This window comes from Oncorhynchus clarkii, chromosome 10 (genome assembly GCF_045791955.1).
Source record: "Oncorhynchus clarkii lewisi isolate Uvic-CL-2024 chromosome 10, UVic_Ocla_1.0, whole genome shotgun sequence".
NCBI classification, from domain to species: Eukaryota; Metazoa; Chordata; class Actinopteri; order Salmoniformes; family Salmonidae; genus Oncorhynchus; species Oncorhynchus clarkii.
Genome location: NC_092156.1, coordinates 47,263,916 through 47,405,682, shown reverse-complemented (window position 1 = coordinate 47,405,682; position 141,767 = coordinate 47,263,916). Strand labels below are relative to the sequence as shown.

Below are 141,767 nucleotides of genomic sequence, written 5' to 3'. Positions count from 1 at the left end.
TCATTATCAGTGATCTGGCCTACCACTGTTTTGTCATCTGCAAACTTAATAATGGTGTTGGAATCGTGCCTGGCCATGCAGTCGAGGATGAACAGGGAGTACAGGAAGGGACTGAGCACGTACCCCTGGGGGGCTACAGTGTTGAGGATCAGCGTGGCAGATGTGTTGCTACCTACCCTCACCACCTGGGGGTGGCCCGTCAGGAAGTCCAGGATCCAGTTGCAGAGGGAGGTGTTTAGTCAGTGTGGACTACTGCGCTCCAGTCCCGTCTTGGTCCTGGAGGGCAACAGTGTATATTAATCAAAGCAATGCTGGGTAGAATATCAGCCACCAGATGTATTTTTTGTTGTTGAAAAGACAGTAAAATGTGATAACAACCAAGCTGTGCAAGAGCAGACATTTCCTGAATGTGTAAATATGTCCTGTGTCTTGTGCAATTGGAAACCCTGCTCTCCCAGTACAATGCATGGACTGGAATGTTATACTCAGTGGTTATTTTCCTTCTTCCTGAGTGTAAGGCATGTGTTTAGCAGCTGACAGTTTCTGCCCAAGGTGTCTTGTCATCTGAGTGGGTTCACATAAAAACCACACTTATCAATTGAAGTGGGTTCAAATGACAGAAATATGTTTTTGAGTGTCTCTAAATGGACTCAGAAGTATTGGTTTAAGATGGTTTCAGCCCGAAAACGAGTATTTCCATTCTCTCTGTTTTCTCAGTATTGAGAGAACCTGGCTCAGAGAGGCCGCTCAGGAAGACTCAAGATCCAGGAAACTTTAATTCCAGCGTCCTCGTGAGGCACCGTGATAACAGCACAAGGTCAAAGACGCCGCATCACAGAGAAGTAACTGGAGACTGCCTGGAGTGTATTAACATACGGCAACCGTCAAGCTCCGCTAATAGCCAGTTCACAGGCCAAGGGCCCCCAGAGACATCCCAGTGATCCACAGGCGGAGGGTTCAGGACCACAAGCAGAGATCAGTGGGGTGTGTATGTGAGCATGTACATGCTTCTCTGTGCATGAGGTCTTGTTAAAAAAAAAAGAACAATAATGGCCGATATAAATAAATGTCCCCTCCCCTATTATATGAATAAGAGAGAGAGAGAGGTTAAGAGGCATACAGATGTTAAACAAATCAAGACAGAACTGTCAATAAAATCAAGAGAGCTCTGTCAACCCCTGTCAAACAATAAAACAATTATCTGGGATATTTAAAAATCTAGAATGTTGAATCACTTGGTAAGAATTATGCAAAGCTAGCACAACATATTCTTTAGACAGAAAAGTTTCGTAATGCTCAAGGACCATCGAATATTATTCCAGAACCAACCATTTACATTTTAGTCATTTAGCAGATGCTCTTGTCCAGAGCGACTTACAGTCGCCCCCCCCCCCCCCCCATGGGAATCAAACCCACAGCTACCAACTGAGCCACACAGGAAGCTCAATAATATGTTACTAGGGGGGGGGGGGGGGGGAAATGAAGCATTTCGACAGGAGAACAGTGTAGAGCGTGAACTTGGTCCTTTTGTATATCTTGGGGTAACCAGTATCAAGGGCACCCTCCACCCGATCCTTTAGAGGGAAAGTATGTGGACTTTTTTTCCCCACAGGCAACCATCAATAGTCTGAGGCTTATCAATAGTCTGAGGATTTGATTTCCGTAAAGCTTTAATGTGCCATTTCACCTCCTATTGTTAATGCATTTACCATGATCCATTCACATAGACATTTTATAGTCCTTCACGTAGTCCTTTTTTGCCTTTTCTTTCCAGCCCTCAGAAAGACACAGAAGGACACACTGATGATCGTGAAATATGGAAAAGCTGAGGCTCTCTCATCTGGTAAATGAATGATCTATGAGTCATTTTGTACCCAGAATATTCTCTTACTGCAGTGATTCCTTTCGATATGACTTAAGAGAGGAGGAATGATCGCCGTTTGAAAAGGACAGCAACAGAATATGTTACTGCTTTTGCTTACAGTTGTAATGATTTGCACATGTAAATCTGTCTGGCTGGACTCACTGTAAAATCACGGAAGTGATACATCTCCAAACTCTAAACGTTAATCGCGGCATCATACTGTAGCGTTGTGAAATAAAATATGCGCAACTGTGAGTACAGAACGTACAGAACTATGAAGATTAGATGAGCATTTCAGCAAGAGCCCCGTCGCAAATGTGTTGACAAACTCCCGCGTGGAGAAGAGGTGGTGATAATAATCAGAACGTTTCAATGAACTCTTCACGGGTGTAAGTCTGAACGACAGAACAAATCAGTCTCTGGGAGAGTACTGCTCAAAGTAGGGCAATCTTTATCAATCTTAGCCACCCACTGATACACAAACACAGATCAAGTATTTACATAATTTCCCACCAAAGATAAGTCTTAATAGCTAGCCTAAAAAAATGTTGATGAAGGAAACAGATATATCATTAATGTGTTGGAAAGAGATTTCAGTGTTGGTCCAGGAATCGGAGTATTTTCCTCTGTTAAAAAAAGCACTGCAACTATCTGGGACGTATTAAGCACTGTAACGGAAGGAGGTTCTCCATTTCCACCTCTTTGCGCAAGAATTGAGACTGAACAGAGTTAAGACTGGAGGAAAACAACTGCCATTCTGGTATCTGTCATCTCAGCACTCAAAACTCTTACACTATAATACGGTCATCCTCTATATGCAGATATAGCCCGGAGCCTCCACTCATCTCTCCTAGCAGGAACCCAGGGAGGCTTCACCCCGCTGTAGCTGAACTACATGTATTTGTACTCTCACACTAGGCTGTATCTGTAGCCTTAGATAGCTGTGTGGACCATATAGATCCTATCATTTACATGTAATTCTATGGTGTGGACATTTCCTATAGTGATAAATAGGTCCTATTAGGGAGCTCATTATAGCTCTATTATGTTGACACGCCACCCTGATGGGACGTCTATGCACCCCCGTCATTAACAGCAGGAACCCGGGGTAATAAACAGGGAATTCCACAATGGACACATTAACTCCATGAAACTACTGTTCACGGTCAAGGTTTCAATGTTGAATGAGTGTTTTGAATTTTGAATGTGAATGTGGATTTTTTGTTTGTGAAAGAGTGATTCCCTGGAAACATTTTCTTATTAATTGCAAACTGTTTGAGACAGGGTGTGGATAAGATGTGGATATAATTATTAAATTTTTCCTTTACTCCATACCAAAATCAATGGGAATTTGTTCCCTTCCATTAGTTGACCATATGGCTTTAGTTAATTGTTTCAGTATGTCTAATGGGAGTCTCCAGCGGCAGGGTTGGGGAGTTACTGATTACATGTAAAGTTGCATGTAATCTGATTACAAAACAAATGTAATCAGTTAAGTTACCAGCTAAAATATTGGAATCCCATTACAGATACTTTTGAAAAACTAGATGATTACTTCTTGGATAATTTTTTTTATTCAGATAGGATGAAAATATACATTGACACATTTGTTTTCTCAATGACATTCATTTCAATTCAAACCTGCTGATTAGAAGGTCCTGCGTAGATTTTATTTTCAACCAGCAATTATCAGGAGATAACATTGGTCAACTTTTTCCACACTTTTACAGTTCATCAGCTGTTGTACATTATGATATGAACACAACAAACACATCATTTTTTGACTGGGCCTTTAAGGGACTTTTGACTTAACGTCTTATCCCTGTGCCTATCAGCCTTTTATTTAGATTATGATTGAATTTCAAGTAAAATTCACAATATTTTCCTTCTTCTTTGTATATATCTCCAATCATGTGTTTTAAAAATGGCGCCGGGGGAGAAAGCAGATGTTTTACGTGTCCCCAACCGATTGTGTTTTTGTTAGTTTATTTGCGTTTATTTATTTTTATTTTTTATTTTTTTGAATTTGACCCCTTTTTCTCCCCAATTTCGTGGTATCCAATTGTTGTAGTAGCTACTATCTTGTCTCATCGCTACAACTCCCGACTTATTTTGTACATATTGTTGCCACTATCGTCTCTTATGACCGAAAATAACTTCTGGACATCAGGACTGGGATTACTCATCACGGACTGGCAGAATATTTATTTTCCTTTAACGAGTCTGACGAGCCCGACGCAAACTATATACTGCTTTCTCGGGAATAGGCCCAGATCCCCGAAGAGGCGGCAGAGAAAAAGGGGCCAAAGGGCGGGCTGCCTTCTGAGAATTTGTAGGCGATCGAATAAACCCCCACTTCCTTCCATTCTGCTAGCAAACGTGCAATCTTTGGAGAAAAAAAATAGATTAAACGCGCAAGATTAAACTACCAACGGGACATTCAAAACTGTAATATCTTATGCTTCACGGAGTCGTGGCTGAACGACGACACTATCAACATACAGTTGGCTGGTTAAATGCTGTACTGGCAAGGATAGAACAGCGGCGCCTGGCAAGACATTTTTTTAAATAACAGCTGGTGCACGATATAGAGTATCTCATGATATGCTGTAGAACACTGTCAAGGCCGTCGAAAGAAGTAGACCAAAGAGCAGCATTGTGAGCGTACATTTTACTTTATTTTAAAAGGTCGCCAACAAAACAACAAACGAAGGAAACAACCGTGACGCTTACAGGGCTAAGTGCCACAAACAAAGTTAACTACCCACACTGAAAGAAGGGAAAAAGGGCTACCTAAGTATGATTCCCAATCAGAGAAAACGATAGACAGCTGTCCCTGATTGAGAACCTTACCCGGCCAAAACATAGAAATAAAGAAAACAAAAAATATAGAAAACAAAAAATAGAATGCCCACCCTGATCCCACATCACACCCTGACCTAACCAAAGAAAGATAAAACGGCTCTCAAAGGTCAGGGTGTGACCCCCCCCCCCCCCCCCCCAAAAGGTGCGGACTCCGGACGGAAAACCTGAACCTATAGGGGAGGGCCCGGGTGGGCATCTATCCGCGGTGGCGGCTCTGGTGCGGAATGTAGACCCCGCTCCACCTCTGGCTCACCCCGCTTTGGGCGCCTCTGGTGTGGGGACCCTCTCTGCGGGCCCCGCAGAGATCCGGGATTCCTCTGATGGCATTGAGGAGTACATCACATCAGTCATTGGCTTCATCAATAAGTGCATCGATGATGTCATCCCCACAGTGACCGTACGTACATACCCCAATCAGAAGCCATGGATTCGCACTGAGCTAAAGACTAGAGCTGCAGCTTTCAAGGAGCGGGACTCTAAACCAGAAGCTTATAAGAAATCCCGCCATGCCCTCCGACGAACCATCAAACAGGCAAAGCGTCAATACAGGACTAATATTGAATCATACTACACCGGCTCTGATGCTTGTCAGATGTGGCAGGGCATGCAAACCATTACAGACTACAAAGGGAAGCACAACCGAGAGCTGCCCAGTGACACAAGCCTACCAGATGAGCTAAACTACTTCTATGCTCGCTTTGAGGCAAAGGGCACTGAAACATGCATGAGAGCACCAGCTGTTCCGGATGACTGTGTGATCACTCCGATGTGAGTAAGACCTTTAAACAGATCTACATTCACAAGGCCGCAGGGATTACCAGGACGTGTGCTGCAAGCATGCGCTGACCAACTGGCAAGTGTCTTCACTGATATTTTCAACCTCTCCCTGTCCGAGTCTGTAATACCAACATGTTTAAGCAGACCACCATAGTGCCTGTGCCCAAGAACACTAAGTTAACTTGCCTAAATGACAACCAACCGGTAGCACTCACATCTGTAGCCATGAAGTGCTTTGAAAGGCTCGTCATGGCTCACATAAACAGCATTATCCCAGAAATCCTAGGCTCACTTCAATTTGCATACCGCCCCAACAGATCCATAGATGATGCAATCTCTATTGCACTCCACACTGCCCTTTCCCACCTGGACAAAACTTTAATTAATATTGTTTTGCATTTTTTAATGTGCAAATAAATAATGTGAGAATACTATTCATTGACTACAGCTCAGCATTCAACACCATAGTGCCCTCAAAGCTCATCAATAAGCTAAGGACCCTGGGACTAAACACCTCCCTCTGCAACTGGATCCTGGACTTCCTGACGGGCCACCCCCAGGTGGTAAGGGTAGGTAACAACACATCTGCCACGCTGATCCTCAACACAGGGGCCCCTCAAGGGTGCGTGCTCAGCCCACTCCTGTACTCCCAATTCCCTCAGGACTGCACATCCAGGCATGACTCCAACACCATCATTAAGTTTGCCGATGACACAACAATGGTAGGTCTGATCACCAACAACAATGAGACAGCCTATAAGGAGGAGGTTAGAGACCTGGCCGTGTGGTGCCAGGACAACAACCTCTCCCTCAACGTGATCAAGACAAAGGAGAGGATTGTGGTCTAGTTTCTTGGTGTCCACATCACCAACAAACTAACATGGTCCAAGCACACCATGACAGTCATGAAGAGGGCACGAGAAAACCTATTCCCCTTCAGGAGACTGAAAAGATTTGGCATGGGTCCTCAGATCCTCAAAAGGTTCTACAGCTGCACCATCGAAAGCATCCTAACTGCTTGGCCTCCGACCGCAAGGCACTACAGAAAGGGTAGTACGAACGCCCAAGTCTAGGTCCAAGAAACTTCTAAACATCTTCTACCCCCAAGCCATAAGACTCCTGAACAGCTAATCAAATGGCTACCCAGATTATTTGCATTGCCCATCCCCCCCTTTACACCGCTGCTACTCTCTGTTGTTATCATCTATGCATAGTCACTTTAATAATTCTACCTACATGTACATATTACCTCAACTAAGATGTGTGAATTTGGGCATCAACTTCATCCTTAGTCAGAAAAGTCTAGGGTTAAGAGACACGTCAATTAGCATATAGAAATAGGAAATTATTCATAATCGATGATAAAAAAAACAAATGTCTTCTTTGCGGCAGGGTAGCCTAGTGGTTAGAGCGTTGGACTAGCAGCCGAAAGGTTGCAAGTTCAAATCCCCGAGCTGACAAGGTACAAATCTGTCATTCTGCCCCTGAACAGGCAGTTAACCCACTGTTCCTAGGCCGTCATTGAAAATAAGAATTTGTTCTTTATTGACTTGCCTAGTTAAATAAAGGTAAAAAATATATTAAAAAAATACCAAAACTAGAAAGATCAATTGAGAATACAGAGACTCAGAGTATGTCTGCTGAACAACTGAAAACAGAGTACCTGCGCTATTTTAATATCTCCAGGGTTCCTTCATACAGTAGGACTAGCTAAACAAAGGCAAGACAACCAGCCATCAATAACTTTAAAAGGCCTTAGCACTGCACTGCACACCAGACGGTCTGAGGTATGTGTAAATTGGCTACCAGGTCCATGGAGACGGAGGCAGCACATGGTTTACACATTAAGGAGCAATAACTTGCACTATGCCTGCGTCAGTGGTGAGGAGAGAAGGAGAAGGTCACACCTGGGACCTATTCAATTGGATGATGTCTCAACATATTTGCTGTAGATAGAAGAGGACTATACACATACTGTATATGTGTCTTAAAACGCAATGGCTATACTGCTCTACCAAGCAAAAAGGCAGTAACTGCTCATAGCGTGGAACTGATAAAAATGCCTTTTTATTTACCTTCGGTTTCAAATCAAAGTCAAATCAAATCTTATTAGTCACGTGCGCAGAATACAACAGGTGTAGTAGACCTTACAGTGAAATGCTTACTTACTTACGAGCCCCTAACCAACAATGCCGTTTCAAAAAAATACAGATAAGAGTAAGGAGATAAAAAGTAACAAGCAATTAAAGAGCAGTAGTGAAATAATACAGAGTCAATGTGCGGGGGCACCGGTTATTTGAGGTAGTATGTACATGTAGGTAGAGTTTACCACAGTTTCACCGTAACTTTATGCAGTGATATTAACTCAGTAACTCAATGACATTAACTCATTTTCAACCAAATTAGCAGTTACTGCCTTTTTGCTTGGTAGGGCAGTAATAGTGTAATCGGCCATAAAGTTGAGAGGAAGCCCAATGCTATTTCATCAGAAGGGGACCCTAGTGATTCTAGTATATTTTGTATAGAATGTATTCTCTTCAATGTTGAGTGGATAACCCTGTCTGTTCTATCTATTGCAATTCTAAAATGCAGCTCCAGAAGTCCTTGCAGAAAAAGGCAACGGCTGGGTTCTGGCTGGATATGGAAGCAGGAGGAGCTAACAGATCTGAGACTCTCATGCAGACTAATTGAAAAGCCAGGAGAAGCGAGAGAAAGAGAAGGAGAAAGAGCAAGCCCTGCCACATACAATCTCTCTTTCCTCTGTCTGAGAGCTGCACCAGAGAGGTCCGCATGGGTCTCTGGGCTCTGTCTGAGAGCTGGTCAGATGTATTACGTCCTTGTGTCCTCCCGTCTGCTTTTAGTGCAACGGCAAGGTCAGGAGGAGAGATGTGGGGCTGAACCCCCCTGCATGTTTGGTCAGTGTCCCAGAGGGTTAGAGTTAGATAGTCTAGTCTAGTGTGCACTTGGGCAGATGTCCGCTCTCAGTGGTTTCATTGTTTTACCATTCCTATTGGTTGCCTAGTTGATTCATAAATTGATCCAAGATGAGTTTGGGGGGAAAAAAACAGGTCTGGTGACTGACTATACCTTCTCTCCACACTGTAGCCTATATACCATTCCAACATGGGGGGGTGTTACAAAGTGAGATGTACTGCATTTTTTCATTATTAACTACCGTGGCTCAGGGGCGTCGGCACGTCCACCCAATCAGATTGAGAAATGCCCTTTTCTTGTCTGTTCTAAATGGGACATTATTTGTCTTTTTACCTCAACATGCAGACACCATCAGATATACTTGATGGCAAGAAGTGCACTGGGTTAGTCAAATTTGATGAAATATAGGAGAACATATTAACTGGAAGGATGTTCACTCTCACGGGACAGATTGCCAAAAATAACTAACTGAAAGCCACACCCCCAATAAGCCACGAATATGACTGAGATTTATGTCACTGTGCTTCTATGGCTATATGCACTATGCCACTGCCTATTGCATATGTTAATTTAGAGGGCCGATTCAGGCTTAGAAATGTATGCTTTCCTATGCATGCCTTTCCTACCCACTTCTCAGTATTTGGTATTGAGACTTATTTTATTCAGTCACGTAAAGTGCTCTGCAAGTGTGGCTATCTTGCGCGCTCTGAATACATTTCATTCAATCGCCGAAACCCCTCTGGCCAACATATTTTCTCGTGGAGTTTTGATTCAATAGGGTTTCCAGTACATTTATCTTAAGCCATCCCTTTAAATACGGTGTACCTTTTAGTTCGAATTTTGTCGACAGACTCGCTAGACCATATCGGGAGAACGGGTTCAGAATATTAGGGATCATTTAAAGATAGACATCGAAATATATGCATATTCGTCTCCGTTTCAGCACCAATTGATTGATTTAAAAATAGTCTGATCTTGTAGATTATTTAGGTTTAGGAAAGTATTTTTGAACCATAAAAAAAAACAGGTTTGGAGAGCCTTTACCCCCTGAAAGAAAGAAAACGGTGGTATGATTCATTCTGAAAATGTATCCATTCAGTTCTTCAACCCATTGTAAAGTTGGAAAATTAGTGTATATATCATTCCTATAGGGAGAATAGTGTACAATAGTTGGTTATGCCCTTGTCTATTGCCTGCACTAACCATGGGACTGTATGATGACACGGTCAAGTATTGCGCCGTGTGTCGAGTTCAAACTGTTCCGGCTTGGTTTGCATTGGGTTACATTGGGTCCATAACAATTGAAATAGCCTACATGTTTTTATATATTATGAACTGTTACAAATTATCCTCGGCAACAACGAAACGGACGTGACAGCGTTTACAGAAGAAGCAAATGAAGGTAAACGAAAGAATGGAATTAAATGGAATGATAATGTAGGCTATACCAACTGAAGGGAACTAACAGTAGATTGGAAGTTGAATATGTGTGGTTATTAGTCATACTGATATGTGTAGTTATTGGTCTATACTGATAGTGGCTAATATTTAACATGTTACTAATTGGAAAAAGAGAAAGTCAGGGTAGCCTATAATTAAGACATTCGAGAGTGCCCATCCCTGCAAATGAAAAGGCCTTACGATTTAACTTATGCATAATGGCACAGCATTTCATAAACTTTACTGTGGGGAAGTTGATATGTTGATACACTACCATTCAAAAGATTGGATTTGTCACTTAGAAATGTCTTTGTTTTTGAAAGAAAAGCACATGTTTTGTCCATTAAAAAAAAACATAAAATTGATCAGAAATACAGTGCAGACATTGTTAATGTTGTAAATGACTATTGTAGCCGGAAAGGCAGATTTTTTAAAGGAATATCTACATAGGTGTACAGAGGCCCATTACCAGCAACCATTCCTCCTGTGTTCCAATGGCACTTTGTGTTAGCTAATCCAAGTTTATAATTTTAAAAGGCTAATTGATCATTAGAAAACCGTTTTGCAAATATGTTAGCACAGCTGAAAACTGTTGAGTTGATCAAAGAAGCAATAAAACCTGCCTTCTTTAGACTAGTTGAGGATCTGGAGCATCAGCATTTGTGGGTTTGAATACAGGCTCAAAATGGCCAGAAACAAATAACTTTCTTCGGAAACTCGTCAGTCTATTCTTGTTCTGAGAAATGAAGGCTATTCCATGCAAGAAATTGCCAAGAAACTGAAGATCACGTACAACGCTGTGTACTACTCACTTCACAGAACGGTGGAAACTGTCTCTAACCAGAATAGAAAGAGGAGTGGGTGGCAACTGAGCAAGAGGACAAGTGCATTAGTGTCTAGTTTGAGAAACAGACGCCTCACAAGTCATCAACTGGCAGCTTCATTAAATAGTACCCGCAAAACACCAGTCTCAACGTCAACAGTGAAGAGGTGACTCCGGGATGCTGGCCTTCTTGGCAGAGTTCCTCTGTCCAGTGTCTGTGTTTTTTTAAGCATCTTAATCTTTTCTTTTTATTGGCCAGTCTGAGATATGTATTTTTATTTGGCGAGCTTCCCGGAGTCGCCTCTTCACTGTTGACGTTGAGACTGGTGTTTAGCTCTTTTCCAGTTGTAAATTACAGTGCATGGAGAATGTTATTATTTCTATAGAAAAAAATGATCTGTAAATGCATTTTCCCATTTGGAACTGGTAGGTTCACTAGATGTTATTCATGGTTTCCTCGTGGGTAAAGGTAGTGGAACTATTAGGGAATTAAATCAAGATTAGAATACGGTCTGCGTTGACACATCTCCGCCTCACCTTCATATATTCAATCTTCATCCCGAATGAATAGCAGGTGAATAGCATGCTATCCTCATGCTTAAGATCAGAATCCACATAGAGAGAAACGTGCATAAAAATGTAATTACGGGGCCTCCCGAGTGGCACAGAAGGCTAAGGCACTGAATCGCAGTGCAAGAGGTGTCACTACACACCCGGGTTTAATCCCGAGCTGTATCACAACTGGCCGTGATCGGGAGTCCCATAGGGCAGCGCACAATTGGCCCAGCGTTGTCCGGGTTAGGGGAGGGTTTGGCCAGGGGGGGCTTTACTTGGCTCACTGCGCTCTAGTGACTCATTGTAGCGGGCCCAGGGCCTGCAGGCTGACTTCGGTCGTCAGTTGAATGGTGTTTCCTCCGACACATTGGTGCAGCTGGTTTCTGGGTTAACCAGGCGGGTGTTAAGAAGCGCGGTTTGGTGGTTCATGTTTTGGAGGACGCATTGCTCGACCTTCGCCTCCCGAGCCCTTTGGGGAGTTGCAGCAATGAGACAAGATTGAAATTGGGGAGAAAAAAAGGGGTGAAATACAAAACAATACATTGAATTACGTTCCATTTAAGAGCGCTTAACTCGGGTCGGAATCCACCCTTTAACAAGAAAGATAATCTAGTGCCTTTATCAGAGTCAACACACCTATATTTTTGCTTTAAAAATTTAAAATCTCCTCTCAGCCTGGTGAATATTAGGAGATTACCGACGCCGGAGATGAGAAGCAGGTACGGGGAGTTGAACATTTAATGTAGGTGAGACATGGAACAGGACAAGAACAGCGTCAGAACCAGGTAACAAATGACATACGAACATTAATGCAGCAGCGGTGAACAGAGCTGGGGAACCGACAAATATAGAGGAGGTAATAAACAGGTGATAGAGTCCAGGTGAGTCCAATAAATCGCTGATGCGTGTGACGAGGGAAGGCAGGTGCGCGTAATGATGGTGGCAGGAGTGCGTAATACAGGGCAGCCTGGCGCCCTCGAACGCCAGGGGGGAAGAGCGGGAGCAGGCGTGAAAGTACCCCCCCCCCCCCCACTCTAGGGGCACCACCCGGCATCCCACCTGGGCGAGCCTGACGGGCCGGCCGAGGCACAGACGCTGGACAAGCCGGCTGGGCGTAAAATCCCAGCGAACCGGCAGAGGTGTGGGAGCCTGGCGACCCATCTGAGGCGTGAAAGTCTGTCGATCCTGCTGCGGCATGGGAGACCGATGACCCGGCTGAGGCGTAGCAGCCTGACGAGCCAGCTGGGCATAAAAACCTGACGATCCGGCTGAGACCTGACGCGGGATGGCCGCCTGCCAAGTCAATCGGGGCAAGGAAACCTCTCGAGCCAGCTAGGGCGTGGGAGCCTGACGAGCTGGCTTAGGCACCCCTGGTTCCATCGGCGGCGGGCCCCGGATCCGATGTCACCACCAACCGGAAAGCAAGCACTCACCCGAAGCTTCGTTTGCTGGCTGCTGCATTCTGTAAGGACCGACGCCGGAGATGAGAAGCAGGTACGTAATGCAGGGCGGGAGCAGGCGTGACAGAGATGAGTGATAAAATTGTAAATGCTCCTCTTTGCTCCATGGAAAATGTGTAGAATTGCAGGAAATTAGCTTTAAAACAGCTACATTTGATCTTTTCCCCATGACAAAATGTGTAAAATTGCAGGAAGTTAGCTGCTTTTTTTTGGCCCACCCAAATTTTTGCTGGTACTGAATCACTGGTATTATATAACAGATGTTGCTGAAGTTGTGAAATTGTGTAGCATAACTTCAATGTGAACTGCACTCCAAGTTTCAAACTATACAAAGATAAATGATTCAGTGTTGCCAAATCAGTGAAATAAACCATTCTATTAGACAAGTTAGTAGAAGTTATTTATTTAGTTATGATTAAGTTTGAATAAATGAGTTGTGTTTTTTTGGTCATGTGTTCATCAACACCAGGTAGGGGAAGCTCAAACTGCCGAATGGATATATGCATGGCTTTGACAAAAAAAAGAATCAAGAGGTGAAATTGTAAAAAAACACATTTTAAAAAAGGAGAAGGAAAAAGAGAGATTAAAGGGATTCCATGCTCGATAAGATCTGCAGAGTTGGCCTGCAGGAAGTGATCTCATACAGTTCAAGTTCTCTATTTGTTTGCATTGAAACTCCAGCCAGTGGAGCAGGCCAATCTGATACACATCTGAAACTTCTTGATCAGATTCTCTTACATAATATACAGACATGCATAGAGGAGCAGACCTAAGTGTTGTTTCCCTACCACTATGTCAAAAGACACATTGGTCATTCCAAAAATGAAGATGAATTGATGACAAAAATAATCTGTGGAGTACCTGAAGGTAATGTACCTGAAATAACCTAGAAAACAAATTCATCCAGATATCAACAGCAGGAAGACTCATTCCTCTATATTTGTAGCACTCTAAAGCCCTCAGCATGGTACTGTATCTAGCCTACTAGCATTATGGAAAACACGATCAGGTAGCCATCTGGAAGGATATTATCCTGAACCAAAATTGTTTGACTTGGAAAAGACCAGTAAGATATTGGACTGTTTGAAATATACTGTATTTTGCCCCTGGGATGGTCAAAAAAAAGCAAGACTGTCACGCCCTGACCTTAGAGAGTCTTTTTATGTCTCTATTTGGTTTGGTCAGGGTGTGATTTGGGTGGGCATTCTATGTTCTGATTTTCTATGTTTTTGTAGGTCTATATTTTTGGCTGGGTATGGTTCTGAATCAGGGACAGCTGTCTATTATTGTCTCTGATTGGGAATCATACTTAGGCAGCCTTTTCCCTTTGGTCATTGTGGGAAGTTATCTTTGTTAGCTTCACGGTCGTTTTTGTTATTTCTTGTTTTGTTGGCGACATTTGAACTATTAGAAGGAAAATTCACGCTCACCACGCTGCGCTTGGGTCCACTTCTTCCCATGACGGTCGTGACAAAGCCAGGCTACCTGCCGTGACAGTGATGCAGTAGTGGGCCCTAAAGTATCAGAAACAAAAGGTATACTTAATTTACCCACTATAATAGAATAGATTCAGAGAACAATAACAGCCATTGCTTGAACTGTGACTGTTGGATGACCTGTACAATGGTAGAGTTCCTACTTGTATTGGGAAAGCCGCAATTAACTTCCTTGCTCTTTTTCATCTTGACCCTAAAAAGCCCTGCACACGAAAAAAGTACTTGTCTGCATACTCTTCCATTTCCCTCCGATTTTGTAAACCTGCGTAGTCGCACATCTTGGTCCAATCATCTAACACTCTACCGATGTCATAATGAATTTTGTCCCCCCTGTCTTTTCACATTTTCAGGCGCCGTGTGCCGAGGATGAACTGTGTGCCGAGGATGTACTGTATTCATATATAATGAATAAATCCAGCCACGTATAAACTCTCTAAACGTCACAGACAACAGACCTTTAAAAAAAAGACCAGATGTTTACAAGAAGCTGGACATGGAATTCAGTACCCGTGATGGAGTGTCTCACGGTTGAATATACATCAGAAACAGAATGGAGGGAAAAAAAATTCTAAACGACTAGACTATAGAAGTAATCAGTCCCTGGGGCAAAAACAAGGATTTATCTGAGTCGCCACTCTTCATCTGTCTGAAAAACTGGGATAGTGAAACAGTTTCCATTATTGTGGATGGAGCTGAAGTGGTTGATGTGGTTGGTAGCAGGGTTGCGAGAAATTCCATTAAAGTTATGAAAACCATATGGCACAAGGGAAAACCACCGTCCAGCACAGCAGCCCCCCTCCTCCACACACTCAGTCATTACCCGCCCCCTCTTCCAAAAACATACAATCCTTTTTCCTTTACGTACCCTCCTTCTTTCTTTCTTCCCTCCCTCCCCCCTCTTTTCTTTCTCCTGCAGATCAGTTAGAATGCTGCTAACAACGCAGAGGTAGACAAGCAGGGAGCTCAGGAGAAGGCCTCGGATTAAATAACTCTGACTAATAACAGAAGTGTTTTGTTCGGGAGAAGTGGTCGAACATTGAAACAAGGCTGAAATAAACTTTTTTTTATTTATTTTTTACTTGGAGAGAGGTCTAGGGAGGTGGGAAAAAAGACAGTGGTACAGATGGGGAAGATGATCTGTGCCTTGCGCTCCTTTGCTCTTCTGTGGGCCTGCTGGCTTCCCTGGACTCTGGGACAAGAGCTGCAGGAGCAAGATGCTCTCTGCGCTGCAGGTGGCTGTTACACCGTCTATTTCCAACGCAAGACTTTTCGGGAGTCAGCAAGGTTCTGCAGGGACAAAGGTGGTTCCCTGGCAACCCTAAAGAGTTCTGAGGAGGTGGCTGTGGTCCATGAGCTCCTGTCGTCTGTGGAGCAACGGGGACCACGGGCCAGGGTCAGACTGTGGATGGGGCTCCATCGCCAGCCCAGGCAGTGCTCTGCCACACGCCCACTCAGGGGATTCCAATGGATCACAGGTGAACAGGACACGCAGTACACCAACTGGCTGAGGGCGGACTCACCTAGTACCTGTGCCGCGCCCCGCTGTGTTGTCATGAGTGTCAACACTGCTGCTGACACCCGGGAGCAGCACGACAACTTCAAGTGGCTGGATGGCTCCTGTTCGCTGACTGTGGATGGATTCATGTGTCACTACACCTACCGGGGGATGTGCCCTTCTCTGAAGAGTGAGGGAGGCGGACCTGCTCTGTATACCACCCCTTTCAGCCTGCTCAGCACCATCCTCACTCACATTCCCTTTGGCTCAGTGGCCACCCTTCCCTGCCCAGATAATGAAGACAGCTTAGGAGACCAGTCTGTTCTTTGCATGCTGAGGGAAGACGGGAGTGTGGGCTGGTCAAAGGATTCCCCCCTCTGCTCTGATGGCCTCCAGGACTGGTGTGAAGAAGAAAATGGTGGCTGTGAACATTTCTGTCAGAATGCTGAAACACAGTATTACTGTGAGTGTTCTGACGGCTTCACACTGGCAGAGGATGGCCAGACCTGCCAGCCGAACCATTCCTGTAGCAATGCCAACTGTGAGTTTGATTGTGAGGAGACCGCTAAGGGATTCCGCTGCAAATGTCCAAACGGATACCTGCTGGCACCTGATGGACGCAACTGCCTGGATGTGGATGAGTGTCTCCGGGCCCCCTGCCTTCATATATGCGCCAATGCTCCTGGGACATTCGAGTGCCACTGTAACCAGGGCTACGAGCCCGATGAAGATGGCGAGTGTGTGGATGTTGACGAATGCAACGATTCCAGTCGCTGTGAACACCGATGTGAGAACGCACCCGGTTCCTTTGCCTGCCACTGCCGCCAAGGCTACACTGAGCTGCCCGACGATCCAGGCTTCTGCCAGGACGTGGATGAGTGCCAGACCTCCGCCAGCTGCCACCAGAAGTGTCTCAACTATTTGGGTGGGTTTGAGTGCTATTGTGAGGCAGGGTATGAGCTGCAGTCAGACCAGACCTGCATGGCTATTCCAGAAGGCCATGAACAGTATTTATCAACAACCACCTCGTCCTACCAAACCTGGGTTACAGACCAAGACTGGGTTACAGACCCCACACGTTTGGAGTGGCTGACAGAGCAGACAGTCCTTGAGAGGCTTCCGACTGACCTGGGCTGGTTTACAGAGGCCCCGCAGGAGGAGACAACATCTACACCGGTTCCTCGCAGGCCGTCGGGTGGCCATAACTCAAACTGGGGTGTTCTCGCACGGAGAAAGCCCGCTCGGAACACTGTCACACCCTCGCCCAGCTCCTCCTCGCAAGAAAATGATGACACTCAAAGCCAAGCAGGTGATCCCTCAGTGGTGTCCAGGGTTAGTGACAGACACCGCCCAGCAGTCCAGAATGACAAGGGAGCTGGAAGAGTGGTAGAAACCCCAGACATAGACTCTGACGCTAAGGCCACCACCACCCCGCTCAGAGTCCCACCTCCAGCCCAAACAGTGTTTGCATCAGGGGCCCAGTGGCCTGAGAGTAAAGGCAAAAGGAAGCATGACAAGAGCTGGCTACTAGTAGCACTCCTGGTGCCCCTGTGTGTTTTCATTGTGGTGATGCTGGCTCTAGGCATTGTGTACTGCACTAGCTGTGCTGTAGAACAAAACAAGAGCATCACTGACTGTTACCGCTGGATCGGCACCTCCAAGTCAGAGGGGGAAAACAAGGCGAAATCTCGTGCTTGACCATTAGAGGTGACACTGTCTTTTTAGTGAATAGTTCTGAAAGAGGGGGGTGAATAGGGGACAGGGTTGAATAAAAGGACACCGACAGGATCCAGACCACCCATCTGATGGCCTCTGCCGCCACCACTTGTGAAACTGGACCCCTGCAATACTCCCGTGGAACATCCCAGCGTCTCTGAAGTCCATGTAGGAAGAATGCTTATTTTTGGTGCTCCAAAAATCACTACCACGTGAATGAAGCTGTGTTTTTTTTTTTTTTTTTTGACGTTGTAAAGATCTGATAAATGGTCATGAGGACAGGGGGATATGACGTCGTCGAGAGGAAGTGGATCCTATTTCACTGCTGGTGCTTTTTTTTGCCCACCGTCAGAAAATGTCTTAAGTAATTGTTAATTCAACAGGTGATAAAGTTAACGGCATTATGTGGTGTAGACCTCGTCGTTGAGGCTGCTCATAATAAACAGAATAAACTTCAGAGTACTAATTTAAGAAACCCAGATGAGAAACAATCCCATCACATGAATTGTGTGGAGGTGAAAAGAAATGCTCCAATTATATAATATTTGGATATGTTGCCGTTTGTGATGTTTACCCACGTGTGTTAGTCAGGCCTAATCAAATTGCATCCTTCTAGATGCACTGAATATGCATTGGATTTGAATAAAGTCAATAAACCATTGTTGTTTTGTTTGATTGATGTACCTCATACCGTGAAATTATTAGGAATATTGTGTAATTTAGACTATCCCAACAGCCTAGTCGTGGTTAGAGTGATGGACTACCAACAGAGAGGTTTCAAATTCAAATCTCTGAGCTGACAGTCGGTCTTCCCCTGAACAGGCAGTTAACCCACTGTTCCTAGGCCGTCATTGAAAATAAGAATTTCTTCTTAACTGACTTGCCTAGTTAAATAAAGGTTAAAAAAAAAAACAGCAAGAGAAATTCGTATTTTTATCTGCCTGTTTTTGCCTTTAATTGGGAAACAGCGCCCCCATGCGGTAGGGCCTAGGCCTATCTTTGTAAAAGATCGTAGTAGATTTACAACTGTATCCCTTTCACTAACCAAACATGTGGGGTTCGCTTCTCCTTAAGTTAAGACTCTATCTATTAGGTCAGAACACATCATAATCATCAGGACTTTTACTCAGCCTATAGTAAGTGATCATGCTATAATTGCTTATATCCATCTACTTATTTTTCCTAATTTTGGTAACACTTCCTATGAATACCCTCTTTATAATGCAGTTGAGTAGAGTATAGTTCAGTACAGTACAGCAAAATAGAGTATAGTTCAGTACAGTACAATATATGTTACTGTATACTGTCCTCTACTCCAGTGTGCTCTACTGTACTAAATTCTACTGTACAGTACAGTACGGTACTTTATTGTACTGACCTATACTCTTCTCTAATTGTCTTTACTGTGTACTACACTCTACTGTACTATACTGTAATGTGCTGTCTAAACCAAATGTTTGAAGCAGGCGTTTATGATTGGTTCAGAATTGGACGGACTATATTTCAAATACTTTTCAACGTCCATGGATATCCGGTGTTGGTCAGTGCTCAGCGGGTGAGAGGGCACTTACATTGAATGGACACACGACAGAAAGAGAAAGAACACACTGAGCATAACAGTAGGCCAGTGGAGGGAGGACAGTAGCAGGTGACCCAACTGTGGTTTGTGACATCTATGATTTCCCATTGTAGCCAATTCAATTGCAGTCATTCTGTTACAGATTTTTTGGGTCATTCTGTTACCAATTTCGTAACAGAATGACGCATTTGAATCAATATGTAATAAACCAAATTGTTAGCAGCAAAAACACTATAGCTAATTGATAGGCCTACCTTCACTTGTTACTTCTGTGAACTTGCATTATCCTCCCTCCTCATGAGGGAGAGAAATTAGAAAATATCCTAAAGATATGTGGGTTTTTGGTAACAGAATGACAAGACACTCGTCAATGTTTCTTAAACTTACAGAAGGCAAATCATTTCTGCTAAACTAAACAGTGCTGTGCTGGAGACCAGCTAAAGCGAGACAGATTCAAGACCAAGACTGGGAGGGGGAGAATGTGTCCGAAACAAGGCGAGACCAGAAAAATGTGAGTCCAATTCAAGATCATGATTGTAATTCTGTCAAATCGCCACCATAAGAGTTCAAAATGTCCATTATTTCTGTGTTCATATTTTAGAAGAATATATATATTCTTTAGACACAAATGATCACTAACCCAAAAAAGTGGGGAAGAATGAGGGCCTTCTACACCTTCAGAGAAGGGCTATAAAATAACAAATATTATGCTATTCTTTTCAATGATGTTCTGATTTAATCTCTTCAGTTTTTTTAAAAGGAAAGTGTTAACACTGAAGAGAAAAAAAGTTCCAATCAGGATCCGGGTGTCACGGGCGTCGTAAGAAGTGGACCAGGGTGCAGCGTGGTGAGCGTACATATTCCTTTTTATTAGAACGTGGCCAACAAAAACCATACCAAACCACCGTGAAGCTTAACAGGTCTATGATGCCTCTAACAAAGTTAACTACCCACACTGAAAGGAGGGAAAAAGGGCTACCTAAGTATGATTCCCAATCAGAGACAACGATAGACAGCTGTCCCTGATTGAGAACCATACCCGGCCAAAACATAGAAATAAAGAAACCTAGAAAACAAAACATAGAATGCCCACCCCACATAACACCCTGACCTAACCAAATAGAGAAATAAAATGGCTCTCTAAGGTCAGGGCGTGACACCGGGAAGATAAATCTAGCTAGCTAAGTCAGCTATTGGCTAGGCCTTCAGAAGCTAAATAGAAGGCATCTTGCCCTGTATTAGAGCAACATTTTGGAGTGACAGTGGAATCAACCAATCACATTTTGACATGTAATGGTTGGGACCGTTTTTTACAAAAAACGAATGAAAACTTTTGCCTTCTTTAAGGTCAAAGGGGCACTGCACAATAGTGAGCAGTAGTTTTCCCCGGTCTAGCTATCTATCTTTTGTTGTAGGCTAGTTTGCAGCGGCCGTAGCAGGTGTTGTCGAAGAGGATGTTGTTGCTAATTTGTTAGCTTCTCCCTTTTCAAGAATAACTTTCAACAACAAGTTAACCTTTTACTACATTGGGCTGAATCAGGGTCACACAGAGTGATTATTGGTACTCTTAAACAAATCAACTTTGAAGCAAAAGTATACACCTCACACACATGGTTATGGGCTTAAAAAAAGAAGACACCTGTACCATGTCAGATATAGAGTTGAAATGTATTCAATTTTGAGGTTGCATCCCAAAATTCCACTTTATACAGACGTCACAGAAGACTGAAATATAAAATATAACAAAACTGTCCAAACGAGTATAACATTGTTGATGCCCATAGCATTGAATGCAAGGGAAGCCAGCGAGCATTTGGTCTCCCTTGATAAAAAAAAATATATAATTATAACCAATCATCGTTGAGCTAAAATGAGTGAGTGGTCCTGGCGCACCAAAAAAAGTGTCAAGGGAAGCCCGTTTGGATTCGCCTATCAAATTGCATTGGGAACATAATGTCATTGACAGAAACAACTTGAATTGTTGCATCTCGTTGTGTTGTTGTACTCTGGTGGCTAGCTAGCTAGCTAAAATTGGCCCTTTCCTAAATTAGCCATGGATGGAGATAAGGATTTGGACTTGTGGTTTTACTTAATTCTCCATACTGGCCAGTGATTATAACAGTGATTCTGATCCAACCATTAATTCATACATTGCTGTGCTCTTGGCCTGAGAAGATGGAAGTTCAAGCTAGATCATCAATCCATTCTGCTTGTTTATGTTTTATCTGTCGGCCCCAGCCGCACTTAGGCTCTGTGTGTAGTTAATCCGACCCTCTCTGCCTAATCAATCGCCATTCTACCTGCTGTTGTTGTGCTAGCTGATTAGCTGTTGTCTCACCTACTGTTTTAGCTAGCTCTCCCAATTCAACACCTGTGATTACTGTATGCCTCGCTGTATGTCTCTCTCATATGTCAATATGCCTTGTATACTGTTGTGCAGGTTAGTTATCATTGTTTTAGTTTACAATGGAGCCCCTAGTTCCACTCTTTATACCCCTGTTACCTCCTTTGTCCCACCCCCCACACATGCGGTGACCTCACCCATTACAACCAGCATGTCCAGAGATACAACCTCTCTCATCATCACCCAGTGCCTGGGCTTACCTCCGCTGTACCCGCACCCCACCATACCCCTGTTTGTGCATTATGCCCTGAATATATTCTACCATGCCCAGAAACCTGCTCCTCTTATTCTCTGTCCCCAACGCCCTAGGCGACCAGTTTTGATAGCCTTCAGCCGCACCCTCATACTACTCCTTCTCTGTTCCGCGGGTGATGTGGAGGTAAACCCAGGCCCTGCATGTCCCCAGGCACCCTCATTTGTTGACTTCTGTGATCGAAAAAGCCTTGGTTTCATGCATGTCAACATCAGAAGCCTCCTCCCTAAGTTTGTCTTACTCACTGCTCTAGCACACTCTGCTAACCCTGATGTCCTTGCCGTGTCTGAATCCTGGCTCAGGAAGGCCACCAAAAATTCTGAGATTTCCATACCCAACTATAACATCTTCCGTCAAGATAGAACTGCCAAAGGAGGAGGAGTTGCAGTCTACTGCAGAGAGAGCCTGCAAAGTAATGTCATACTTTCCAGGTCCATACCCAAACAGTTCGAACTACTAATTTTGAAAATTACTCTCTCCAGAAATAAGTCTCTCACTGTTGCCGCCTGCTACCGACCCCCCTCAGCTCCCAGCTGTGCCCTGGACACCATTTGTGAATTGATCGCCCCCCATCTAGCTTCAGAGTTTGTTCTGTTAGGTGACCTAAACTGGGATATGCTTAACACCCCGGCAGTCCTACAATCTAAGCTAGATGCCCTCAATCTCACTCAAATCATCAAGGAACCCACCAGGTACAACCCTAACTCTGTAAACAAGGGCACCCTCATTGATGTCATCCTGACCAACTGGCCCTCCAAATACACCTCCGCTGTCTTCAACCAGGATCTCAGCGATCACTGCCTCATTGCCTGTATCCGCTACGGAGCCGCAGTCAAACGACCACCCCTCATCACTGTCAAACGCTCCCTAAAACACTTCTGTGAGCAGGCCTTTCTAATCGACCTGGCCCGGGTATCCTGGAAGGACATTGACCTCATCCCGTCAGTTGAGGATGCCTGGTCTTTCTTTAAAAGTAACTTCCTCACCATTTTAGATAAGCATGCTCCGTTCAAAAAATGCAGAACTAAGAACAGATATAGCCCCTGGTTCACTCCAGACCTGACTGCCCTCGACCAGCACAAAAACATCCTGTGGCGGACTGCACTAACATCGAACAGTCCCCGCGATATGCAACTGTTCAGGGAAGTCAGGAACCAATACACACAGTCAGTCAGGAAAGCTAAAGCCAACTTCTTCAGGCAGAAGTTTGCATCCTGTAGCTCCAACTCCAAAAAGTTCTGGGACACTGTGAAGTCCATGGAGAACAAGAGCACCTCCTCCCAGCTGCCCACTGCACTGAGGCTAGGTAACACGGTCACCACCGATAAATCCATGATTATCGAAAACTTCAACAAGCATTTCTCAACGGCTGGCCATGCCTTCCGCCTGGCTACTCCAACCTCGTCCAACAGCTCCCCCCCCCCCCCGCAGCTACTCGCCCAAGCCTCTCCAGGTTCTCCTTTACCCACATCCAGATAGCAGATGTTCTGAAAGAGCTGCAAAGCCTGGACCCGTACAAATCAGCTGGGCTTGACAATCTTGACCCTCTATTCCTGAAACTATCCGCCGCCATTGTCGCAACCCCTATTACCAGCCTGTTCAACCTCTCTTTCATAACGTCTGAGATCCCCAAGGATTGGAAAGCTGCCGCAGTCATCCCCCTCTTCAAAGGGGGCGACACCCTGGACCCAAACTGTTACAGACCAATATCCATCCTGCCCTGCCTATCTAAGGTCTTCGAAAGCCAAGTCAACAAACAGATCACTGACCATCTTGAATCCCACCGTACCTTCTCCGCTGTGCAATCTGGTTTCCGAGCTGGTCACGGGTGTACCTCAGCCACGCTCAAGGTGCTAAACGATATCATAACCGCCATCGATAAAAGACAGTACTGTGCAGCCGTCTTCATAGACCTTGCCAAGGCTTTCGACTCTGTCAATCACCGTATTCTTATTGGCAGACTCAGTAGCCTCGGTTTTTCGGATGACTGCCTTGCCTGGTTCACCAATTACTTTGCAGACAGAGTTCAGTGTGTCAAATCGGAGGGCATGCTGTCCGGTCCTCTGGCAGTCTCTATGGGGGTGCCACAGGGTTCAATTCTCGGGCCGACTCTTTTCTCTGTATATATCAATGATGTTTCTCATGCTGCGGGCGATTCCCTGATCCACCTCTACGCAGACGACACCATTCTATATACTTCCGGCCCGTCCTTGGACACTGTGCTATCTAACCTCCAAACGAGCTTCAATGCCATACAGCACTCCTTCCGTGGCCTCCAACTGCTCTTAAACGCTAGTAAAACCAAATGCATGCTTTTCAACCGTTCGCTGCCTGCACCCGCACGCCTGACCAGCATCACCACCCTGGATGGTTCCGACCTTGAATATGTGGACATCTATAAGTACCTAGGTGTCTGGCTAGACTCTAAACTCTCCTTCCAGACCCATATCAAACATCTCCAATCGAAAATCAAATCAAGAGTCGGCTTTCTATTCCGCAACAAAGCCTCCTTCACTCACGCCGCCAAACTTACCCTAGTAAAACTGACTATCCTACCGATCCTCGACTTCGGTGATGTCATCTACAAAATTGCTTCCAACACTCTACTCAGCAAACTGGATGCAGTTTATCACAGTGCCATCCGTTTTGTCACTAAAGCACCTTATACCACCCACCACTGCGACTTGTATGCTCTAATCGGCTGGCCCTCGCTACATATTCGTCGCCAGACCCACTGGCTCCAGCTCATCTACAAGTCCATGCTAGGTAAAGCTCCGCCTTATCTCAGTTCACTGGTTACGATGGCAACACCCATCCGTAGCACGCGCTCCAGCAGGTGTATCTCACTGATCATCCCTAAAGCCAACACCTCATTTGGCCGCCTTTCGTTCCAGTTCTCTGCTGCCTGTGATTGGAACGAATTGCAAAAATCACTGAAGTTGGAGACTTTTATCTCCCTCACCAACTTCAAACATCTGCTATCTGAGCAGCTAACCGATCGCTGCAGCTGTACATAGTCTATTGGTAAATAGCCCACCCATTTTCACCTACCTCATCCCCATACTGTTTTTATTTATTTATTTTTCTGCTCTTTTGCACACCAATATCTCTACCTTTACATCTGCATAATTGTAATTATTTGCCTACCTTCTCATGCCTTTTGCACACAATGTATATATAGACTCCCCTTTTTTCTACTGTGTTATTGACTTGTTAATTGTTTACTCCATGTGTAACTCTGTGTTGTCTGTTCACACTGCTATGCCTTATCTTGGCCAGGTCGCAGTTGCAAATGAGAACTTGTTCTCAACTAGCCTACCTGGTTAAATAAAGGTGAAATAAATAAAAAAATAAATAAAATAAAATAAAAATCTAGTAGATGTAGAAGGCTAATGTTAACTAGCTAAAGTGGCCCACGAAAGGAAGTTAGGCTAGCGAGCAAGCATTTTATACAGGTATCCTAGGACAACAAACAATAAAAGCATATAGTGTATGACATAGTGATAGACAGTTTTGGCAACATGAAAGGGAGGAGGATGGCATTGGCATTTCTCTACAAGTAGGGTGAGTCAACATGTTTTTCTACTTGCAAGCATGCACACCCACACACACATAAATCAGAACCATGGACAGACACATCATTTTAAGTTTATGTTGATTGGACTATATTGTTTAATGGTATCTTTTTGTTGTCACTGTACTACACTAAGCATAGGTGATTTGATGACGTTGAAATGTTGAAGATGAAACGATGCTGTTTTCTTTGTGACTTGCGGCATCTCGCTGTGGTTCTAAGTTAATAGTTGTTTAGTGGTCCAAAAATGAGGGAAACATTAACTTGCTTGACCATGCTGTGGGTCATGTAGGTCATGTAACTAACTGTCTGTTACATGCCATATCCTTTGTGGACTTCACCGGACAGAGGTTGTTCTTTAGTTTTGTGATGAAACAAACGTGTGGTTCAATTTATTCTTATTGTATTCTTATTGTCTTGGCATTTAATCATATGAACTAACAGGATTATAGAGCAAACAACGCAATTATCCCAACACAGGTTGTAATATGCCTTTTTTTTTACTGGCTTCCCCAGTGATTTTACCCACGGATCGCTACTTTACATAAGTGTTGGTATTACCGTTCATGTCATTTCAGCATCATGAACCTGTCACACGCTGAAGGCCTTGGTCCAAAAGGTTCGCCACTGCGCAAACATGTCTATAATCGATATAAAGACTGTTCAGGTAGGAATGTTTTAGGAAGGAGTGTATATATTTGCACTGGCGAAACAGTGTTATGCGCTTACTGAATGGAAGCTGATAATTATGAGTTTTTTAGTACGCTGTTCTCGGCTGGTCTCCAGATGTAATTACGAGTCCTCGCTGTCCGAAACCGAGTTACGACCGACACTGAGACAAGACCAAGAGATTCAAAATGTGGTATTGAGACCGGACTCGTACTACAACACTAAATAAATATACATGTTGTTATTAGTTGACAGGGGTCTTTACTTCAACATTATTGTGTTTTGATATATTTCTAATAGCTTTTAAGACTTTTTCTGGTAGATGTTTTCTAAGACCCCTTTCCCATCTGACAAGAAATGAAAGCCTTTGCTTATTCCAAACTTTTAGGATGGAAAATGGTTGGACATTTTATATATTTGGTTCAGATTTGGACCGACAAAATCCCCCCAAAACATATGGAATTTTAGCTTTCATTTCACAATAAATATTATGTGCTCCCATCAACTTCAAGTTAGTACTTATGGGGCTTTTTACATGGAAATGCAGCATGCCCAGTACTAGCCTAAATTACCAGGCTGTATAAAGCTATTCGCCTGTCTTGCTTTTGTAATTCATATTATAAATAAATGCTGTTATAATTCACATGTAAAGTACTTTTTGCACACGGTCGTAGATACGAAACAACACCTACAAAAGTAATTGTTGGAAAAATATTTATCGACGAGGATGGGATTCGAACCCACGCGTGCAGAGCACAATGGATTAGCAGTCCATCGCCTTAACCACTCGGCCACCTCGTCAGTTAAAGTCATTGCGGAAAATATCAGTTTATATACATTTAAATGCTTCACTGTTTAACTTTTAGACGTCTTTGCATCGGTTTACTAGCTACCGTAGTAAAGCTAATGTAGCTATAGATTTATACAAAATTCTAAGGTGGGAAAAGCAGCCTCATCTCAGTCAGTTGCCACTGTGCAGTGTGCAAGGTAGGCGTCAGCGGAACATTTGACGGAAATGCTAGCTAGCTGTCAGCAGTCTTTGCACAACAGAGCTATGGCAGTTTTTTTAAACTCACATTTATTGATTGAATGGTCACTGTACAGTAAGCTAAAAAGTTTAAATCTTTATCATTGTAATAACGTGCAGTATTTAATAGGCTGTACATCAAAGTGTGTTAGTTAAGTTGAGTCCATTACATTTGTTGTAAAATTCACAATAGGACTTGTTTTGGAGAGATATATGGACCTTACAGAAATATTGGCTCCATTTCTTCTTAGAAACCCGATGTTGAATTGGATTGAATTCTATGTCTGCCAGAAAATAGCGTTTGTTTGAATCAGGAAAGTGTCCTCTCACGACCTCTACAAGACAGAATGTTGTCTATGAGATACCCTGTAAGAGCCTTATGCATAATAAATCCAATCAGTGTCATAAGTAAAACAGATTTGGTCATGTGGCAAGTATATTTTTGCCAATGGGATGAGTATCGAATGCCAGCGGAGGTTATACACCATATATACAGAAGTATGTGGACACCCCTTCAAATTAGTGGATTCAGCTATTTCAGCCACACCCGTTTCTGACAGGTGTATACAATTGAACATACCGCCATGCAATCTCCATAGACAAACATTTGGCAGTAGAATGGCCTTACTGAAGAACTAAGTAACTTTCAACGTGGCACCATCATAGGGTGCCACCTTTCCAACAAGTCAGTCTGCTGTTATTGTTTTTGGTATCATCTATTGCAATGGTCAAAAACTGTACAGCACAAGCAGACTGAACATTTTTTGAGGGTTTTCATGATTTCACACTCACAGCCGAGGTCTTGCAAGGAATCGTGTCGATAACTGTTCATCCTTCACAGGGTCTTGTTTTGGATTGGACAGTGACTGAAGGAGTGGGATGGGTTTTGTTTGTTGATGTGTCCAGTGACGTGTCCTTAAGTAACAATACTTGAAAGTACTACTTAAGTAGTTTTCGGGGATATCTGTACTTTACTTTACTATTTATATTTTTGACACTCTAGACCCAAACTGCTACAGACCTATATCTATCCTGCGCTGCCTTTCTAACCAACCATTTCGAAACCCACCGTACCTTCTCCGCTATGCAATCTGGTTTCAGATCTGGTCATGGCCACGCTCAAGGTCCTAAACGATATCATCATAACCGCCATTGATAAGAGACATTACTGTGCAGCCGTTTATTCCATGTGTATCTCTGTGTTGTTGTTTGTGTCGAACTGCTTTGCTTTATATTGGCCAGGTTGCAGGTGTAAATGAGAACGTGTTCTCAACTAGCCTACCTGGTTAAATAAAGGTGAAATAAAAATAAATACTATTACTTAACTACATTCCTAAAGAAAATGATGAAAATGAAAATTACTCTATACATTTTCCCTGACACCCAAAAGTACTCGTTACATTTTTAATTCTTAGCAGGACAGGAAAATGGTCTAATTCACACACCTATCGAGAGAACATCCCTGATCATCCCTACTGCCTCTGATCTGGCGGAGTCACTAAACACATGCTTCATTTGTAAATTATGTCTGAGGGTTGAAGAGTGCCCCTGGCTATCGGTAAATTTAAAAAACAAGAAAATTGTGCCGTCTAGTTTGCTTAATATAAGTAATTAGAAAGTATTTATAATTTTCCTTTCGATGCTTAAGTATATTTTATCAATTACATTTACTTTTGATACTTAAGTATATTTAAAACCAAATACTCAAGTAGGATTTTACTGGGTGACTTTAACTTTAGTCATTTTATATTAAGATCTTTAGTTCTACTTAAGTATGATTAATGGGTACTTTTTTCCACAACAGGATGTGTCTATTTTTGTATTTTGTATGATGTTTTTCCTCGCTCAAAACCCCGTCCAGTATGTGGCGGTAATGCAGTATTTACATTGGATGCCGACTGCTTTTAAACCCCACCGAAGAAGGATAGTGAGCTCGCAATTTGACGTTCAGACTCGTCCACAAATAGATCAAGTTTATAGTCATTAGGCTACCTAGTGATGTGAAACCGAGGCTTTCTGAAGCCTTTGGGGCTTTCACCAAATTGTGCCAAAAAACGGTTCATTACGCAGAGTTTTAAACACAATGGACATTAGTGACATCTGCTGGTCAGCAATGAAAAGCAGCGGTTGATGTTCATATATAATTGTTTTCAACAATATATCTCAAATCTATAGCCTTCTATCGGTTACCGTACAGGTTCGCACCTTCCATTGTGCTCCCCTTTTTTGTTGTTGCTGTGAATCCCTTCTTTTTTGTTCTCAGAAATGGTGAATGTATGGCATTTATGTAGGATGCGTAAGGCACACGTTTAATACGAATTGTTTGAACAACAATGTGATGAAAGTGTATTTTCACATAAAACGATTTTTCTAATGAATATGCCTTAATCTTAATTCAACCCCAATCCCTGGTTGTAGTCCCTAGAGAGCCCAACACCCATTGTCTAACTGTTCAACGGACCCTATGAAATAATCCTAACTAAATGATTAAGTGTCCAGTAGAGGTCGGTGTGTGAAAGCAAAGCACCGGAACCACGGCGAAATCTCGCGTTTGAAGAAAATAAACACGTGATCAAACTGAGCTTTGGACCTAATTGATCAGGTGATAATGTAACTTTGAAACGAGCATCAGTACTGTACATTGTTGTCGGATCACTAGTGCTTTGAAAACGTAATCGGAGCTCCAGTACCGATCGTCCCATCAATAAATATACCACAATCACTGCTGGATGTTTCGTTGTAACGTGATTCAAGGCTTGCGTATTTGGAAGAGGTAGCTACACACATTTTTTTTAAAAGGAGCAAGCTACACAGGGACTCACAAAGCATTAGCTAGCTGACTGACTGACTACTGGTAGCTAGCCTTGTTGAACACACGTGGTTTTTCTAGGTAACGTTAGTTATAAAAAAAAATATTTGGTATAGGTACGCGAATCTAGCTGTTAGCCTGTGCATAGTTGGATAGCTAGCTACCGGCTATTACCATGTGCTACTGTTAGATCATTTAAATTATTTGTGGTTACCAATTTCTCTAAGTGTATACTGTATATACTTGGGCGTCCCCTACCTTAGTTTGCTGGAAAGTTTAATCGAACTAACCTGGCTTTCGCTCCCAATGGATAGATGGATGGCACCTACTGTAACCGACATACTAGCTGTCTAGTTAGTTTTGATTGCAATGTATTTTAGTTGCTTGACGACTTGAGACGTAACCTGTGTGTAAATCTACCCATGCAACTACAACTATTTCTTAATGCTAATAATACCATGCATTTTTTTTTACATCTAGCTACACATTCTCAGCTGTGAGCGTTGCTTTGAAAAGGAAGCCGCAAGCATCAAGACTGTTGTTCACCATGGTGGACTCTCAGTATTACCTCCCCAATGACATTGGGATCTCCGCGCTGGACTGTACTGAAGCGTTTCGCCTGCTGTCCCCTAGAGAACAGCTCTATGCGCACTACCTCTCCAGGTCTGCCTGGTACGGAGGACTGGCTGTGCTGCTGCAGACCTCGCCCGAGTCTGCCTCCATCTTCGTTCTCTTACAGAGGCTGTTCCGCAAGCAGCCACCAGCACAGCTGGGGAATGTGGCTACTGCAGCTGGACTCAGTCCTGAGGAGTACCAGGTAATGCACCTACCCACAGAGCCTGGAGAAAGAATGAGTCAAACAATGTATACACTGTAGAATTGGAATGTCTAACCACACCCAGATGGTACAGGCTCAGCAATTTATCAGGTGATGGTGCACAGTGAGCCTGTTGTAATAACATGCATCTTCTGTGTCTCAGCCTGACTCGAGATAATAATAGCTCTTGTTTTTTTTTTGGCAGGCCTTTCTTGTTTATGCTGCTGGTCTCTATGCCAACATGGGCAACTACAAGTCATTTGGAGACACCAAGTTCATTCCCAACCTACCCAAGGTAGATAATCTTCACTTTTTTAATGTCTGAATTATAAAAGCCTTGACGGAATGGTTATGTCCTCTAATAACCACACATTGCGGCGTAGGAGAACCTGAAGGCCCTTGTGTGGCAGAGCCAGGCCTTCCAGGACAGCCCCAGTGAGATGGAGGCCCTGTGGGACAGCTGCTCCACCCTCCTCTACTCCCTTGAGGACAAACAGAAACAGCTGGGCTTGGGGGACAAGGTAAGACCTCCTGGTGCCAAACACTCACCTCACGTTTGCCTGGTCTGCTTAAATAAATCCTATGTACTGTAGTTGTTGATAATGATGTCGCTTTGTTTCTGGTCCGCAGGGAATCACCACGTACTTCTCGGGGAACTGTTGTTTGGAGGACGCCGAGTTGGCTCAGAAATTCTTGGACTCAAAGGTGTTTGTTCGCGTATTTAAGTTTGTTGTCTTTTGTGTCCGTGTTCGGATAGCAGGATTTAAAGAGTTGTCTCCCTTACAGAACCTGAGTGCCTACAACACGCGATTGTTCAAGAAGAAATCCGAAGGGAAGAGCTGCTATGAGGTGCGCCTTGCGTCTGCTGTGCAGGAGGGTGAGAGTGCCTTTTTCCTTTTTTTAAAAGCTATGCCAGTAAAGACGCGCTATAAATGCTATAGATGCTCAAGCTCTGAGCTTCACAGCTCTGTATGCGTTTTGACTGACGGTCGTTCTGAACTTAAGCATCCTCCAAAACAGCATGCGACCAGAAGTTGCACCCATCCCTCCCGCTAATCGGGCAACTTTTGCACATCGTTGATCTGAGCGAGGGCAATGCTGTACATTTTAAGAGGACCCGATGTATTTTGAAAGATGAGACGTTGGCGATTTCAAATAAATACCTCTTTGATGAATTGCAAACCCAAACACCGGTGAGTTGAGAAAATGCACGTCACATTTCCATATCGTAAAACTCATCACTACGTTTGATGTGCAGTTTACAAGATGATGTGGCGTCATACCCTGGGTTGTTCTGAACAGAATGAGTCTGTTTCATCACAACAGACAAAATTCATCAGGGAACACGCACTTGACCGCATGCTTGACGATTTCCTATGCCCGCCAAAATTGCGACCTGTTTTTCTGAATTGCCCCGTGAAAGCTTAACACTGTAAGATGGTATTTTATAACTTAGCTAGTCTTGTTGGCAATAGAACAAGCGTTCAAATGATGCCCACCTGACCCAGATTGTGATTTTGTAGTGGGCTGTTTCTGGATTGTGTTAACAACAACGATAATTGTGTGACGGCGGAGATGCAGGGTTGTGTTCCAAACAAAACGACTACAAGTGTTCTTGCTCGAGTTCCTCAACGGCACACCTAGGAGAGCTCAAAAAAAGCATCTTATATTTAAAGACTCATAAGTGCATTGAAGTTACTTAGGAACTGTGCACACCTTGGAGAGGTGTATATGTGTGGCCCTTGGAGACACCAGTTTGTCCTCACACTCAAACCCCTCCTCATTTGTTTGTTGTCTTATGTTGCACCAACCCGACATTTTCCAGGAATTTTCTTATATTACTGAATGTATTTTCGGATTTCGTTGTCAACAAATGCAGCGAGAGGTACAGTAAATGTAAAATGCCCATTAAATCAAGTGCAATGTTTGGATTCAGTCTTGATAGGTGAACTGTTGTCCTCAACTTTGGTCCAATCATTTTCTGATCATCTCAACTGTTCCCTTTTTTTTAAATCGCTACCATGTTTACGCAGTTCATATTTCTTCTGTAAGGAACATCTCAATTTAGCCCTATCCATACAGGCCAATTCCTACACGTGTAAAGGGTTGACGTCAGTAATGAGTCCTCTCTTTTATTAAATCCATTTTTGTCTGTCATTGCTCTAGACTGTGCAGTGGATGGGGAGGGGGAGACCAGGTGCGGCAGATATGACTTTGAGGACCGTGTCTTCACGGTTTCCAGGGGAGACTATGATCACCTCATGAAGAAAGTGAGCGAAAATCTGGAGAAAGCTAAGGTCAGTTCAAACAGTATTTTAATTCAAATGTATGTTTATCCCTTATCGACGAAAGTACGTGACTCAAAACTACTAATGCGTCTTAACATGTCAAGTTTGGTCCCATGCGAACCGTCTTCCTTTTTAATGGAAGGACCACGCGGCCAATGAGAACCAGAAGCGAATGCTGGAGGAATATTCGCGGAGTTTCACCTTTGGGTCTGTGGAGGCGCACAAGGAAGGCTCTCGTTTCTGGATCAAAGACAAGGGGCCCATTGTGGAGAGGTGAGAGAGCGCTGCCTTCCAGATTTGGCCTTCTGGTCTGTGGATCACAGAAGCAATTCCTTCCCCTGTCGTTTTTTTTCTCAACTTGATCTTTGTCTTTTCCTTTCTCTCCTAGTTATATTGGCTTTATCGAGAGCTACAGGGATCCCTTTGGTTCCAGGGGAGAGTTTGAAGGTACAAATTAAGAGGCAACGCAACCCCTATTATTGTTACGTGTTTTTGAATACTCTTTTGTGATCGCATCGGGGTTTGTCTCCTCTTTCCTCAGGTTTTGTTGCCGTGGTGAACAAGGCGATGAGCGAACGCTTTGCTAAGCTGGTGAGCTCAGCCGAGGTGCTGCTGCCAGAGCTGCCATGGCCAAAAGACTTTGAGAAGGACCGCTTCCTTCTGCCTGACTTCACCTCCCTGGACGTGCTGACGTTCGCTGGCAGCGGCATTCCAGCGGGCATTAACATTCCCAACTGTGAGTGCCACGTCCGAACTGACTCTTTATTCGGTTAATATTGACACGGCCGATCCACACCGCATGTTTGTTCGGGTCTCGAAAGGATCTCTAATGAGTTCGGCTTAATGTCGGTCAATTCCATGTGAAAAGGACCCACGAGCACCAATATGTGAAGTTTATAGGAGCATGTCCAATGAATGTCGAGTCTATGTTTTTGGATACATTTTTCAGCCATTTTCCATCTTAAAACTTAAACGATGGCTTTGATTTGTGGTCAAACAGATGAAAAGGGTTCATAGAAAACGTCCACCAGAGATGTTAAAAGTTATTATTGTCTTAAAAGTTATTGCAAATGCATCAAACCACCATGTTGAAGTAAAGACCCCCTGACAACTAATATCGACACTTCCGTTTAGTTTGAGAAATTATTTGCCTTCTGTGAGAAACATTGTCATTCCGTTACCAAAAACCAACATCTTTAAGATATTTTCTCATTTCTGAATGAAAGTTCACAAAGTAACAAGTAAAGGTAGACCTACCAATTAGTGTTTTTACTAATATATTTTATGAATTTAGTGATTCAAACTCGAAATTCTGTTACCGAATTGGGAACAGAATTACTGCATCTGAATTGGCTAGTGGGAAATCATAGTCACAAACCACAGTTAGGTCACCTGCTACTGCCTCACTCTCTCTCTCTCTCCAGTTATTGTTACAGTACCTCTCCTGGCTCTTACTGACATCTACCCATGAGCCCCCTCTCATTTCGTTTACTTTAACCAGCATACATGGACGTTTAAAAGTAGTTGAAATTTGGTCAGTCCACCCTGGCCCTGTTTTCACCACGTCCACAGACATACATTTTTGGTCCGACCTTGATTTGGCTCAAACCTTAAGACGTCGGTGATTTGGTTCAGATTTGATCCAGTCACCAATCAAAGACGTCTATGTTTCCCGACTTTGGACAGCACAGCGAAACAGAGTACTGTAAAGAAATGTAGAGTACAATGTAATGTACTGAACTTTACTGTGCTGTGTTGTCCAGACTTCTGAAACATAGACCTCTATGATTGGTTCAGATTGGGTCCGGACCAACTACGTTTGGTCTTGTTTGGGGCGGAGCTCATTAGAATAATAGCCAGGCTGTAGAATAATCCCCATATGTAAAGGATGACATTGTGTATTTCTACCTTTTTTCTTTCTGTACATATTCAGGATACATCACCATGAAGAGAATAACATTTATATCCATAATTATGCATTTCTGTATAGTACAGATCAGTGACCCATAATGCAATTCTGTTACCGTAATTATGTTACTGGGTGTAAATCCACTTCACTTACGATAACCAAAATATATTTTTTTGTTTTAACCCGAGGTGTCATATAGCTGACACCCCATTATTTCTGCAGACATCTTGGGATCTTAATTCAGAGTAGGAATTAAACCGTTTTTGGAAAACGTGGTCGTATAAAAACTGAGGGAGTTTTCATCGTCATTCTGTTACCGAACTTTGCACCTGCACATTTTTTCCAGTAAATGTGTTTCTGGGGGAGAGAGAGAATTATTTTTTTTGTGTACATCTTTCAAATAAGTCCTAGTGCATATTTTTATGGTTTGTTAAACGTTGATATCAATCATTTGGGGGGGGATTTTTAATTCCGTTACCATGGAATTATCCCCGTTATCTCCGAGTGTGTGTCTGTTTGTCTAGATGACGATATCAGACAGTCAGAGGGCTTTAAGAATGTCTCCCTGGGTAATGTTCTGGCTGTGGCATACGCTACCCAGAAGGACAAGCTCACCTTCCTGGATGAAGAAGACAAGGTAATCAACTTTCTAACTATGAAATCCGTGCCATACCAAATAACCACTAAGACTGAAAGGGGGGGGGTACAATTATGCCCATCAGATCTTTTTTTTTCTTCAATGCTCTGTCTGTTTCTTTCAGGATGTGTACATTAAGTGGAAGGGGCCCTCTTTCGAGGTGCAGGTTGGCCTCCATGAGCTGCTGGGCCATGGCAGTGGAAAGCTCTTTGTCCAGGTGAGAGAGAGCCATCTCCGTTCATGTTCATGTCCTGTACGGTCAGTCCTGGCATCTATAGCCCTTTCTATGAATTTGAGTGTTTACATTTCTTCAGCTCAATCGCCCAGCTGTTCACCACAACAGTGGCGGGGCGCCACCGTTTTGTTGTTTGAACGGATTGCCCCTTTAGTGTGTTAAAACGTCTGGTTTAAAATCCATTGTGTTTACTGTCATGTAGTCTCTGAACGGGGGATGCACAGTGCTTTGTGACTGATTTAGTGTTTTTTTTATGTGTTGTCATGTGAACAGGATGAGAAGGGAACTTTCAACTTCGAGCAAGATAATGTTCGCAATCCTGAGACTGGAGAAAAGGTGAGCCTATATACTTCAGTCATTTGGGATCATACTTGTATTTATTTCTGTATATTTTCTTTATTCTTTCGCTTTGGTCTCGAGAGAGAATGATTTTGAGAGAGCGTAATGGATTGTTGTGGTTCAGTAAACCTATATGTTTTAAGACTGATGGTCGTGACCAATGTTAAAATGTCTGGTTGCCGATGAAGGGGTTTAAGTGAGTATTGGTGTAAAGTATGGTTTCTGTGCTTCAGATCACCACCTGGTACAAAGGCAACGAAACATGGGACAGCAAATTCTCCACCATTTCTTGCTCCTATGAAGAGTGCAGGGCCGAGTGTGTGGGGCTCTACCTCTGTCTCAACAAACACGTGCTCAGGTCTGTTAATCTGTGCTCTGGTCTGTTTAGCCGTGCTCTGGTCTGTTTAGCCGTGCTCTGGTCTGTTTAGCCGTGCTCTGGTCTGTTTAGCCGTGCTCTGTAGTCACTAAACCTACATTTTTAATATAAAAGCCGAATGTATTAACGGTGATCTTATGCGGGTCAGGACGCTGTAACGAGGATGTTGTCCCTGGGTTTGCAGTATCTTTGGCCATGAGGGCGAGGATGCAGAGGAGGTGGTGTACGTCAACTGGCTCAACATGGTGCGCGCTGGCCTGCTGGGACTCGAGTTCTACACCTCCGAGAGCAAGAGCTGGAGACAGGTCAGCTACACTAAAGTTCAATCATTTACGAAGTACATCAGCCTCACTTGATCATGCTAGCTTTCTGACTCTATAGCTCATTGAATATCTTCCCCACTGCCTGTGTGTGTGTGTGTGTGTCTTATCCCGCTGTATGTTTAACTAAACCCCCTGTTCTCTGTCTCAGGCCCACATGCAAGCTCGCTTTGTGATCCTGCGGGTGCTCCTGGAAGCTGGCGAGGGGCTGGTGACCCTGAAGGAGAGCACAGGAAAAGATGGGCGCCCAGATGCCCTTATAACGCTGGACCGCAGCAAGATCCACACTGTGGGCAAGGGTGCCATCGAGAGGTTCCTATGCAAACTACAGGTACAGCTGTAGAAGGCTTGGAAATGTCTTGATCGTGGCTGGGATTACCGGGATAGATGATCAGCCGTCAATATTCACAATAAAAGTTGAACAAAGTCTCCATTTTGACCCATTATTGTCTTTTGTCCCTGCAGGTCCTCAAGTCCACAGCCGATGTGGAGGGAGGCAGAGCTCTGTATGAGGGCTACTCTGCCGTGTCCGATGGTGGTTCTCACAACTTCCTGTGCCTGCGGGAGACGGTTCTCCAGCGCAAAGAGGCTCGCAAGATGTTTGTTCAGGCCAACACAAGGGTCAAAGGTTAGTCTTCCCTGTCTTAATGCCCACATTAATGCCCACATTTACATGGCACAGCTCTTCATGTTTAACATCGTCCTACTAAGTGGTCATCCTTCACTGAAAGACGGTGTATCACCCTAAACCATTCTACTGACACACGTGTCCTTGGAATTCTTGTTGCGTGTTTGTCTGATGCAGGTGACAGTGTGGAGCTCGTGGAATACGAGGGCAGCGCGGCTGGACTGATCTGCTCTTTCACAGAACGGTTTGCCGACGACGCCGAGGAGGTGGAGGCCCACCTGCTGGAGCTGAACAAGAGGGATGCCCCCTGCTGGTTCTGAGTGAACGGTGCAGATACACAGCCAGAGCAGCGCTAAGACCCAGACATGCTGCCGTCATGCCCACGCCCGCTCCTGACTGAGACACGCCCGGCCTGTGCGGACTTGTCATAGGAATTGATCTTTCGGTGCACTGTCAAAATGAATTTACAAATCAGTTGTGAGTGGAATGCGCAGGTGGTTATGGCTGTGATTAATGAGCCTGGAGACATTCTTCGCCCTCAGAGGCACAGTTTGTAACTACATTAAGCCCTTATCGTTATGCAGCTCTTCATTTCCCTCTGACGGTATCAGGAAGGATAGGAACGGTGTAAGCAATGTCATGCAAATTTGACAGCTGAAGGAACTCAAAAGTTCCTAGTGGTAGGAGCTTGGAGTCAGTTTGAAACGAGGCCAGGGTGTAGAAAAGAAAAGTGACTCAAGGGGGACCATACACGGTTCGCCATCAACTAATCTGTCAATCAAGTCTAAACCAACATATTAACCTTTTTTTATGTCGACACATTTCAATTGCTGTTTGTCTTAGAGAAAATTGACCATTTTTCTTTTTAAAGAAGTCCCTCCCAATAATACTACTCATTGGCTAAGTTCTTTGTCCCTTGTGTCCAGGGCACTTGAAGCACTACTGTGACATGGTCAAAAGCAATGCATTTGTGAAAGGGTAGACAGTACCGCAAATTCTCTTGGTGAGGTTGGTAAGAAACAGCCTGTACAAAAATAAAATGTCATTTTTTGTTATTTTAATATCAATGTCTGTTCAGTTTGTTTCTCATGCATTATTAAAGGTATCTCGGGGAACTTGTGTAATGAGCTGCAAGAACTGATACACATTGAAATAAGGGCATCGCGGAGTGCCTGGACACAGCCCTTAGCCATGGTAGATTGGCCATATATCACAAACCCCCCAAGGTACCTTACTGCTATTATAAACTGTTTACCAATGTAATTAGAGCAGTAAAAATAACTTTTGTCACACGTGGTATACGGTCTGATATACCACGGCTGTCAGCCAATCAGCATTCCGGGCTCGAACCAACCAGTTTATAATTTACACTTAGGGAAAATGGTAAACAGAATGTCTAAGGTACTTTGCAATATCCACCCAGGCAAATGTTCATTTAACGTATTTTAAGAATAAAGCACAAAGCAAGTCTTTCTTGCAGTTGAGTGGGGTTTAAGAAAACGTTCACAACGCGTGGGTACTCAAGGTGATTCCACAAGGTCCACAGCCGCCTCTCTTGTTAGTTTGCAAGTCTTGAGTCCATCCTGTTTGGCTTTCTGGTATATGAGGGGTGTTCCACTGCTGCCTTGGCCCTGTAGGTCCTGGATCTGGGCCTGGGCTGGGAGGGCTTGAATCTCCCCCTCACTCCGCCAGTACAGCTTGAACAGTCCTGGGTCGTCCACCCCAAACTTAGCAGCACAGAGCTGGGTCAGGGCCTCCCCACTAACTCCTGCCCTCCACTGCAGGGTTTTTATCCAGCTGCTTTCTCCATCTTGAAACAGAACCTTGACAAACCTCTGCAACACACAATTAAAAGAAAGTTTCCCATGAGAACAGTTCACATCAAAGCAGTCCTACTGGTCACTTTGGGATACAGGGATTTCCAACTGTCACATATAATTCCACATACCTTAGGTATGTGTTGGTTTCTGTTTAGTGTTAGTGGTAGGTGTGTAATTCTATACAGCATTGGTGCTAATAAATCATTTGAGTCGTACCAGTTGCTCTTGTATTTTTTTCTGGCTCAGAGCCTGGCTGCTCCGGCGCCGGCTCCAGTCTTTCAGGGAATCTCTGGCCCCCTGGGTCAGCCCGCTAGAGGGCATTTCTTCAGGCAGGCTCTGGATCAGGCACAGGCTGGCATACACACTGGTCAGGTAGTACCCACCTAGTACAAACATTGCAACACTGGATTATGATGGCTATTTGGCATCATATACTATTTGAAATATTTCACATTTAAAGCATAAATACTTGTGTATATACAGTACCAGTCAAAAGTTTGGACACACCTACCTACTAATTCAAAAGTTTTTCTTTATTTGTACTATTTTCTACATTGTAGAATAATCCTGAAGACATCAAAACTATGAAATGTCACATATGGAATCATGTATTAACCAAAAAAGTGTTAAAATATATTTTGATTTGTTTATATTTTAGATTCTTCAAATGAGCCACTCTTTGCCTTGATAACAGCTCCCCACACCTGGCATTCTCTCAACCAGCTTCACCTTGAATTGTGATAGTTTGTGCTCAGCATATGTGGGAACAAGGAGTTCCCACATATGCTGAGCACAAACTATCACAATTGGGTTGAGGTTGGGTGATGGTGGAGGCCAGGTCATCTGATGCAGCACTCCATCAATATCCTTGGTCAAATAGCCCTTTCACAGCCTGGAGATGTGTTGGGTCATTGTCCTGTTGAAAAACAAATAATAGTCCCACTAAGCGCAAACCAGATGAGATGTCGTATCACTGCAAAATGCTGTGGTAGCCATGCTGGTTAAGTGTGCCTTAAATTCTAAATAAATCCCAGACAGTGTCACCAGCAAATCACCCCCACACCACCACCCCCATGCTTCACGGTGGGAACCACACATGCGGAGATCATCTGTTCACCTACTCTGCGTCTCACAAAGACGGCGGTTGGAACCAAAAATCCCAAATTTGGACTCAGACCAAAAGACAGATTTCCACAGGTCTAAAGTCCATTGCTTGTGTTTCTTGGCCCAAGCACATCTCTTCTTATTATTGGTGTCCTTTAGCAGTGGTTATTTGTAGTAAATGGACCGTGAAGGCATGATTCACGCAGTCTTCTCTGAACAGTTGATGTTGAGATGTGTCTGTTACTTGAACTCTGTGAAGCATTTATTTGGGCTGCAATTTCTGAGGCTGGTAACTCTGGAACTTAGAGTCTTCTTTTCTTGTGGCGGTTATCATGAGAGCCTGTTTCATCATAGCACTTGAAGAAACTTTCAAAGTTCTTGAAATTTTCTGGATTGACTGACATTCATGTCTTAAAGTCATGATGGACTTTCGTTTCTCTTCGCTTATTTGAGCTGTTCTTGCCATAATATAGACTTGGTCTTTTACCAAATAGGGCTATCTTCTGTATACCACAACACAACTGTTTGGCTCAAACACATTAAGAAGGAAAGAAATTCCACAAATGACCAAGGCACACCTGTTAATTGAAATGTATTCCAGGTGACTACCTCATGAAGCTGGTTGAGAGAATGCCAAGAGTGTGCAAAGCTGTCATCAAGGCAAAGGGAGGCTACTTTGAAGAATAAAATATATTTGATTTGTTAAACTTTTTTTGGGGGTTCCTACATGTGGTTAGAGCGTTGGGCCAGTAACTGAAAGATTGCTGTATTGAATCCCTGAGCTGACAAGGTAAAACTCTGTCGTTCTGCCCCTGAGCAAGGCAGTTAACCCACTGTTCCCCGGGCGCCAAAGACGTGGATGTCAATTATGGCAGCCCCCCGCACCTCTCTGGGTTGGGTTAAATGCAGAAGACACATTTCAGTTGAATGCATTAAGTTGTACAACTGACCAGGTATCCCCTTTCCCTGATTACATGGGTTATTTCATAGTTTTGATGTCTTCACTATTATTCTACAATATAGAAAATAGTTTTAAAAAATGTAGAAAAACCCTGGAATGAGTAGGTGTGTCCAAACTTTTGACTGGTACTGTAGTTGTGGTTAACGGTTTGATCGTTTTCTGTCAGCCTTACCCTCCCCTGTCAGCCACGATGACTCCAGCAGCTCCATCATGTACTCCACCTCCACAGACAGCTCTGGCATGTTACACTGTACAATGACATAGGACAGGGCTGGAAGGAAGTCATCTGCACCGAATTCCTTGCCTGCTCATGGAGACAAGACAACTTTACCACGAATGGAAGGGATAGCAGCTGTTGGTTCTGTAAGGTTTATTTCTTTACCATGTTCTCTCATAAAACAATCCCTCACCTGAATTGCCCGTCATGGCTTTATAGATGAGCTTGCAGACCTGCAGTAGCAGCACAACCTTGTCAATGGGCGAGTAAGCCCGCCTCATGAGAGCTAACTTCTGCCGCACCTTCTCCACACCGGCAGCATCCGGCACTCCCACCCGCACTCCAAAACACTCCAACGGGGTCTTTCCCCTGGCCACAGCCAGGCTCTCTGCCATGCTCTGGGTGGAACCGTCTCGCTCATGCAGAGTTTGCAGTGTCCTGTCTATCTGTCCCTTCAGAGGTTTCAGCACACAGCGGAACATGGCTTTCTCCAGCACCAGGTCTGCACACAAACACACATTCATGAGGTCACATGTACCTGTAGAGGGAAACATGGTAGCAATAGTTGTATTTAAAATTACTGAGCATATTTTTACTGTTTATTTGACTTATGCCTGCTGTTTGGGGATCAATGTTGCTGTACCTTTCTCATCATCAGGCACCATGGTCTCAATTGGGGGTTCTAGGTCTCCACAGTCCAGCAGGAAGGTCTTGGCCTGGGAGAGGAAGAAGCGAATGCCCTGCAGTAGCTCTACGCTAGATCTCTGGCACTGAGGCTTGATCGCCTCCCGCTGCTGCCTGAGGAAATCCTGCACCAGGACACCAAACGCAATCCTCCTGTCACGGGACAGGTCCTCCACCAGCCTCGCCACACGCTTCTCTGGCACGAAGAAGGACACGAAGACTGCACTCAGCTTGCGCAGGACTGAGACGGGCTGGCGTGGGGGCAAGGTGCATGGGGGTGAGGGGTTACTGGTACCCCTGGTGAGGGGAATTCGCTCTGAGCTCTCCTCTGCCTCCTCCAGGCTGCTGAGGGAACTGCTGCTGTCCAGCTCACTCAGGGAGGGAGCATACCTCTGCTCCAGCAGGAGACCCACCTCCTCCTCACCTCCTTTTTCCTGGGCCAGTCCCTGCAGGAGACCTAATGGCACATGGTAGTCCTCCTCTGCAGTGGGAGACAGTGTGGGTGTGACCCTGGTCTTCTGCGGAAGAACTGGAAGAACCAAGCATGGCTGCAAATAGTCTGAGTCCTCCTGGACGGGTGCTGTCCCTCCCTCACCCTCCACTCTGGCTTCCACTGCTCCACTGGCCCGCTGGACCTTCTTGCTCTTAATATTTGTCTTGGCCAGCAGAGGTGGGGGAGGGGGAGGGGCAACTGGTGGGGACAAAGGGCTAGAGTTCTCAGTCGAGACACGCACCTTGAGGCTGCGCTTGAACTGGTGGCGTTTGTGCAGTGCAGGATGGGATTGCAGGAAGAGTGGGTTGATGAAACAGAGAGCCCCTTGGCCTGCTGCCCCACAGTTCAGCTCCCGGGGGCTGCGTGTTTGGATGGGGCAGAACTCCTGGAACAGGGTGGGGCTCTCCTGGGGCGTGGCACAGTCCTCAGGGGTGGGGCTAGGGGGCAGCGGTGCCGCCTCGACTGGTGGGGGCCCATTGCGTGGACCTCTGAAGTTCAGCTGGGAACTCCAGAACTCTGAATGAAAAATAAGCAAAACTGTGTCGGCATACTTCCTCAACGCTATCCTTGACGAGTGGTGTACGGTACACAATGGTAGCTAGCATTACAACGATTGCCAACATCTTGGTTGATCAGACCTCTGAGCCACTCTGTGGTACCTACCCACGCCCATGTGTGAAATGGACTCCAGCTGTTTGTGGGATGAAGCCTTGACTATGGCCTCAGGGAGCTCCAGTGGGAAGGGCAACACATCCCTGAAATAGACAGCACATGGGTTTTATAAACAGGTCTAATTCTAGTAGGTTATGATTTGGACCAATAATGAGAGATAATGCAGATCTAGATGGATAACACTGGTTGACATTAGTTGTCTAAATGCCCTAAACCCATTCTACAGTGAAGCCAAGAATCACTGCTCTTTATTTAGCTTTACGTATCGGCCATCAAGGCCATCGGGAAACAGCAGTGTGCGGGTTTCTTCTTTTTTTCTCATCTTATTCAACTGTTGCCATGCACTTGCAACAAAGAGAGCTCAGATGTGCAAGTGCCTTTTGAGTTTTGAACTGTGAAGCCGAGTAAAAGGCCCATACCGGCTAACACAGTAGAAGGCAATGAGCCGGAAGAGGTCAGGGAAACCGATAGCCGCTTTCTCCAAAGAGAAGGCTGTGAATGGAAGGGAGACGGAGGAGCAAGAACAAAGTCATTAGTTAAAAGCCCTTGTTATTCATATCAACAGGCTGTAGATACAACATCCCTGCCTTATTCTTTCATCACTCACTGGAGTCCACTTCGCGGATGACAAATTGTTTGACAAAGGAGGGAACGCTGTCGTCTGCAAGCCTGACACACAGCACTTTCTTCTGCGAGGTGTTGGACTTGCGCACCAGAAAGGTCTACAGAAAGGCAGAGATATACACACTTAGGTTGTGTTTTGTGTGTGCGCGTCAGTGCGGTGTGCGTGCGTGTCTCACCCCAGGCGGCTCCCGCTGTAGGATGTGCAGAGCGGTGGCAGAGTTGATGGACAGCTGCAGCCAGACGGGGTGTGTGAGAAGCAGACGGTCCAGCACACTGATGTTCTTCAGGGAGCCACGCTGAGGACAAGCCCTCCTCTCTCCTACCAGCTCCCCGACCGGCTCAGGGAAATCATACACCGGGTCCTCCTGCATCTGTGGAACAGAGTGTACAGCATGCACAAACAGTATGGTATCTATGCACCATGCAGTTATGTGGTTAGGCTTTAAGGACAAGTTGCCACAATGATGCTTCCCATTCTGCTCTTCATCATACCAATGCTTCAGAATCAGCACTCTTCCTGTTCCCTTCTGGTGCCACTAGCAGGCATCATGTCATGACGTGCCCTGTGTTCCGTGCTGACCACTACTTCTCCATAATTTTGGGAAACTTCCACACCCTATTCCTTCCTCAGAGTAATCTGGAAGGTGTATGTCATCAGAGTAAGACTCACCACAATTGCGAGGGTGTTGTAACGTGTGCATATCCTAAGGATCCTACCATCAACAGTGAACTTGCTAGGACTGAAGTATCATTTTGTGTTCGCTTGTTAAACCCTTTGAATGTGAGAAGGTGCGGCTATATTTTAACAGAGGTGGTTTATATGCACAGGCTGTTATTATGGGAAATTACAGGATGTCTATTCCTCCAACTTCCCTCCAGGGATTTGCTGCTGCTTTATAAGACAGTCCTGAGTCCAACACAATATTTGAGAGAAGGGGTGGTGATGCTGGCAGCCCAACTTCCCGCTAGAAGTTTGGCAAGTCTAGACTTGGTGAGGTGGTAGAGACAGGCACTGAAAACACTCCAAACCTACTGAGCCGTGTGCGAAAATGCAAATCTAACTTTGAAACAACTGAGAGGTGCAAGTCTAAAATGTAAGGCAGTATCTTCAATTTGAATTCATAATAATGCAACAAAATGTCCAGAATGAGTAGCCTATACCAGAGCCCACTTTTGAACCTCGTGAAATTATTGTAATACTGACAATAAAACAACTGTGACCTGACAGGACCTGAATATGTCACCAGAACTACATAAAGTTGGAATACCAAACAAGCATTTTTATTATTGGTTTATTACTGGAGTTATACCATTTTTTTATGTTGGGGAACCACAGGTGAAAAATATAGGCATAATTAACCGTCGACTATATTGTAATAACAGACCATGAAATCAAAGGTTATTTCAGTAAATAGAACATTTTGATTTTGTATCTTTTTTTATGATAATAATAAATTTACACCATCATATTTGTGGACATGGTATTGGCCTCCAACGTACTCCACACGTTGTATTTACTGACACGTTCTGTAACTCTGTAAGAGGTAACTCTGTAAAACTCTGTAACTTCGTTGATATGTACTCTTTTTACATACCTTCAGTTAATCGGTGTCAGGTCTCGTGATTTCAGTAATCAAACAAAGATTCAACTGTTTCTTATTTTACACTTTAAAATAAATGACGACATGGCAAAATGTACCTTAATCTTTCCGATCCCCTGTCGTGTGAGAGGTTATGCTGAATAGCCTGCTGTAAATTCCACTTAATCCCTGGATGTCCAAATGCCACAGAAACGTCTAAAGTATAGACAACTGTAATAGACCGATATCTATTGACATGCCATGTTGGCGCTGTCTGGACTGTCCAGGCAGAGATCTCTCTGTGTAGCTGTGATTCAGAAGTTCCTCGCATTCCTCTGCTCTGTCTTCCTTATATTTTCCATTCAGTTTGGAGAGAAACAAACCTGGCTGGGACCAAGGCTAAATACGCATGCGCCCGTAACCACCTTGTGAAACATCTCCTGAATACAGTATTGTCAACGGGAAAATCGCCACTAAAACACAATTCAAATCTATTGTTTATTCTGTCCTTTGTGAAAGAGGGTTATATAATTCATCTGCATGAATTATTTCTAAACTTCTGAGTGGTCATCATCACCATTGTAAACAAATGTATGCAGCAGTCAGGAAACAGGTCAATATTTTACAGAACAAATGTCCGTTTAATTTGGCGCACACACTTTTGCAACGGAGACTTAGATAGACAGACATGTTAAATGCAACAATAAGAAGGACCTAAATGGTTGAAACACTAAGTGGTAGCCTATTTGTTGTACACGCCACTCAAACAATTTGCTCATGTTCTGATGCTCACATTGTAGCAAAAATATTGTAGCCAGCCTTGTGCAGCATTAAAATCACGGGTTCTGCTCCAGTCTGTTGTAGGAACTAGCATACGTCACTCGCTCAAAGATCGGAACCGGATGTGGTCATTGAAAATATTGCACCGCGTTAGGTAAGATGGAAGCGCAGTGTGCTTCGCTATTTTTTTTGTTGGTTTGAGTTAAACTATTGTTTTTTTTTTTTTTGAACTTGGCAATTGTCATGAATACACAATGGGGTGTTAAAATGTACAGTATACTCTAAATTGTTGCAAATATATGTAACCGCTTATGAAAAAACAACGCGACGAAAGATTGCTAGCTTAGCTAGCCAGCAAGCTAACTTGGCTAGCTACTGTTACTAACTCCAATCCGCGCCGATTTGATCTTTTTAGCTAGCGTTCCTAGATTTATCTTGTGACCTCGGCTAATTTATGTTTTGTAATATACAGCAGTTTCGAGTGATTCTATGACCATCTCATGTTTCCCGGTCTGTTGTTGCCAAGCATCTCCGAATTGATGCCACCTCGACTCGATAAGGAGGGGAGGGAACTAACAGTAACTAGTTGGCTAATTTAGCATTGCAAATGCTAGCTAGCAAGCTTTGCAAATGTTAGCCAGTTAACTGAATCATTGCCAGCAGGTTTGACCATGGACTAGTTTATCTTCATGTTTTAAAAATATTGTTAATTACACGTCACGTTCGATTAAACTACTATATTCATTATTTGCCTATAGAGTACACGTCCCTTTTCAGTTCGGTCATTTATTATTATTATTTTTTTTTAAATAATTTAAGAACAAATTCTTATTTACGATGACGGCCTACACCGGCCAAACCCAGGGCCAATTGTGCGCTGCCCTACGGGACTCTCAATCACAGCCGGTTGTGATACAGCCTGGAATCGAACCAGGGTGTCTGTAGTGACACCTCAAGCCTTAGACCGCTGCACCACCAGCTGAAAGATAAACTAACTTAGCTAGGTCAGTGACACCCTCCTGTTCTTTCCCCAGGTGTGCCCAGCCATGGAGTCGACAGATAAGAACAATGCTATAAAGCTCTTTGTGGGGAACCTGGCGTTGGATACCTCTCAGGAGGACCTGACACAGCTCTTTGGGCCATACGGACAGGTGGTCACCTGTAGTTTACTCAGGCAGTTTGCCTTCATCCACCTTCAGGGAGATGGTGCTGCTGATCGAGCCATAAGAGAACTGAATGGACGGGAGTTCAGAGGCCGCAACCTAGTGGTTGAAGAGTCCCGTGGGCGGCCCCTGAACTCCACCAAGGTGTTTGTTGGGAACCTTAGTGCCATGTGTTCTGCTGAGGACCTACAAGAGCTCTTTCAGACCTTTGGGAAAGTTCTGGAGTGTGATAAGGTCAAAGGTGAGCCATGTCGTTTCCCCAAGCCTTTTCATGCATTTACTTTGTCTACATACAGCAAAACTTCAATTTAGTAAATATACAAAATGTTCTTGTTTGTAGCTAGGTCTCCATCCACTTGTCAAAATGTTTTTTTACTTTTTTTTTTACTTTTACCCCTTTTTCTCCCCAATTTCGTGGTATCCAATTGTCTTCTCTTTGCTGCAACTCCCATATGGACTCGGGAGGGGCGAAGGTTGAGAGCCTTGCGTCCTCTGAAACACAACCCAACTAAGCCTCACTGCTTCTTGACACAGTGCCCACTTAACCCGGAAGCCAGCCACACCAATGTGTCGGAGGAAGCACCTGGTGACCTTGTCAGCGTGCACTGCGCCCGGCCCGCCACAGGAGTCGCTAGTGCGCGATGGGACAAGGACAACCCTGCCGGCCAAACCCTCCCCTAACCTGGGACGACGCTGGCTGCGACAGAGCCTGGACTCAAACCCAGAATCTCTAGTGGCACAGCGATGCAGTGCCTGAGACCAATGCGCCACTCTGGAGACATGTCGAAAGATTTAAGCGAATAATCTAATATTCGCACAAAAAAATATGCCCATTTTCATGGCAGAGCTGTTTCCATCAGACTGGCTTGTTGCGGATAAAAAGCTGTGCGTATTGACTTTACATAAAAAGCACTGTCGTATAACTTCATTTGCCCAAATAAAAAAAACGAAGTTCTATGTGTCGCCAGCCCGTTTTTAACTCTGATGGTTTTGCGATAATCAAACAATTTGCCCACTGGTCTTGGGTACACGATGGGATTATGGACAAGAGCAGGATTATTTTTATTGGTCAATTTGTCAAGAGTATCTCGATGTAAATGGCAGCCAAGCACCGATCATCATATTACCAGCATTCAAATTAAGATATTTAATGGAACCACGCTGTGAAGTTCATCACTTATTTTGTCTGTAATGCTTTTTCACCTCGCAGCAGGAGGGCCACGCAACATAGCATCGCGTGAATGGAAGTTTACTTCGCTATGATGGTTATTATACAAACAATTGGTAAAATAATATATATATATATATATATCCACCAACGTTTGTCGCACCCATTATATTTTAGTCCCCCCCCCCACACACACACACACACACACAATTGTCGCATGTGTTTTGTAAACATTTAGGAAAGTGTACAGACCATTTGGGCGGCAGGTAGCCTAAAGGTTCAAAAGAAACACGTTTTTCTTTTAGCTGTTTCTGTCAGGCTTATCGAGAGTTATTTTTTTTATTAATCCAACATACTTTCCTCTCATAAAAATATTTGAATGGAAACAGTTTGGTGGTTAAATTCATTAGCTTGCTGTGTTGTCCTCCTGTGCTTGTTTACAGCGAGGCTCTCTTCCTCGGCGGGCTATGCCTTTGTGCACATGGAGCGGAAGGAGGATGCGCTGCAGGCTATCGAGGCCCTCCATGGTACCACCTTCAAAGGCCGACCCCTCTCTGTGGAGCTCTCCAATGTGCAGCCCAGTAAACCCACCACGACTACAGCCAAGGTCCCCGTTATGAGTCACTATGCCACTGAAAGCCCCTCCATCAACCCTCATATGGAGCACCACCAGAGTCAGGCTGCTGTACTGGCTGCTGCTGTTGCTGCAGCTGCAGGTCTGCCTCTTCAGGTGCAGCAGAGCTTGCACAACTCTGTCTACAACACAACAAGCTTTGATCCCACCTACGCTGCGCTAAAGGGCATGACGGCAGCCAGCGCCACAGATGGTACTCCAGTGAGCCCTGCGGTCTACGGTGCCCTCGCCAGCCAGGTGTACGGCTCTGTAGCGGATCAGGTATATGACTCTATAGCCAATCAGGCCTCCGCCTATCAGAGTTCAGCGACACCAGACGCAGCAGGTTACAGTAACCAGTACGACAGCGCAGCTGGGGAGGCATCGTCAGCCCAGGCAGCTGGTAACCCGGCCTACGGCGGGGCCTCTGCTTTCTACAACGGTAGCTCCGCCTATGGCTCCACGGGGGGTGCAGACCCCACTGCCCAGGCCATCTTTGAGGCAGCACGGGCCCGCTTCTTCCAGCAGGGCCAGCAGGTTCTAGCTGAGCAGCAGGCGGGGACTAAGTCAGGGGACCGGGACCGCAGCCCAGTGCGGCGCTCCGCCCCTCTGCTGCCTGACCCCGTGCCCCAGCCCTTTCCCCAGCCACGCCCCAAACGCCGTGCCCTCCTCCCAACACCACCCGGCCGACCAGATGACCCTGCGGCTGTTGACGGAGACCCCATTGCCAGGTACGTAATGCACCTCTGAGAAATGCCTTGATTTTTGCACATTTTGGGGCAGTTTTGATATTTTGAATGTGTTATTTTTCTCAACTTCAGATGCTATGCAGAGTACTATCAGCAGGTCCAGCAGTACCAACAGTACCAGCAGTACCAACAACAGTACCAACAGTACCAGTATGGCTACCCACCACCAGCCCCGACCCAGATGCCCCCCACGATGCCCACCCATCAGATGCCCGTGCAGGCCCCGCCACCGACGGAGGCCCCGCCCCCAGGGCCTGCCACCTATGCCCCAGCTAGAGCGTATGAGCCACCTTCATCACACAAGGAGCCCCTCCTCCGCCGCCCTGACTACTCCCACCTCCACATGCCAGAGCCCCCCTACCGATAACCCTTTAGATTGCAGTGTGTGTGTGTGTGTTTTGAATGTTGTGTGTGAGAGTAGTTCTGGTCCGACTGTGCATCACTGCAAAGTGCCCATTTATAAGTCCCCTGTTCTGCAGCTTTTCGTATCTGAACACATTTCTAACTAGTTAATTTGACTTTATTGTAGGCCTGGTCTTGATAAGAAAGCTGCCCCACAAAACAGTAATCTGTATTGGGAAGTCGTTATGGTAGTTTCTTCTTGATTGCGTATTGTACTGGGTGCTCTTTAACTACAAGTAATCCTTATTCATCCCCTACATTTTAGTTTAGCAAAACAAATTCTCAAATTTGCAAGAATATTCATCCATAGCAGAGGAGTGCCTTGTTAAAAGCCTAGCTGGAATATTTTGTCAAATACATTTGTGTGTGTGTGTGTGTGTGAGAGCATGGAAAGGAAGTGCCCAAATCAATCCATGCATTTTGTTAGCAGGCCCTTGCTTCTATCCTCGAGGTGACCTTTAGCTCCTCCAAATTTAACCATTAGTTCACGTGTATAGATGAGAATTTTTATTTTTCCATTGGCCAGATTCCATTTGTTTTTATTTGTATTGCCTTCATCAAAGACTTAATATGGAAAGTCAATGTTCCAATAGGTTCCAGCGTAATGTAGATATTTGGGTAATAAAGTGGTTATTGGGTCGCATATTGGGTTGTCATGCCCACAGGCGCTAAGCTTGTGTTTAAAAAAATATTTAAAGCAAGGGGCAAAGTAGCTTTAAATAAGGACCGGTGTGAGTGCATGTATGTATGTATGTGTGGGCATGTGTAAACCATCTAGGGGAACAATATAAGCGTTTTTGATAAGTCACTTTTTATAACAATCACAGGAATACACACACACACAGACCTCAGTCATCAGTCTTTCTCTCCATAAAGTGTGGTGCTGGGGCTTTGGGAGAGACACTCGGGCGCTTTACTGCACCGGGGGAAAAATGGGGGGGGGTCGGTCACTTTTTCCATGCACACAGCCAGCCTCTGGGGAATGTGGTCCTTGCCCATGTCTCACATGACCTTCTGTTAGATCTGATCAAACCTCTCAGATAGAAAGGCCAACAAAGCAGACCATTTTAGTATCTGATAGTCTAGCTTCAAACTCACATTTTCTTGGGGAACTAGTTTTTAATTTGCAGCCTGTGATCCATGAATGCTTTCCTCTATTTGTATTATACCATGAATACTATCCTAGTGACTTTTAACTGGTTTGACCTCTTGGTCTAAACGTAAAATGGAGATGTGGCAGGTGCATGCAGCGGGCTTGCTTGAAGCATGCCTTTCAGGATCTGAGGGAATTCAACTGCCATTTTGGGCCTCACCTTCTTTTCTCCAAAGGACAAAAACGAGTGGGCTTTTCTCACACACAGTACATTGTGTGGTTTGACGGGACAAACTTTTGACGGTTTTCTTTTTCTTTGTTTTCTGTTGGTTGAAGTGAACTTCCTGGGCGATCGTGGTAGTCATATTCTGTAAGCGTGTTTACTTCAATTGGACCACCAAATTCAGGAAGTGTCTCAAATGGAATGTGGAGCCATTAGGCTCCCCAGGTTTGAGCAAAAAGATATTTGTTCTTATTATTCAGTACCTAATGAAACGCTACACTTCTCAAGCTTAAGTAATGAGAGTGATTTGGTTGGAGAACAAAGCAGCACCATGCGAACTGTAATCTTTCAAAATTAAAATGGGAAATGTTAGCCCCATCGGCTTAATTATTAGACATGCGATTAAACTTGCTGTAAAATCGTTTCCATGTTTTTTCAAAGGATTTACTAATTGTTTCAGCCTTGCACGTCTAAATAGAAACAGAAGGCGAGAAGTTGCTGCTCTTACATTCTTGATTATTTAATTTTCTATGAACTGTGACGATCATTTTGAACCGGTCTCAATTCGGCTCTACCACTTCATTACACCTACACTACATGACCTAAAGTATGTGGACACCTGCTCGTCGAACATCTTGTTCCAAAATGATGGGCATTTAAAATGGAGTTGGTCCCTGCTTTGCTCCTGCAACAGCCTTCACTCTTCTGGGAAGGCTTTCCACTAGATGTTGGAACATTTGCTGCAGGAACTTGCTTCCATTCAGCCACAAGCGCATTAGTGATGTTGGGCGATTAGGCCTGGCTTGCAGTCGGCATTCCAATTCATCCGAAAGGTGTTTGATGGTTGAGGTCAGGGCTCTGCAGTCAAGTTCTTCTACACCTATCTCGACTAACCGTTTCTCTATGGACCTTGCTTTGTGCATGGGGGCATTGTCATGCTGAAACAGGAAAGGGCCTTCCCCAAACTTCCAACAAAGTTGGAAGCATAGAATCATCTAGAATGTCATTGATTGCTGTAGCCTTAAGATTTCCCTTCACTGGAACTAAGGGGCCTAGCCCGAACCATAAAAAAATGCCCCCGACCATTATTCCTCCTCCACCGAAATTTACAGTTGGTACTATGCATTCGGGCAGGCAACGTTCTGGCATCCACCAAACCCAGGTACGTCCGTCGGACTGCAAGATGCTAAAGTGTGATTAATCTCTCCAGAGAACATGTTTCCACTGCTCTAGAGTCCAATGGTGGCGAGCTTTACACCACTCCAGCCAATGCTTGGCATTGCGCATGATTATCTTAGGCTTGTGTGCGGCCATAGAAACCCATTTCATGATGCTCCCGACGAACAGATCTTGTGCTGAAGTTTGGAGCTCTGTAGCGAGTGTTGCAATCGAGGACAGACAATTTTTAATTGCTTCAGCACTCGGCGGTTCTGTTGTGAGCTTGTGGCCCTACCACTTCATGGCATTGTTATTCCTAAATGTTTCCACTTCACAATAACAGCACCCACAGTTGACTGGGGCAGCTCTAGCATGGCAGAAATTTGACAAACTGACTTGTTGGAAAGGTAGCATCCTATGACGGTGCCACGTTGAAAGTCACCGATCTCTTCAGTAAGGCCATTCTACTGCCAATGTTTGTCTATGGAGATTTCATTGCTGTGTGCTCGACTTTATACACCTGTCAGAAACCGGTGTGGCTGAAATAGTCGAATCCACTAATTTGATTGGGTGTCCACATACTTTTGTGTGTATATATAGTGTACCTCAGAACACTCAACAAACCTCATGTCAACCATGGGTGTTGGGAAGGTCTTCAACTGTCCTGTCATTATCACATATTTTTGTAGCGTTGTAGACTACAGTTGCTTACTGGATCAGTTTTGATTTCTGTTAGGAAAATATTGATTTGTTTATATATGGCTTTTTGTGATGTTAACTGTAGTGCATGACCTTGTTACTTTTACTGCACTTCCAGCCATTTTCCCTTCTCGCTAATTATTACAGCTAAAATGGCTCCTGGGCCCCTGGATGCCATGTTGCGTGTGACGGGGAAGAGAATTAGAGTCGCGCAATGCCGTGGACGCAGTCCCCACAAAGGTAAAGCCCTCTGCCCCCGACCACGCCTGCACTTCGACCATACACTTCCCCTCATTGACCCCACTCCTGCACAACGAGGCACTCCATCTTATTATTTATTTGAGGTCTGGGATGCTGGAAGCCCAACCCGCCCAGTTCAGATGTAGGGGCCTGAATGTCTGGCCATGTCCCCTCATTGGAGTCCTAGGATGGCTTATAAGGGTTAACTCCACCAGGCACTTACACAATGTAGCCTTTGCAGACTCACCTGATCTGGGTTTGATGTGACTAGAAATCATCCAGCCTTTTCATGCCTCTTTCTGATGCCATTTTCCATAAGGGAATTAGATGACCCATCTACAGTAGTCAGGGTTTTTTTTTTTTTTTTCATTCTATTTATGTTTTTAAAGGAAGTAATCAGCCAAATTGAAATGAGCCACTAATATGTCATTCAATAAACATTGAAGTAGTCCCTCCAGATAGAAATAACCTGTAGTCAAACAGATTTAGGAAACTATCGTATTGTAATTGAGGATGATCAGGCTGGGGTTTGCCGGAGTTGTTGCGCATGTTTGTGTTGTGGCATATTTTTCTGAGGTATTTCCAGCGAGACGTGCGTTCACTCTCAAAACTGAGGTGTTCCAGCTGTGCTTTGAAAGGCTAAGGACGCAGTGGTATGCAAAAGGCCAGCTGAACGGAGGGAGGTAGGGCTATCGACAACTGTGTCCCACGCATGTTGGGTGAGTAACCAATGCACCACTGACCGGCTCAAATCCACCTACCCCCGCCCCCCCCCCTCAATCTGCAACACAACGGCCAACCCTCTCACTCTTATCCCATAGCCAATACATCCTACAGGCCTACAACACCATGGCCTAGAGGGAACATTCCACCGCTGCATTGGCTTAGAAGATATGAATGCCGAGAGGACACCATTCAGTATTATACCTCCCATGTCTAGTTACATTGCAAAGTCTATTCTACATTTCCTAATCACCCGGTTAAATTGTCTAATTGCAATTTGCATACCTTGATTGGGAACCCTTAATGTTATCTCGTGGTTTATTTTTAAATGGATACTTTGGGATTTTGGCAATGAAGCCCTTTTATCTAATTCCCCAGAGTCAGATGACCTCATGGATACCGTTTTATGTCTCTGCATCCAGTATGTTTCTCGAGCCAATTCTAGCTAGCGTTGGCACAATGAACATTTATGGTATCTACTAGCATGCCAGCAGTTACCATAGATTTTCAGTCAGCACACTAATGCTAGTTAGCAATTAGCAACTTCCTTCAAACTGTACGCAGAAGCATAAGAAATGGTATCCACGAGTTCATCTGACTGGGGAAGTAGATAAAGGGCTTCAATGACAAAATCCTGAAGTATACCTTTATGATTTCATAGGCTGCGTTTACACAGGCAGTGCAATTCTGATCTTATGCCACTAATTGGTCTTTTGACTGAGGTCTGACAATCGGACTACACTGTGTACAAAACATTAGGAACACTTGCTTTTTCCTTGAGACTGACCAGGTGAATCCAGGTGAACGCTGTGATACCTAATTGATGTCACTTGTTAAATCCACTTCAGTCAGTGTAGGTGATGGGTTAAGGATTTTTTTTAAAGCCTTGACACTATTAATGCATAGGTTGTATGTGTGCCATTCAGAGGGTGAAAGTTTTAAGTGCCTTAGAACAGGGGTATGGTAGTAGGTGCCAGGCGCAAGAACTGCCAGTGTGTCAAGAACTACAAGGCTGCTGGGTTTTTCATGCTCTACAGTTTCCCGTGCGTATCAAGAGTGGTCCACCACCCAAAGGGCATCCAACCAACTTGACACAACTGTGGGAAACACTGGATTCAACATGGGGCCCGAATCCCTGTAGAACGATTTCGACACCTTGTAGAGTCCGTGCCCCGACGAATTGGGGGCTGTTCTGAGAGCAAAAGAGGGTGCAACTCAATATTTGGAAGGTATTCCTAAAAAGAAATTGTGCGCTCAGCCTACGGTACACCTTGCACAGTTTTGAATCAGTTTCCTTACTCATCTGTTACATTCAGGTTCTAAATTGCCACTAACCACATACTACTAAACAATTGTTCTCCAGCTCCCCCTTCTCAATCTTTTGTGCATTGGAACTCCTGACAACATATTTTTCACTAAGGGACTTGTTTGAGCTCATGTGGATTGAGACTGAAAAGGATATGTAAGATGAAGCTTTAATAGAAATCAGGGAAAATACGGTGAATCTGTAGCTTAGCGTTATTTGTCCATTACAGAAAAGGAAATATACAGGTTGCTGATTGCAGAACCATTTATTTGAAATCAAAAAATGATAATCGCCTGAAATGTTTTCATTTCCTTTTTGCCATATTAGATAAATTGAGACCCATTGTTCAGTGTTACTTGTAAGACTTAATAAATGTACATTTGACACGACCAGTTTGTTTTGGCTAGCCTACTTTTTGACGGGCATGGAAGGACATGTTTACTGAAAGGTTTTGCTTTGCACGATTACTGCGGAGGGTGACGGTGGATTAAAGCGTTTCATATTGGACTTTTATCCTGAGCCTGCAACCCCTGGTTAGTGGCAGTTACCCCCTGGCCCTGTCACACATGGCTACAATAAAGAATGTCATTGGGAATGTATCCTATATCTTACTTATTTGGCTGAGTTTACACAGGCAGTCCAATTCTGATCTTTACATATTGGTCTTTTGGCTGATCAGGTCAGCTCTTGGAAAAAGATGTTGAGGTGAAAGATCTGATATGATTGGTCTAAATACCAATTACTGGGGTGAAAAAAAAAATCTGAATTGGTCTGCTTATGTAAATGCTGCCAAAGTGACGCATATTGATCTGTAGAAAAGTCATGCATTCTATACTGAACAAAAATATGAACACAACATGCAACAATTAAAAAATGTTACAGTTCATAATATGAGAATTGGTCAATTTAAATAAATCCAATATGCCCTGATCTATGGATTGGGAATACAGATGCGCATCTGTTGGTCACAGATGCCTTAAAATAAAATGGGCCTCGGGATCTCGTCATGGTATATATTTTTGCATCAAAATTGCTATCGATAAAATGCAATTGTGTTTGTTGTCCGTAGCCTATGCCTGCCCATACCATAACCCCACCACCACCACGGGGCACTCTTCACAACATTGACATTAGCAAAGCGCTTGTGCGAGCACACACACACAAGACCATACACATGATCTGCTGTTGTGAGGCTGCCAAATTCTCCAAAACGGAGACTGCTTCTGGTAGAAAAATGAACATTCAATTCTCTGGCAACAGCTCTGGTGGACATTCCTGCAGTCTGCATGCTCCCTCGAATTGAGACCTCCATGGCATTGTGTTTGACAACTAAAGTGGCCAGCACAAAGTGCACCTGTTTAATAATGATCATGCCTTTTTAATCAACTTCTTGATATGCCACACCTGTCAGGTGGATGAATTATCTTGGCAAATGAGAAATGCTCACTAACAGGGATGTTAACAATATTGTGCACAACATTTGAGAAAGTTTTTTTGTGCATGTGGAACATTTCTGGGATCTTTTATTTCAGCTCATGAAACTTGGGACCAACACTTTAACACATGTTGCGTTGATGTTTTTGTTCAGCGTAGAATAGATGGATGCATTTTCAAGAGGCGTAAAGACACGGATATGCACCTCTGGACATCTTGTAGTTATGCCTATAGCCTTTTAGGTGTGTCATTAATAGCCTCACGTCGAGTCAGTCGTAATTAACCGGTTGTTACGTGTGTCGCCTCTGACCAGGGGTTGGAGTGCGGTCTTTACTTCGTGCGGTGGGAGTAGCATCTATAGGCAGGAATCTCAAGTCGGGCGCAGCTTTCTCTGCCACAGAAGTGTCCCTACAAGTTTGCGGGCTTAGGAGTTGAAAGGTGCAAATTTAAATTAATTAGGTGGAGGGGATAAGCATCTCCCAAAGGAGACAGCGAAATGACAGCAATCGAAACTCAGGTGCAATATGGCTCCTACATGACTTCGGAGCAAGTCTACATGACCCAAGAGGATGATTGGGACAGGGACCTTCTGTTGGACCCTGCCTGGGAGAAACAGCAGCGCAAGGTAATATTTTTTTATCGGGTCATATTATTAAGTAGGAGGGCCTACAGGTTGCTTGGCATTATGGAAAATTACATTTCGGTCTTGATATCACGTTAAGACTTTATTCTCAATATTCATAATCTCGGCCTATGTAGCCTGCAGGGAGTAACATGGTTAGTGTGATCTCTGTGGATATGTAATGAGTTGTCAGGGAACTCATTGATTAAATGATTGCATGCACAATAACATTTTGGGGATGGTTAACATTCTCACTGATCTAAATCAGTACTGGTTATTCATTCACCTGTTTGATTTGGGAAAATTGATTGCACATAATTATACCAGCTTATACTTAAACCTCTTTTTAAGGGTCAGTGCTATCTGAGATCCTTGGGACATTCCTACCCATTAACCATAACCCCTACCAAACCGTAGTCCTTGCCTTAACCATTTTAAATGTCAACTTCAATGAGGTAGGGTAGGGACATCCCAAGTATCCCAGATAGTTCTCATTGACCGGGGTAGGCTACATTGGTTTCCCATCAGTCTTACAGTTTCTATATTTCAGAGAACTCAAAAAAGTGAGAGACCGCAACAGATGGCAACACCAAGACAGTGAGACGTAGAAGTGGCAAGAGCGCTTGCTGCGTTTCAGACCTCCAAATAGACTATTGAACTATAAATACTTAACCTGTACCCCACCCTTTCTATCATGACCCTTCAGCCCATCAATCCCAACTGCCACTTCTAGCGCTTTGCTTCTTCATCACTCTCTGGGGGTTTGAGAGTACACCGTGGTGGACTTATCCATTAAGGGCCTGACGTTTCTTTAAGTAAAAACCTCTAGAGCCTCACCATGCCCCTGTGCTGCTATGCCATTGTATGTTTGTCAGTATCACAGTAAATAAGGCTTTAATACTCTGGAACAGCCACCATGCTAAATTCATGCTGTTTGGGGTGCAGACATCTGACCCGGAAGGTCCTCTTCGAGTGCTTAGGGACTGTTTGCACCAAACAGTGAAGAACAAATGTGATGACTGCACAGGCCAACTTATTTCACACAAGCCTACGGAAATTCTTGTCGTAGTGGGCCTTGTGATTTCTGTGTTTGTTGCCTGTTACCAGTGGCGTAGTCGGGGTGTATAGATATCAATGCATTAATCACGGCACCCAGAACCCAATCAGTCTCTCGCCATAGCCTTAACATAATTAGCTATGACCACATCAGCTCTGACTATGTTGCACTGCACTCAGTAGACTATGTTGCACTGCACTCAGTAGATTTTGAGATTTCAGTGCATCGACTATGGTCACTTTTCCCAATGGTGTTTGCGTCCAGTATTTACCTGCAAAAAGTGCATATTCCTGTATTATACTATGTATGTACAGTGCCTTGCGAAAGTATTCGGCCCCCTTGAACTTTGCGACCTTTTGCCACATTTCAGGCTTCAAACATAAAGATATAAAACTGTATTTTTTTGTGAAGAATCAACAACAAGTGGGACACAATCATGAAGTGGAACGACATTTATTGGATATTTCAAACTTTTTTAACAAATCAAAAACTGAAAAATTGGGCGTGCAAAATTATTCAGCCCCTTTACTTTCAGTGCAGCAAACTCTCTCCAGAAGTTCAGTGAGGATCTCTGAATGATCCAATGTTGACCTAAATGACTAATGATGATAAATACAATCCACCTGTGTGTAATCAAGTCTCCGTATAAATGCACCTGCACTGTGATAGTCTCAGAGGTCCGTTAAAAGCGCAGAGAGCGTCATGAAGAACAAGGAACACACCAGGCAGGTCCGAGATACTGTTGTGAAGAAGTTTAAAGCCGGATTTGGATACAAAAATATTTCCCAAGCTTTAAACATCCCAAGGAGCACTGTGCAAGCGATAATATTGAAATGGAACGAGTATCAGACCACTGCAAATCTACCAAGACCTGGCCGTCCCTCTAAACTTTCAGCTCATACAAGGAGAAGACTGATCAGAGATGCAGCCAAGAGGCCCATGATCACTCTGGATGAACTGCAGAGATCTACAGCTGAGGTGGGAGACTCTGTCCATAGGACAACAATCAGTTGTATATTGCACAATTCTGGCCTTTATGGAAGAGTGGCAAGAAGAAAGCCATTTCTTAAAGATAGCCATAAAAAGTGTTGTTTAAAGTTTGCCACAAGCCACCTGGGAGACACACCAAACATGTGGAAGACGGTGCTCTGGTCAGATGAAACCAAAATTGAACTTTTTGGCAACAATGCAAAACGTTATGTTTGGCGTAAAAGCAACACAGCTGAACACACCATCCCCACTGTCAAACATGGTGGTGGCAGCATCATGGTTTGGGCCTGCTTTTCTTCAGCAGGGACAGGGAAGATGGTTAAAATTGATGGGAAGATGGATGGAGCCAAATACAGGACCATTCTGGAAGAAAACCTGATGGAGTCTGCAAAAGACATGAGACTGGGACGGAGATTTGTCTTCCAACAAGACAATGATCCAAAACATAAAGCAAAATCTACAATGGAATGGTTCAAAAATAAACATATCCAGGTGTTAGAATGGCCAAGTCAAAGTCCAGACCTGAATCCAATCGAGAATCTGTGGAAAGAACTGAAAACTGCTGTTCACAAATGCTCTCCATCCAACCTCACTGAGCTCGAGCTGTTTTGCAAGGAGGAATGGGAAAAAATGTCAGTCTCTCGATGTGCAAAACTGATAGAGACATACCCCAAGCGACTTACAGCTGTAATCGCAGCAAAAGGTGGCGCTACAAAGTATTAACTTAAGGGGGCTGAATAATTTTGCACGCCCAATTTTTCAGTTTTTGATTTGTTAAAAAAGTTTGAAATATCCAGTAAATGTCGTTCCACTTCATGATTGTGTCCCACTTGTTGTTGATTCTTCACAAAAAAATACAGTTTTATATCTTTGTTTGAAGCCTGAAATGTGGCAAAAGGTCGCAAAGTTCAAGGGGGCCGAATACTTTCGCAAGGCACTGTACATCTACACCTTTTTATCTATCTTAGGTTGATGACGTAACACGTGTTTGGGTGTTCCCCTGGCTCAGGGAGTGGTTTAGGGATTAGACCTAATCAGTGTTTATGGAGGGCTGTCTGATCCTACCTCTGGTCTCTGGGCCCTGACTGCCACAGGACTGTCTGTCTGTCTACCTACCACCTGTTAGATATCTATTTGGAAAGCCTCCCGAGTGGTGCAATGGTCTAAGGCACTGCATCGCAGCTCTAGCTGTGCCGCTAGAGATCCTGGTTTGAGTCCAGGCTCTGTCGCAGCCGGCCGCGCCCGGGAGATCCATGGGGCGGTGCACAATTTGGCCCAGCGTTGGCCGTGTTAGAGGAGGGTTTGGCCGGCAGAGATGTTCTTGTCCCATCACGCACTAGTGACTCCTGTGGCGGGCCGGGCGTAATGCTGCTGACACGGTCGCCAGGTGTACGGTGTTTCCTCCGACACATTGGTAAGGTTGGCTTCCAGGTGATACAGTATGATGGGTTAAGTGCGGCTTGGCTTGGTTGTGTTTTGGAGGACGCACGGCCTCTCCCGAGTTGTAGCGAAGAGACAAGACTGTATTGGATACCGCTAAAAAGGGTTGCTGCATAGATTGCTGGATGCAGCTTCCCATGCAAGGTTTCACACCCCTCCACATGCATTAAGGTGCACAGGTGACATGCTCCGCTTCACATAGGGATTTCGATTATGTGTTATACCCACTTAAAGGAGTAGTTCACTATTTTACAGCTTGATGTTAGATGGTTCCTCACTTTGAAAGTAGTGTATATGGGCCAAGATAAAACTGTAGTCCATGGTTCAGTTCTTTAAACGGCCCCTACGAACTTCAGTTAACCTTAGCCACCACAAGCTAGCAATCAATGGAAGTGACTGTGAGGAACCATCTAACACCGAGTTGTAAAATAGGGAACTACTCCTTTAAGCATCTCTGAATGAGTTGGGTTATATTGCTTTGCTCACACAATATTACATTTTAGAGCAAAGCAAGGGAGTCATTTCACTGTACTTGTGCACGTGACATTAAAACGTAATACTTGAAAGGTTTTGCTGTATGGATGTTTGTCAGTGATCATTTATGGAACCACAACTGCTTAAATGTTCTGATCACGTTTCAATCACTTACCTTTTTCCATGAACCAGTGCGACGTGTGTATTCTAGTCCACTAATTGCTGTGTGAAATTACCAGCCTCTAAAACCATACCATCTCAATGTCTTATTGCGTAGTTATCAATTGGCTTTCCATGCCTCCACTGCATAGTCATTGAATATTGTAACACCCTGATACAGTATGATGGAATGCAGTAAATGCTTTTGGGTGGTCCTGGCCCACCCTGTTTGCGATGAACTACAAGCCTGGCTAGCAATGAACTACAGCCAAATACGTCAATTACAACTTCCTATGGTCAACGCAATCTATTATTAACTCGTAGAAATGGTGATAACATCAGGTGTATCTTGTCTCGCCTAGTTCACCTGTCATATCTATTTATTTTCTCCCAAGGGTAACTCAATCTATGTGACTGTGAAATCATTCAATAGATTCATTTGAGCCGTTTTTCTACATTCTGAAAGATTAGCAGGGAATTGTGGGGGCTGACTCTGTCGGGAGGGAGGGAGGGCAAGATGGGGGAGCCTCTTACAGGCTGTGGAGGGAGGTGGCTGAGAAAGCCATCAGTATGATCAAATGGCAGTTGCTATTCCGGAAGAGGTGTCCTTGTAGGGCCAGCTTCTATAAACTGCCTGGTGTAGGCCAATGGGGGTGGGGAGTTATCGGTGTCAGGAGTCGAGGTCACGCAGGTATTTCTGATGACCCCATATATATATATATATATATATATAATGAATTGCTTTACAATTGCAAGGCAAGTGTACATGGCAAAGGCATTACTTTACACTAGGCAAGTGTCCAGAATGGTGGCATAACTCGCGATGGCAGAGAAGAGCCCCAATAAAAACATTCCCAAGCTTGCTTGGTGCTAGCATTTCCAACGAACTCCTCAACCACCCCCCCCCAAATGCCAGTCAAGGGTCTACACACAACTCTGTTGTAACATGTTCTTATGAGTGTCTCCTGTATTCCAAAACACTGTAAATGTGCCCATTATGGCTAATGTCACGCAAATACATTATATTGTATAGGTGTTGGCCTAACTGTCTCCAATGTCCCATATAATCCACTGTCATTACGGATATCATTATAGATTTAAATAGTCTGTAAAAATCTATCAGATTCAGGTAAAAGGGATCTTTATGATAAATCAATTATCTTTGACCAAAAGATCTCTGTTGATCCGGTGTTCCAAACTGGACCAACTGAGATTAAATGAAACTTCCCGTGTAAAAGGTCTTTGTACACACGTGTGACACCAGAGGGTAACCGTGTCACTGTGAATGGACCTTGATGATGTCATTATTACAGCTATGTTTGCTGCTCTAGCAGTGGTGGGATTTGGGAAATATGGGGCATGCTTGATGTCCTAGGTGTTTAAGGTAGGGGGGGGTCCTTCTCTGTTAAGACTGAAATTGGATACTCACTCTTAAAGTGGGACATGTGTCATAGATTCTCACTGTCTCATTCACTGATTATTGTCTTCCATTAATCGTAAACGCCAGAATTTTGATGTATTGAATTTTGTGTGGTTTCTGTCTAATGAGATGCAAAATGTACTGCTTGTAGTAGTACCAATGCTACGTTGTTGCATAATGCTTTTGGTTCATCAGTTTTTTTTTTTTTAGTGAGCGCCATTTATAAATCCTTGTCTTTCAATGGATACCATGTTGCATCATCCATAATTGCATGGAAGCCTCCATATGTCTGTACAGTCTCATAAGACTCACTGTACTTTCAACACCAGAAGGCCTACAAATGATGCTGACGCTAGCCCTTTAGCAGTTATAAATAGTCCATGGAGTTTCTGCAGCCTTCTCAAATGCTGGCAGACATGCACGCAGTGCCCGTTGACTCAATGAGCTGCCGGAGCGCCACACTAGTTGACGTGCTGTAAGTTATTATGCAATAGTAATTAGCCTGGTCCCAGATCTGTTTGTGCTCTTGTCAGCGCCATTGCTGTCATTGTCAAGCCAAATATAACAATGAGTGACGGGGAGTTGGCATGATAGCACGAACAGACTGGCACTTGTAGGTGGTCACCTTTCTTTCTTTTAGGCATTTTGTAACCTCGGTTAACTCCGAACTCTAATCTCAAACAATTTGGTCAGTTTCTCGATTTTGCGTAGTCTGTCCACGAGAAATGAGACCTCTTGTATACGGTCTGACATGTAATGTGGTAGTGCATATAACTGTGTAGGGATGGGATTATCATTTCTAGCAGTGATGGCTATATGTGCTATATGTTATAGCAGTGATGCCCTCCCGCGTGTTTTTAGAAATGATCATTCCGTGGAGATGCAGACAGGATAGAGGATGTCCGTTGCATTTTGATAGTCACTTGGTGCTTAGTACTCAGTCTATATAATGGGTTTATTACACGTTAACATTAACCAAACCTATACAAGAAGTGGTGTGGAACAGGAACTATAACCATTCAACAACTCACCTCAGACTTAACACGGGTATGCCATGCTTGTAGTGAAGGAACAATTTGGCACCGTGTTGCCTGCTTTGTGGATGCTCTCATTCTTTCCTCAGAGATGACACTGTGGTACCAACATAACACGTCTACTCGTAGCCCCTTACTGCTGCAAACAAACCAATATTCCATGCATGCTTTTGGCTGTACACCTAAATGTAATACATTAATTTATCTCAGCGGTGGTGAAGAGACCCTTGCTTTGACGTGATTGTTTTGTGCTTTAGGTTGTGATTATGGATCCTTACACTTTAATTTCATCATCTAATACATTGTTTACAACTCATACAGCTTGTTTACAACTCTTGCCAAAGCCTTTGAGGAGTGAAGAGTGTGACTAGTCATCTCTTGTTGTGTTGTGGTTACAGCACATTCGGAAAGTATTCAGACCCCTTGACCTTTTTCCACATGTTACGTTGCAGCCTTTATTCTAAAATGAATTTTAAAAAATAATAAGAATCCTCATCAATCTACACACAATACCCCATAATGACAAAGCAAAAACAGCTTTTAGAAATACCTCTTTGCTATGATACTCGAAATTGAGCTCAGGTGCATCCTCTTTCCATTGATCATCCTTGAGATGTTTCTACAACTTGAATGGAGTCCTCCTGTGGTAAATTCAATTGATTGGACATGATTTGGAAAGGCACACACCTGTCTATATAAGGTCCCACAGTTGACAGTGCATGTCAGAAAAAAAACAAGCCATGAGGTTGAAGGAATTGTCCGTAGAGCTCCGAGACAGGATTGTCTCAAAGCACAGATCTGGGGAAGGGTACCAAAACATTTCTGCAGCATTGAAGATCCCCAAGAACACAGTGGCCTCCATTCTTAAATGGAAGAAGTTTGAACCACTAAGACTCTTAGAGCTGGCCAAACTGAGCAATCGAGGGAGAAGGGCCTTGGTTAGGGAGGTGACCAAGAACCTGATGGTCACTCTGACAGAGCTCCAGAGTTCCTCTGTGGAGATGGGAGAACCTTCCAGAAGGGCAACCATTTGCAGCACTCCACCAATCAGGCCTTTATGATAGAGTGGCTAGATAGAAGTCACTCATTAGTAAAAGGCACATGACAGCCCGCTTTGAGTTTGCCAAAAGGCATCTAAAGGACCCTCAGGCCATTTGAAACAAAATATTCTCTGTACTGATGAATTCAAGATTTAATTATTTGGCCTGAATGTCAAGTATCACGTCTGGAGGACACCTGGCACCATCCCTACGGTGAAGCATGATAGTGGCCGCATGATGGCGTGGGGATGTTTTTCAGCGGCAGCGACTGGGAGACTAGTCTGGATCGAGGGAAAGGATCAAAGTACAGAGATCCTTGATTTAAAAACCTACTCCCGAGAGCTCAGGACCTCAGACTGGGGCGAAGGTTCACCTTCCAACAGGACAACGACCCTTAGCACACAGCCAAGACGATGCAGGAGTGGCTTCGGGACAAGTCTCGGAATGTCCTTGAGTGGACCAGCCAGAGCCCGCACTTGAACCCGATCAAACATCTCTGGAGAGACCTGAAAAATGCTGTGCACTGACGCTCCCCATCCAACCTGACAGAGCTTGAAAGGATCTGCAGAGAATAATGGGAGAAACACCCCAAATACAGGTGTGCCAAGCTTGTAGCGTCATACCAAAGAAGACTCAGGGCTGTAATCACTGCCAAAGGTGCTTCAACAAAGAACTGACTAAAGGGTCTGAATACTTATGTAAATGTGATATTTCAGTAAAAAAAATGTTTTATAGATTTGCACAAAATTCTAAAAAACTGTTTTTTTTTTTGCTTTGTCACTATGGGGTATTGTGTGTAGATGGGGGAGTGGAAAAACAAATCAATTTTCAAATAAGGCTGTAACGTAACAAAATGTGGAAAAATTCAAGTGGTCTGAATATTTTCGAAGTCCACTGCATATTACCATAGTAATTTACACTGATTACAAGCGTTGTGAAATGCATATTAAACACAAACACACTGGAATGTTATCGCTTATAGTATGTTTTGATATTATTGAAAAAAGACCATCGACAAGGATTCTAATTCTTAAACTGATCTGGGCAGTAATAGAGAATTGTGGATTAGAGTAGTGCTAGCAAAGCAATTCAAGCAGAAAGGGACTGGCAACTAAGCGTTCATTATATGCTGGCAACTCAGAGGTAACTGGTAGTCATGGAAATGGTGGCAGTACATACAATACATTTTGGGGGGAGATATTGATGCTGATGTGTAACGGTCCTCTTCTATTTCTTGCATGATGGGAGTGTTGGAATGTAGTGATTTGGTGACACCGCTGTTATTTAGCTAAATGCCAGACTCCGATAGGTTTAGGGTTAGGGGGTTAGGGAAAATATGATTTTGAATGGAAATCAATTATTGGTGTGTTTGTGTGTGTGTACACTAAGCCTATACAACCTCGTGTATGAGTCAGTGTGTCCAGCTATTGTAGATATTCATGAGTGTTTGTGTGCTCATGTTTTATTTGTGTGTGCGCTCGTGTGTGCAGATGCCTGTCTGTTTCCTCCATCTGAGCCGTCAGGCTTATGTGTGCCATGCCATTGTATTAAGCGTGCAGGCCCCGTATTCTTACCCACAAGGCAATTCAACAGAATGACGCTGAGACTCCCATTTTTCACTTTAACACTCTGCAAACAAAAAACATTGGTTGCAAAGTTAAGCAAACCATGCAGCTATATGCACAAGGACAACTTTGAAGAATTTCCCCAGAAAATTGTACAAAAAACACTTACTTGAAGAACATTGCAGATGTGACTGTCATTCTGTTACCAAACCTTACATCTCCCTCCGTTTGTGACCACGTTTTCACAAAACGTATCTACTCTGAGTTAAGAGGCAAAGATGTCGGCAGGAAGAACGGTGGTGTCGGCTATCACATGACACCTTGAGTTTGAAAAAAATCTATTTGGGTTATTGAACTACAGTAAGTGAAGTGGATTAACACCTGGTAACAGAATGACATTATGGGTCCCCGATCTGTACTATACAGAAATACATCATTTATGAATTTCATTCTCTTCATGGTGATGTATCCTGACTAGGTACATAAAGGTAGAACATTTTTTATATCCTTCTTTGCATGTTTGGGGATTATTCTACACACTGGCTATTATTCTAATGAGCTCCATCCTCAAACAGGACCACATTCTGTCGGTCCAGAGCAGAACCAAGTCTTTACAACTATTTTTTAACATCCACAGGAGTCTGCTGTCAGTCGGTGTGCAATGGGTCAGAGGGTTTGTTACAGTAAATGGAAAGAGGGTAGGTGTCAGTAAGAGCCGGGAGAGGTGACATTGACTGGAGAGACCGGGAGGGAGTGTTGTCCAGACTGATTTCACACTCTTGCTTTGACCACCACGTGACATAAGGCAAATTTAAATCGATTATGAGCTGAGCATAACAGTAGGCCAGTGGAAGGGAGGACAGTAAGCAGGTGACCCAACTGTGGTTTGTGACGACTACGAATTCTCATTGTAGCCAATTCAGTTGATGTCAATCTGCTAACAGAATGAGGCATTTGAATCCCTTAATACATCATAAACCCACGTGTTATCAGTAAAAACATGGACTAATTGGTAGGTCTTCCTTTTACTTGTTACTTCTGTGAACTTTCATTATTCTCCCCCATGAGGGAGAGAAATGAGAAAATATTCTGAACGACAAGACACTAGGCAATATAAAAAATATATATATATATGTTATTAGTTGGCAGGGGTCTTCAACATTATAATGTTTTGATATATTTCTAATACATTTTAAGACTTTTTCTGTTAGCTGTTTTCTAAGACCCCCTTTCCATCTGACTAGAAATCAAAGCCTTTGCTTATTCCACATTTTTGGGATGGAACATTTTGGGAACAAATTTATATATGCTTTAATTTCAACAACGACAACAAAAATAGACTCCTCGCTTTAATTTGACACCAAATTTGATGCACTCCTATGAACTTCACATGTTAGTGCTCATGGGGCTTTTTACATGGAAACGCCCCCACTAACAACAAGGGTTAGTAAAGAGCAGGTGGGCTCCTGCCAGATGACTCAGCCTGCATGCCTGTGGAGGGTGCTAATCCCAGTGCCAGTCCAGCTCCTTGGAGTACCAGACCAAGGGCCACAGTCTCTCACTGGCCTTAGCCCCATACCTAGCCTCGTTTCCCAGGCTTCCTCACATTCAAGTGAGGAACGAGACTTGGAAGGATGACATGGCAGGACTAAAGCCCCAGACTCGCTATGTTATCAACATGTTCCACAATGATAGCTACTTTATTTTTCCCATAGTTCCCTCTGGTTTGAGGTAATAGGTTGGAGAAGCTGTTGCCCTCAGTGACGGCAACAGGCATCGTTTCTGGTGGAGTTTCTTTGCTTCAATGCTCAGTTTTAGCATTTTTCTGAAGGATAGTTTAGCCTGGAAGTTGTATTAACACCTTAGTGTTAATACAAGCGCTTGTAATATAGTCGTGGCTTGGTACAGTCACTCTCAGCTAGAGAAAGAGTTGCTCAATTACTGAATGGCATGGTGTGCCGGTATGGGAATTTGTGTTATGTGAGTTTAATGTAATGTTTAATGGTTCAGCTTTAGAAACAGGTAATTGAGACACGTATTTTGTGGTGAGGCCTTGTTTGTTATTCTGGCTTTATGTGCAATTGATACACCCCCCAGTTCAACACTGGTTATGAATTAGTCTAGAGTTTGCTTAACAAGGTAGGTGTCGGGTAGGGATAGGCCATGTTGTGTCAGTATGAATGCCTCTTTTGGTCCAAGTCATTTTTTTGCTAATGTCTTCTTTTTTTTTTACCTGTGTCATACACACGAGATCCATTCCATGTTAATATTCTTTCCACAGTTCTTGGGCATTTTTTGTTATTCCTTTTTACAAGTGAATTAAACATTTATAATGATCGTGAGGAGTTGATCCATCATCAATACGAAGGTATTTTCATTTTAATGAATTCACCGGTAATAGAGGTTTTGCAAGAGGGGTCACTGCCTTTCACTGATTTTAAAAAGGACAAAAGGTTAATGATTGTATTATCCCATCCCAAATCCCCAGTGGGCGAGAGAGGTGTTACTGAAAAGCTAACATTGAGAGTTGTTCTAAAAGATCACCCCCCCTCTCTCTTTTTTCACAGCATTCCCTTTCCCCACACTGTTGGTTGAGAGTGTCTGCTGCAGGAATGCTGTGCTGTCAGCTGTCCCCTGGCTACCCGATATAGCCTCCTACACCCACTCATCCGCCTCCCTTCTCCTCCTTCTCTCCCCCCTCTTCCAACCCAGGCTAAAATTGGGCATCAATGGCAGTAGAGGATGATTTGGGGGGTAGACACCTGCTGCGGAAGAGTCTCCTCTTCCAGATTTAAATCAAATTACATTGGGCCTGAGCATTCTTCAGTCTCTCCATTTCTTTCCCTCTCACGATCTCTCACTCCACTCCAGTTTATGGAAAACGGCACATGCTGTGTTATCTATTTCTTAAGCCCATAGATAAATACAAAACAGATTGGTCTTCACAACTTCCAACAGCTTCACTCTAGGTTCAGTCCTTCCCGCAGACTCTGTTTTCTCTGCGTTGCATTGCCTCAGCAGCTTCTGCATCACATTGTCATGTGTTCAAAATAGTATCCATTACTATGTACTCTTCAAAATGTATAAAAGCTATATCGCCGTCTTAGAAAAATAGGTAAATCCCGTACTCATAAATGAATGGGCGTACTGTATAATTTACCCCATGATTTTTTTGTTGTCTCTAAATGATTTATATTTTTCAACAATATAATACAAATACGAATGGTACCTCCCCATCAGTGGGTGCTCTGGTCAGTGGGTGGGCCCGCCCCGAGACACCGGCAGGACGAAGGACCAAGCCCCGCCCAACGCCCGGGCGGGCACGGAAGCGAGCACACCCACAACCGCCAGTAACCGAGGTTACACCGCGAAAACAAAATATTAATAACGTCGCAAAGCATACAATAATCACATCCACCCTCACCCCTGATTGGAGGATCTCAAATATTTATACTGTATGTATTAATTCCAACCTTCAGACAGACGCAGATCAACCCATATTTCCCAGTAAATGGTCCTTCTGCCATTTCCTCTTTCAATCATCCCTCCATTCTACCATGGTGTCTCACTAGGGGACTTGAACCTCCCCATCTGCAACATTTCTCCCGAAATTGCCCCAAAAATAACTGACCCTTTACCCAACAGCACAATGATATTTCCTATTGACTGACTGTGGTCCTTCAAATCCCCCAACAATACAGTTTGCAGGTCCAACCACAACCATTCCTGGACCTGATTCCAAAAACAAGCCAACGATGGACAGTACCAAGAGGGATGATCTATCGATTCTGTTTCTGCGTGGCAGAGTCTGCACCGCTCTGACTGTTCAATGCCCCCATACACTGAGCATTCTTGTTATAGCGAGGATTTTACATAATAGCTTCAACTGAAAAGAACGAATTTGAAGCTGTTTTTTTATATCAGTTCATAAACCTGATGCCATGCTATTGGGACATCGGAAATATGTTCCTCAACTATCTTGACTTTTATGCCGCATAGTTTTACTCTTATGTCTTTGTAATAACATTCGTACCGAAGGGGTGGTTGTTGTAGTTTTGGCTTGAAAGTCTGTTATACTGTTCTACACAGTCGACAGCTGTTACACACCGTCTACATTGGTTATGACAGATGGCGTCTCATTTATATGAGATCATTGTGTACTGCAGCTTTCAAGTTGATTATTTTTCTAGAATTTGAAGTAACCAAAGTAGGATCAGTAGTAACTTAGATATATTGACCCATAACCCCTGAAAAGACACACATGGCGCTCTCCTGTTAAAGGCGTTTTCATAAGTGAAGCATAATGGATTTTGGCCTAAAATATTATGAAGTATTCTAACACACTCTCTCTCTCTCTCTCTCGCTCTCTCTCTCAGACCTTCACCGCCTGGTGCAACTCTCACCTGCGTAAAGCGGGCACACAGATTGAGAACATTGAGGAGGACTTCAGGAATGGACTCAAACTCATGTTGCTGTTGGAGGTCATCTCAGGTAGTTGGACCCCACAGCTCAATTACTGTCCAACATTTGACATTTCACTCTTTTCTGCATGGTGAAATGTCTAAATACACTTCACAATTTCCATTCACTTACATTAATACTAACTCGTGTGTGTGTGTGTGTGTGTGCAGGTGAAAGGCTTCCCAAGCCAGACAAAGGCAAAATGCGTTTCCACAAAATCGCCAACGTGAACAAGGCCCTGGACTTCATCTGCAGCAAGGGAGTCAAGCTGGTGTCCATCGGCGCCGAGGGTAAGACTCGCACCCCGAAACCCTAAACTTCTCATAGTGCTCGTCTACTTCCTGCAAATGTATTTCCATGTCTTTATCCTCCGATCTAACTGACCCTTGACCTCGGCAGAGATTGTGGATGGTAATGTGAAGATGACCCTGGGGATGATCTGGACCATCATTCTGCGTTTCGCCATCCAGGACATCTCTGTAGAGGGTGAGCACTCTTCAAAGACACAAAGACAAACCCCTCTGAGCACCTTACAATTCGTCAGTCATATATGTGACATATGCAATAGGCATTTCTCATGGTTAGGGTTATTTCTATGCTATAAACGGATCAAACATTAAAAATAAAATCCTACCTTACATCATTGTGTGTGTTCAGAGACCTCTGCTAAGGAGGGGCTATTGCTGTGGTGCCAGAGGAAGACTGCCCCCTACAGGAATGTCAATGTGCAGAACTTCCACATCAGGTGAGCAGCCACTACTCTGGTCTGGTCATATAGCTGGCTCACAACATGTCACATGCATTCTGTAGTCACTGATATGTGTTTTAGTCATGGTTTACATCCTGATTCAGAACATTACAATGTTCTGAATCTGCGCAGTTGTTAGAGGAGATTCTTCATCTCACTGTTACATTTTCACATTTTCTTCTCTCTCCTTCACACATCCTGTTTACCTCTTTCACAGATCCTATGCATTCATCTCTTTTTGTTCCTCCTTTTTGTCTTTGATTGATTTGTATATCATTCTCTCCATCTATCTCTCTCCCTGGGTCTGTGTCTCAGTTGGAAGGATGGCCTGGCACTGTGTGCCCTCATCCACAGACACAGACCTGACCTCATTGACTACTCCAAACTGCGCAAGGTGTTCTTCCCACCCACATCCCTGCATGACTGGTCCGCACCTCACTGGTCCACACTCAGCCAGTCTCTCCACTTGCCCACACAAACATCACTCAAACAGCCCGCACCATTGTCCACACCCGTAGTCTACTCTGAACCTTTTGTAATGAATTTTTTGGGGTCATTTTGATTCTTCTAAAAGCTTTTTTTGTTCTCTAACTGAACAGTGGTGAGGCTGGAGGAACTGGCATAGACAACTGAACTGTGCTTTGGCTAACATTACTGACGGACCGATTCTGTTAAGACACTGGTTTGAAGTAACAATCGAATACCTGCTCGAGATGGTTCAGTGTACTATTCTTTAAAACAGTGCATGTTTTATATGAATTGACACAACAACAAAAAAAGACCTTGAAATGATCCAGCATCATCATCTTGAGGGAAATGACTAAAATGGCAACAATGCATGGAGTGGCTTCAGACGTGATTACAATGTGATGGACTATGAGAACTAATTCAATCTTAGTTATATTATCTTTAAACGTCATGAACTCTGACACGTTTCGGCAGCGTTGCTTTCGCTAGGGAGTACAGTGATGCACCATCTTCTTTTGAACAGACCGTGTTCCAAACAGTATTTCTGACATGGTGAATGGAAAGCGAGCTGCCGACGTAGTTCAGAATGTCTGAGTGCATCCTGTCTGTCTGAACTAGTGCTGGTCTTTAGCCTCTTACTCACTGAGTCCTCTGTGTGTGTGTAGGATGACCCCATGGGCAATCTCAACACTGCCTTCGAGGTAGCAGAGAAGTACCTGGACATCCCCAAGATGTTGGATGCTGAAGGTGAACCACCTTTCTTACAGAACTCCAAGAATCTAAGTTACACAGCGCATTCCGACCCCTTGGCTTTTCCCACATTTGTGTTACTTTCTGCATTTCCCTCATAAATCTGCACACCATACCCCATAATGACAAAATGCGAAAACGGCTTTTTAGAAATTTTAGCAAGTCTAAAAAAATTTTTTTTAAACGAATTACCTTATTTACATAAGTATTCAGATCCTTTGCTATGAGACTCAAATTTGAGCTCAGGTGCATCCTGTTTCCATTGATTGTCCTTAGCGTGTTTGTACAACTTGATTGGAGTCCACCTGTGGTAAATTCAATTGATTGGACATTATTTTGAAAGTCACACACCTGTCTATATAAAGTCCCACAGTTGACAGTGCATGTCAGAGCAAAAACCAAGCATTAAGGTCGAAGGAATTGTCGTTAGAGCATTGTCTCAAGGCACAGGTCTGGGGAAGGTAAATTAAAAATGTCAGCATTAAAGGCCCCAAGAACACATAATTCTTAAATGGAAGAAGTTTGGAAGCACCAAGAATCTTCCAAGAGCTGGGCCGCCCGGCCAAATTGAGCAATCGGGGGAGAAGGGCCTTGGTCAGTGAGGTGACCAAGAAACCAATGGTCACTCTGACAGAGCTCCAGAGTTCCTCTATGGAGATGGGAGAACCTGAAGGACAACCATATCTGCAGAACTCCACCAATTAGTCCTTTATGGTAGAGTGGCCAGATGGAAGCCACTCCTCAGTAAAAAGCACATGACAGCCTGCTTGGAGTTTGCCAAAAGGCACCTAAAGACTCTGACCATGGAAAAACAAGATTATCTGTTCTGATGAAACCAATAATGAACTATTTGGCCTGAATGCCAAGCGTCACGTCTGGAAGAAACCTGGCACACTCCCTACGTTGAAACATGGTGGTGGCAACATCATGCTGTGGGGATGTTTTTCAGTGGCAGGGACTGGGAGACTAGTCAGGATCGAGGGAAAGATGAACGGAGCCAAGCACAGAGAGATCCTTGAGGAAAACCTGCTCCAGAGAGCTCAAAACCTCAGACTGGGGCGAAGGTTCACCTTCCAACAGGACAACGACCCTAAGTACTCAGCCAAGACAACGCAGTAGTGGCTTCGGGACAAGTCTCTGAATGTCCTTGAGGAGCCCGGACTTGAACCCGATCGATCAAACATCTATGGAGAGACCTGAAAATAGCTGTGCAGCGATGTTTCCCATCCAACCTGACAGAGCTTGAGAGGAACTGCAGAGAAGAATGGGAGAAACACCCCAAATACAGGTGTGCCAAGCTTTTAGCGTCATACTCAAGAAAACTCGAGACTGTAATCACTGCCTAAAGGGTGATATTTCAGTTTTTTTTGTGTGAATACATTTGCAAAAAATATTTAGAATAAGGCTGTAAGCTAACAAAATGTGAAATATGTCGAGGGCTTTGAATACTTTCTGAATGCACTGTAGCATTAAGACGGATCTTAGCTGCTGACAAAAAGCACACATTTTCATAAGCGCTCATATTGTCTGAACCAGAATGAGGAACAAATGTTTTCTCTGGACATCGATGGCAATAATTTAGACTTTTTCTTTCCATTTGAGATATTGTGAACACCCCAAAACCCGACGAGAAAGCCATCATGACCTATGTGTCCTGCTTCTATCATGCCTTCGCTGGAGCCGAGCAGGTGAGGTTCACCCAAGAAATGACTGGGAGTTTATATATGGAGTGTGCGACTCACTTGTATTTGTTATAGTTTGAGGTTTCCTCACTGACCACCATTCTACGTAGCCTTTCCCCTTAGAGGTCCAGCCTGGACATCCTCCCTGACCTCTCTTCTTGTGTCCTAGGCCGAGACGGCTGCCAATAGGATCTGCAAGGTGCTGGCTGTCAACCAGGAGAACGAGAAACTCATGGAGGAGTATGAGAAGCTGGCCAGTGAGGTGAGTGGGCAGCCTTTTTAGTTTGACCCATTCTCGGTCCATTCCAAATAATGTCTCAGTGTTAAGATGGCTTCAGTGGACGCATCTCGGTACTACCCTCTCCCCTTAGCTGCTGGAGTGGATCCGTCGCACCATCCCCTGGCTGGAGAACCGTGTGGCCGAGCAAACCATGCGCGCCATGCAGCAGAAGCTGGAGGACTTCCGTGACTACCGTCGTGTCCACAAGCCTCCCAAGGTGCAGGAGAAGTGTCAGCTGGAGATTAACTTCAACACCCTGCAGACCAAGCTGAGGCTGAGCAACAGGCCAGCCTTCATGCCCTCCGAGGGCAAGATGGTGTCGGTACGTCCCCCCCTCCCGTTAACCCGCCCTTTCACTCTTATTACAGTCATCTGGTCCCTTGTCTGTCATGTTCTCATTCACTGAGCCCCTGGTTTGTCTCGGACTTGTCTCCCCTTAGGACATTGCCAATGCCTGGAAGGGTCTGGAGCAGGTAGAGAAGGGCTATGAGGAGTGGCTGCTCACTGAGATCCGCCGCCTGGAGAGGCTGGACCACCTGGCTGAGAAGTTCAAGCAGAAGTGTTCCCTGCATGAGTCCTGGACCTCAGGTATGGGAGGATGGCTCTTTCCATTTCCGAGGGGAGACTCTCAATGATCTCAAATCAAGTGGAGGGTTTGTGTTTTGTTTAGGTTGTAAAAATCCTGCTCTGAACTTTGTAATAGCTGTAAATGGATTTCTACTTGCGTTTTAGTCAAGTGTGTGTCTCTCTGTGGCCCTCAGGTAAGGTGGAGCTGCTGTCCATGAAGGACTATGAGTCTGCCTCACTGATGGAGATCCGTGCCCTGATGAGGAAGCACGAGGCGTTTGAGAGCGATCTGGCCGCCCACCAGGACAGAGTGGAGCAGATTGCTGCCATCGCCCAGGAGCTCAAGTAAGAAAGAGCGAGGGAAAAGAGAGCCACTGAGAGACAGACTGATCGAATGATAAATATAGAGAGTGTGAGAGGGAAAAGGAAGAAAATGCCCCTTCCTCTTTTGGCCTGAAATTACTCCAATGCTAGCTCCAATCTCATATTCTTCATGTCCTAGTGAGCTGGACTATCATGATGCCGTCACCATCAACGCCCGCTGCCAGGGTATTTGTGACCAGTGGGACAACCTGGGCACCTTGACGCAGAAGAGGAGAGACTCACTGGAGGTACCCTGGAGACAGACAGGCATTACCCTATTTCTCACCTCCACATAACACCGTGCCTTCCTACCCTCTATATAACCTACCTTACTTCCAGTAAATAGGCTTCGGAAGTTGTCTTTTTCTCACCCTCCATACAAGTCTGGGATGACCTCAATTACCAGGTGATAACACCGACTGGCTTGTGTGTATTTTTACAGCGTGTGGAGAAGCTGTGGGAGACCATCGACCAGCTGTACCTGGAGTTCGCCAAGAGAGCAGCCCCCTTCAACAACTGGATGGACGGAGCCATGGAGGACTTGCAGGACATGTTCATTGTGCACAGCATTGAGGAGATTCAGGTAGGAAGCAAAGAGAGGGAGGGGGCAGGATATGTGGGGGGGGCATTCTTGTTACATCCATTTATCATTCCTTCCCTCCACTTTCTCCTCTTCGTCATTCCCTTTGCTCCTCCTCTTCCTCAGAGTCTGATCACAGCCCATGACCAGTTCAAGGCCACCCTGCCAGAGGCTGATAAGGAGCGCGTTGCAACCATGGGCATTCAGAATGAGATCGTGAAGATCGCGCAGACCTACGGCATCAAGCTGTCAGGAGTCAACCCCTACACCAACCTTTCCCCCCAGGACATCACCGACAAATGGGATGCTGTGAGTACATGTCCATCTCTTTTTGCTATTGTCTGCTCAGGGAGAGGGATTGACCCCTCTCGTTCTAGAGACGTTCTAAACAAACTCAATGCAACGATTCTTTGGTTATCATTCAAACTTTTAACACGGATGCATCAGGATGCCTCAAGTTCCAGGTCCAGTAATCAATTGTGTCCTTTATCTGCTGTGTGTAGGTGAAACACCTGGTGCCCCTCAGGGATCAGATGCTGCAGGAGGAGGTGGCCAGGCAGCAGTCCAACGAGAGGCTGAGGCGCCAGTTCGCTGCCCAGGCCAACATCATTGGACCCTGGATCCAGACCAAGATGGAGGTAACCAATACCCCACAGCTCAAACTCACATCTTCATTAGATTATTCCAGATCTGTTTTATGAGTGTTCAAGCATATCCTCTCAAGACAAAGTCGACGAAACCTGTATTTTAACACCTTTTATGTGATGTGTATGTTTGGTTTGATTCTATGGAACCCAGGACTCCCTTTAAAACAGTTGCTATCCTGGCTGAATAAATTAAATGAATCATCATTGTACTCTAACACAGCCCCTCTTTCCTCCTGTAGGAGATCAGCCACGTGTCTGTGGACATCGCCGGCTCCCTGGAGGAACAGATGAGCAACCTGAAGCAGTACGAGCAGAACATCATCAATTACAAGTGCAACATCGACAAGCTGGAGGGAGACCACCAGCTCAGCCAGGAGTCCCTCATCTTCGACAACAAGCACACCAACTACACCATGGAGGTACTGCCACGGGGTTCCCCATCTTTATGTCCTCCTCTCCCCACCTTCTCTCTCTCCTCTCTCCCTGTCTGTATTGTAGACCTCTGTGAAGTCTTCAGATTCTAATCCTATATTCTCCCCTCTCCTCCTCTCAGCATGTGCGTGTAGGCTGGGAGCAGCTCCTGACCACCATCGCCCGCACCATCAACGAGGTGGAGAACCAGATCCTGACCCGAGATGCCAAGGGCATCAGCCAGGAGCAGCTCAACGAGTTCAGAGCCTCATTCAACCACTTTGACAGGGTAAGACCGAGCTTGCCCTAGGTATCGGTTACGCTTAACATTACATCCCTTTCCTGCCCATGTGGCTTAGTGATCTTTGTTTTTCCTTTTGTAGAAGAGAAATGGTATGATGGACCCAGATGACTTCCGTGCCTGTCTCATCTCCATGGGATACGATCTGGTGAGTCGGACTGCTTCAGGACCAGTGTTGACAACTTAGCGACTTTGTTTTTTCAGACCCCCTCCAGTAACTTTTATTTTGACACTGAGGGGTTTCTATGGTTTTGACAGCATTTAGCGACTTTTTCACTCAATTCTGCCGCAAATGAGAGTGGGAGAAGCTGTCTGTGCAACAGAAGTTACAGCAACGGAGCACACATTGGCAGAAAAGCACAAATGGAGGGGGTGTGCAGCGGGAGAGGGGGGCGAAAACACAATGCTGGGGACCACAGCTTTTACACGGCAAATTGATGCCGTGACTTCATCGGAGCCAATAGCAGATCTCACTGAAATTGTTGGCAACACTGTTCAGGACCCAGTCATTTGAGGCAATGGACATTGGTTTCTCTGTGTGAGTAATTATTTGTTGTACTTACATAATAATTTCTTCCGTTCTCTGTCCCCCAGGGTGAGGTGGAGTTTGCCCGCATCATGACGCTGGTGGATTCCAACAACACAGGTGTGGTGACCTTCCAGGCCTTCATCGACTTCATGACCCGCGAGACGGCCGAGACAGACACTGCCGATCAGGTCATGGCCTCATTCAAGATCCTGGCCTCTGACAAGGTGAGTTGGGCAGCACCATTATTGCACCTATTCTTCTGCGAAGTCTGTCACATGGAGCCACTGATTTTGGTTGTGATGTCGGTGGTGGGACCCTTGATAACCCTTGTTGACCTGCGTCCTCCCCTCCCAGACATACATCACAGTGGAAGAACTGCGCAGGGAGCTGCCCCCAGAGCAGGCCGACTACTGCATCAGCCGCATGACCAGTTACATCGGCAGCGGCGCGCCCCCAGGCGCCCTGGACTACATCTCCTTTTCCAGTGCCCTGTACGGAGAGAGCGACTTATAAACACAACCCAGACCCTCTACTGTTCTGTTCCCCTTACCCTGTCCCAACCATACCCCCCCCCCCCTCCAACCCACCCAACTCCAAGACCACCCACAGGCTTTGCTCCGATGCCCTGAACTTCATTAGTAACCGTCAGGTCAACCAAGAACCCTTGAGAGAGCAAATATGAACTTTCACAATATCAGGATTCCTATATTCGTCACTGTCTGCAGTTTATGATTTCGCAATGTTTGGCCCAGCAAGGCCACTAGACTGAGTATTTAAACTGAGGCACTTGTATCAGGACCTTTTAATTCTCATTGACTAACGCACTAGGAGCAAAGCCGCCCTCATACTCATTCGGGCGACTTTTGTTTTGGAGAAGGGGAAAAATTAAAGTACTTTAAGGAAGGAACTTGGTGTCAGATGTCTCTGATTGCGAAGGGTGCTGATGCATGCTATTTATGTCACTAGTTCCATCCAACTCGCCTGTCCTACTGAGCTGTGAGGTCATCTACGTCAGGTTTGGGGTCAAATCACTACATCCAATTTCACTACTTGCAGGTGTGAAGTATCTTAGGGTATAGTCCGGAATGTATGTGTGTTCTGGCCAAGACGGTGTGGGGGAACTGACTGTAGGGGGAATACAAGTATAAGAGGTCTATGACAACGTACTGCAGTAGATATAATTGTTCTCCCTCCACTGGTCAAGTCTAACTGTAGGGAAGGCTTTAGGAGAGCTCTTAAATTAAGGTTCAGCATACGCTAGAACATGACTGTATTATGAAGTGACAGGATATAGAGGGACAATGAGAGAGCTCTTTTAACTAAGCAAGTCAGTTAAATTAAATTCTTATCTACAATGACGGCCTAGGAACAGTGGATTAACTGCTTTGCTCAGGGGCATAACGACCCATTTTTACCTTGTCAGCTCGGGGATTCAATATAGCAACCTTTCGGTTACTGGCCCAACGCTCTAACCACTAGGCTACCTGCCGCCCCATGCATGTTAACAGACACATGTTAGTGTCATGCAATGTACGATTTGGAGGTTTGCAAGGATGAGGAGCAGAAGGTTGGAGACTAAAAAGGCATCTCAGGACACTCAACTGAATAAAGTGCCCGAGTTCAACTGTCCTCATGTTCTGTTAGTTGCGTTTAGCCTAAGCTTGCCCATAATCTCCCATTTTCCCAACCCATGCTTGTATACTCTTTCGCAATCTTCATTTCTCTTTAACAGTGACACCTGATGATAATTGGTGGTACTCCTTGAATCTTTGGTACAACAGTTTACAGGAGCATAAGCATTTGGTTCTGAAGATCTCACCCCATCCACAATATGACAAGCTGATACACAAGTTTATTTAATTGACCTTAATTTTTTTTATTCCTTATGTTTCCTTATTCCTTTTACGCTTTAATGACAAAACAGAAAAGTCTTCAATCAAATAAGTAAGATGACCGCTTCAAGCACATCATTGGGACAAAGGTATATCTGCAGTGCGTGTATGTATACAGTGGGGAGAACAAGTATTTGATACACTGCTGATTTTGCAGGTTTTCCTACTTACAAAGCATGTAGAGGTCTAATTTTTATCATAGGTACACTTCAACTGTGAGAGACGGAATCTAAAACAAATTGTATGATTTTTTATTAATTTGCATTTTATTGCATGACATAAGAATTTGATCACCTACCAACCAGTAAGAATTCCGGCTCTCACAGACCTGTTAGTTTTTCTTTAAGAAGCCCTCCTGTTCTCCACTCATTACCTGTATAAACTGCACCTGTTTGAACTTGTTACCTGTATAAAAGACACCTGTCCACACACTCAAACAGACTCCAATCTCTCCACAATGGCCAAGACCAAAGAGCTGTGTAAGGACATCGGGGATAAACTTGTAGACCTGCACAAGGCTGGGATGGGCTACAGAACAATAGGCAAGCAGGTTGGTGAGAAGGCAACCACTGTTGGCGCAATTATTAGAAAATGGAAGAAGTTCAAGATGACGGTCAATCACCCTCGGTATGGGGCTCCATGCAAGATCTCACCTCGTGGGGCATCAATGATCATGACGAAGGTGAGGGATCAGCCCAGAACTACACGGCAGGACCTGGTCAATGACCTGAAGAGAGCTGGGACCACAGTCTCAAAGAACCATTAGTAACACACTATGCCGCCATGGATAAATCCTGCAGCGCACGCAAGGTCCCCCTGCTCAAGCCAGCGCATGTCCAGGCCCGTCTGAAGTTTGCCAATGACCACCATTTTCTGATGTATCAAATACTTATGTTATGCAATAAAATGCAAATGAATTACTTAAAAATCATACAATGTGATCTTCTGGATTTTAGTTTTAGATTCCATCTCTCACAGTTGAAGTGTACCTATGATAAAAATTACAGACCTCTACATGCTTTGTAAGTAGGAAACACTGCCGATTTTTCAGGTTATCAAATACTTGTTCTCCCCACTATATATGTGTATATGTGTATATATATATATAGTACACGTATCATATAAAAATACTTGCTTAGCAACCACAAGCTTTGATGCAGACAAGTCTGCAAATGTTTGTTTATTTCAATGACAACCCATGCTACGCACACACATTCACAAGCATTTGGAGGTTCTCACACAAACAAAAACACACACTCGCAACAGTAACTCACAGAAAAATACTAAAAGCGAAAAACAGGTCCAATTACCACAAAACATTTCTGTAAATAAGAATCAATTGATATTACTTTCACCAAACTGACTTAACTTTTTTTTTATGCACAGAGTAACAACACTGAGGGAAATTCTATCAATAATATCAATGACCACTGAAATTTGCTTCACAACACTGCTTGAAAATAAAGAAAGTACAACACAGCCACAAGAACAGCTGGAGTTAACCTTGCCAATCCGCTGAAAGAATATGAACGAGGAAATGCATCTCAAAAAAGGCAAATGAGTTATTTTGTTGCTTGAACCCACCTTAGAAAATAGGAACATGGCAAGCATTAAAATCTATGGCCTCAATCCATTAGCGCTGTCAATCCATGTCATGTAACAACTCTCCTTAATCATTGGCTTTTCTGTCCATTGTAGACTGCTCAGCAAGATTATTATAGTAAACAAATAAATAATTAACAAACATGTTTGAAAAACTAAAACGATATTTGACTCCAACAGAAATCATCAAATGTTCAGTTAGAGTTTTTTTTATCTTCTAAACTTTGGACAACAATCAAATGAGGGTTTTCAAGCTTCTGAACTTGGCAGGTAAGTAATGCCTGGAGATAATGTAATGCCTGAAGTAATGCCTGGAGTGAGGTTTCGAATAGGCCTAGCTTGTTTATCACTAACTACCAAGGAAGAAATCTGGTACTTTCTGTCCCTAACACTAAAACTGAAAATAAATAATATCAAAAATGAAAATAGTTTTTATAAAACTCAAACTAAATAAAAAATAGTAAATCTGGTCTGAAAACTAGCAAACTGAACTTCAAACACAAATAAAAAAACGAATAGAAAAACACAACTATAATAACCTTGGTGCCCAGGAAGCATAGAGTGAGTGACCATGTCTGGGTTGGCCTCTAGGTGGCGGTCTTGTTGTAGCCAAACAGCCCCACTGGCAGGTACTTCACATGGGTGGGCCACTGGGCAGCCAGCTGGAAGAACTTCACATCAGTCCACTCCACGCCGTCCACAGACACTGAAAAATATCCAATAGTTTCATGACTCCCATCTACAAACACCGAAAAATAAACAAGCATGTTGAATCGGGTTCAGTCCCACTGGGCACAAACTGGTTGAATCAACATGGTTTCAAATGAATTTGTCAACGTATTGTGACGTGCAAAACACATTGGATTTGAAAAACTGTTGTTTTGAGGGGGAAATGTCAACTACAAGATTGTCATCACGGTAACCAATTTAACATAGACAAACCTGGGCCGCACTTCCTACTGGAGAGTTGATCTATCTACAGCTTTCCATTTGGCCAACTCACCAAGGGTTTTAAGCATGTCCAGCCCTGCTTAGCGTTGATATTTGTCAAATGACTTCTACCAATGTGCTATCGTGAGTAGCACCTTAGAACCTGCTGCCCTATACACATAGACTTGAAATCAATGGACACTTTCACAATGGAACACTGGTCACTTTAATAATGTTGCATTACACATCAATTATGTATCTACTGTATCTTAGTCTATGCTGCTTTGACACTGCTCGTCCAACTATGTATATGTTCTTAATTCCATTCCTTTACTTTAGATTTGTGTGTATTGTTGTGAAATTGCTAGATACTTCTTGTTGGAGCTAGAAACACAAGCATTTTGCTACACCCGCAACATCTGCTAAACACGTATGTGATTATTGAGGGATCTCTTAACTAAATAGATTCACTGTTGCTATCGAAGTCATTACAAAGGGTAGGTTTAAGAGAGCAAATGAAATGTTACCATACTTTATAAGTCCTATATCATCAATGATACTATTTAGGCCTACAGTATATCTAGTATTTGCGAAGTCAACAGCTATTGTTTCAATTCAACCCAGGGTTCAACTTAAATAAATAAAAATAAAAAAGGTCTATTTTTTTCACCTTTATTTAACCAGGTAGGCAAGTTGAGAACAAGTTCTCATTTACAATTGTGACCTGGCCAAGATAAAGCAAAGCAGTTCAACACATACAACAACACAGAGTTACACATGGAGTAAAACAAACATACAGTAGAAAAATAAGTCTATATACAATGTGAGCTAGTGAGGTGAGATAAGGGAGGTAAAGGCAAAAAAAGGCCATGGTGGCGAAGTAAATACAATATAGCAAGTAAAACACTGGAATGGTTGATTTGCAGTGGAAGAATGTGCAAAGTAGAGATATAAATAATGGGGTGCAAAGGAGCAAAATAAATACAGTAGGGAAAGAGGTAGTTGTTTGGGCTAAATTATAGATGGGCTATGTACAGGTGCAGTAATCTGTGAGCTGCTCTGACAGCTGGTGCTTAAAGCTAGTTAGGGAGATAAGTGTTTCCAGTTTCAGAGGTTTTTGTACTTCGTTCCAGTCATTGGCAGCAGAGAACTGGAACGAGAGGCGGCCAAAGAAAGCATTGGTTTTGGGGGTGACCAGAGAGATATACCTGCTGGAGCACGTGCTACAGGTGGGTGCTGCTATGGTGACCAGCGAGCTGAGATAAGGGGGGACTTTACCTAGCAGGGTCTTGTAGATGACCTGGAGCCAGTGGGTTTGGCGACGAGTATGAAGTGAGGGCCAGCCAACGAGAGCGTACAGGTCGCAGTGGTGGGTAGTATATGGGGCTTAGGTGACGAAACGGATGGCACTGTGATAGACTGCATCCAATTTATTGAGTAGGGTATTGGAGGCTATTTTGTAAATGACATTGCCGAAGTCGAGGATTGGTAGGATGGTCCGTTTTACAATGGTATGTTTGGCAGCATGAGTGAAGGATGCTTTGTTGCAAAATGGGAAGCCAATTCTAGATTTAACTTTGGATTGGAGATGTTTGATGTGAGTCTGGAAGGAGAGTTCACAGTCTAACCAGACACCTAGGTATTTGTAGTTGTCCACACATTCTAAGTCAGAGCCGCCCAGAGTAGTGATGTTGGACAGGCGGGCAGGTGCAGGCAGCGATCATTTGAAGAGCATGCATTTAGTTTTACTTGTATTTAAGAGCAATTGGAGGCCACGGAAGGAGAGTTGTATGGCATTGAAGCTCGCCTGGAGGGTTGTTAACAAAGAAGGACCAGACGTATACAGAATGGTGTCTGCATAGAAGTGGATCAGAGACTCACCAGCAGCAAGAGCGACATCATTGATGTATACAGAGAAGAGTCGGTCCAAGAATTGAACCCTGTGGCACCCCCATTGAGACTGCCAGAGGCCCGGACAACAGACCCTCCGATTTGACACACTGAACTCTATCAGAGAAGTAGTTGGTGAACCAGGCGAGGCAATCATTTGAGAAACCAAGGCTGTCGAGTCTGCCGATGAGGATGTGGTGATTGACAAAGTTGAAAGCCTTGGCCAGGTCAATGAATACGGCTGCAAAGTATTGTTTCTTATCGATGGCGGTTAAGATATCGTTTAGGACCTTGAGCGTGGCTGAGGTGCACCCATGACCAGCTCTGAAACCAGATTGCATAGCTGAAAAGGTATGGTGGGATTTGAATGGTGGGATTCGGTAGTCTGTTTGTTGACTTGGCTTTCGAAGACCTTAGAAAGGCAGGGTAGGATAGATATAGGTCTGTAGCAGTTTGGGTCAAGAGCATCCCCCCCTTTGAAGAGGGGGATGACCGCAGCTGCCTTTCCAGTCTTTGGGAATCTCAGACGACACGAAAGAGGTTGAAAAGGGTAGTAATAGGGGTGGCAACAATTTCGGCAGATAATTTTAGAAAGAAAGGGTCCAGATTGTCTAGCCCGGCTGATTTGTAGGGGTCCAGATTTTGCAGCTCTTTCAGAACATCAGTTGACTGGATTTGGGAGAAGGAGAAATGGGGAAGGCTTGGGCGAGTAGCTGTGGGGGGTACAGTGCTGTTGACCGGGGTAGGGGTAGCCAGGTGGAAAGCATGGCCAGCCGTAGAAAAATGCTTATTGAAATTCTCAATTATAGTGGATTTATCGGTGGTGACAGTGTGTCCTATCTTCAGTGCAGTGGGCAGCTGGGAGGAGGTGTTCTTATTCTCCATGGACTTTACAGTGTCCCAGAGCTTTTTTGAGTTTGTGTTGCAGGAAGCAAATTTCTGGTTGAAAAAGCTATCCTTGGCTTTTCTAACTGCCTGTGTATATTGGTTTCTAGCTTCCCTGAAAAGTTGCATATCACGGGGGCTGTTTGATGCTAATGCAGAACCCCATAGGATGTTTTTGTGTTGGTTAAGGGCAGTCAGGTCTGGAGAGAACCAAGGGCTATATCCGTTCCTGGTTCTAAATTTCTTGAATGGGGCATGCTTATTTAAGATGGTGAGGAAGGCATTTTCTAAAAATAACAAGGCATCCTCTACTGAAGCGATGAGATCAATATCCTTCCAGGATACCCCGGCCAGGTCGATTAGAAAGGCCTGCTCGCTGAAGTTTTTGACAGTGATGAGTGAAGGTCGTTTGACCGCTGACCCATTACGGATGCAGGCAATGATCGCTGAGATCTTGGTTGAAAACAGCAGAGGTGTATTTAGAGGGCAAGTTGGTTAGGATGATATCTATGAGGGTGCCCATGTTTACGGCTTTGGAGTGGTACCTGGTAGGTTTATTGATAATTTGTGTGAGATTGAGGGCATCAAGCTTAGATTGTAGGATGGCTGGGGTGTTAAGCATGTTCCAGTTTAGGTCGCCTGGCAGCACGAGCTCTGAAGATAGATGGGGGAGCAATCAGTTCACATATGGTGTCCAGAGCACAGCTGAGGGCAGAGGGTGGTCTATAGCAGGCGGTAACGGTGAGAGACTTGTTTTTAAGAGGTGGATTTTTAAAAGTAGAAGTTCAAATTGTTTGGGTACAGACCTGGATAGTAGGACAGAACTCTGCAGGCTATATTTGCAGTAGATTGAAACACCGCCCCCTTTAGCCGTTCTATCTTGTCTGAAAATGTTGTAGTTAGGGATGAAAATGTCAGAATTTTTGGTGGTCTTCCTAAGCCAGGATTCAGACACGGCTAGAACATCCGGGATGGCAGAGTGTGCTAAAGCAGTGAATAAAACAAACTTCGGGAGGAGGCTTCTAATGTTAACATGCATGAAACCAAGGCTATTACGGTTACAGAAGTCACCAAAAGAGAGCGCCTGGGGAATAGGAGTGGAGCTAGGCACTGCAGGGCCTGGATTCACCTCTACATCACCAGAAGAACAGAGTAGGATAAGGGTACGGCTAAAAGCTATGAGAATTGGTCGTCTAGAACGTCTGGAACAGAGCGTTAAAGGAGGTTTCTGGGGGCGATAAAATAGCTTCAAGGTATAATGTACAGACAAAGGTATGGTAGGATGTGAATACAGTGGAGGTAAACCTAGGTATTGAGTGATGATGAGAGCGATATTGTCTCTAGAAACATCATTGAAACCAGGTGATGTCATCGCATGTGTGGGTGGTGGAACTGAAAGGTTGGATAAGGTATAGTGAGCAGGGCTAGAGGCTCTACAGTGAAATAAGCCAAAAACACTAACCAGAACAGTAATGGACAAGGCATATTGACATTAAGGAGAGGCATGCTTAGTCGAGTGATCATAAGGGTCCAGTGAGTAGTGATTCAGACAGCTCGCCGGGCCATCAGTAGCAAGCTTGCATAGATGTTTTTAGCCACCTCGCGCGTTTCCGTCGGTAAATTAGTGGGGTTCCGTGTGGTAGAGGGGATCAATCAAATTAGCAAAATAGATATAGTTATAGTGACCCAAGATAAACTGTCCGATAGACCTATTCAGATAGCAGCCGATAAGACAGCTAACGATTAGAGGGCCGCAGATGGGAATTCAGGTAACGTCGCGACGGAGGGGCCAGTTGGATAACTCCCTCGGGCAGATAACGTCGGTAGTCCAGTCGTGAAGGCCCGGTGGGGCTCCGCATTGGCAGTAAAACGGGTCCGGATAGGTGATTGTAGCCCAGGAGTGGCTGATGGAACTCTTTAGTCACAGGGATAGCAGATAGCTAGCTGCGAGATCCAGGTGTAAATGTCCAGAGCTTGCGGTTGAAATCCGGAGATATGGAGATATGAATATCAAATAAAAATGTAAATGCATTTTAAATAAAGTTTGATTTGATTTAGTCCTATTCTTGCATTTAAAATTTGATTTGATTTTCCGTCCTATTCTTTAACTTAGATTTTTGCTTCAGATGGAGACATGAATTCAACATATTAATTATCAATTTGTAGACCAACTGGAATTGAAGCCAGACTAAATCAGTGGCACAAAAGATGCATCTCCTTCAAATGTTGATATTTGGTCGTGTCGACAACCAAAACACAATTCAATAACACTTTTGCGATAGAGTAAAAAACCCATCTTAGAAACTAATGTAACAGTATTTAATCAACCTTAAAATCCATGGCCACATTGAGGCTATTGTAACTATAAATGTATTCTGTAATCGTAGAAAGCGTGCATTTTTCAAGATAGCATGCAAAGGTCGCAGGTCGGTGGAGATCTTCACAATTGCTATTATAAATCTGCACAGCATCTCTTAACAGCCTTGATTACTTGCACTATGCGCTAACAATGTAATCCCAACTGCAATCCAGGTTATGTGGTTGTGCTATTAGACAAAGCACAGTGATAACTCATTAGGTTGAAGAATAAATAACTATCTGACATTGTATTCCCATTTCTGCTTTTAGATTGTTGATAACACAGTTGGGAATTCAACAAACTCCTAGCCTTCTTTTTTGAGTGGGTGAATAAAAAAAAAGTTGAAATCTCATTGATCAACAGCTCAACCAAATATGACCCACATGTCCACGTTGAAATTACGTGGTGTACCTTTTAGGCTGGTCTGCTGCTGCTTGGTAGAACAGATGAGTCTGGTGATGCCCTCAACCACCTGGCTTTTAGAGTCCACATCCCTCTCTTTGGGCTTCTTCCCCAGGAATATGGTGGAGACTGTGGACACGGAGGAGATGAGCACACAGAGGGGGGGTTCAAACCAAAACACTTAACAGCATGCATCCATTGCATACTTCTCCTTTCAGTTAGTACATTTACTTAGTTATTATCTACCCCAAGTTAGTTGATTGACAAACTGCATGTGCTGGACAGTCCACTATCTTCCCACCCTCCTCCTCACCTTTCTTGTTCTTCTCCTTGGTGACCACAGTCATAGCCATGGTGTTGGCCTGGGGCTGATTCTCAGTGGAGCCCCCTCCTGGCAGCCTGCTGACCTGCAGGGAACGGAAGGCACTCTTCAGGGTGTTCTTGGAGCCCTTGTCACACCGCTCCCCATCCTTCTTCCGCTCTGAGCATGTCGCTACCCAATAATCCACCGTCAGCCCAATGGTGTCCACCCCATGGGACATATTAGGGCTCCTGGGAGAGAGGTAGAGAGTGTGGCAGACAGTGTACGAAAAACAACTATTGCTCAACAATGTACTCAAAAACGTGTTTAACTGCAGGGATGGGAATTAACTTCTCATGTTAGACTGTTGTACACTGTGGTTGTCATACCCCAGACCGCTACTCAGGGAGGGAGACGGAGGTGGGGTGACAGCCTCTCTGGTCATCCCTGTGGGAGATCCATGGGCGGGTGGGGAGGTGGAGGGAACAGCCAAGCTAACACTAACAGCCTCCTCAGAGTCTCCACCTGTAGGCCCAAATCAACACGGTCCTTAACACTGCTCAGGGACAGACTGGAGAGAGAAAGGTAAACATTAACAAACAATAGGTTAAGGACAGAAATATGAACCCACCTGAATAGGCCGGATTCGGTTCAATCAACCCTACTTTCACCACCTGTTTCACACACAGGGATCAGTTCATTAGTATCAGCATTACACTCCAGGGTTGTACTTGGGAATCGTTTGGATATCCCTCGTCTGTCGGTTTGCATTGAAGCAATAATTATGATAGAGGCATCATTTGCCAAATTGACTGCCTCAATGTTAGTATTGATGGAAACCATCAGTACTGATTTACTTACCCCAACAAAGGGAACAAATTTCTGGTAAGAGTCTTCGTCATATCTGGTAAGGTGGAAATAATGAGTGGCCAATAAAATATTTGTCTTCCTAAAACATACCTGATTAACATCATATAAACTGAGTGTACAAAACATTAAGAACACATTAAGAGCACACCCCCCTCAATTCGTCGGGGCATGGACTCTACGAGGTGTCAAAAGCGTTCCACAGGGATGCTGGCCCATGTTGATTCCAATGCTTCCCACAGTTGTGTCAAGTTCACTGGATGTCCTTTGGGTGGTGGACCATTCTTAATGCACACAGGAAGATATTGTGTATGAAAAACCCAGCAGCGTTGCAATTCTTGACACAAACCGGTGCGCCTGATACCTACTACCATACCAGAGTTCAAAGGCACTTCAATCTTTTGTCTTGTCCATTCACCATCTGAATGGCACAAACACACAATCCATCTCTCAAGGCTTAAAAACCCTTCTTCAACCTGTCTCTTCCCCTTCATCTACATGGATTGGAGTAGGTTTTAACAAGTGACATCAATAAGGGATCATAGCTTCCTGTCGTGTGCTCTTAATGTTTAGTGCACGCAGCGTTAATCAGCCACGCAGGCCACTCCACTCACGTCTTGTACTTGCAGGTGAGCATGGCCTCAGCAATAGGCAACTGGTGTGTGACAGAGACACTGCTGATGTACTGGCTGATCCTCCCAGCCACGTCCACGCCGTCTGCAGCTGGAGCCGCTGGGAGGGAAGGGGAACAGACAGTCAGTCTGTAGGGAGCGCAAGGCTGTGACCAGATCTGAACTGACTAACCCTAGTAACGAAGGAAGAGATGGGGCAGCTTGCAGAGAGCGCGTCCTCCAGTCAAATACCATTAATATGCTGATCAAGTCAGATTAAGTTCCCAAAGACACACGCTCGACTGCTTTCCAGCTCAGTGGAACTGTTTGTAAAACAAAGCATATTGATTTATAAACTGAAATGAAATAGTCCTTCAGTCTGTGTTGCCGCTAATAGCACAAAACGAAAAGCGCCCTCGTCGGTTTCAAATGGGAAATGTTTGCGCTTAGCGCTCGTGGGAAATGGAGAAGGGTAGGTCGATGTGACGAGAGAGAGAGAGAGCGAGAGAGCGAGAGAGAGAGAGAGAGAGAGAGAGAGGTGTGGTGTTTACTAGAGTGAGGGGGCTCCAGGCGACTGAACAGGTCTCTCCAGGCATTGTCCAGGAACACAGAGCTGTAGCGAGGGTCCAGGGAGGCTAGGTGCTTAGCGACAGGGTGACAGCCTGGAGGCAGAGTAGAGGCAGCCACAATGAATCACACACCCAACCCACTCAGTACTGCAGCTCTGAGCAGAGCAGCTGTACCATACTGCGCTTCAGCTATATGTGACATAATGACTGGAGCAACTCATTGTCAGGAGGAGGTATCAGAACATGAGAGTGGGTGTTTTTGTAAATCTTTGTTTATGCTTCAGCTGAAGAGGCTTATATATATATAAGCATTACATAACCATGCTAGATATGTACCATACTATCCCACTGGGCACAAACTGGTTGAATCAAGGTTGTTTCCACGTAGTTTATCAACATACTGTAATGTGGAATCTACGTGATTTTTGGTTGAGATGGAGACGTAACTGGAATTAACGCCAGACTTAAGTCAGTGGCACAGACTGAACTATCCAAGCAGAAGATTCATCTCCTTCAAATGAGGATACTGGATTGCGTTGACAACCAACCACAATTCAATAGGACTTTTGTTATCCAGTAAATAGCCTAAAGTTAATCGCTATCTTACAAACGAATGTAACGTTCAACCTTAAAATGAGTAACACATCCATGGCCTCATTTTGAGATGACTGTAATTATAAATGTCTTCTTATGTAATCATTTAATGTGGCATGCATATAAGTGGTCGCGGGTCTGTGGAGATCTTCACAATTGCTGTCATAAATCTGTGCAGAATCTCAAACGGCATTGATCCCTCACACCATGTACTTTTAATGTAATCTCAACTGCAATCTTGGTCATTTGGATGTGCTATTAGATGAAGCACAGAGTGGTAACACATTCATCTCTTGTAATAAGCAAACAAAATATCTGACATTGTATTCCCATTTGAACTTGGCTGTGCTTTTAAAAATGGTTGAAAGCAAAGTGAAGGACCTTTGGGTGACAAGTAAACAACAACAAAAAAATCGGACATTGTTTTTTCATTGGAATGTGGTTGTGCTTTTAGATGGTTGAAATCATAGTGATGACACGTTGGAAATTGAACTAACTTTCGGATGTCTTTTTGAGTCGGTGAATAGAGGTTGCAATCTCATTGAGCATCGTCTCAACCAAATATTACCCAATTTTCCACGTTGAAATGACATGGTGTGCCCAGTGGGAAACATCTTTACAGCAGTCACATTGTATAATGCTGATCTTTTAGACCCAAGCACTGTGTTAAATGGTATATAACATATTCGTATTACTGTTCTCAGGACCTGAACCGGTCTCTCTCTCACCCAGGGGGACCACCAGGAAGCGGATTAGGCTGAGCCAATCAGATGTTTTGTTGGCCAGCTGAGTGACAAAGAAGTGCAGGATGGCCCCCAGGTAGCTCTGTCCCCCTGCCACCACCACCTTGACCGGCGGCGGCGTGGACGAGTTACAGTTACAGCTGCGGGGAGAGGAGGGCGGGTTAGCGGACCACAATATAATAGGTTCCCTTCATTACCACACGATACATTGAACCAGCGAGTATTGATTCATTGGCTACTCACAACTTTTGGATGCGCGTGAGGAGGGTGGTGAGGACAGCCTGAATCTCCACCCCACAGCAGGTACACACTAACGGCTGTTTTTGAGCCAGCAGCACCTCGGACACATACTGCACACACGTTTACCAGAGGCCACAAACACATAGACACAGATGAACACACATACGCAAAGTAAATATGTCCACAGGGGAATGGAGGAGTGAGATAATGGAGGTGAAGATTGAAGTGAAGAATACCTGTCCCTGCCAATCACTGGTGTTGACCAGGACCAGGCTGTCCGGGAGGGTAGTGTCTGAGGAGAAGATCTGATTCAACTGGTCATACACAGCCTTCCTGGGCACCTGCACCCACACACACACACACATTCACACACACACACATACACACAAAGTCAAATTCTGGGCATATTCAAATACATTGTCAAAAACTGGGCGCACACACGCATGTTTCAATGAAATCCATCAACACAACAGGACAGTGCTGTGCCTGTATGCAGCTGTAAGCGAGAAGTCAATTGCGGGTCTCTACTTCCTGCTGAGAGTAAGAATCTCAGAACACACAAGGTGAAACTTCAATATTCGGTAGTAGTTGGTAGTAGTTTTCCTCTTGTGATGTCAGTCACTGACAGTCACTCAATTAACCCATGTCAGCTCACCTTTTACAGATTGCTAGGTAAGTTAGTCTAGCCAGCTATATAAATGTTGTAGTATGTCATGGCTGAATTACTGACCAGGCACATCAAAGCTCGAGGCCAGTAGCCATGATCTCCTGAGGGCCCCCCCCATTGATTTTGTTAGTCAGTCTCCCTCAGAAATTATATGAACCTGTCAAGTAACTGCAAAATGTGTAGAATTGCAACATTTTCTCTGCCCCAAAACTAAATTTGTATTAACTTTAAAGCTAAACATTTGCAACAGGATCACCACCACTCTGGATCACCCTCTGCAAACAAATCCTAAGCTCCATGGTGAGTATGGAGTATGGGTACGGACTAGCTCTGGTTAGGGTGAGGGGGGGGGTTACCTGTGGGGTGTGGCTGAGCTCCGGTGACCTTTCACTGTCAGAGCTGTTGGTGCGTTCGCTTAGGGGTTTGGACAGCGCTCGCCTCTCCTTCATTGGTGTCCCACGTCTCTGCCTGGGTGTGTGCCCGCCATCCAACCTGGAAAAAACACACACCTACTCACTGACAGTCAGTACCCACACAGAAAATATGACTACGGCAGAAAGTGAAGGAGCGCACTTTGTGTGCGTGTGTGTGTGTGTGTTAGACTGACCTGGGGGAAGGCATGGTGGTGTAGGGCATGCTGGTGTGGCTCTCACTCTTGCTGCTCCTCAGTTCCCTCATTGGGGTCCTGGGTAGCTGCTCTGGGACAGAGACAGTGATGCAGGGGGTAGTGTCCAGAAACATCTCCGGATCAGTCAGCACCTAAACACACCGACAGACAGCCAGACAGAAACACATCTTAACACCGCACAGGCCTCAAAACACTGAAATACAGAGGCCACCAATGAGAGAGGGGGAAAATAAGAGAGGGAGCGAGGGAGGAGGGGGAGGTTAGAGGGTCTCACCAGGGTGTCTGTCTCAGAGTCGTCCAAGTTGCGGGAGCGAGAGCGTTTCATCTTGCCTGACGGGGGCTGCTCTCCTTGCTGAAAGTCAGACAGCAGGAAAACAGTGGTAAGAGGGAGTGCCAGAGGACATCTGGACTTAGAAGGCCCAGCCACCCCCATGTACTGTACTCACTGGGCTCAGGGTGTCTCTGGGCAGACTGCACCTGCTGTTCAGACTGCCAAACTCGGTCTGCGAGCTGGACTGGGACATGCCCTCAAAGAAGGGCCTGAACGTTCAGAGAGAAGAGAGATTGCCAGAGTTCTGTTAGGTGGATGTTTGTCAGAACATACATTTCCGTTACCTACAGATAAGTCCGACTTCTCATGACCTGAGTTTGGGTTTGGGTGTGCTGAGGACGCTGTCCGTCTCCTCCATCTCTGGCCCGCTGTCATTGGGGTTGTACATCTCCAGACTGTCATAGAGCTCATCCAGGTCCTCCTCCACATCACGGATGTGCTCCTGGGACACGTGCTCCAGGCCAAAGTCCACCTCATCAGACACCTTAAACCTCTTCAACAAGGCCACAAACTTCTGCTTGATGTTGGGCTGCCGGGTTAAAGGAACACGTAGATATCAAACTGGTTGACTAGAACAGCGGCAGGTAGTCCCAACGCCACAGAGACAGGCAGACGAGTAGACTGGATGCTTACATGAGCTCTGGTGATGGAGGCTGTAGAGGTGAGTTTGTGTCTGTGCTTCTTCTTCCTCATGTCATCCTCTTCGTCAAACAGATACTGGAGAAAAAAAAAAAGAGGGAGGGTCAAGTTCGTGCTCAAACCGGACAAACCCTCCATCCACTCTGCTGTACGCCGGCTTAAATGCTTGTATTGAAGCAGTGTGGTATTTTTCTGAGTGTCGCTTCCCCCCCCCCCCCCCCCCCCCTACCTGGCTGTGAGCAGGGTCATCACTCCCGTCCTGCTCTGATGAATAGCTCTCCTCGTCTTCCTCCGAGTAGTTGTCAATGTCAGGGGAGCGGTCTGGCAGTTACAGGGAGCCAGATAGGAGATGTGTTATGTATGGGTGTGGGGTTCCAGTATGATGTGAAAACTATTTAAACCTTGTGTCATATGGACAAGGCAGTGGCAGACTCGCTCAAAAGACGAACATGGATGATTGCATTTACTGACCATGGTGTGGCACGTACACATTGAACTGTTCAATACACTGACATTCTGGAGACTTAGACAACTCCATATAAGCAAATTGCCGAATAGAAATAAAAAAGTAAGAAGAATAACGTTTAAAAGAAAAAAACATTTTACTTTCTGATTCCTTGTTCATGGCCTTATCGCCCTCGAGCCTGTCCCCTTTGTCTTTCACTCTGTGTCTCCCTTACCAGACATCTTGGCCTTGGACATCTCGTGGTCGATGGGCTGGCTGGAGAGCGAGTAGACCCTCATCTCGGCCACAGGCACAGCCGTGTCCTTCACCGTGGTGTGGAGACCCAACACACGGGCTCCCTCACTGGGGTGCTGCATCACCTGGGGAGGAGAGAGGAAAGGGGGTCAGGGAGAGAAAGAGAGATTTGGGGGGGGGGGGGGGCAATTGATGGCGTGTTGTACAAACAAAAGCCTGAATGATGGCAGTCATGGCAGTTAACGGCAGTTAACGGCTGCGGTGAGGTGTTGCCCTCTTACCTCTGCCATGTTGATGAGGCCCAGTGCCAGGGTCTTATAGCCCAGAATGGTGCGGTTCTTGTACCTCTTCCTCCTCTGCAGCATGATCTGCAGTCTGTTGGCATCTCGCTTCAGAAAATGTGGATACTGGAGGAAGTAAAGATGAGAGATGGCGAGGTTGACAGAATCAGACATGCACTTAAATCATGCACTGAAAATAGAATCTCTGGGACATTTAAAAAAAAGTATCTGACTCTCATCCACAATTCATTTGTATACACATAACTGTCTGTGCAAACACCCCACGGTAACTCACTTGCAAGGAGAACGTTAGCTGAAGATCGGTCTCGGTAAGTCCAGGCGATGACAACAGGATTTCATTGGACCGTAAAATGCGCTTTGATCCCTAAGAAGATATTCCAAACACGTTACAATACATCTCCTGCATATATTATCCATGGATTACAGATAAAAGGTTCTTATAAGTCACTAGTGTATTTAAGCAATAAGGCACAAATGGGTGTGGTATATGGCCAATATACCACGACTAAGGGCTGTTCAGCACAAGAAATAAGAAAAAAAAGAAAAAAACTTGAGTGTGCATAACTATTCACCCCCCCAAAGTCAATACTTTGTAGAGCCACCTTTTGCAACAATTATAGCTGCAAGTCTCTTGGGGTATGTCTCTATAAGCTTGGCACATCTAGCCACTGGTATTTTTACCCATTATTCAAGGCAAAACTGCTCCAGCTCCTTCAAGTTGGATGGATTCTGCTGGTGTACAGCAATCTTTAAGTCATACCACAGATTCTTAATTGGATTGAGGTCTGGGCTTTGACTAGGCCATTCCAAGACATTTAAATATTTCCCCTTAAACCACTCGAATGTTGCTTTAGTAGTATGCTTAGGGTCATTGTCCTGCTGGAAGGTGAACATCCATGCCAGTCTCAAATCTCTGGAAGACTGAAAGAGGTTTCCCCTCAAGAATTTTCCTGTATTTAGCGCCATCCACCATTCCTTCAATTCTGACCAGTTTCCCAGTCTCTGCCGATGAAAAACATCCACACAGCATGATGCTGCAACCACCATACTGCACTGTGGGGATGGTGTTCTCAGGGCGAGGAGAGCTGTTGGGCTTGTACCAGACATAGTGTTTTCGTTGATGGGCAAAAAGCTACATTTTTGTCTCATCTGACCAGAGTACCTTCTTCCATATGTTTGGGGAGTCTCCCACATGCCTTTTGGCAAACGCCAAACTTGTTTGCTTATTATTTTCTTTAAGCAATGGCTTTTTTCTGGGCACTCCCCCGTAAAGCCCGGCTCTGTGGAGTGTACAGCTTAAAGTGGTCCTATGGACAGATACTCCAATCTCCGCTGTGGAGCTTTACAGCTCCTTCAGGGTTATCTTTGGTCTCTTTGTTGCCTCTCTGATTAATGCTCTCCTTGCCTGGTCTGTGACTTTTGGTGGGCGGCCCTCTCTTGGCAGGTTTGTTGTGGTGCCATATTCTTTCCATTTTATAATAATGGATTTAATGGTGCTCTGTGGGATGTTCAAAGTTTCTGATTTTTTTTTATAACCCAACGCTGATCTGTACTTCTCCACAACTTTGTCCCTGACCTGTTTGGAGAGCTCCTTGGTCTTCATGGTGCCGCTTGCTTGGGGGTGCCACTTGCTTGGGGGTGCTACAGATTCTGGGGCCTTTCAGAACAGGTGTAGCTATACTGAGATCACGTGACAGATCATGTGACACTTAGATTGCACACAGGTGGGCTTTATTTAACTAATTATGTGACTTCTGAAGGTAATTGGTTGCAACAGATCTGATTTAGGGGCTTCACAGCAAAGGGGGTGAATACATATGCACTTTCCATTATTATTATTTTTTTTTCATTTTACTTCACCAATTTGGACTATTTTGTTACATGAAATTCCCCCCCAAAAATCTATTTAAATTACAGGTCGTAATGCAAAATAAGAAAAAACGGCAAGGTGTTTGCAAGGCATTGTATGTACACTTTGTCGAAGGGACGGCGGTGTGTGTGTTAAGAGCGCCACCTGGAGTTTGACTGCGATGACAACAGAGGTTAGGTCTCTGTCCAGCTCCTGAAGCATCACCAGCTTCTTCAGAGTAACTGTGAAGAGCCTGGGTTTAAGGAGAGAAAAAGGGGATATTCATATTTCTCTGTTTTAGTCTGTGAATTCAGTGAATAGGTACCAACAACATGAGAAAGTGTCAGTCGAGTCCTTGACAATAACAAATCTTTAAAAAAAATGTTGGCTGAGATTTGATGCAAATTGTAAGCGGGAAATGGTTCGGTGAGGATGGTGGCCAACAAAAGCACTTTAGGAATATTAGGCTCCAGACATAAATCACAGATCAATGTATTCCTACGGGCAATTCGTGGTTCGAAGTACTTTATTTTTGGACAAAGCAGAGACAGATTGGCTGGCTGGGATTTATCTGCGTAGATGAGAGCTATTCAGACAGAACAGGACACTCGAGGAGAAACTAAAAAAATTGTCATCCTCTCAAGGTAGAAGCCACTATGGGCTCCAAAAGACACAACTAGGTCTACAGCCTCATTGTTGATTCTTAGCCAAACAAACTGCAGCATTGCATCTTGAATAACCTTTAATTCCATTTGGGTCCTAGGTGCAGCACTCGGCCTCACGTCACAAAGATCGGGTAATAGGAGAGGGTGCCGTATCTGCTGTTCCTCCCTAATTAAATGTCAAATTCACTACAAACCTTGGCCTCTCCACTCACTACACCATTAGAGAGAGAGATGCTGGAGAGGTCTACCAGAGAACATCTGATTGGGTTAGGAGATTAATGGTTAATAATTGATATATTCATTGAAAGCCAAATGCCAAACAGATATGGCACTATAGGCTAAATAGAAATACACTACATTACCAAAAGTATATGGACACCTGCTCGTCACACATCTCATTCCAAAATCATGGGCATTAATACGGAGTTGGTCCCCCCCTTTGCTGCTATAACAGCCTCCACTCACCAAGGAAGGCTTTCCAGTAGATGTTGGAACATTGGTGCGGGGACTTGCTTCCATTCAGCCACAAGAGCTTAAGTGAGGTCGGGCAATTAGGCCTGGCTCGTAGTCGGCGTTGCAACTCATCCCAAAGGTGTTCGATGGGGTTGAGGTCAGGGCTCTGTGCATGCCAGTTAGGTTCGTCCACACTGATCTCGACAAACCATTTCTGTATGGACCTCGCTTTGTGCACGGGGGCATTGTCATGCTGAAACTGGAAAGGGCCTCCCCAAAACTATTGCCACAATGTTGGAAGCACAGTATCGTATAGAATGTCATTGTATGCTGTAGCGATAAGATTTCCCTTCACTGGAACTAAGGGGCCAAGCCCAAACCATGAAAAACAGCCCCAGATCATTATTCATCCTCCACCAATCTTTAAAGTTGGCACTATGCATTGGGGCAGGTAGCGTTCTCCTGGCATCCGCCAAACACAGATTTGTCCGTCAGATTTCCAGATGGTGAAGCATGATTCATCACTCCAGATACAGCGTTTCCACTGCTCCAGAGTCCAATGGCCGCGAACTTTACACCACTCCAGCCGACGCTTGGCATTGATCATGGTGATCTTAGGCTTGTGTGCAGCTGCTTAGACATGGAACCCATTTCATGAAGCTCTCAACGAACAGTTCTTGTGCTGACGTTGCTGCCAGAGGCAGTTTGGAACTCGGTAGTGAGTGTTGCAACCGAGGACAGACGATTTTTACGCGCTACTCGCTTCAGAGATCCCATTCTGTGAGCATGTGTAGCCTACCACTTCGCGGCTGAGCTGTTGTTGCCCCTAGACGTTTCCACTTTACAATAACAGCACTTACAGTTGAGTGGGGCAGCTCTCAACATTTTTACAAACTGACTTGTCGGAAAGGTGGCATCCCATGACGGTGCCACGTTGAAAGTCAGGCCATTCTACTGCCAATGTTTGTCTATGGAGGTTGCATGGCTGTGTGCTCGATTTTATACACCTGTCAGCAATGGGTGTGGCTGAAATAGCCGAATCCACTAATTTGAAGGGGTGTACACTATACAGTGCATTCAGAAAGTATTCAGACCCCTTGAGTTTTTCCACATTTTGTTACATTACAGACTTATTCTAAAACAGATTGAATATTTTTTTTATTCATCAATCTACACACAATACCCCATGAGAAAGCAAAAACAGGTTTTTAGAAATGTATTAAATATAAAAAACAAATACCTTATTTACATAAATATGGGACTCGAAATTGAGCTCAGGTGCATCCTTTTTCCATTGATTATCCTTGAGATGTGTCTACAACTTAACTGGAGTTTACCTGTGGTCAATCAAATTGATTGGACATGATTTGGAAAGGCACACACCTGTCTATATAAGGTCCCACAGTTTAGAGTGCATGTCAGAGCAAAAACCAAGCCATGAGTACAAAGGAATTGTCTGTAGAGCTCCAACACAGGATTGGGTCGAGGCACATTTCTGCAGCATTGAAGGTCCCCAAGAGTGGCCTGCATCATTCTTAAATGGAAGAAGTTTGGAACCACCAATACTATCTAGAGCTGATTGCTTGGCCAAACTGAGCAATCAGGGGAGAAGGGCCTTGGTCAGGGAGGTGAGCAAGAACCTGATGGTCACTGACAGAGCTCCAGATTTCCTCTGTGGCGATGGGAGAACCTTCCAGAAGGACAATCTCTGCAGCACTCCACCAATCAGGCCTTTATGGTAGGTTGGCCAGACGGAAGCCACTCCTCAGTAAAAGGCACAAGACAGCCCGCTTGGAGTTTTCCAAAAGGCACCCAAGGGACTCTCAGACAATTAAAAACAATATTCTCTGGTCTGATGAAACGAAGATAGAACTCTTTGGCCTGAATGCCAAGTGTCACATCTGGAGGAAACCTGGCATCATCGCTAAGATGAAGCATGGTGGTGGCAGCATCATGCTGTGGGGATGTTTTTCAGCGGCAGGACCGGGAGACTAGTCTGGATTAAGGGAAAGATGAACGGAGCAAAGTACAGAGAGATCCTTGATGAAAACCTCATCCAGAGTGCTCAGGACCTCAGACTGGGGGAAAAGGTTTGCCTTCCAACAGGACAACGACCCTTATCACACAGCCAAGACAACACAGGAGTGGCTTCGGGACAAGTCTCTGAATGTCTTTGAGCAGCCCAGCCAGAGTCCGGACTTGAACCCGATCGAATATCTCTGGAGAGACCTGAAAAATGCTGTGCACCGACACTCCCCATCTAACCTGAAAGAGCTTGAAAGGATCTGCAGTGAAGAATGGGAGGAACTCCCCAAATACATGTGTGCCAAGTTTGTAGCATCATACCCAAGAAGACTCAGGGCTGGAATCACTGCCAAAGGTGCTTCAACAAAGTACTGAGTAACGGGTCTGAATACCCATGTAAATGTTATATTTCAGTAAAAACAAGTTTTATACGTTGCAAAAATGTCTAAAAACCTGTTTTGCTTTTTCTTTATAGGGTATTGTGTGTCGGTTGATGAAGGAAAAAAACGATTGAATCAATTTTAGAATAAGGCCGTAATGTAACAAAATGTGGAAAAAGTAAACGGGTCTGAATAGTTTCCGAATGCACTGCATATAAACAGTTGAAGTCGGAAGTTAACATACACCTGCCCACAAATGTTCGATAGGATTGAGGTCATGGATTTGTGATGGCCACTCCAATACCTTGACTTTGTTGTTCTTATGCAATTTTGCCACAACTTTAGAAGTATGCTTGGGGTCATTGTCCATTTGGAAGACCCATTTGCGACCAAGCTTTAACTTCCTGACTGATGTCTTGAAATGTTGCTTCAATATTTCCACATAATTTTCCTGCTTCATGATGCCATCTATTTTTGTGAAGTGCACCAGTCCCTCCTGCAGCAAAGCACCCTCACAACATGATGCTACCACCCCCGTGCTTCACGGTTGGGATGGTGTTCTTCAGCTTGCAAGCCTACCCATTTTTCCTCCAAACATAACAATGGTCATTATGGCCAAACAGTTCCATTTTTGTTTCATCAGACCAGAGGACATTTCTCCAAAAAGTACGATCTTTGTCCCCATGTGCAGTTGCAAACCGTAGTCTGGCTTTTTTTATGGTGGTTTTGGAGCAGTGGTTTCTTCCTTGTTGAGCGGCCTTTCAGGTTATGTCGATATAGGACTCGTTTTACTGTGGACATAGATACTTTTGTACCGGTTTCTTCCAGCATCTTTGCTGTCCTTTGCTGTTGTTCTGGGATTGATTTGCACTTTTCACACCAAAGTATGTTCATCTCTAGGACACAGAACGTATCTCCTTCCTGAGCAGTATGACGGCTGCGTAGTCCCATGGTGTTTATACTTGTGTACTATTGTTTGTACAGATGAAAGTGGTATCTTCAGGTGTTTGGAAATTGCTCCCAAGGACCTTGTGGAAGTCTACAATTATTTTTCCTGAGATGTATTTTTTATTTTCCCATGATGTCAAGTAAAAATGCACTGAGTTTGAAGGTAGGTCTTGAAATACATCCAATTGACATCCAAGGTACTTGTCAACATACTATTTTCAGAGCTCACCATACAGTGTGTGGACCACTTTAAGAGGAACAAATCATTTTCAACCAGCTCTTCTTCAAATCCACCCACGTCTTCTCTCCATTTTCCCTGCCAGAGAGAGCACCCCCGCAAGCAGCCTTTACCTTATACAGGGGTCCTTCTAGAATCCATACGCAACCCCACTCCTGCCCCCTCTTTTCTATTGCTAGCCTACATCAAACACCTAACAATTCAGAGTTAGACAAAAAAGCAGTATCAGAAACACTTTTGAATATTGCTCAAATTTAACATTGTTAGTAATAGTGGAGGAGTATTCCCCGATTAGCAACGGTCCGTAGGCGTATGTATATCGGCATAAAAGTGTTAGCCAATCTCTTGCCTCTAAGTATATACTGTGCTGGACAATTATTTATTCTGACAGCATGTTGTTTTCCTGTGGGGTTTAGGAGCAGCTGTCTATGGCACCCTGTCTGTGTCCCCAACTGCTCAGGGATATGTTGATTTGGAGGCTTTACATCCTGGTCAGTCATGATCTTGCACTTCCTGATGCTGATTCTTCATAACCATGGTCCTCCAAATATAGTTTTTCACTGTAAAGTTGAATGAGCTCTTCCTTTTAAAATGGGAATCCCTAACCTTCACTACCATCAGCAATAATCTATCACTGCAGGCTAAATGTATCTATGTGAATAGCACACTAACTTAATAACTGACAATTAATTTACAGTTGCAATCACCTGGCCTTGATGGTCAAAACAAAAACTGCTGTCATACTTGGAGTAATTTGCAGCAGTGCAAAATGTGTATTATTCAAAGGCAAATACAGAAGTATGCTATTTACTTAAACTTTAATCATATTAAATGTTATTTTCATTAACTCATACATTTTTTACAACTTTTATTCAACCCTCCTACATAACTTCTCTTGAGGGAAAAACAGGTGACTTCTTCTCACTGATTCAAAATCATTCCTAAATCAACATCCGACCAACAGAAGCCGATAACCTGTATGTGATCTGATCCAGACTGGAAACCACGACTGTCAGAACCAGCCATGGAGTTTAGGCGGCCATACCTGGGCACACAGCTTGGAGATGAGCGATCAATTTCCCAGGTCGCATACAGGTTCATTTGAACCGGACGGTTCGGGACGATCGTGACGGTCTTGTACGGCTGCATATGTGGAGATGGTGTGCCCCCAGTCCGCGGGATACCCCCTCTCTCCGACATACTGGAGGTGTTTTGGATGTGGAAGAAAATACCTTCTGTCATTCAGCTTCCTGACTTGTGCATACAGATATTTTCATCATATCCTGAAGCTTCAAATTGCGCTTTCATATCCACATAATTCCATGCCTTCTTGCTTGCATTTCATGCTTTTCTGTTCTGCAGTCCACAGTTGATGTGATATGCTCACAAGTGCGATGTTTTTATTAGCAGGAAGCGGAACTTGCCCTCCAGGGAGCACAAGAGAATAGCTACGCCTCTCGTTAAAGACGCACTCTTTACTTGTACAATCTCTCAACAATAATAATGTTAGAGTCAGAGCGTCACAGCAGGTGCATACGGTATGTTGTGTGCGTGCTCGATCGCTCTCTCCCTCTCGCCCTCTGTCCCACCCACACAGTGATAGAGTGCTATTATTGTAACGCGAGCCTCTCAGAGCTGCCATCCACACTATAGGGAGAGGAGGCATGGTACCAGCAGAGTGGTCCCTTGGAGCATTAGGGTATCCTACTCATTATTACACTAAACAAAAAATAAAGACAACAGTTCATATAAGGAAACAAGTCAATTGAAATACATTCATTAGGCCCAAATCTACAGGTTTGACATGACTGGGAATACAGATATGCATCTGTTGGTCACAGATACCTTAAAAAAAGGTAGAGGCGTGGATCAGAAAACCAGTCTGTATCTGGTGTGACCACCATTCGCCTCATGCAGCGCAACATATCTCCTTTGTGTAGAGTTGATCGGGCTGTTTATTGTGGCCTGTGGGATGTTGTCCCACTCCTCTTCAATGGTTGTGCGAAGTTGCTGGATATTGGTGGAAACTGGAACACGTTGTCATACGTGTCGATCCAGAGCATCCCAAACATGCTCAATGGGTGACATGCATGCAGGCCATGGAAGAACTGGGACATTTTCAGCTTCTAGGAATCGTGTACAGATCCTTGCGACATGAGGCCGTGCATTATCATGCTGAAACATGGGGTGATGGCGGCAGACGAATGGCACCATTCGTATGGTATCTCTGTGCATGTAAATTGCCATTGATAAAATGCAATTGTGTTCATTGTCCGTAGCTTATGCATTCCCATACCATAACCCAACCGCCACCATGGGGCACTCTGTACATAACAGCAAACCGCTCGGCCACACAATGCCATACACGTGGTCTGCAGTTGTGAGGCCGGTTGGACTGGGGAGCCAAGTTTTTCCCCACAAAAGGGCTTTATTACAGACAGAAATACTCCTCAGTTTCATCAGCTGTCCGGGTGGCTGGTCTCAGACGAACCTGCAGGTGAAGAAGCCAGATGTGGAGGTCCTGGGCTGGCTTGGTTACAGGTGGTCTGCGGTTGTGAGGCCGGTTGGACGTACCAAATTCTCTAAAACGACGTAGGAGGCAGCTTACGGTAGAGAAATTAACATTAAATTCTCTGGCAACAGCTCTGGTTGACATTTCTGCATTCAGCATGCTAATTGCACGCTCCCTCAAAACTTGAGACAACTGTGGCATTGTGTTGTGTGACAAAACTGAACACTTTAGAGTGGCCTTTATTGTCCCCAGTACAAGGTGCACCTGTGTAATGATCATGCTGTTTAATCAGCTTCTTGATATGCCACATCTGTCAGGTGACTCGATTATCTTGACAAATGAGAAATGCTCAGTAACAGGGATGTAAATACATTAGTGCCCAAAATTTGAGCAAAATAAGCTTTTGTGCATATGGAACATTTCTTGGATCTTTTATTTTAGCTCATGAAACATGGAATCAACACTTTACATTATGTTTATATTTTTTGTTCAGTGTATATCTCTTGCAATGCTCAAAATGACAGTAGATGTCTTATTACCTAGAGCTGCTATTGAGTTACATGCCATTTGTTCTACTTTGTTGCCATTGTGCTCTGGGGTTACATTGTGCAACCTGAGACCCGGGAGATGCAAGATAACACACCTGCAGACAATATTCACATGTTGCATTTACATTTTTGTTCAGTGTAGTTATTTACTCTGACCTTAAAGGGAAATTTCAAAATTGCTCTACGTCATATTCATGGTAGATGCAAGATAACACACCTGCAGACAATATTAACTGGAATGACAAACCTGTTTACTCTGGTTCCTGCAGCAATTTTTTAAAACTCAAACTTGTAATGGATAAGGTATCTGTTGTGGTCTAGAAAGAGATATCTAAATAGATGGTAAAGTAATTGTTAGTTTGACAGGCTGGATCGAGAGTAAAAAACAAGTGTTGATAAACAAAAGTCACCTTGTCAGAGAGTGATTTACACGTTTATCAAAACATCACGTCACGCCTCCACGAAACAGCCCTTATTTTTAAGTGTTTCTAAACTCCTCTATGGGAAAAACGATTAGAACCATTTCCCTGTTTAACCGCTAGATTTAATGGGTATTATGACTCATACAGTGGTACTTTATAGGCTACCTTGAAAATCAGACATTTCCTCTTCAAGGCTATTTGGTCCTTGAAAAGTCCTTGAAGTTATGGTAGCCCGATTTAGAAGTTATAATGCTCCAATATACTGTAATTATTCTGTTATTTCATTTCTATTCCATTTGTATGAGAGATGTAACCGCTTTCGTTTGTTTTCCTGCCTTTTCAATTGACAGGGGTTGCGCTGATTTGTTGCGATAAAACCATGGTTTTCCATTCAAAGGGAACCCGTTTTTTCCTCGATTTCATGTTTTAAAACATGATACAATAACTCCCTGAAATATCTCTTCATCTCAAATGGCGAGACTGACTAGCTGCAGTACCACATTGACAGACTTTATTAGGGAGTTAACACTATTTCTAATAAGGGTTAAATGGAGGAAATCAGACCCCTGACATTCAAATGGATGGCTATTTAATCTAACCCCCAACCCAAATAAGTGACCCTCCCCTATAACCAAAACAATAATAAGTGGATAGCTGAGAACACTACTGTCTACCCTTTAGACAGAACCTTATATATGCAGTTTTATAAATGGTTCTTGATCCTGTCAGCATTACATGGCAACGCAGCAATTTCGATATTGCACAGGGCTGTGGGCCAGAAGGTTGTGGTTTCACAGACCACCGTGGACTATCATCGTGTTTGAAGGTTCGAGAAAAAAAATGGCCTTTCATAAACTTTTCATGCAATGCTACAATTTTACATATGAGTGGAATCTTTAATAGCACACACATTACCGGAATTACAGGCTAAGCATGGACAGAGAGATGGGCCTATGTGTTCATCTTATATTTCTCCTATGCCAAATCAGTTTGTCTTGTTCACAATGAAACTGACACTGTTTGCAAATAGTTAAAATCAGAGACCTCATTAGGAATCTGAGCATGGCACTTTCAAAAGTTAGGCCTACCTTTCTACCCCAGACAGAGTAGGCCTACAGACACAGGAAACTTTACACTTTAACTGCTGGCTACTCTTCTACTCTTCTTCACAAGTATTTCCCTAAAAGCTGTCTGTGTGTAAACATCTTGTATTGTATATAAAGTGAACATCTTAAGGATTAGCCCCTTTTTTTCAATTTGCCGCCTAAAACGACATACCCAAATCTAACTGCCTGTAGCTCTGGCCCTGAAGCAAGGTATGCATATTCTTGGTACCATTTCAAAAGAAACACTTTGCAGTTTATGGAAATGTGAAATGAATATTGTAGAATATAACACAATAGATCTGGTAAAAGATAATTTAAAAAAAATAAAAACGTTATTTTGTATTTTTTTGTACCATCATCTTTGAAATGCAAGAGAAAGGACATCATGTATTATTCCAGCCCAGGTGCAATTTATATTTTGGCCACTAGATGGCATCAGTGTATGTGCAAAGTTGTAGACTGATCCAATGAACCATTGCATTTCTGTTCAAAATGTTGTATCAAGACTGCCCAAATGTGCCTCATTTGTTTATTAATAATTTTTCATGGTCAAAATTGTGCACTCTCCTCAAACAATAGCATGGTATTATTTCACTGTAATAGCTACTGTAAATTGGACAGTGCAGTTAGATTTACAAGAATTTAAGCTTTCTGCCAATAGCCAATATGCTTGTGTCCTGGGAAATGTTCTTATTTACAACCTCATGCTAATCACATTAGCCTACGTTAGCTCAACGGATAGTGACAGAATTACATTACTTTCCCAAGCAAAGTAAATGTTTTGTCTCCTCAGTTATATAAGGTTGTAGCTCAGCCTCTGAATTGTCGAAGAAACAAAACAATGATATCTCTATATGCTTCAGAGGCACATCTTTCTCGGATATGTTATAGCTTGTTTCTAGCATAAAGCATCGCAGAACAAAGCTAAGGGGGTAGTGCCTATGCTTTTTGACATTTTCTTTAATAAAAAGGTAGGCCTATGGCATACTCTCAATTCGAGTTTTGGTTTTAACTTTAACAGCCCTTCACTGACAAGGCAAACAACCAACACGAAGGTAGTCAATTTAAAGAGTACACGGTGGGTGGAGGAATTGACTGACAAATCTGTGGATATAGCAGCCAATAGCCTAATTTTGTCTGTTAAACAGGTAGTCATACCTCTTATATAGGAAGAAATAGGCTCCAACACAAAGCCCTCTTGTTGGTTGAAATTAATTATGCCTTCTCGAATTTGCCTAGGCTCGTCTGCCTAGGCTATACTGTAATGAAATTATGTGCGCATCATTGTTTTTCCTGTCAGATCTTGGTCACGTTTTGAACCAAATAATTGATTAAAACACTGTTTTTCATTGAAGGTCAACAGTAGCCTCAGTAGCATGGTGTAGCACCGTGGTGTAGCCAGAGGACATCTAGCTCCTGTCCTTCTCTGGGTACATTGACTTCAATACAAAACCTGCAGAGATCATCCGTTCACCTACTCTGCATCTCACAAAGACACAGCGGTTGGATCCAAACATTTCTAATTTGGACTCATCAGACCAAAGGACAGATTTCCACCGGTCTGATGACCATGAATGCCTGATTCATGCAGTCTCATCTGAACAGTTGATGTTGAGATGTGTCTGTTACTTGAACTCTTTGAAGCATTTATTTGGGCTGCAATTTTTGAGGCTGTTAAGTCTAATGAACTTATCCTCTGCAGCAGAGGTAACTCTGGGTCTTCCTTTCCTGTGGCCTTCCTCACAAGAGCTAGTTTCATCATAGTGCTTGATGGTTTTTGGGACTGCACTTAAAGAAACCTTCAAAGTTCTTGACATTTTCCAGATTGACTGACCTTCATGTCTTAAAGAAATGATGTACTGTTTCTCTTTGGTTATTTGAGCTGTTCTTGCCATAATATGTACTTGGTCTTTTACAAAATAGTGCCATCTTCTGTATACCACCCCTACCTTGTCACAACGCAACTGATTGGCTCAAACGCATTAAGGAGGAAATAAATTACACAAACGTATCTTTAACAAGGCACACCTGTTAATTGAAATGCATTCCAGGTGACGACCTCATGAAGCTGGTTGAGAGAATGCCAAGAGTGTGCAAAGCTGTCAAGGCCAAAAGGTGGCTACTTTAAAGAATCTCAAATATATTTTGATTTGTGTAACACTTATCTATCATCGTCATAAGTGTTAGGCTTCAGGCTTAGGCTACATAACTTATCAACAGCAGCAGGCTTAGCTATTATTTTTAGGAAACATATGACATTTCACAGATAAACAGACACCTAGTGCGATACCTAGCTATTTAGTTATCTAGCTAATTATAGCTATTGGGATCATAGCTAGCTACATTTTACTGGTAAAAGAGCAATCCTAACAGCAGCATTCTCTGGCTGGCTAGCTACATATCGAATCACTAGCCAGTTCGTTTTAGCCCAATGACAAATGCTCTTCAATTTTATGTTGTACAGCTTTCAAAGAAAACATTAACATAAAGACAAGAGAAGAGCTAAATTAAGCAGGCTAGCTAGCTAACTACCTTGTCTCATTTTGGCTAATTGTCTATTTGGCTTGTTATCAAAAGTTAATTGCACAGACTCAATACTTCAAACCAATTTCTGTGTTCTATTCATATGCGGTTCTAATAACCAATTTCTATGTTCTTGCAAGTGGCTGACTGTACAAATCACACCTATCAGGAGCTGCAATTTGGCAGGACGCCCAGATGTTGTTTTGAGAATGAACGACCGTGTTTTGAGAACAAACTAAAGATATCTCAGTTTCAAGGTCTCAGCTTAGAGTGGAGAAGCCGTGAGGTGTTGGTCTGTCACATGTTATGAAACAACAAAGTAATGATAAATTAATTATGCTAAATCATGCAAATACAACTTCTGTGTATAACCGTATATAAGACAACTGCTGGAACTGTCCCAGGGGAGCTTCTGACGGACATGTGTACTATGGTGCATTGAGTTGGTTGGAATCTCTCCAGCGCGCTGACAATAAACAATGATTCATTTAAGATTGACTTCGAGTGTCCCTGTGTAAGAATATTTCTGCCTGCGGAGCTTTCCAGTTGGGGTCTGCGAGGAAAACCGAAGGCGCATTTTATGAACCGTGAGGGAAATTCCTGTCCGACCAAAAGAGGACGAGGACCAGTCCAGATCCTTACTGTGAGCTGCCCAGGAGGAGACACATCACCCACGAACAATTGAGGGACGGCAACTGATTTCAGTAAGTGGGGGGGGGGGGGGGGGGGGGGGGGGGGGGAGTACAAAAAAAAAAATCAAGGTGAGTATCACGTAAAAAGGTACCCATAGTCTTATAGATTGAAGACTATTCACTAGTTTTAAGAGAAGACTAGAGCGAGGGCAACCGTACTCTGTAAACCCCCGCTGACAGCTATCTATAGGTATTTAGAAGATATGTCTATGTGGTATGTAGCCACAAAAAAATATCACAATTAATTTTTGAGTACGGGGTGTGTCAAGAGGTGAGTGTAGCTGGTGCATCGAAGTCAGGCGCAGTAGAGCAGAGATGAGTGGACAAAGCACTTTACTAAGGCAATCATTTGCACAGAACGCAACTGCTTCACAAAACAAATGCCCAATGAACCAGTGAGGCAGCACAAAGTACAAAACACAGGTACAAAGTACAGGCTGCCCCAAAGCACGGGTAATAAAATAAACCCGGCGCAAACCAGCCGGAAGCGTGCCAACCTCAACAATAAACAATTACACACACACAGACATGGGGGGAACAGAGGATTAAATACACAACATGTAAGGAGGGAATGAATATCAGGTGTGTGGGAAAACAAGACAAAACAAATGGAAAATGAAAGGTGGATCGGCGAAGGCTAGAAGACAGGTGACGTCGACCGCCGAATGCCGCCCGAACAAGGAGAGGGACAGGGTGTTATTTATGTGCATAGCAAGTAACAGAGAGATTCGTTGACGATACACGTGGGTAATGAGGAGATTACTGAGTGTGTTTGGGAATAGTACTAAGTGAATGTGGATGTGAACGTTGAAATTGATTGGAATTTGGCTGATTGAAATTTGGAAAACAAACGCTGATTGAAATTTGGATTATAGATGGATTGAAATTATTACTAATAAGATTGGAATTTGGATGGAGATACTAAGTTGAGAAAAATGCGGATAAAAGAAATGTGAATAATAAGAGGTTTGAAATTGAGCTATTGAGTGAATGGGAGCTGTCAGGGGACTAACTTACGTGTGAAAGAGGTGAATGAATGCAACAACCTGTTCTGTGTGAGCTGATTAGCAACATTATCTAGGGTCTGTCCAACACCGCCGTTAGATCTACAGGTAGAGGATAACGTGTCTCCGAAATCTCCAGGGATAGCATGTCTCCGAGGATAACAGGTCTCGTTAGTAAGGAGGATAACATGTCTCGTTAACGTCTAGGATAACATGCCTCGTTGGTAACGAGGATAACACGACTTTAGATAACATGTCTCATCAGTGGAGTTTGATGGAGATATGAAAGAAGAGAACCATTTCCGAATATGCAGTTTAAATAGAACTAGTGTAAATATCTAAACCCCTGTATGAATAGAACACTAGCCTAGAGGAGGAATTTGTGATGTGACAAGTGTATAATGGGTTACTAGAGAAAGTAACCTAATATTTGTATAATGGGTTATTAAGATGATCTGATTAAGTAAGAATAGAACAATTATAATATACAACTAGCACACCCACATATAGACGTACGTGAGTGGTGACAAACTATTCTGAGGAATGTTCAAAGTGGTCCCTTTATGGATCATTTGTATGATAAGGTTACAACATTGTACAGGACTTGACTTACCCTTAACCAATAAAAACTATAACTGCTTAGAAGATTTCCTCCACCCTGGTAATGCATTTTGCAATAAGCCCATTGTAACGGCTCTCGTTGCATGATGGATCGGACCAAAGTGCAGCGTGGTAAGGGTTCATGATTTTATTGGATCAAAAAAACACTCAAACAAAATAAACCAAGAGGGAAACCCGAAACAGTCCTGTCAGGTGCAGAACACTAAACAGAAAACAACTATCAACAAATTGCGAAAGGAAAAAAGGCTGCCTAAGTATGATTCCCAATCAGAGACAACGATAGACAGCTGTCCCTGTTTGAGAACCATACCCGTCCAAAATATAGAAACAAACAACATAGAATTTCCCACCTGAGTCACACCCTGACCAACCAAACATAGAGAATAAAAATATTTATTGTAATCCCGATGGATTTTTTTTAATATCCCAAATGATGACGTTCTAAACCAATTCGTGAGTAGGCTAAATGGATGCTGCATCTGTTTCCCTGTTATCTCAGGTGCCAGACTTATTATGGACTGAGTGCGACATCTACTGGGGACTGAGACAGTGCAACCCAGTTAATTCATATGGATCCCTCCAAAGCATTACATATCAATCTTAAAATAACAGACATTTTAATAAATATTGAAGTAGAAACTGAATATCCAACAGAGATTGGTAATAAAAATACAGTAACTTTTTGAAGGTATACTAAAATGAAAACAATGCCTTCCAATATGGAGAAAGTTATCATGTTTGTTATGTTTTGTTTTAACCCTTGCAAAAGGGTAAAAGGCTAAATGTGGTTTGAGGGTATAAGCAGTAGGGTATGAGTATGAGGTATTCTTATTGGAACCTGCAGGGTTTTAGTAGAAGCAAACAGATTATGGAGACTAGTGAAAGTAACAAATAATGGTAATTGGCTTTCAGATAGCAATCTAATAATGGAATATTTTTGTAATTTGAATGAGTAAAACAGAGCGATTGAGCATTGGGACTGATATTAAATTAGAGGCTGCTCACTCTTCAAGGCCTGGTCCACTGTCATCTTTGTTGTTTGGATTAGAGATAACCTTCCTGTGGAACAAGGTTCAGTACACACTGAACTCAAAAAACTGTGAGAGACACAGTAGGGATTTTTTTTTTTGTTGTTTTTTTACCTTTATTTAACCAGGTAGGCTAGTTGAGAACAAGTTCTCATTTGCAACTGCGACCTGGCCAAGATAAAGCATAGCAGTGTGAACAGACAACACAGAGTTACACATGGAGTAAACAATTAACAAGTCAATAACACAGTAGAAAAAAAAGGGGAGTCTATATACATTGTGTGCAAAAGGCATGAGGAGGTAGGCGAATAATTAAAATTTTGCAGATTAACACTGGAGTGATAAATGATCAGATGGTCATGTACAGGTAGAGATATTGGTGTGCAAAAGAGCAGAAAAGTTAATAAATAAAAAAAGTATAGGGATGAGGTAGGTAAAAATGGGTGGGCTATTTACCAATAGACTATGTACAGCTGCAGCGATCGGTTAGCTGCTCAGATAGCAGATGTTTGAAGTTGGTGAGGGAGATAAAAGTCTCCAACTTCAGCGATTTTTGCAATTCGTTCCAGTCACAGGCAGCAGAGAACTGGAACGAAAGGCGGCCAAATGAGGTGTTGGCTTTAGGGATGATCAGTGAGATACATCTGCTGGAGCGCGTGCTACGGATGGGTGTTGCCATCGTGACCAGTGAACTGAGATAAGGCGGAGCTTTACCTAGCATGGACTTGTAGATGACCTGGAGCCAGTGGGTCTGGCGGCGAATATGTAGCGAGGGCCAGCCGACTAGAGCATACAAGTCGCAGTGGTGGGTGGTATAAGGTGCTTTAGTGACAAAACGGATGGCACTGTGATAAACTGCATCCAGTTTGCTGAGTAGAGTGTTGGAAGCAATTTTGTAGATGACATCGCCGAAGTCGAGGATCGGTAGGATAGTCAGTTTTACTAGGGTAAGTTTGGCAGCGTGAGTGAAGCAGGCTTTGTTGCGGAATAGAAAGCCGACTCTTGATTTGATTTTCGATTGGAGATGTTTGATATGAGTCTGGAAGGAGAGTTTACAGTCTAGCCAGACACCTAGGTACTTATAGATGTCCACATATTCAAGGTCGGAACCATCCAGGGTGGTGATGGTGGTCAGGCGTGCGGGTGCAGGCAGCGAGCGGTTGAAAATGCATGCATTTGGTTTTACTAGCGTTTAAGAGCAGTTGGAGGCCACGGAAGGAGAGTTGTATGGCATTGAAGCTCGTTTGGAGGTTAGATAGCACAGTGTCCAAGGACGGGCCGGAAGTATATAGAATGGTGTCGTCTGCGTAGAGGTGGATCAGGGAATCGCCCGCAGCAAGAGCAACATCATTGATATATACAGAGAAAAGAGTCGGCCCGAGGATTGAACCCTGTGGCACCCCCATAGAGACTGCCAGAGGACTGGACAGCATGCCCTCCGATTTGACACACTGAACTCTGTCTGCAAAGTAATTGGTGAACCAGGCAAGGCAGTCATCCGAAAAACCGAGGCTACTGAGTCTGCCGATAAAAATATGGTGATTGACAGAGTCGAAAGCCGATGGTCGATGAAGACGGCTGCACAGTACTGTCTTTTATCGATGGCGGTTATGATATCGTTTAGTACCTTGAGCGTGGCTGAGGTGCACCCGTGACCGGCTCGGAAACCAGATTGCACAGCGGAGAAGGTACGGTGGGATTCGAGATGGTCAGTGACCTGTTTGTTGACTTGGCTTTCGAAGACCTTAGATAGGCAGGGCAGGATGGATATAGGTCTGTAACAGTTTGGGTCCAGGGTGTCTCCCCCTTTGAAGAGGGGGATGACTGCGGCAGCTTTCCAATCCTTGGGGATCTCAGACGATATGAAAGAGAGGTTGAACAGGCTGGTAATAGGGGTTGCGACAATGGCGGCGGATAGTTTCAGAAATAGAGGGTCCAGATTGTCAAGCCCAGCTGATTTGTACGGGTCCAGGTTTTGCAGCTCTTTCAGAACATCTGCTATCTGGATTTGGGTAAAGGAGAACCTGGAGAGGCTTGGGCGAGTAGCTGCGGGGGGGGCGGAGCTGTTGGCCGAGGTTGGAGTAGCCAGGCGGAAGGCATGGACAGCCGTTGAGAAATGCTTGTTGAAGTTTTCGATAATCATGGATTTATCGGTGGTGACCGTGTTACCTAGCCTCAGTGCAGTGGGTAGCTGGGAGGAGGTGCTCTTGTTCTCCATGGACTTCACAGTGTCCCAGAACTTTTTGGAGTTGGAGCTACAGGATGCAAACTTCTGCCTGAAGAAGCTGGCCTTAGCTTTCCTGACTGACTGCGTGTATTGGTTCCTGGCTTCCCTGAACAGTTGCATATCGCGGGGACTATTCGATGCTATTGCAGTCCGCCACATGATGTTTTTGTGCTGGTCGAGGGCAGTCAGGTCTGGAGTGAACCAAGGGCTATATCTGTTCTTAGTTCTGCATTTTTTGAACGGAGCATGCTTATCTAAAATGGTGAGGAAGTTACTTTTAAAGAATGACCAGGCATCCTCAACTGACGGGATGAGGTCAATGTCCTTCCAGGATACCCGGACCAGGTCGATTAGAAAGGCCTGCTCACAGAAGTGTTTTAGGGAGCGTTTGACAGTGATGAGGGGTGGTCGTTTGACTGCGGCTCCGTAGCGGATACAGGCAATGAGGCAGTGATCGCTGAGATCCTGGTTGAAGACAGCGGAGGTGTATTTGGAGGGCCAGTTGGTCAGGATGACGTCTATGAGGGTGCCCTTGTTTACAGATTTAGGGTTGTACCTGGTGGGTTCCTTGATGATTTGTGTGAGATTGAGGGCATCTAGCTTAGATTGTAGGACTGCTGGGGTGTTAAGCATATCCCAGTTTAGGTCACCTAACAGAACAAACTCTGAAGCTAGATGGGGTGCGATCAATTCACAAATGGTGTCCAGGGCACAGCTGGGAGCTGAGGGGGGTCAGGCGGCAACAGTGAGAGACTTATTTCTGGAGAGAGTAATTTTCAAAATTAGTAGTTCGAACTGTTTGGGTATGGACCTGGAAAGTATGACATTACTTTGCAGGCTATCTCTGCAGTAGACTGCAACTCCTCCCCCTTTGGCAGTTCTATCTTGATGGAAGATGTTAAAGTTGGGTATGGAAATCTCAGAATTTTTGGTAGCCTTCCTGAGCCAGGATTCAGACACGGCAAGGACATCAGGGTTAGCAGAGTGTGCTAAAGCAGTGAGTAAAACAAACTTAGGGAGGAGGCTTCTGATGTTGACATGCATGAAACCAAGGTTTTTTCGATCACAGAAGTCAACAAATGAGGGTGCCTGGGGACATGCAGGGCCTGGGTTTACCTCCACATCACCCGCGGAACAGAGGAATAGTAGTATGAGAGTGCGGCTAAAGGCTATCAAAACTGGTCGCCTAGAGCGTTGGGGACAGATAATAAAAGGAGCAGATTTCTGGGCATGGTAGAATATATTCAGGGCATAATGCGCAGACAGGGGTATGGTGGGGTGCGGGTACAGCGGAGGTAAGCCCAGGCACTGGGTGATGATGAGAGAGGTTGTATCTCTGGACATGCTGGTTGTAATGGGTGAGGTCACCGCATGTGTGGGAGGTGGGACAAAGGAGGTATCAGGGGTATGAAGAGTGGAACTAGGGGCTCCATTGTAAACTAAAACAACGATAACTAACCTGAACAACAGTATACAAGGCATATTGACATTTGAGAGAGACATACAGCGAAGCATACAGTAATCACAGGTGTTGAATTGGGAGAGCTAGCTAAAACAGTAGCTAAAACAGTAGGTGAGACAACAACAGCTAATCAGCTAGCACAACAACAGCAGGTAAAATGGCGTTGACTAGGCAGGGAGGATCGGATTAACTACACACAGAGCCTGAGTGCGGCTGGGGCCGACAGATAAAACATAAACAAGCAGAATGGAGTACCGTGATTAATGGACAGTCCAGCATGCATCAGCTATGTAGCCAAGTGATCAGTGTCCAGGGGGCAGCGGTGGATGGGGCAGGGAAGCTGGACTGGCGAGTGTTATCCAGGTTAAAAAAACTGTCTGGCTGTGCAGAAGGTAAAAGGTAAAAGCCGCTAGCAGTGGCTAACAATGACTAAATAGCTTGATGCTAGTTAGCTGGTTAGCTTCTGGAGGTTCTTGAGTGTGTTCTAAAAATTTAAAAATAATAGCGATTCCGTATCACATTGGGTGAGGCAGGTTACCGGAAGGTATAAACAAATTAAAAATCGAAAAGAGATAGAAAGTAAATATGGGTCCAGTGAGTGTTTGGGACGCGGCGATTCAGACGGTTAGCAGGCCTGTGCTAACAAGCTAACAGTTAGTAGGCCGGGGCTAAACAAGGTAGCAGTTAGCGGACCGGGGCTAAACAAGGTAGCAGCAATTAAGGACAGTTTGTACATAATTGTATTTCAATGCAACAGGTCAAAAATATTAAGATTCAGCTATACGGGACACCGTAGCATCTGATATGACTGAGTATAAATGTGTCTGAAGTATATTTCTGTATACGCATGGGTTTATTAAGACTTCCTGCCCAAGATGCAGTAAACTCAATTCAATTAAGAATTTTTAGCATAGTGAAAACTAAGTACATGTTTATTTTCTTTCTTTCAGGACTGATGGAATGTCCGCTAACAAGTATTTTTTCATGTTTGTCAAGGATTCTATATATCTCCCTTTGAAAGGGCTTCCTGAGGCAGGTGCCTTGGGAGAGCAGTTAAAAGTGCCTTTATCCAGCTGTTAAGTAACCTAAAACATTAATCAAGGCCTGGCCATTTTGTTTGTGTTACCCTATGATTTTTGACACTCACATGCCAGCACCCACAAACAACCCACCTGTTAATTAATATTTGTTAGTGGTTAATACTCTGTTTGATTTAGAAGTGTGAGGTATTTTTTGTTTGTTTTAGTGGGATTTTCACGGTTTAGAAAGAATGTTGTACACACATGAAAGTTTCTATTGTCAGAGTTTTGGTTGCACACATGTCAATTCTCTTGATTAGAAGAAATGTACTGAATAACCCAATGTAAACCTGATACACAAAATGTTTGAAATATCTTTAAATAATGTCTGAGGTACAGGAAAAATAACACTCACTTAATAGGGCTGACTGACCTCGGACCTCAGTTCTGACTTCCTGGTGAGGCCTGATCTCCCTTACTAGGAAGATAGGAGATTTTGTTTATGGGCTATGTAAAAACAAATAATTAAGAAGAATTTTATCATTTATCAATAGTCCTTTGTGTGATTCAGACCACGAGAAGCTGTCTCTAGTCTATTTTACCATTACCTTATGCGATGCAGTTATTGATTTTTGAAGTTATCAAGAGATAATACAAGTTGTATTGGTATCTAGATGAATGGAAAATAATTTGGTCGATGAACAGTGTGATCCTCAACACCCCCTTTAACCGGCTGAAATTTGTGAAAATGGTGTTCAGTATGGTCCTTCACCACTTCTACCGTGAGACCTGAGTCCAAGCCAGCAACCTGTACACAGCAGTCGACGCGCTATCAACTGCCTTTTCTCCCATGTTTTTTCTCTCAGGAGCGACATGTGGTGCACGTGAGCATGGAGAGAGATCCAGTCCAAACTTCTCTCATGCTGCTGGTGTCCTGGTAGGAAAATGGACAAGGACATAATGAACTGTAAAGGACAGTGGCGGCTCAGGTGAGAGACATTATCAAGGGCCATCCACTTTGAACATGTGCCATTAAAAAGGACAAACTGAAACACTATCTGAAGAAGAACATGAAGAAACGTCAGGAAAGGAAGAATGAGTGCCCGTAATTGATTTAGGCTTGTCCAAAATGGTTTATTTGGGTTGATTGTGGAGGTTTGCACACTGCAAAATGTTGTGATTTAGACTAACAATGCATTGAAATACCAATCTGTCATTACCACGAGTGATGAGAAAAGTGAGGGTCTTAAATTAAAGTGACAGAACCAACGTGACGCATTAAGGACTGTCATTCTAAATTTGGGTTGGATAATATATCAATAATTCTGATTCTGATTTGGAAAGGCAAAACTTCTAGAGACAGAGCTGTGCCCTAAAAACGTGAGGAGAGACACTAGATTGTTACAAGGTTAGCCCAAGCTACATTCTCATTATTAGCAAGGTTGGTGTGAAATTGTTATTACGTGATCTCTTTCTCTTCCCTGTGAAATGTTATTAACATGCGATGTGCCTCTCTGGCTGATAAGATTTCAGCAGCTATCTTGTTTTCTACTCCTCCAGAGGATGGTGAAATAGTTAGATGCCAACTCTGGATGAGCCCCCCCCCCCCCCCCGTTTCCTCCGATTCTTTTCCTTTTAGCAAGTTGAGAGTGAGGTCATCTAAACCCTTAACCTGTTTACATTATGTGGAACACTGAACTGGTGAGCAAGTTAAACAACTGGGTTTTATGTTTTGACTAGGTGGATGTCCCAGGGACAGTTCGTGAAAACATAGGTCAACGCAACCCAAGTGTGGAAAGAAATATGGAAACAATGGTTAACATCAAGATATTTATTCACCTCTGAATCTACAGATCCGTTGTGTATTTTGGATACTCACTCCCATTAATAAAGTACAACCTTTATTAAGATTATAGTATTACCATACTAAGTGGATTGTACAACGCAGAATGAAGGTCTTGAAATGATGAAGTGTCTGTTTTGTTTTTGTGTTGATTTCCCTTACTTTCATAGAGTATAGAATATTTTGATATAGAAGCTAAAATGTAAATGCTTACGTTAAAATTGAATGGTTATCACACATAAGAGGATGGAATGTAATGGGAATTTTAACGTTTGCTTTTCTTACAACCAATTTCTGTGTTCTATTCATGTGCTGTTCTAATAACAATTTTCTGTGTTCTTGCAAGTGGCTGACTGACAAATCACACCTATCAGTAGCTGCAATTTGGCAGTACGCCCAAATGTTATTTTGAGAACAAACAACCGTGTTTTGAGAACAAATGAAAGATATCTCAGTTTCAAGATCTCAGCTTAGAGTGGAGAAGCCTCGTGAGGTGTTGGTCTGTCACATGTTATGAAACAGTATTGGTCGGTCACATGAATGAAACAACATGGTAATGATTAATTGATTATGCTAAATCATGCAAATATAACTTGTCTGTGTATAGCCCGTACATAGGACAACTGCTGTGACTGTCCCAGGGGAGCTTCTGACAGACGTGTACTATGGTGCATTGAGTTGGTTGGAACCTTTCCAGCACGCTGACAATAAACAATGATTCATTTAAGATTGACTTCGAGTGTCCCTGTGTAAGAATTTTCCACAACATTTAGGGTGGCAGGGTAGGCTAGTGGTTAGAGCATTGGACTAGTAACCAGAAAGGTTGGAAGTTCACATCCCAAGTATGTCGTTCTACCCCTGAACAGGTAGTTAATCCACTGTTCCTAGGCTGCCATTGAAAATAAGAATTTGTTCTTAACTGACATGCCTAGTAAAATTACAATTCCCAACACTTCAGGGCCAGTAGAGGTGAGGTGGCACCATTCACTTTCAGTCCCTTCACCAAAACTCACAATTTGCTTAAACCTGCCAATGACGTATTGGCATCAGTCTTTACTATGACAACTCAAGATGGCACGACCCATACCACTAAAAAACATTTCCTAAAAATAGCGATGTTTCTATGTTAAATGCACATGTTTAGTGGATTGAATACATATCTTTGCTTAGCTTTAGTTCCTAGTCTTTCCATTCCACTTTTAAGTAACATTCTGTCTTATGTAACCATACCAAACATAATATCATACTAATTTGAGTGTTCCGGATGTACTTTTACTATGTTACATCTAGTCTATGAGAACAGGCTGAGTGATGTCTTGCTTGAGGTAATGTTAAAGTTAGCTTAAAGGTTTGAGTTAGCTAACTAGCTTAACTTACTGTATTTATCTCGACGTAAGACATGACCAGTACAATATTGCTCAATTAATATTGCAATGATGTCCTATGATGCAATTGTTGTTTTTTACAGCAGTGGTTATGGCTACAGGAGCAATGGAGAAAACTTGACTATCATAAAGAGTTCTGCTTCAAAGGTCCCCTTTGTGCTAGGCTGAAGATATTATCTTCAACCTCTGTAATGTCTTCAGCTTTGACATTTACATAATAATGGTGGCATATACAGTATTCACGAAGAATATCACAAAAAATGTATCATGAGTTTGGTTGAACTGTCTATCCCATCATATAACCCAGAATATAAGATTGCCTTCAAAAGACGGAAGTCTGACATGTCTTTAATTAAACTTGTCTGAGTATGACTTCTCCTCTACTTTTGGAAACACAATGATTTCTCTGTATAAACTAAACAAAAAAAATAAACATGCCAACCCCCCCTGTCCTGGGAAGTCCTATAAGGAAACTTCTGACCTGGAAAACTACTAACCATAATCTAAACGTGACACTAACCTTAATCCTAACACTCATTTTAGCACATTTTTAAACTAAATACCATTTTGCAGGTCAGGAGTGTCCGTATAGTCCCCACCCCCCCTGTCCTGTCCCGTCCTGTCCCCGGTCCCGGACCTTCGACCAGATCCTGATGCTGCTTTGGTGTTTGTAGATCCGACTGACAATACCATATGTATGCACTATGGCCAACACAGAAGGGATACAGCGAAAAGGGTATGCTTTCTCAGCCCTAGTAAAGAACACGTTTTCATCTTAAAATTCAGTCAATGAGTTCCTCAGCCCTAGTAAAGAACACACTTTCATCTTAAAATTCAGTTAACGAGTTTGAGTTTATTATCAGCACCAGCAAAGAACACACTTTCTTCTTCGAATTCAGTTAATGAACACACTTTCATTGATAACTACAGTTCAGCAAACTATTTTTTCGGACACATGATCATGTTCAGTGCCAGAACGACATAATCACATGATCATGAAACTTTGTTAAGAACGCACACCTTCATCGCTGTCTCTATTTGTCTAAAAACTTAAGTGGTGCATAATCTTGTGTGTCATCCCCCAGATGCTTCTTCAGAAATGGCACAACTTTAAAAAGGTTGATGTGGAAATCTCTGGAGTCATCGCTAGACTCCTGTTGGATGTCGTTGTCACCATCAGGGCACAGATTTTTGGTGCCCCAGCTGATCAATCCAACCTTTGAAGAATGGAAGCGGTGTCAGTACTAATTCATGTACATCAACTGTAGATTACAGGAGACCCCAGAGGTTTACAAATACATTTTGCATAAATAAATATGTAAAATCCCATGTACACAAAAGGATAGAGCAAAAAGTACGAGGCAAATGCACAGAAAGTTGCCACTTTCTTACTGCTCGCCTCTGTAGGTGGTGTCTAGTGCCGATGTATCTGCTGTAAATAAGTGTCTCTAACCTGGATTGTGCGATAATCATCATAGTTCTTAAACAGAGCACCACCGGAGTCACCTGTGTACACACACACACACACACAAACACACACACAATGAAGTGGTAACGTAAGACGAAGTAATGGGACCCTTTTCTTTTAGGAAATTACAACACTACTGTTTTAAAACTAGAGATTTTCTCAATCCATTGATTTTTTAAATATTTTTTTTTACAAACTTAGACAGTGAGTGCATCACACAATGTTCCATTATGTATTAAACATACCTTTGCAGGCAACATGATCTCTAGTAGGTTGACGACCACCCGAGCACAGGAAGTTTTCAGTGACAACATCCTTCAGATTATCTGATGTTATGCCATCTACCTTAGTAGCCAATTCAATACAATTCGCCCTCTGCACGAGAGAGAAAAATGAGAGAGAGAGGGACACATACACTGCCGTTCAAGAGTTTGGGGTCACAGAGATGTCCTTGTTTTTGAAAGAAAATAACAAAAAAAAATTCCCAACGTGCCATTGGAACACAGGAGTGATGGTTGCTGATAATGGGCCTCTGTACGCCTATGTAGATATTCCATTGAAAAATCAGCCGTTTCCAGCTACAATAGTCATTTACAACATTAACAATGTCTACACTGTATTTCTGATCAATTTTATGTTATTTTAATGGACCAAAAATGTGCTTTTCTTCCAAAAACAGGGAAATTTTTAAGTGACCCGTTGGTGGGTCTGTCTGTGTGGTCAGACATCATACAAGCACTCACCTGATCCAGGAGCTTAAGTTTGGCATCGCTCCGCTTATCATTATTGTTTACCCTGTCCTTATCATGTGACATGAAACTGACTTCTTCAATTGGATTTTTTAACAAGAGCTCTTCTGCAAGGAGAGAAATACATGAGACGAGGTAACATACGGTGCCTAATTGAACCTTTCTATATCAGGCTGTGTGCATCTTGATGGATAGGCTGTGTGCTGTAATTGCACCTTGTTGCTTGCAGGTGATTTCCTCTCCCGACAATCTTAAAGCACCACTTGTTTCCTTGGTGCAAGGTATGCAAATCGGTCTGAGGAAGACAGTAAAGTAAGAACTCATGAAAGAAACTGTGTTTCACACATTACTCCAAACAGCTGGATTACTTAGATTAAGATACATAAAAAAAATAAACTTCATCACTGTGTTCATTCTTGTTCCTTCTGCATCATAACACATAGAGGTCAAATGATTGTCTCCCTTGGTAAAGATGAGCAAAAAAAAGACTATAAAATAAATGATACCAATTCTGAGCTATATTGTATGCAATTTGTGTGAACATCATTTTCTACTAATACATTTGCTCAGAGAAATAGATTTTGTTCAACAAGTAAATCTCAAAAAGCTAACCAAGTTGGTCTAAGATCCCTCCCAATGTACCCCCAATCTCATAAAACATTTTAGAAAAAGGCCCAGTGTCGTTATCCTCACAAGAGGAGGGTGCTGGAGTATTGTAAACAGGGGTGCCAATAATTTATACCCCCATCGTTAAAAAAACAAACAAACATATATATTACTTATTTTCCAACAAAATCTATTTCTCTGAGCAATTGTTTTAGTAAAAAATAATTTCCCAATGTATTTTAGCTCAGTATTTGTAGGATTTGTTTCATTGTCTTTTTTGCTCGTCTTTATCAAGGGTGCCACCTGACCGTATGTGTCTTACCTTATGTTGATAGAGATATCCACATCATTCTTCAGTTCGATGAGAGCTACGTCATAATCATAGAACTCCTTTACCCCCTCTTTCTCTTTGGCTTTGATATCATAATTAGGGTGTAATATTAGGCGTGATCCTGTTAGAACTGTTAGGGGACAGGACCGGAGTATACATTAGCAAACCTATTTCCTAGAATAGTTGTGGCATCCTGACATATATTCTGGCAATGACGATAAACACATGAAAAAACAAGTTGTACTAGTTTAAAAAAAAACTTTGGGTGTAAGTGGAAATGTTTTTGGAGGAGTGGCTGGTTGCACCTTCATTTTTGCCAATCGTAATCTTGATTTTATCTGCTGTGTCTGTGAACCTGAAGCAGTGAGCAGCAGTCAAGATGAAGCGGGGAGTGACCAGAGACCCCATGCATTTACCATAACGTCCATCCTCATGCTGACGGGATCAGGAGAGAGAGGTTGAACATAAATACCGTCAATGACAACATGCAAGCATTTGCATCAATATCTCATTTAAAAAGGTCAACAATATGTCAATCTTGGTGTGCACTGGGATGGGACAGGATACAGTCTGGGAGGTTTGTCAGCCATAATGTCGTTTATCACTCTCCCAATGCACAAACAACCCAAGAAATTGCATTGCAGGAACACACCACGAGTGATGCTTGAATTCCAGCCTAAAATGAAAGGCGAGATCTGCTGGCTAGCTATCCAATTCATTTCTAATTGGAATTCAAACTAATTTAGTACAGCTGTCATGTATTGCATTGGTAATGATACCTTAACACAGTGCACGGCACACTAAATCAAATATGATCATGAAGAAAGGCCACTGGTGCATTGATGAATAATCAAGCATTACAAATAGTTTCCATTTAGAAAAATGAGGCATGAGTAATTACCGGGATGCCAATCCTTGCCATCCAGGGATATCTTACACGTATGGTGTCTGCGGTGTCACGATCGTAGTTTCTATGGAGCCCGCATAGACCCACAACCTTGCTCTCATCTACATAGAGGAGAGAGGTGGCTCAACACACTGACACAAAGACACTCAAATATAGCACTCTCTGAGGGAACAAAGTCCATGCAGAGACACACTGCCATATTTGCTGATCAAATTAGAAGGACTCACCAATTATTTTATCAAAGGTTTCTTCCAATTCTGTACCATCCTTTAGTTTAAAGTAGTGGTCCTCATTATCCCGTTTTGTCACAAGTGGCTGGATATCTTCATCAAAGATCTCCCTTCCAACACCAAAAACATAGATATCTAAAAAAACAAAAAACAAGAGGAAGTACCCAAAACATTAGGCATTAGATGAATCAAGAACATTCACATACTTAGGTAATAGACCTAGGAGTTCTGGTTCTGTTGGCATATTGAAACGTGTGGCTTTCTTTTGCAAAATAACTATGAATTAACGGACATGCTGAGCAGACCGCACGCCATGTGTGCACGAGTGCTGCAAAAATGTTACTCAATCATTTCATCCAAACTGCTGCTTGCAGCCAGGCCCTATACTATAACTTGGTTCTAATAAAGAAGATTGGCCAATGTTCTCTCTAAGCTGCACGCCTGCGTGGACGCACCGTAGCCCCGAGACTGCCATGCATGCAGAAGAAATATCAGCCCACAGAGAGAAGCACGAGATTGAACTCCACTCAACTTTCTAAAGCAGTGGTCACCAACCGGTCGTCGCAATCGACTGGTTGATCTCCAAGGCATTCTTGGTTGGTCACCAAAAACAAACAACGATAAAGCCTTGTGTTCCTATTTGTTTAAAAAGAAATCTCAGGCTGTTGGTGGTAGGTGCACCCGATTCAGCAGCACTGTATTCTGGGTAGGCAAACTTGTGCCATTTTGAACTATTTCATGTGTCTGAAGGTACAAAATCTGCTGGCCCAGAGAGCAAATCAAATGCACTATAGTCCTACAGCTGGCCAATCGGATGGCTCAGATTACAATGCCTGCAGTAAAGTAGCAGGCATAAAAAGAAAGCTACAGCAAAGTTGATAATATGAGATTTCAAAATGTTTAAAACCAAGACTAGAGAGAGAGACTGTCAACGAATACAGCAAAGAGATTCTGTTTTTACGAGTGAGTTCATGTTTAAGTTCTTACTCAGCACTGTCAACACATTTTATTCAATCACTTTTATAAGTATTTCCACTCGGCGCTACAACAAGCACTGCAGCAGTAATGAATGAGAAGGAAAGTGTATCTATAAGCTTACGTTGTTGATATTATTAGCGCCTTGGGTATTTCTTCGTATTGAGGAAAATGTCACTTTCTCTGTTCATAGGAGTAACATGAATTTGCACTGAGGCAGAAATAATGCAGTGCCACTCGAGTTTCGGCATCCGCTGGAGGACGGTGTCCCCTTTTGGTCAGTGGAGGAAAGGGAGAGAAGAGGGATGTTGAGAGGCTTTTTGGTCAGTGGAGGAAAGGGAGAGAAGAGGGATGTTGAGAGGCTTTTTGGTCAGTGGAGGAAAGGGAGAGAAGAGGGATATTGAGAGAGGCTTTTTGGTCAGTGGAGGAAAGGGAGAGAAGAGGGATGTTGAGAGAGGCGGACCCTCAGTCTGCTGCTCTCTCCCTCCACTGAGCCTGACAGTCAGATGGAGGCACCATCAGCCCAGAAAATAACAAATAAAAAGCTAATTATTTAAATGTAAGCTCACTCACCTCTGCCTCACAAGTAACACAACGTATCTATTACCGGTGTGATCAAATAGCCTACCTCAAATGTTAATATCTAAAAAAAAAAAAATTTTTTTTTTTTTAAAAAGGAATGGTGCTGGAATAGCGGAGGCAGTGCTCCTGTCGTCTTTGTGCTGCCTTGCTGCAACTCCATGGTTCTAAATCAGTCGTTATTTATTTAGTAAACTGTCAAAAACATGAACTTGCTCGACCATGCTGCAATATTTGCTTTGTGGACTTCACCGGACAGATGTTGATGAAACAAACATACGTGCAGTTGAATTTATTCCGCCACTGTGTGACAGTTGTCTTTTTTCTTGTCACGGTCTTATTGTATAACACGGTGGTGTATGAACGAAGAGGTTCTAGAGCAATTATACAACATATGTTGTAATATGGCTTTTTTTACTTGAAAGAATTTGGAAATGCTGTTAACCGTGTTAGAGCGTTCTCAAGAAACCCTCTTTTCAGACCAGGTAGCTACTACTCTTTCGAAAGTCAAGACAGAACATAATTTACTGATAAGACAGAGCAGAATTTGCCATCCATTGAGTAAGACTCAACCATTTCTCCATTACTGCATAGCCAGTTGTTTACCGGCCAACAGGCTATGCAGTAATGATCAATTAACTGATAAAGCAACTATTAAATCTGAAACAGGGGAATTACTATAAGATTGCTCCAAGATTCTCTCACTTCTATAAAGAACTGTACACTGCTGATTGTAAATCTACACCAAGCCAGACTAAGTCCTTTCTAAAAGGAAGCCACCTCGCCGGGAGCCCAAATCTCTCTCAATGAACTCCAAAAGGCATTGGATAGCATGAATAAAGGCACATTTCCTGAACGGGATGGTATTCCTCCTTAGGTCTATTTAACATTTTGGAATCAATTAGGTCGACTATTGCGCTAAATGATTAATACAGCTATTCACAAAAGTTAATTTGGGAGAAATGTGAACACATCACTAATTTAGCTTCTATTAAAAAAAGGTAGGGATTCCCCCAGTGTTCTCACTAACTCCATCAGAAACAACAGCTCCTTGGGTTGTATTATCTCTCCATGCAGAAAAAGCTTTTGATAGACTAGAATGGACACATCTCTTGTCTGTCTTGAAACGGAAATCGTCACTAATTGATGATTCAAATATGCCAATCCCTCAATGGGTTTTGTACCTGTAACCCCCCCCCCCCTCCACACACACATTTTTTTTATTCTACAAAACGAAATAATAAGTTGTTCCCCCAAAAAAGATATACTTGAGATGGTAGCCGGCTCGAATGGATTTGAATATTGTACAGTGCCACAAACCATTGATGTTTGGATCATCCTTCTCAAGCCAACTGTTGTGTGCATGATGTAGACCTGGGTCAGTCTATAGTTAGAAAGACAACCTGTATACAGGGAATGAATAGTTAAGACTAGAAGGTCAAGTTGTCGTTGAATGCGGTTCTGTCCTTCGGCTGTTCTCGTCTATTAATGTTCTTCTATTATGTCATGCTTCACGCTTTGTGTGGACCCCCAGGAAGAGTAGCTGCTGCTTTAGGAACAGCTAATGGGGGGATCCTAATAAAATACCAATGTCATGACAACACAAATGACTTTGACCTCACCAAGATATTTATCCCTTTCTTCCTTTTGATTCATGTAGACCATTTCCCTGACTTTGGCCACTGTGTCGTCTGGCCTACCCCCCATGTTGAAAGCACCTGCAAGAAAAGACAGTCAAGAGATTATTACTGAGCTGACCAAAACGCTGAACAGAAGCTTTAAAAAAAAAAAGGATACAAAAAAAAGCTGCAATCAATAATGCAAGTCAAATACTTTCCAAACAAATACTATACATAGACAAGTAGTACTACAGTACAGTACCATCTGTGAAAAATATGAGGACATGGTGGACCTCTTTGAATAAAGTTTCATTCCGTTGTTTTTGGATAGCCATGCGTTCCAGGATGGTTTTAAAAGCAAGGTTGAGATTGGTCCCAACATTTTGTCTATCTGTGAAAAAGTACACACACCCAAACACACGCACGCACGCACGCACACACACGCACACGCACACACACACACACACACTATTTGTCAAGTTTATGGATAACTGGTTGAGTGTATAGTTTGGGCAATGATGATGATGTAAATACATGCAAGGTCAATCTTTGCTCACCTCCATAATTAAAGTTGTCCAAGTCACCCAAGACATCTTCAAGTTTTTTTCTTTTTTCTCCCAAAAAATCCAATATGTTGACAACTTCGAATACGTCGGATGCGAAGAAAAGGATTTCGTAATTTGGGCTGACTGCGAAGGAGCTGACCTGTGAAAGCACAAGGTGCAGGACAGAATTACATTTAGACGTGTGTCAAAGAATGTGAGTGGAAAACTGTGGTGAACAATAACTGAAGGCCTAGTGTCAGTCATTTTTGTGTTATGTGCCTACATTAAGGGTTAAGAAGACATGCTCTGGAACTTTTGCGAATACTGAGTATGTTTTAAACCTCCCACTTTGGGCTGGATGTGTCAATGTGTAGTTCATAAATACATCATCTATGAGCAGAATTACTGTTTCACCTCAAATTCGCCACAAAATAACTGTTTTTCTGGAAGCTGTGCTGTGCCATTTTGCCTACATTTTCCTCACGTGGGCCAGCCCAATTTGAGTTCAAACAATAAGCTTCAGCCCCTCGCCATATATAGTGCATTCGTAAAGTATTCAGACCTCTTGACATTTTCCACATTTTGTTACGTTACAACCTAATCCTAAAATGGATTAAATACATTTTTCAACTCATCAATCTACACACAATACCCCATAACAACAAAGCGAAAACAGTTTTTGGGACATTTTTGCAAATGTATTAAAAATAGAAAACAGAAATACCTTATTTACATAAGTATTCAGACCCTTTGCTATGAGACTCGAAATTGAGCTCAGGTGCATCCTGTTTCCATTGATCATCCTTGAGATGTGTCTACAACTTGATTGGAGTCCACCTGTGGTAAATTCAATTGATTGGACATGATTTGGAAAGTCACACATCTGTCTATATAAGGTCCCACAGTTAACAATGCATGTAAGAGTAAAAACCGAGGCACAGATCTGGGGAAGGGTACCAAAACATATTTGCAGCATTGAAGGTCCCCAAGAACACAGTGGCCTCCATCATTCTTAAATGGAAGAAGTTTAGAACCACCAAGACTCTTCCTAGAGCTGGCCGCCTTGCCAAACTGAGCTGAACAAGAACCCAAATGGTCACTCTGACAGAGCTCCAGTGTCACGTTCGTGAGGAGAGACGGACCAAGGCGCAGCGAATGTTGAGTTCCACATATTTATTAGAAAGTGAAACTTTCTAATAAAAACAAAACAAAACAATAAATCAAATAAACTAACAACGAAACGTGAATACGTGGTGCACGTGCACAAAACACAAAATAATATCCCACAAAACAGGTGAGAACAGGGAACCCTTAAGTATGATCCCCAATTAGAGACAACGATAATCACCTGCCTCTAATTGGGAACCATACTCAATCCCAAAACATAGAAACAAAATGACTAGAACACCTCCCTAGTCACGCTCTGACCTAAACACCATAGAGAACCAAGGGCTCTCTATGGTCAGGGCGTGACATCAAGAGGTCCTCTGTGGAGATGGGAGAACCTTCCAGAAGGACAACCATCTCTGCAATACTCCACTAATCAGGCCTTTATCGTAGACTAGCCAGACGAAAGCCACTCCTCAGTAACAGACACCTAAAGATTGCTTGGAGTTTGACAAAAGGCACCTAAAGGCTCTCAGACAATGAGAAACAAGATTATCTGGTCTGATGAAACCAAGATTGAACCCTTTGGCCTGAATGCCAAGTGTCACGTCTGGAAGAAACCTGGCACCATCCCTATGGTGAAGCATGGTGGTGGCGGCATCATGCTGTGGGGATGTTTTTCAGTTGCAGGGACTGGGAGACTAGTCAGGATCGAGGGAAAGATGAACAGAGCAAAGTAAAGAGAGATCCTTAATGAAAACCTGCTCCAGAGTGCTCAGGACCTCAGACTGGGGTGAAGGTTTACCTTCCAACAGGACAACAACCCTAAGCACACAGCCAAGACAACGCAGGAGTCTCTGAATGTCCTAGAGTGGCCCAGATAAAGCCCGGACTTGAACCCGATCCAACACCTCTGGGGAGACCTGAAAATGGCTGTGCAGCGACATTCCCCATCCAACCTGACAGAGCTTGAGAGGATGTTCAGAGACGAATGGGAGAACCACCCCAAGTTTGTAGCGTCAGGTGTGCCAAGCTTGTAGCGTCATACCCAAGAAGACTCGAGGATGTAATCACTGCCAACTGTGCTTCAACATAGTACTGAGTAAAGGGTCTGAATACCTATGTAAATGTGATATTTCAGATTTGATTTTTAATAGATTTACAAAAATGTCTTTAAAAAAAAATTACATTTGCTTTATCATTATGTGGTATTGTGTGTATATTGATGAGAAAAGTGACAGCTAGCAAGTGTACACACAGCAGAGCGAGAAAAAGAGAGAAAGCAATGACATGGTGCACATATCTGCACATATGTGACGTAGTACGCATTTTTCGGGGACCAAAAAAAAAGTATACAAGTATACAAAAGTACCAGGGAATCTCTTTAAGGGATCCCCTGCTACGACCTAATTTATTTAGCAACCACATAACATACACTACATGACCAAAGATATGTAGGCACATGCTCATTGAACAAATCTCAATCCAAAATTATGGGCATTAATATGGAGTTGGTCCCCCCCCCCTCCATTGCTGCTATAATAGCCTCCACTCTTCTGGGAAGGCTTTACACTATGCTGTAACATTGCTGCGGGGACTTGCTTCCATTCAGCCACAAGAACATTAGTGAGGTCTGGCACTAATGTTGGGTGATTAGGCCTGGCTCGCAGTTGGCATTCCAATTCATTCCAAAGGTGTTCGATGGGCTCTGTGCAGGCCAGTCAAGTTCTTCCATACCAATCTCAACAAACCATTTTTGTATGGAGCTCGCTTTATGTACGGGGGCATTGTCATGCTGAAACAGGAAAGGGCCTTACCCAAACTGTTGCCACAAAGTTGGAAGCACAGAGCCGTCTAGAATGTCATTGTATGCTGTAGTGTTAAGATTTCCCGTCACTGGAACTAAGGGGCCTTGCCCGAACCATGAAAAACAGCTCCAAACCATTATTCCTTCTCCACCAAATGTAACAGTTGGCACTGTGCATTGGGGTAGGTAGCGACAAACCCAGATTTGTCTGTCGGACTGCCAGATGGCGAAGCGTGATTCATCACTCCAAAGAACGCGTTTCCACTGCTCCAGAGTCCATTGGCAGCGAGCTTTACACCACTCCAGCCGATGCTTGGCATTGCGCATGGTGATCTTAGGCTTGTGTGCGGCTGCTCAGCCATGGAAACCCATTTCTTGAAGCTTCCGATGAACAGTTATTGTGCTGACGCTGCTTCCAGAGGCAGTTTTTAACTCGTAGTGAGCGTTGCAACTGAGGACAGAACATTTTTACACGCTATGCACTTCAGCAGTCAGCGGTCCGGTTCTGTGAGCTTGTATTGCCTACCACTTCGCGACTGAGCTGTTGTTGCTCCTAGACATTTCCACTTCACAATAACAGCACTTACAGTTGAACGGGGCAGCTCTAGCAGGACAGAAATTTGACGAACTGACTTGTTGGAAAGGTGGCATACCTATGACAGTGCCACGTTGAAATTCATTGAGCTCTTCAGTAAGGCCCTTCTACTGCCAATGATTGTCTATGGAGATTGCATGAAAGTGTGCTCGATTTTATACACCTGTCAGCAACAGTGATGGCTGAAATAGCCGAATGCATTTACATATAGTTGTACCTTGTGAGTACCTGTGAACATACCTTTGTGATAAGTTTCTTGACAGCATTTCTTGCTTTGTTAAACTGATCCTCCTCAATGCTGTCAGAGATGTCCATAGCAATGTATATGTTAAGCTTTCCAGCTTTATCGACCGTGATCTTCTTTCCTTCCTGATCTGTGTCATCTGAAAGGCACCGGCAGGATATCTTACTTTGACAATCACCGGTGGAAGAGGATGTGTGTGAGGAATGGTGCCGCAAGGAAAATACGTGAAAGGTTTGGCAAATATGTCACACACTTATGGTGATATTGACAACAGAATAAAGACTTGATAAACATCACATATTGGTTGTTACGGAGAGACCTACCGATGGGCGCTGCCAACTGAAGGCTCTCTCTGATTGCACTGCCGAATGCCTCCGTGACCTCCAGTGCAGTGTCATACGTGTGCTTGTCTGCAAACAGAACAAAAGAACCAGACAAACCACAGGGTTAAATCTCTCTTTCTCGCAGTCTATGAAATTGGACTGTACGTGACAATCTTTAGGTATATTTGAGCTGCTTGCAAAGGTGTCATTGTCTAGGGCATCTTCATGGGTCCTTACAGTAACATTTAGGCTCAGTCCCAGTCCATTGGCCATTCTCTTGACATACACGCTCCTTTGACCCCAGCAAATGTAAGCCATCGTCACAGCGGTATGTCACTTTGTCTTCAAAGCCAAAACCTGACACAGACCTCCTAGCACCGGCCGGAATCCCAGGGTCAGCACAACGCTCTCCACCTCCTGCTGTAAGACAATGTGGGAGAATGTCAGCGGGAAACAGAGAGGGAGGGTGTGTAGAGAGGCAGAAAGGCGTGACGTACTGTGCGTAAGCTGTGAGGCTGAGCGCCATTTCTAACGGGTCAGTGTGACCAACAAAAAAAAGAGCGTCCTAAGGAGGAAGAGAGCGGCGGAGGCAGAGAGATGATATAGTTTGTTACTCACAGTCATGTCTGCAAATGGGTGTTCCCCCACTCCACTTCCCATTGGGTTGGCACACACGGGAGGATGAGCCACGTAATGTGTATCCAGTGTAGCACTCATATGTGGTCTCATTGTTGACAAAATATTGCATTTGTAAAGGAAAGACAGAACCATTTTCCAAAACCAAGGGGTTTGGGCATTCAACCACTAAAGGGGGAAAACATATGGAGGAAGCAGTGTTTAAGTAGAGTTTAGCTTATTTCAAATATTGTTTTTATTAAAAATACCAGCGCAAGGAATTGTTACTCACTCTTGCACTTTTGTACAGGCCTTTTATGGGGAGTTGGTGACCAAGTTCCACTTTTCTGACACAAGCGAGTTAAAGCTGGATAGGGATAGTACCCTTCTGGACAGTGGTATATCAGCATACTGCCATACTCAAGCTTCTTGGTAAGAGTGTAATGGCCTCCTTCCACGCCCACATTCTCCTCTTTACAGAAGACTTCACACAGAACACTGACACCTGTGAGGTCAGTGCAGGAAGATGTTCATGTATTTTACACCTAGGCATGACTGGGCCCAGGTTGGGAAACTGGCTACAATACCAGAAAATGTCAGAATTTTGTCAAATCAAAATTCTTCATAGTATACAGAAGCCGAATGGATGAAGTCAAAGGTCAAAGCTGAAGATGTTGTTGTGTGTGTGTGTGTGTGTGTGTGTGTAAGTATTTGGATTCTAATACCCCAATAATCATTGATGTTGTTCATTATGACATCCAATCATTTTTATATAATCACCCCAAACGTAAAATCCCACTTTGAATATTACCCAGTCAAAACGATCAAATACAACAAGTGGTTAAAAAAAATCCCTCTTATATATATTCATTTTGAGTACATACATGTATTTCCTTTTTCCAGCCCCCTGTTATATCATCCAGAATACAGGACAATTTGGAAAAATGTGCAACAAACGTTTCTAAAAGGTAACTGAAGACAACCGCAGTTTGAACGTAAGAGTCATGTCAGGGCACTTACCCATATAAAGAGGACATATCAGCAGCGCTGCACACAAACTCCAGCAATCAGAAAGAATCATGGTGAATCACAGGTCCAAAAGTAATACAATCTGCAAAAGAGTGTGTATTTATACACAGATGGTAGGAAGGATAAGGGGGAAGGCATGACTTTAAAAAAAAAAAAAAAAAAAGCACACTGTCACTGGTTAACCTCAAGTCAAATAAAAGATCAACGACCCACTCAACAAGAGACATACACTCACAAAAAATGTTTTGAGCCTGCGACTAACTAACAGAATTGTCTATTAAATGAAACATTATTTGTATTTTCATAAGAAACTCATCGTCGGGACTGCTTTTCTCACAACAGTGTGCACTCAAGTAAATAAAGCTAGCCTTGGCTCTGGATCTGTGTGTGAGTAATTCCTGTAATGATTTCAGGATTGTTCATTATCTCTAAATTCAGTCTGTCTGAGATACGGTTGAGGAAGTTCTCTCTTCCTCAAACTTCTGACACAACTGTGGCTAGAGGACAGTAAATAGTTATTATGTTGGAAAGATTGACCAGACTATTGAGGGTTACTGTGGGTTACAGTGTTGCAACAGCCAATACGGGGAACTGCCTTAACCCCTCAACATATATTACAAGGGCTTTGGCTGGATGATGTCACACAGAGTTGACATCTGCACATAGCACACCCCTATTCGATGTCAGAACAGCTCTCGGTCCCTATTACACTGAACAAAAAATATAAACGCAACAATGCAACAATTTCAAAGATGTTTACTGAGTTACAGTTCCTCTCAGGAAATCATCAACTGAAATAAATTCATTAGGCCCTCCTCTATGGATTTCCCGACTGGAGATGAAAAGCAACTGGCCTCAGGATCTCGTCACGGTATTTCTGTGCATTAAAATTGCCATCTATAAAATGCAATTGTGTTCGTTGTCTGTAGCTTATGCCTGCCCATACCATAACCCCATCGCCACCATGGGGAACTCTGTTCACCATGTTGACATCAGCAAACTGCTCGCCCATATGATGCCATACAAGTGGTCTGTGGTTGTAAGGCCATGGTAGAAAGCAGTTCTGGTGGACATTCCTGCAATCCGCAATGCCAATTGCACACTCCTTCAAAACTTGAGACATCTGTGGCATTGTGTTGTGTGACAAAACTGCACATTTTAGAGTGGCCATTTATTGTCCCCAGCACAAGTGTAGTAATAATCATGATGTTTAATCAGCTTTTTTATATGCCACACCTGTCAGGTGGATGGATTGTCTTGGCAAAGGAGACATGCTCACTAACAGGGTTTTAAACACATTTGTACACAAAATTTGAGAGAAATAAGCTTTTTGTGCATATGAAACATTTCTGGGATCTTTTATTTCAGCCCATGAAACATGTGGCCAACACTTTACATGTTGCGTTTATATTTTTTGTTCAGTGTATATCGTCTTACATTATCAGAGGCTTTAAGTCATCCTGCCATGTCAAAACAACATAGATGATTACTCATGTAAGTAACTTATCTTCGGCGTTCCCCTTTAAGGCAAACAAGAAGTCATGTCCAGTAAATTGACAGACAAGGCTAGTGTAAACAAGTCAGAGTAAACAAAGAATGTAATTTCCCAAAAACTCATCCAATGAGTAATGATTGAATAACGATTTGCATTTATGGAGTGCTTTTTTTCTTCTCAGACGCAGAGTAAGACCCCAATCCCCACCAATAGGCCCACCAGTACGTGACTATCGGATCAACAATCCCACTGTTCCACAGTAAACGGCAGTTACATTCGTACAGGTAGCCGACAGATACAGTATGCACTTTAACCTCATAGTCATTGTACCACTTCAAATCCAAAGTGCTGGAGTCCAGCCCCAAACAACAAAACGTGTGTTACTGTCTCAATACTTTCAGAGCCCACTATTTATCAGATGTTTCTTTGTTTTGGAGCATGATCACTTTTGAAGTGTTTTTGTCACAGGCCAGTTCCCTCTGTCAACCATCTCCATCTTGATTAATGGGTATCAACATATACAGTACCTACCAGTAAGATGCCAGTAAAAGAAGGAGAGATTGCTAGCTAGAAAATTATATTTTCAATAATGCAGAATAAGACAAAAATAATTTCATGGGAAATGACATGCTAGAAATACACACAGATTCTTGGGGCTTTCTTTCTTTCTCTTGAAAACTGTAGCCTGTCTGCCATGTAGGCCTACTGTGAGATGTGTAATGTCATTTAATGGTTTACCTGGAACACCACACGGCAGTCCCCACTGGAAAAAATAAAGCTATGCTATACTATTTTATTCTATTCTATCACAACATTACGAGCAGAAGTGGAAAAAGTGTTCAATTGTCATACTTGAGTAAAAGTAAAGATACCTTAACATAAAATTACTCAAGTAAAAGTGAAATTAACCCAGTAAAATACTACTTGAGTAAAAGTCTAAAAGTATCAGATTTTGAATGTACTTAAGTACAGTGGTGGAAAAAGTACTCAATTATTATACTTGAGTAAAAGTACAAAGTAAAAGTAAATGCTACACATCAAATTCCTTATATTTAGCAAACCAGACGGCACAATTTACTTTTTTATGACTATTTTTGACAGCCAGGGTCACGCTCCAACATTCAGACATAATTTACAAAGGAAGCATTTATGTTTAGTGAGTCCAACAGATCAGAGGCAGTAAGGATGACCAGGGACGTTCTCTTGATAAGTGTGCGAATTGGACCCTTTTCCTTTACTTTTAAGCATTCAAATTGTAACAAGTACTTTTGGGTGTCAGGGAAAACGTATAGAGTAAAAAGTAACACATTTTCTTTAGGAATGTAGTGAAGTAAAAGTAGTCAAAAATATAAATAGTAATGTAAAGTACAGATACTCCCAAAAATGACTTAAGCAGTACTTTCAAGTATTTTTAATTAAGTACTTTACACCACTGATTACGAGGGCTTGGGACTATAAGATTCTATCAAAAATGTTGTTATTGACATAGTTCTGTTCAATGCTTTCTACCTGTATAGTACTCTAAATACCCCAATTCATGTTGTTAAGTTCAACAGAATCAGTAGAAAGGCCTCTTTAGTGTCCTAAGTATTCATAACAGCAACCTTAATTTCCTACCATCTGTAAGCTGTTAGTGTCTTAACGACCGTTCCACAGGTGCATGTTCATTAATTGTTTATGGTTCATTGAACAAGCATGGGAAACAGGCATGGCTTGACATTAACCTGTTTATCCACCTGTCCTTCAGACAAGGAGGAGACTGAAAATGTTGTGTTGTTTGATGCAAGAAACCACTTTACAAAATCAAATGCATTATTATTCCCATATCATTATTACAAAGAATCAGACCAATTATGCTACCTTCTGCCTATTGGCTACTTAGTTAAGCCTGTCTCTAAATACAACACTGCCCCTTTAAGACAAAACAAATAATATCTTTACCAGACTTGCTTTTCAAATACAGTGGGGCAAAAAAGTATTTAGTCAGCCACCAATTGTGCAGTTCTCCCACTTAAAAAGATGAGAGAGGCCTGTAATTTTCATCATAGGTACACTTCAACTATGAGAGAAAATCACATTGTTGGATTTTTTATGAATTTATTTGCAAATTATGGTGGAAAATAAGTATTTGGTCAATAACAAAAGTTTATCTCAATACTTTGTTATATACCCTTTGTTGGCAATGACAGAGGTCAAATGTTTTCTGTAAGTCGTTACAAGGTTTTCACACACTGTTGCTGGTATTTTGGCCCATTCCTCCATGCAGATCTCCTCCAGAGCAGTTATGTTTTGGGGCTGTTGCTGGGCAACACGGACTTTCAACTCCCTCCAAAGATTTTCTATGGGGTTGAGATCTGGAGACTGGCTAGGCCACTCCAGGACCTTGAAATGCTTCTTACGAAGCCACTCCTTCGTTGCCCGGGCGGTGTGTTTGGGATCATTGTCATGCTGAAATACCCAGCCAAGTTTCATCTTCAATGCCCTTGCTGATGGAAAGAGGTTTTCACTCAAAATCTCACGATACATGGTCCCATTCATTCTTTCCTTTACACGGATCAGTCGTCCTGGTCCCGTTGCAGAAAAAGAGTCCAAAAACATGATGTTTCCACCCCCATGCTTCACAGTAGGTATGGTGTTCTTTGGATGCAACTCAGCATTCTTTGTCCTCCAAACACGACGAGTTGAGTTTTTACCAAAAAGTTATATTTTGGTTTCATCTGACCATATGACATTCTCCCAATCTTCTTCTGGATCATCCAAATGCTCTCTAGCAAACTTCAGACGGGCCTGGACATGTACTGGCTTAAGCAGGGGGACACGTCTGGCACTGCAGGATTTGAGTCCCTGGCGGTGTAGTGTGTTACTGATGGTAGGCTTTGTTACTTTGGTCCCAGCTATCTGCAGGCCATTCACTAGGTCCCCCCGTGTGGTTCTGGGATTTTTGCTCACCATTCTTGTGATCATTTTGACCCCACGGGTGAGATCTTGCGTGGAGCCCCAGATCGAGGGAGATTATCAGTGGTCTTGTATGTCTTCCATTTCCTAATAATTGCTCCCACAGTTGATTTCTTCAAACCAAGCTGCTTACCAATTGCAGATTCAGTCTTCCCAGCCTGGTGCAGGTCTACAATTTTGTTTCTGGTGTCCTTTGACAGCTCTTTGGTATTGGCCATAGTGGAGTTTGGAGTGTGACTGTTTGAGGTTGTGGACAGGTGTCTTTTATACTGATAACAAGTTCAAACAGGTGCCATTAATACAGGTAATGAGTGGAGGACAGAGGAGCCTCTTAAAGAGGAAGTTACAGGTCTGTGAGAGCCAGAAATCTTGCTTGTTTGTAGGAGACCAAATACTTATTTTCCACCATAATTTGCAAATAAATTCATAAAAAATCCTACAATCAGTCGGACACTGTTGCTTATACAACTCTTTTAGCTAGACGGCTAATACTACAGAACTGGAAGATGGCAGCTCCCCCATCTTATAAATATTGGGTGAGAGATGTGTTGTGCTCTCTGAAACTAGAAAAAATTGAATTAAATTCACGTGGGAACCCCAAACTGTTTAATGAGGCTTTGGGCTCCATTCCGGTCTTACTTTAAACAGTCCATCCTCTGATGGCATTCCAATTAAAGCTGGGGGGGCATTAAGGTCCATGTGCTTATTGATTGTGACCCGCGGATGCCTTGTTCATCTTGCACGGGCAGAGACTGAAGTGTGAGCTTGTTTTTCCCAGTTATTTTTACATTCTGTTCACACCTACATGAATAATCATTCATTTTTTTTTATTTTTTTTTATTTTAAAGCATTGTAAACTTTATTTTTGGTCCAGTGGATGGTCGGTCTGTGGCCATGACTGTCTGTGAGTGGTTGCATTTCTCCACCCTTATCCCTTGACTGTTTATAGGAACAATGGTGAGGTGTTTGCTCTGTCCCTGTACTATAGTTTGCCCTTTAATCTTTGTAGCCTTCTGCCTGGTGTGTTTAACTTGTCTAAAGTATGGTATCTTTAAAGCAATTTTTTTTTTTTTTTTTTTTTCTCTAGTTGAGTATATTATTTATATTGCTTTGTGTTGTCTTGTCTATGTGTGTAAAACTTAATAAACAGAGTTTAAAAAAAAACAATCCTACAATGTGATTTTCTGGATTTTTTTTTCTCATTTTGTCTGTCATAGTTGAAGTGTACCTATGATGAAAATTACAGGCCTCTCTCATCTTTTTAAGTGGGAGAACTTGCACAATTGGTGGCTGACTAAATATTTTTTTGAACTACTGTATGTCTAGAAATGTACACATTTTGTGATTTAGCAGGAAACAATCACTCCCCTATTGCTGGCTACAAATGATCTATAACTGGGCTAATAACTCCCTAACTAGCAAAGGATATGAACAAAATGTGTATATCCATTTGATCTCAAAACAAGGGCAAGTCTACTCAGAACCACTCATGCTGTAAACACAGTCCAGTTAAAAGTAAATGGCACAGATCCATATATGGCTGTGTTTATGCCGCACCGGTCTGTGTAGAGTATGGGCTGAGTAGTGTATGTCAATGTAATAGAATCCTGCTCCAATGCGTTCTGCCTACAACAAAATCTCTTGCATAGTTCAATTTGTTTTGGTTTGTTGCATTGAAAGTGGCTAATAGTGCGTTGATTCAATAACAATTGCCACAGTAAAGGCAGTGGTGGGCCGTCAGGGCCAGCAAGGCCTTCTCTGCTGGCCTAAATATCATCAGAATATATATATTTTTTAAATATATTTTCCCACAAATATGTATTAAATTATTCCCCAGAGTAAGAGTTATACTCTTCATTTCATAGCTTTCCTCTTGGTTGCACTGCTTCCAGCCCCAGGTTGAGATTTGGAGGGCTGGTCTTTATGTTAGATCTTTTATCCAATCATATTCAGCCATCATGTGTTGCCAGGGGTCTAAAATCTGCCCTCAGGCCTTCAGAATCAACAGTGCGGGCGCTTGTAGCTTAAAGTGAATGGAAATGAAAATTTAGTGTCAACCAATCAGCTTTAGAGTTGGCTATTGTACGCCTGCTGGCTGGCTCCAGTGTTACACAGGAGCCAGCTAGCAGGCGTAGTGCATGCACGTCTTTTGATTGGATTACCAATATTGAGAGACAGGTCCTATGGGCAGGGCTATGCAGAACCTCAGAACTAGGAAACTGAATTTGATAAACTAATTAATTTGCGTACTACTAAGCTGTTTTTTCAACCCACAATGGTAGAAGGAGGAGAAGATATTGATTTGGTCGAGGATATAATTATAACGCCATTCTCAAGACGAACTTCTCAAGAAAAGTTAGACATTGTAAGGAGAGGTCGCCCGACGCCGACGCTACAAAGCCTGTCACAGGCGGGAAAGGGGTTCGTTCGCCACTTTCAAAGTTCCAACTACGAGCGCTATCAATGGCTTACAGGCTCCGAGAAGCACTGCAAACTGTACTGCTGGGACTGCCTATTATTTGCAAGTGATCGATTTGGTGTTTGGAGCCACACTGGCTTTGCAAACTTGAGTTGTCTAACCAAGGCAGCAACGAGACACCAAAGTACGGCTGGGCACTTACAAGCAATGGTGCTTTTGAAAACTTTTGGGGACACCCGAGTGGATCTACAGCTCAACGAACAAGCGCACAGGGCAACGGAGCT

The 141,767-nt window shown here is 43.6% G+C and overlaps 7 protein-coding genes and 1 non-coding gene across 9 annotated transcripts; 4 read left to right on the top strand and 4 right to left on the bottom strand.

The window, feature by feature from the left end:
• Positions 1–15,134: 15,134 nt before the first annotated feature.
• Positions 15,135–18,086, top strand: LOC139418658 (endosialin-like). The gene has a single exon (XM_071168277.1). It carries the CDS (start codon positions 15,338–15,340, stop codon positions 17,405–17,407), a length of 2,070 nt encoding a protein of 689 aa, XP_071024378.1. The 5' UTR covers positions 15,135–15,337; the 3' UTR covers positions 17,408–18,086.
• An 8,537-nt stretch (positions 18,087–26,623) lies between these two features.
• Positions 26,624–26,705, bottom strand: trnas-gcu (transfer RNA serine (anticodon GCU)). The gene has a single exon. It is a non-coding gene; the product is annotated as a tRNA-Ser (tRNA).
• Positions 26,706–29,478: 2,773 nt separating this feature from the next.
• LOC139418656 (dipeptidyl peptidase 3-like) lies at positions 29,479–38,350 on the top strand. The gene is made up of 18 exons (XM_071168275.1): positions 29,479–29,704; positions 30,221–30,557; positions 30,763–30,852; positions 30,941–31,078; positions 31,188–31,262; positions 31,344–31,434; positions 32,724–32,854; positions 32,988–33,118; positions 33,234–33,292; positions 33,387–33,581; positions 35,279–35,391; positions 35,516–35,608; positions 35,900–35,962; positions 36,199–36,323; positions 36,526–36,646; positions 36,813–36,992; positions 37,127–37,289; positions 37,467–38,350. The coding sequence occupies exons 1-18, from the start codon at positions 29,661–29,663 to the stop codon at positions 37,607–37,609; spliced, it is 2,292 nt and encodes a 763-aa protein (XP_071024376.1). The 5' UTR covers positions 29,479–29,660; the 3' UTR covers positions 37,610–38,350.
• Positions 38,320–45,829, bottom strand: LOC139418655 (ras and Rab interactor 2-like). Its single transcript, XM_071168274.1, has 10 exons — positions 45,564–45,829; positions 44,041–44,235; positions 43,848–43,962; positions 43,660–43,732; positions 43,232–43,323; positions 42,035–43,084; positions 41,585–41,893; positions 41,347–41,478; positions 39,326–39,492; positions 38,320–39,124 (listed from the first exon to the last, which is right to left on the bottom strand). The coding sequence occupies exons 2-10, from the start codon at positions 44,233–44,235 to the stop codon at positions 38,810–38,812; spliced, it is 2,448 nt and encodes an 815-aa protein (XP_071024375.1). The 5' UTR covers positions 45,564–45,829; the 3' UTR covers positions 38,320–38,809.
• A 494-nt stretch (positions 45,830–46,323) lies between these two features.
• On the top strand, positions 46,324–52,056 carry LOC139418657 (RNA-binding protein 4B-like). Its single transcript, XM_071168276.1, has 4 exons — positions 46,324–46,378; positions 47,259–47,628; positions 48,999–49,899; positions 49,990–52,056. Exons 2-4 carry the CDS (start codon positions 47,271–47,273, stop codon positions 50,282–50,284), a joined length of 1,554 nt encoding a protein of 517 aa, XP_071024377.1. The 5' UTR covers positions 46,324–46,378; positions 47,259–47,270; the 3' UTR covers positions 50,285–52,056.
• Positions 52,057–57,001: 4,945 nt separating this feature from the next.
• Positions 57,002–79,690, top strand: LOC139418652 (alpha-actinin-3). Its single transcript, XM_071168272.1, has 21 exons — positions 57,002–57,820; positions 71,373–71,487; positions 71,628–71,747; positions 71,857–71,943; positions 72,115–72,202; positions 72,521–72,599; positions 73,339–73,420; positions 75,026–75,111; positions 75,275–75,367; positions 75,477–75,707; positions 75,826–75,973; positions 76,147–76,297; positions 76,455–76,563; positions 76,758–76,898; positions 77,022–77,204; positions 77,399–77,533; positions 77,782–77,961; positions 78,096–78,242; positions 78,337–78,402; positions 78,849–79,007; positions 79,138–79,690. Exons 1-21 carry the CDS (start codon positions 57,692–57,694, stop codon positions 79,294–79,296), a joined length of 2,688 nt encoding a protein of 895 aa, XP_071024373.1. The 5' UTR covers positions 57,002–57,691; the 3' UTR covers positions 79,297–79,690.
• Positions 79,691–81,843: 2,153 nt separating this feature from the next.
• On the bottom strand, positions 81,844–103,945 carry LOC139419601 (phosphofurin acidic cluster sorting protein 1-like). 2 transcript variants are annotated; one of them, XM_071169577.1, is made up of 23 exons: positions 103,539–103,945; positions 97,950–98,037; positions 96,210–96,299; positions 95,915–96,040; positions 95,614–95,758; positions 95,163–95,254; positions 94,928–95,011; positions 94,606–94,823; positions 94,410–94,503; positions 94,238–94,315; positions 93,943–94,094; positions 93,692–93,827; positions 92,905–93,009; positions 92,672–92,778; positions 92,414–92,568; positions 91,074–91,184; positions 90,526–90,643; positions 89,906–89,948; positions 89,676–89,718; positions 89,434–89,569; positions 89,057–89,295; positions 88,753–88,872; positions 81,844–82,983 (listed from the first exon to the last, which is right to left on the bottom strand). In XM_071169577.1, exons 1-23 carry the CDS (start codon positions 103,733–103,735, stop codon positions 82,865–82,867), a joined length of 2,796 nt encoding a protein of 931 aa, XP_071025678.1. In that variant the 5' UTR covers positions 103,736–103,945; the 3' UTR covers positions 81,844–82,864. The 2 variants fall into 2 exon arrangements, with proteins under 2 accessions (XP_071025678.1, XP_071025677.1); XM_071169576.1 differs by having other exon boundaries at positions 82,739–82,983; positions 92,393–92,568; positions 103,539–103,871.
• Positions 103,946–121,718: 17,773 nt separating this feature from the next.
• LOC139418653 (complement factor B-like) lies at positions 121,719–135,126 on the bottom strand. Its single transcript, XM_071168273.1, has 19 exons — positions 134,850–135,126; positions 134,606–134,696; positions 133,878–134,090; positions 133,589–133,774; positions 133,208–133,390; positions 132,971–133,057; positions 132,644–132,786; positions 128,907–129,054; positions 128,612–128,740; positions 128,353–128,448; positions 125,174–125,311; positions 124,941–125,047; positions 124,345–124,474; positions 124,031–124,169; positions 123,318–123,397; positions 123,097–123,209; positions 122,599–122,728; positions 122,339–122,391; positions 121,719–122,102 (listed from the first exon to the last, which is right to left on the bottom strand). Exons 2-19 carry the CDS (start codon positions 134,664–134,666, stop codon positions 121,920–121,922), a joined length of 2,319 nt encoding a protein of 772 aa, XP_071024374.1. The 5' UTR covers positions 134,667–134,696; positions 134,850–135,126; the 3' UTR covers positions 121,719–121,919.
• Between the last annotated feature and the right edge of the window lie 6,641 nt (positions 135,127–141,767).

Bases quoted from the DNA above. Each gene is read 5' to 3' on its own strand.
- LOC139418658 (XM_071168277.1), top strand. From the start codon at position 15,338: ATGGGGAAGATGATCTGTGCCTTGCGCTCCTTTGCTCTTCTGTGGGCC.
- LOC139418656 (XM_071168275.1), top strand. From the start codon at position 29,661: ATGTTTCGTTGTAACGTGATTCAAGGCTTGCGTATTTGGAAGAG. The intron at 30,853-30,940 runs GTAGATAATCTT...ATTGCGGCGTAG, and splicing joins TCATTCCCAACCTACCCAAG to GAGAACCTGAAGGCCCTTGT. The intron at 31,435-32,723 runs GTGAGAGTGCCT...TCATTGCTCTAG, and splicing joins TGCGTCTGCTGTGCAGGAGG to ACTGTGCAGTGGATGGGGAG.
- LOC139418655 (XM_071168274.1), bottom strand. From the start codon at position 44,235: ATGCAGGAGGACCCGGTGTATGATTTCCCTGAGCCGGTCGGGGAGCTG. The intron at 43,085-43,231 runs GTAGGTACCACA...TTTTTCATTCAG, and splicing joins CATTTCACACATGGGCGTGG to AGTTCTGGAGTTCCCAGCTG. The intron at 41,479-41,584 runs GTGAGGGATTGT...CTCCATGAGCAG, and splicing joins AGCCATGACGGGCAATTCAG to GCAAGGAATTCGGTGCAGAT.
- LOC139418657 (XM_071168276.1), top strand. From the start codon at position 47,271: ATGGAGTCGACAGATAAGAACAATGCTATAAAGCTCTTTGTGGGGAAC. The intron at 47,629-48,998 runs GTGAGCCATGTC...GCTTGTTTACAG, and splicing joins GGAGTGTGATAAGGTCAAAG to CGAGGCTCTCTTCCTCGGCG. The intron at 49,900-49,989 runs GTACGTAATGCA...TCTCAACTTCAG, and splicing joins GACGGAGACCCCATTGCCAG to ATGCTATGCAGAGTACTATC.
- LOC139418652 (XM_071168272.1), top strand. From the start codon at position 57,692: ATGACAGCAATCGAAACTCAGGTGCAATATGGCTCCTACATGACTTCG. The intron at 76,564-76,757 runs GTACCCTGGAGA...GTATTTTTACAG, and splicing joins AGAGGAGAGACTCACTGGAG to CGTGTGGAGAAGCTGTGGGA. The intron at 77,962-78,095 runs GTACTGCCACGG...TCCTCCTCTCAG, and splicing joins ACACCAACTACACCATGGAG to CATGTGCGTGTAGGCTGGGA.
- LOC139419601 (XM_071169576.1), bottom strand. From the start codon at position 103,735: ATGACAGAAGGTATTTTCTTCCACATCCAAAACACCTCCAGTATGTCG. The intron at 98,038-103,538 runs GTATGGCCGCCT...CCTTAAACCCAG, and splicing joins TCTCCAAGCTGTGTGCCCAG to GCTCTTCACAGTTACTCTGA. The intron at 93,828-93,942 runs GTCAGTCTAACA...TGTTTTTTCCAG, and splicing joins ACCACCATGCCTTCCCCCAG to GTTGGATGGCGGGCACACAC.
- LOC139418653 (XM_071168273.1), bottom strand. From the start codon at position 134,666: ATGATTCTTTCTGATTGCTGGAGTTTGTGTGCAGCGCTGCTGATATGT. The intron at 129,055-132,643 runs GTATGTTCACAG...GTGCTTTCACAG, and splicing joins TCAAGAAACTTATCACAAAG to GTCAGCTCCTTCGCAGTCAG. The intron at 122,392-122,598 runs GTATGTTTAATA...GTGTGTACACAG, and splicing joins AGATCATGTTGCCTGCAAAG to GTGACTCCGGTGGTGCTCTG.